This window comes from Melospiza georgiana, chromosome 3, assembly GCF_028018845.1.
Source record: "Melospiza georgiana isolate bMelGeo1 chromosome 3, bMelGeo1.pri, whole genome shotgun sequence".
Classification (NCBI taxonomy): Eukaryota; Metazoa; Chordata; class Aves; order Passeriformes; family Passerellidae; genus Melospiza; species Melospiza georgiana.
The window spans coordinates 49,207,507-49,320,823 of NC_080432.1; the positions used below are offsets into that span (position 1 = coordinate 49,207,507).

Consider the following 113,317-nt stretch of genomic DNA (forward strand, 5'->3'; position numbering starts at 1 on the left):
TGTTCCCTTCTAACCTGACCCCTTCGGTGATTCTCCTCAGGGAACAGCCCAGGCAGATTCGGCAGATTCCATATGGATACGGACGCGTGCCTGCGCCCACCCCGCTCCCTCACAAGCTGTTGCCGGGCGCTCAGCGCCGGCCCCGGGGGCCTCAGCGCCCTCCCTGGCCATGGCGGTGCCCGCGCTCCCCTCACGCCGCCGGCTCGCGGCGGGGCGGGGCCAGCGCGCCCTCCCGGCGTGCCCCGCGCCGCTGTCATGGCGGCTCCCTGTGGCCGCTGCCCGCACATGGGCTGAGGGCTCGCACGGGCAGCGTGTGCGCCTCTGAGGGTGCCGGGGATCGCGGCCCCGAGCGCGGCGGTGCCGGGAAGCGGGGCGGGCCCGGGCGGCGGGACCATGCTGGCCCTGGAGCGCGCCCTGCTGAGGGGCTTCCTCAGCGCCGCGGAGTCCCTGGAGTGGAAGCAGGGCGAAGTCGCGGCCGCAGGTGAGGGGAGGTCCCGGCCCGGCCCGGCGCAGGGAAGGTGCCCGCTCCTTGTGCGTGTCCGGAGCCACCGGACCGGGCCGGGGCTGCGGCTGGCGGGTCCCTCCCGCGGGCGTTTTCACCTGCGGCGCCTGTCAGAGCCTCGCCGAGCTCCCCTGGGCTCCTGCCCGCGCTGTGGCGGGGGGAGGCCGTGGGCTTGTCAGGCTGTAGGAGCTCCGGGCACTGCGGGCAGGGCTGGGGCGGCAGCAGCGGCCGGGCCGCCGCACGGTTCCTCGGCCGCTCTCGGGGCCGCAGCGGGGCCGGTCCGGCAGGCGCCCCGGCAGCCGCCTGATGCCGGCACTCGGGAGGCTTGGAAGCACGGAGGGGCTCCCTCCGGCCGCCTCCCGAGGGAAAGGCTCCTGCCTGCCTGCCTGTTGGAGCTTGGCAGTGAGGTGGAGCACGCTCTTGGAGCAGAACGTGGGAAGGATAGTCTGGCACGAGCTGCCTTTTCTATATCTATTAGCTATTCGGTCACAGTTGCTTGAGGGATCAATGGAAAATAATCTGTTGAGGGGACTTGGTTAGACGCAGCTTTCCTGCAGGGGAGCGCAGCAGCTCTTAAAATGTAACCCTTGTCATGTAAAGGTGCTTCCATGTTTCAGGCAGACTGAAGTACTCAAGTCATGTGCCATGTTGTAGCATATTGAAAATCTCTTTTATCCTTACCTAAGCACTTACGGATTTTTGGAAAAGAGCCATACAGGACTAATTTCCTTATGTGACTTTTCAATTGACCTTAATTATTGTACTGTCCAGGAATGGTAGCTGATGTGACTGACATTTCTCACATCTGTCTTTTCAACAATGCTGTTTGTGGTATGGAGTTTTTCTGATTACTTTTTTTTTGGTCGGATTCTTTGTTAGCTTTGGTTTGTTTTGAGGAGCTTTAAGTAGTGTGCTGCTATAAGATGTGGGGAAAACTTGTTGAAGAAAGGCATCTTGCAGTGGAGGTAGAAAATGGTGGGGTTTGTGATGATTCTTAGTCATCATTTACATGGACCTTTCCTATTGATGATCCTGAAAATGAATTTAAAAGTTGTGACCTTGAATTTGTATAGTGTCCTATAAAAAGCTGCACACAGAATGAAAAGCAGGTTTTACATGCTACAGTTATGTTACTGGAAAGAGAAGAACCTCAGTATTCCTCATTCATCAACATGTCCTCACAGCCCATAGTTATTGTACAAACTACACCATTGCCTGTCTGGGCAACTATAATCCAATATAGAAAAGGTGTCATTTGGTGATAGAGTCTCTCCAAAGCACAGATTGGAGAAAAGCCTCTTGTTATTTCCATTCTCTGTGAGGGCATGATGTCAGCAGCATTGTGGTATCACTGTATATGTCCTTCCAGGTACAGCTTAAAGTGTTTTTAAATAATACACGGCACACATTGTCTCTTACATCATTCAGTAGCTCATTGTGGAGAACTGAAGTAAGCTTCAGTCAGCAGTGTGGTGCAGGGACTTCAGAATGAGTGAGTCTCTGTCACCCATTCCTACAGAGTCATCCATTGCTGTTATTGAAGGTGGTTCTGCCCTCTGTGTTCCTGTATTTGTAAAATTTAAAGTCCTTGTTTAGCTGGATGGGCTTGGGGTTGGTGTTCAATTCAGTTCTTTGCACAGCTGCTGCTTGTGTGGCTCCACAGCTGTGCCAGTGTTAAATTGGTTACCTGGCTGCTGATGTTAGTGCAGCTCAGGGAGCTGCAATCCCCAGCTGGAATCACAGATTGACAGTGAGGCACTTATCCTGTGCAGACCTCTGCATTTGCTCAGCTGAACCATCACCAACACCTACATCATCTGGTCAGAGACCAGTTAGTGCATCTGCATGAGCCGTGGCCACAGCTGCAGGGTAGGCAGATAATGGTTTTGCTCAAGAATAGTAGGTTTTAACATGGCCAGGTTGTTCCAACAATTGCTGTGTTGATTGCACTGTAGCATATCTGAAGATAGCTTCTGTAAATAAAGTTGCAGCCTGGGTCAAGAACTTGATGAATCTGAAGCTGCTTAGAAATATATAGCATTTCTTGGCTTCCCTTTGTCTTGAAATCAGGCCTAAGAGACAGTCATGGGTCTAAATCCACCTTAGTAGTGACCCCTAAGGATCTGCTCCACGTGCAGGCTTTTCATTGAGGTAGTAGTGTTACCATAGGAGATAATTCTTTTGTAAACATAAAATCTCATTGCCCATTGCTTGTCAGTATTCCAAGCTTGTAAATGAAGGACTGAGCAGTGTCTGCAGTTTTGCATAAGGCTTTATTCACTGAACTCTGCAAATATTGAATCATTTTTATTTGTTGCATTTCCCCTAAGTAGATTCTCTGGTCTGTGACATTACTGTCTTATCTATAGCAGTTTCGTGTTCATTTAAAATGTTTTGAAGGAAGAACATCCTGCTGTTATAATTGAAGTATTTTAAAAGGCCATCCATTTGTTTTTCCTGAAATTTTGTTTTATCTTCATCTGGTCGTTTGTGTTTCACTGTAACTTTAATACAAATTATTTTGAATGAAGTGACACCTGCTAGTGCTGCTCTTGAGTTTCAGTGCAACTGCACTTTCCCTGCAATGGAAATGAAAATACATTCTTTAGAAGGGGAGTGGTAGATATTTTCATTTCAATATGTTCAATAGGTCTTGAAAGACAAAAATGTTTGAAAGTTTACACTGATTTCTGTGGTTTTTTTTTTCTCTTCCAGAAAGTGGATCATTACTGCAGTTGATGTTTGATGGGAAATATGAGGCAATATTTTCAAATTCAGCCGTTCAGAATGTTTTCAGTGCATCTTCTGTGACAGAGGAGAACATTGACACTTACTTGGAGAAACAGATTCTGGCATACCTGGATTGTTCTGCAGAGGTTGATAATGTGGAAAGGTGGAAATTATTATTTATTATATGGAAGTCTAATAGAGGCTATGTTTGATTTTTACAAAAGGCATTTTAAAAATGTAGAATTTGTATAGGGCCTTCAAAATCCTTGTACTGACAGGAAAGCAGAAAACAAATTTCTTGAGTTATTCCCCCTGCTCCCTTGGGCATCTATTCATTACTGTCCAGTGAAAGAAACAATGATGTTGTGATACAGGGGTTTGTTGAAGACATTAGCTTTATTTACAGTGATTACCTCAGAAAGTTCTGATGTAAAGAAGTCACACATGTAAATTCATTTTGCCATATATCATCAAACAATTAACAATTTTCTCTCTGAAATGTTGTATTACATTTATGTGGTTCCCTGAAGTACTGTGTAATGTTCCTGTGCAAGCAATGCCTGTATTTCTAAGTCTGACTTATATTGAGGTTGTCCTACTCTTCTTAATGTAAAAACAAGTAAGGTGTTACTCATGGATACTGTTCATCAATTAATTATTTTCTTCCCAAGACTTTCTCTGATACAGTCTCTCTTAATTGTACTCTATGTGTTAATTGTTGCTGTTAAAGAGTTTGCATTTACTGTTCACATTTTGCTATGTAAATAATGAACAGACTGAAATCCAGCATGCTAGGGATAGTAGAAGCAGAGAACTATACATGTGTTGTGTGTGTATATATATATGTACATATATAGTATTTTAAAAGGTGAAAAATTTCACCAAAAGATAAGAGAAGGTAAAGATTAAAGAATAAAAGTAAGAGGAAGGTAATTTTAACCAGTTAGTGTTGGCAGAATCCAAATATGTGTGTTTTGGTATGACACACATAAGCCTAAGAATTTTTGCTAAAATATCAGAGAAAAAAAAAGAGCTGGCATGTTTGAAAAACTGAGCTGAGATTTGTTCTTGATCATGATGAGTTTTTGACACACTTACTGGTGTTGTGCACAATACAATGCACTCCTGCTTTCTGAGTTAGTGTTCAGAGGTTTTTTCTGTGCATGGTTTTTGTTGGGTGTTTCTTGTTTCTTTTTTTCACCTTACTTTGTTGTGCTGTTACTATTAAATATTAGCTGGATAAGTTTTTGATAATTCTAGATTCTGTTGTGGTAATTTGAATAATGTGATAAGGAGAAGAAAAATCAGTCAGGACTTGAAACACACTCAATCCTGACCTTAATTATTGCTTCAAATATGTGTTGCTGCCTTTTCAAGCCATTCAGCTTCTTGAAAGTAATCACAGTCTGTATCAGTGGAACTTTATAGAGCACTCCTGCTGCAGACAGCAAAGGAATTTGTTGCTTGGCTGCTTGCACTCTAGCTCTATGGTCTTTGTGGTTTTTCTTTTTTGCTCTACAGCTCTGGGCTATATTAGAAGCCCCCTTGCCAGAATATATGGAGGCAGATCTGCAATATTTAAGCATTTCAGAAGCAGACAGAGGATTTTCTGCCCAAAATGATAGCCTGAAGTTTTATTCAAAATTAAAGCAAAACCTGTCAGTGTCTGCCAGAAACACTACAAACTTTTGTTTGTAGCACCCAAGTGAATTTTTCTAGCTCCATTAGTAATAATTTAAGAAGTTTTGGGGGCTGAAGGAACTAAGTTGTGGCTTTCTCTTAAACAAAAACTTCTACCGAAGTTGCTTGTCTGAAAGACAGGTAATTTCCTATTTTAGTGTACTATCTTGGTCCCAGGTGACTTTCCCAGGTGTGTTAAATAGTTATTTTTCCTACCTGCAGACTCTGTGTCCTGTGAAGGCCTTATGGAAGGAACCTATGTAACCTTTGCATCCAGACTTTGCATTGCTTATGATGGAAAGGGAGGGGGTTCTGTATTTTTTAATGCCTAAAATATAATTTTCTTTTTCCACTGAGTGATTCAAAGGAAGTGCAGCAAACCTCTTAAGTTCTAGCCCAGAAAATTCAGTAAGACACTGTTTTTCTTGTGACTTATCTTGTGTAGATGGGATAAGTAAAAATAATCTTTTTTCTTGAATTGAAAGTTATAATTCTGGGGATTTAAAAACACGGTAGGAGTTGAATTCAATCAGAAAGAGAAAGTTGGATAATGTGAATCTTACCCTTTTTTGCACAATATAAACAGTGCAAAGTACGGTTTTGTAATAGTGTTAAAAGAACTCTTAAGGAGTTTTTTTCCTGAAGTTAAAACTGAGCAGCTTGAGGGCAAAACATCTCAAAATTTGTATCTAGATGGTAACTTCTTTGGACAAGTTCTCTGTAACTTTTTCCACTTTCAAAGCCATGGTTCTGTAATGAAAATTACTTAGCAGCATTTTAAAAATTGGTGCAACTTTTCTACCCTTTTAACTGATTGCCTTCTTTTCCCTGCCCCAGACACATTGGCACTTTAATCCTTTATGTCCTAAAAAATAAGCATTCCTTGTAATAAATGTGTTGAATAGGATTTTTTTTTTTACTTTTTTCCTGCTATTGCTACTCATTTCAATGCTTAAAAGCTATTTTCTGCAGAAAATGTAGCTTCATGGCTGTGTTTTAATCAGCAAAATTTGGAGGATGAAGCCATAGGATATGTGTTAACCGTGCAGAAGGGGAATGTCTTTTTTGTTTTTTTCCTGAGCTCCATAGGAGGAAGGTGCATTCCTTGCCTGGCATACAGTTTGGTTCAAAAGACTGGAAGGAAATAGTGTGTAGATTCCAAAATCTAAAGGAACAAGGAAATGAGCTCTAACACTGTTTTTTGTTGAGCCTGTATTTACTACTTCTACATCTTCAACATATAAATGAATACTTGGAAAAAGAAGTCCATACAATAAAGCTTGTTATGGTTTCCCAAATTGAAAACTGAATGGTATTTCCCATGGAACATCTGATGGTTGGTTAACTGGTGTGCTGTATGGAATGAAAACTGACAATGAAGACATCCTTGCTGTTTTTGCATCTTGCTTTGATGTTCATGAATTCAAAAATAGCAAAGTTAGACACTGAGTAGTTTTGGCTACTATTTTTCAATTTATGGCATCACTTAAAAGAGCAGAAACCTGTAACTTCTTAAGCAGAACCTGGCTATTGAATATTTTTTCTTTTATTTTGTTTGTAAATTCTAGCATTGTATGCACATCCATTTTTCTTTTGGAAATACAAATGCACTATTGTTCTTTATTTTTGAACAGCATTTGATACAGCAATATGAATATTAAGCATGTGATTCTGTATTGTGAAGAATGATTTGACTCAGTGTAAACAGTGTTAAAAAAAAGGCAGCACAACCCCCATTCACACAGAGAAAGGAAAAATGAGATGAATGGATACATATATCTAAAGATAAATGCAAAATAAATTATGTAGCTCACCCTAGCAAGGGGGACGTTGGCAGCAGTCTCTGTGTTGCTTTTCAGGCAACTTTGAGAGGTGAGCATCTGCATTGTGAGTGTGAAGGGCAGTCGGCGAGACAAAATGCATTCTCTTGGGGAAAAAAAACCAGGGGATAGGCAAGGGAGTTGAGCATTTGCAGGGATTACAGCTTGAAATTGGTTTTCTGATACAGAGTGAGTGATAAGGAGACTGGAAGTTGGTCACGAATCTGAAATGGGAAAAAAAAATAATTTGGTGATGACAAATTAAACAGTGGAAAAACGGTATCCCAGCCAAAGTGATGGATTTGGTTATCAGTTGTTCCAGAGGCATTCTGCGTGGATAAAACTCTGTCTCTACAAGCAAGTTTGCTTTCCAGATAGATATCAGTAATGCTAAAATAAATAAATAAATTGTTACTAGTAGAAACAGTAAATTATAAAATAATGAAAATTATCTTCAAAAGACTGGAGTATCAAATCACAGTGCAGGGATGGTTGATTGTTCTGTGTTACCTTTTAGAAGCTTTGAAGTAGAACTTATCATGGGAGAAAAATGAAGAAATTTATACCAGTGTTGATATTTCATGTGTAATGGTAATAATTTAGCATACAATAATTGTGAGTGCTTTGTATTCTTGAGTTATTTGAAAGTTTAATGGTGATCTTGATTATGTATTCATATATTCATATTTCCTAGCAGATAGTTACTGGCTGAATAATGACAGCCAGGAGATGTTACCTTGTCTTGTTCAACAGGAACTCTTTATGCCAGTCCTTGTTCTCTGAAAGATGGTTTTGGTGTTTTTTTTGGTTTTTTTTTTTTTTTAATTTTCAGTTAAATGTTCCCCACCCCTGCTTTCCTATTGTTCTGCATCTTTTGTTGCATTCTTGCCCACAAGCTGCTTGTTTGTGTGTGGCTTTTCTATTTTACTTTTGTTTTTAAGGGGTTGTATAACACTTTATTTTTTTGCTTTGATTGGAGCACTCTTACATCTCTAAGTTTCTGTTTTTACAAAAAGAAAGGACTAGGTTTTTCTGTTTCAATTATGCTCCTTAACATACCAGTGTTTATATCAAACCTGCACAATTAAAATGTAACTTTTTGTAGTTTGGAGACCCATTTTCTATGTGTTAGTTAATATAAGTCAATATGGCTCTGAGCTATTAAGGTATCATAAAACAAACAAGAAGTTTGTGTATAAATCTCAAAAGTCTACACCTGTTAAATTAACCATTAAATTCCGAGAGATTGTGCCCTGCCTTCTGCAGACCGCATAGATTATTTTCTAAAGAAATCATAGTAATGTAAAATGAGCTTAGTCTTGTAGTTAAAGAAAATTTTGCCATACCTAGTTTCAGAAATGAAGCAAAATCTCTTAATTTCATCTTTCAATAAATTATTATTATTTAAAATAAAGACCATGATGATGTTATTTACTGCCAAAGTATCTGAACCAATTTGGAGGGAGTATTCTAAATTTTTGATTTAATTTTTTTATTAGAGTGAGTGAAAATAAACAGTTATGACAAAACAAAAATAAACGTGCTCTTTTGGCACATATGCTAATGCAGTATTTTCTCTGTGAAAATGCTGGGAGTTAGATGTATAGTAAGAAACTATAACAACCATGCAATATGCAAATACTGGATTATCTGCATCCTTTGCTAGTCTTCTGATCTCTGGTAGTTATGTACAGCCTTAAATTGTGGAATATATAAACTCCACCTCCAAGATGTTGGGCATTAGTTACAACCTTTATCAACAAACATGTTTCAAGGACTTTTAGTTTCCTATGTGCATTCTTGAATTCCATTCATTGAATCCTCCTCATAGGAGAGTGATTTTTTGGGGGGGGGGTTGTTTATTTGTTGTTTGTTTGTTTGTTTGTTTGTTTGTTTTGTTTTTTCGGTAAAGCTGAGGGTTTTGAGCTAGCCCAAGATTTAATCAGCTCTTGTAGCTTTAAGTGAAAATGTAATATGTTGCTAATTGCTGTTCTTATCTGTATTGCAGGCAGAGGCTGATGTTTCTGCTTGGTGTGGGGAGTTTGCAACTCTTCGTTCAAAGCAATTGGACTGGGCCTCCTGTTCAGTTAAAGCTTCAGGATTTTTTGCCACCTGCATTGTTACAGAAATTCTGTGAGGTGGGTTTGGGTTTTTATAAGCTCTCCTTTTATTGTCACTGCTTTTCACAAGTAACCATAGCACTGTGTCAGAGAAGACACATCTGCAAGGTGGGGTGCTAGATGAATTGCCATAATCATCAATCCTACCAGCTGCTGTTGCAGCATCTTCAGTTTTATCAGCAGTGTCCTAAAAGTAGTTACTGTTTCTGTACTTAGTTCCTGCTGGAAATGTTGGGTTTGGATGGAGGAGGTATCTTTAATATAGGCATTTACTCTAAGGGCATTTTCAATCAATAAACTTTTTTATGTGTTTATTTTGGGATACATTCTTAGCTGAATCGAAGAAAGATGTTTATAAATGGCTTAGAAATTTCCCCTCCTTAAGGAAAGGTAGAAGTTGCATATTTTGCAAATAGCAGAGTGTTTGGCAGATGGTAACAGTAGGTTTGTACGCTCAGTATCCTGTTATGCTCCTGAATGCCAAGTGAGTGGAGATAATATTAGTACAAAAATGCTAATTTATATAGAGCTTTTGGAAAGAGAAGGGAATGTGGGAGATGAAACTGCAGCCTGTCAGTTTTATTTATTTTGTTATCGTTTTATGTGGATTACTAATTAACACCCTAACTTCTTTTAGTGAGATGTGTGTGTTATTCCTCATGGCAGTACCACAGTCCAGACTCTCCTCACATGGGATTTTAGCACTGCTTCTTGATTTTTCTCTTGGGGTTAAAGCTGTGGTAAAATACTGATTGCTGCATTGTGTCAGTGAAGAACATATCAGTAATTTCTGTTAATGCTGAATCTATACATGAGTTTGAATTTAGAATTTCACTAAGAGGCATGTAAGTGCTGTAAACTGAAATGAGGGGAAGTTGGAGCATATGAAAAGTTTTATGTGAAAATGTTGGCTCTGCTGGCATGTTTTCCATAATTCATAAAGTCCTGCCTTACATTCATTTGCAAGGTATTATTTCTAAATAACTAATTCAGATACAGTATTGCTCCTGGTTTTTTAAATAGATGTTTATAAATTTAGTTTATCTTTTAGGGCTGGCACAGTATGTAGGGGGATAGAATATAAGAAAATAAAGGTAGTATAGAAAGTAATCTTAGACCTATGGCATTTCAGCTGGGTTAATTATTAAAGATTAGGAGCAGGCCTGATTTTAACAGGCCGCACCTGTAGCCAATAAGAACAGTGTTATAAAGGAGTGGGTTGGTTGGTTGAGGGGGAACTGGAGTTAGTTGGCTACTGCAGGAAAAGGAAGAGTCAGTGATTAGAGGAGCTGCCTTCAAGAAACATCAAGGAGATACAAAACTCTTGCAATAAGGGGGCAACAATATGGAACCTTTGCAATATAATGACAACAACAGTATGTATAGATAGGCTTATTTTTTGCATGATTTTTGATACTTGAAATTCAAATCTTGTCTTCTGATGACTAAATAAGTAACAGTGGAAACCAAGTGTACTAAACCTTTCGGGATGTGAAATGAGCAAAAGTTTTGAAGTGTGCTACCTCTGAAGGAAAAAGTAGTTCATTTTGCCTTTGTATATAGTAAAAATAATAAAACCTAATAATTTGTTCATTATATTAAATATTATGATATTCTTACAAATTTTGGTTTCTGTTTACTGGAGAACTCTGTATTCTATGTTAGTGTGTATGCACAGGTTGCAGTCTAATGCAGTCTGCAGCCCATGATGATACTTATGGGATTGCTGTCACTGACAGAGTTCGGAGACCTGGAAAATACAGTATTCATAATTTCTATTAACCATTTTATAGAATCATTAAATGTTTTGACTTGGATGGGACTTTAAAGATCACCCAGTTCCAAGCCCTTGGCCATGGGCAGGATTACCTTCTACTCGACCAGAGTTCCAGCCAATCTGGCCTTGCACACTTCCAGCTTCACTGGGCACCCTGTTCCAGTGCCACAGCACCCTCACAGCAAAGAATTTCCTTGCCTAAACCTACTCCCTGTCAGTTTTGAGCCACTCCCCCTTGTCCTGTCACTACATGCCCTCGTAAATAGTTGCTCCCTCTTGTAGGTCCCCTTCAGGTACTGGAGGGCCACAATTAGGTCACCCCAAATCCTTCCTTTTTTCCAGGCAATTTCATTTAATGTCTGGAAGAATTATATACTAGTTCCCTGTTGAGTAAGGAAATACATGATCTCCTATTTGGTTTCTGTTATGTTTCTGCAGTGGCTGGGAGTGTGATGCATTGAAATGTGTCTGCTTATGCAGGGGTGGTATTGCAGAAACTAAACTGGCAAGAGATTATAAGGGAAAATGGACTTTATTTCTAATGAGGGCTCCAGCAGACTTCCATATTGCTTCAAGGTTTAGCTATTTATGCATTCAGGCAGAAGTTTACCTTTATTTCTGTTACTGTTATCTGTATTGTCTTCTGACTTGTTTGTATTGATTTTTTTTTTCCCTAAGGGCACTACACACTTACATGCTAAAATATAATATCCAGTTCTCTTCTTTATTAAAAGTCTTAATTCAAAAGGTTTTGAATTATGTTTTGAATTCTCTTTATGTACTTTTCATTCCAAGGATTCTTAGTATATGAGCACTCTGTAAAAATGAACATTCAATAGTGACATTTTTTGTTTCCTTTAATCCAGCTTTCCTTTTGTGCATACACAGATGTTCAGAAAATGTGGGTTAAAAATGGAACTCTTAAGTTTCTCTGTCTGTTGTAACCTTTCATATTCTGTCATCAAGGCTGATACAATCCCTTTTTAAACAGATCATCAATTTTCTAGGTTTTCAAACTAAAATGATTTTTCCCACATCAAGGTTAAAGAATTACATCTTCGTGTTACTTTTAGCGTGCTCTAAGTAATGTCACTAAATTTCACCTTTACAATGTCTCATTTATTTAATGAATATTTTAAAAACTCTTATTTTCAGAACACTTTATTGGATTAGTCTTTGTTTCCTGGGTATATAACTGCTGCCATTTCTGTCCTTGGAAATTTCACCTCTGGATCAGTGACATATCTTCATTTTTGCTCCCAGCTAACTTCTTTTATTACAAGTGCAGTAAGGCTGCATGAGACTGCAGTTATTTTAGTGAAGAATAAATAAAATAACCTCTTTAAGATGAGTTGCTAGTGGGGCCTCTTGGATGTCTTCAATGAACAATATTCACGAGTATGTGTCTATTATTTCCCTTTCCTCCTTCAGTCTAGCCTTCTCTCTAAACTATGGTTACATTCATTTACTCTATTAAGATTTGGGTTCATGTCCTGCAGAACTCACTTGTGATTTTCAGAGTCCACACAAAAGTAGCATTTTATTTATTAGATGTATTTCAGTTTTCTAAAGTAACTGAGAGACTTTATCACACCACTGAATAGTCTGACTGATACCACGCTGCACTTATTAATGAGTGAATGTGGTAAAAAAAGATTAAAAATACTGAATTCTAGTTAAGGTGGATTAGCAGTTCTTGTTTTGATCTTGTTGGGGTTAGACTACAACATTATTAATGAGCTCAGTGCTTAAAATAAGTGGCTTATAGTAATGGGCTCCTTGTGTCTTAAGAAAGTTTTCACTGCCTCTGCGTGTAAGGGAATAAAAGATATGAAACTGTTGAAGTTGGAGCATCTTTATTCTGCCTTAGGTTTCAGAGCTTCTGTGTATTACCTCATACAGCTGAGCTCAGTATTTTTAGTGGATGAACTGGAAAATTATGTGTAGTAGTACTAATGAAGACCATTGATTAAGAATGTTGAGAGGACAAGCTGCTTGATGCCCTATTTGTTGTCTGATTTCATATTCACAAATAGAATGTATCTGGTAACAGTGAGAAGCTTCCTCTGGAAGATCTCAATCTGTTAATTGATAATACCTGTAAACAACTGGTAGGAGTTCTCCAAATACATCTATCAACAGTTCTTGCTCTTCTTTTTGTAGCTTCCAGGCTGATCCAAAGGATAAATTTTGGAATACAGTTTAATGATTTATTTTTTAAAATGTTTTTACTACTCCTTCTTTTATGCATTATTTGATCCTTTTGCTGGAAGAGACTGAAATATTGCCATGCTTCTGTTGGAATCTCTAGTCATGGTCATAATTAATATGAAAAACACTAATGTACTGTGTGGCACTGCTGTCTCAAATCCAGTGTGATTCCTTGGTCTTGTTAATTCAGTCTGTTGTGAATTCCTTTTTCAGGCCCAGTTGCTTGGCTTCTATTAGCATGCACTAGCTAGGAAGAAAAAAATATGTGCTTGACCAGCAAGATATAGGCTTTGAAAGTTATGCAGATTTCTCCCTCTTGTGGGGAACGTAAGGATGCATGATAAAGGCTAAATCTGGAGGCAGGGTCTTGTAAGGAAAGATAGTCTGCTAAAATTGCCTACAGTTTTGCCCTGCATTCTCTTGGTATGAATATAGAACAGAAGGGGGAATCTTAATGCAGAAATTAATTCTTAATGCAGTCGCTTGAAAAATTCCCCCTTAATAGCAGAGCAAAGTCACCTCATGAACAAGAGAGGGTTTATGAACAAGAGCTTTCATAACCAAAGTACTTCTTTGACTTGTAGTGCTCTCAAGCAAGATTTGCTTGCAAGAGCTCATCATGATTATCTTTAATCTGGACTCAGCTTTCCATAGGTTACCTGTTGGTGATTTGGCTTGTAAAACTGGGGACAGCCTCCTGTGTAATCTTGCCTCCTTTTCAGAAAGCTGAAGAGAAAAGTATAAACATAACAGAGAAAAGTTATATACAAAAGCAGTGTTTCCATTGCATTAGAGTGTAAAGAGTGAATTCTGTTTTCAAGGACCAAACCTTTGGCAGGTAACCTCAGTACATCCTCTGTTAATCTGAAATGTAGGTCACCTTAGCTTTGCCAAATGACAAATTGTTGTGGAGTAGTCTTTGTATTTTTAAAAATATGAGAAGCCCAGTATATATGGCTTAGTAGCCACAAGTAGAAGCTTCCTGATCTGATCATTTGTTTGTCTACATCCCACCTTTGCTTCCATTTAATCAAGTCTTCCCAAGCCTTTAGCCTGGCTTTGTCTCCTTCTTTATGTCTGCACTTACATTTTTATATACAGGGAAAGGATCCCCAAGACAGGAAGAGCTGATGAAATGTTACAAAGGCCAGAGTGGTTCTCAATATAGAAGTAAAAGCATGCTGAATGCTCACTTTGCTTCTAGTCTATCATTAGCAAGAAAAGAACACTAATTCCCTAAACTAAAATTCTCATACACTCTATTTTTAGAGCTATTGAATGTGAATGGCAGGAGCTTTCTTCTGATTTTTATCATTACTCAGGTGGCTCCAGTTGAGCAGGGAAATACTTTTTGAAATACTGTGAAAATTGAAATACACAGGAGTACTGTCCAGCTTGCAGTTGATTCAGGGCTTTAGTAGTACTAACTAAAAAGTAGCCATTAAGTTACTGTTTGTAAGTTGAGTATAAAACAAATAATCTCTGTGCTTCAGAGATTAAAAATACTGATCTTGAATTGAGCTTAATTTGTATGTATTTTGTGGTTTGATTTGTGATGGTCAAACAGAACCACTTGCAGGTCCAGCAGAAGGTAGAGGACTACTCCAGTGATTTCTCTGCATATGTTATGAAGTAATTATCTAGTATAATGTGTCTGTGCTTTAAGAATTACTCCTGAATAAAATAATTATACCTTGTGATAAGTTTGATGAAGAATAGAAAGACTCAAGAATCTAACCCAGCTTTACTGGCTAAGGAGCATTATATTAGCAAATCTTGGGTTGTGTCTATTTTGAGATACATGAAATTTTGGAGCTACAAGATAGGTTCAATGCATTTTATGTTTAGGTGTTTAAACACAAGAACCGAAGCTCAGAATTTCCTTTTGCTCTTAGCCAATGTTTGAGATTTTGGTGGACTTCTATTCTTAACTTTGCAGTCCTTGAAGCCATAACACTAAGTATCTTCTTACTTGTAGCTGTTCTCTCACTTTAAAGACTGCATCAGGGCAGTGAATTCTGCATGGATAATACAGGCTGGAAAAATGAATGTTGATTTAAACTTTCTCAGGTAGAGGATGCCGGCATTTCTGGATGGGATTTATTTCATGAAAAAAGCATATAGATTTGTTAAAAAATAGAAGATAGCATTTCTTTGGCTCTGGGACTTGTTGGCTTATTGTCAAGGCTGTAATATGTCATCTCAACTTTCCCTTCTTCCTCCCTCATTCCTTGTTAACGTTACATTAGCAGGAATGAGGTTTGTGGTGAAAGGACCTGAAATGTGAATTTGAGATTAATTTATTACTACAGTGCTTAAACAAGTACTGATAACTCTAGCATTGCAAGGCTGTTTCTGAAAAAGGTTTTATAACAAATCTCCTTTGCTTTCCTGTTGGATATTTTAAGTGTGGTCTACTCTAATTATAGAAAGAATCAAAAACATGCAGATAGGAAAAAGTTTACATTAAACTGAAAACTGTATTGACTGTCCCATTATGTGTGTATTTGAAAAATTAATATTTAGAAGTACTGATTGATGACTTTCCCCTCTCAAAATTACAGATGTTGATAAGGTTATTCCTTTCTGAATGGCCAGAGGTGCAACAGATCCAGTATATTTCCAGTTGACAGTTTTTTTCCTTTATTCTCAAGTGGTTTGTCTGACTGTTGTGATCATAATTTTCCACAGTGGGATTGAAATGACTGCAGTGATGTCATACAGGAATTCCCCTTTGTCCAAAATCATTGTCTGCAAAGTAAAAGTATTTTCAATGCTAATGCTAACTAAAAAACCCCATAGTAAATCAGTGTAAACTTAACAGATAAACTTAAAGATTACTCTGTTATTAAACAGAATAAACTTCAAGATTACTCTGTTATTAAAAGGTGATGTTGGAGATTCATATAGCATAACAATTTTTGTCTTTGATATAACCTGTTGATACAGGAATTGAGAAGAGTTTCAAATAACTCGGGAATTATTTGTTTAGTTTGAAAAGCTGAAATGTGATTCGAGTAACTTATAGCTTGGTTGTGTAGGCTGATTCAGAATCTTTCCCAGGCAAGTGACTTCAATGCAAGCTGTCATTGAACCTTCTGTTCTGCTTTCTCCTTTCCATTCCCCTTTGCTGCCCCTTTTATAACAACTGAAAACTAAAACCTTATTTTTTTGTTCATTAGGGAAATCTGTCGTATGAGAGCCAGGAATAGACTGATAAATGGACATCTCCCTGAGCCTGAAGATAAACTGCTCAAATGCTTTCATTGTGTTAAAAGGCAGGGGAGAATAGGTGACTGTCAGATGAGGTGACAGTCACCACTGAGAGTCCCTGGAGAGCCACCTCAGGGCCATTAAGTGAAAGTGTTACTGTAGAGAACATCATACAGGAATGCATCCAAAGCAGAGAGAGTTTTTTATTTATCAGACAAAGGGAATAAGGGCTCTGATATTGCTGCTCTGATGCCATTCCAACAGGAAGCTCCCTCTGGGGATAGAAAACATAACATATACTGACAACACTGCAGGAATATCTAGTGTGTTTCAGTGCTGTAGGTTAATTTAATTATAAAATTTTGTTTCTGTGATTGCAAATTGAATGGCATGGATTTACCAAGCTTTTCTCCTTAGATCATGGGAATGAATGTATTACTGGAATGTGTTTGGGGTTAGTTGACTGGATGACATGGCATTTCAGGTGGGAGGAAATCGGTGTCCTGCAGATTGCATTGATGTTATGTATCAGGACAGCAAGAAACAGTGTAGAATTTACCATGATTTGGTAAAAGATTGAGACTCCTAGAGACAGAGTTTTAGTTTTTTTTCTTTTGTTTTGTTTTTGGGTTTTTTTATGTTTTGAACAGACATTTTCCCTAAATACTTTAATAGCTTTTTTTCTGTTCTATGTTACATTATTTTTTAAATAAACTTAAGTTTCCTGAAACTTGTCTTTTTTTCCCCCCTTCTTTTAGCCAAAAATGCTGCATGCAGCTATTCTGAAGATGCTGGTTCTAGATGGTGAATCAGTTTATAGTTTGACTTCTCATCCTATTTTGCTGCTTATAGCCAGGATAATCCTTGTGAATTCAAGACACAAACTCACATCTCTCCAGGTAAGAAGTATGTGACTAATGACTATGACTACAAGCTACTGCTTAATTGGTTCTCTCATTCTTTTCTTCGTACCTCATTGACTCATTCTGACTTCTATTTCTTTCCTTGTAGCCCCGAGGTTCTTCCCTCTAAGAAACAGTTAGGACAAAGTGATTTCAATTAATCACAAGTATCTTCTTCTTAAAGATAAGCTAGTTACTCACTGTCTTCCCTAAAAAAGAGGAAAGAGGTCTTCATTAGCTGGAAAATGAGAAAATTTAATACAGCCAACTTTATCCAGACTTTATACTTTGTGATATTATTTGTCAGGAGGTTGCTGGGAATGCCCAGTAATGCAGCTTACATGTCCCTATACCCTTTTTAACAAGTTTTTGGATACTGTTAACCATTGCTGTATGAATTCTAACTCTAAATCTGTGTTGTGTTTGTGTGTTAAAAACAAGCAGACATGATGAAGCACTCTTAGAGGCTCTGTACCTCCCTTGTAGTTCGGCAGCAGCCTGGTTGGTAGCAGGGCTCTCTGGAAGCAAGGGACCTTTAACAGCAGCAACTTCTTTTTATTGAATTCCAGCTGAACAGAATTTGGCTAGAGATCAAAATGCCACATGGCCTCTCTTTATGCTTGGCTGACAACATCCATTCCCAGCTGGGTCTTTGTATGAGTGATGAATTAAACTGTGTGGGAGATGTTGGCTGTACTGCGTTTCTGGAAGCCAAGTTCTTCCATCGTTTTCCCTCTTATTCACAGATGAGTGCTGTTGAATTTCAGCAATTGGGTCAGTCAGATAAACAGCAAATGTACCTGGTATAGAGAATTCCCCTGATGCCTCCCCTAAGAATAACATAATGGGGAGCTTTATTCTACAGGGTTGAGGTTCAGTTATTTTTGTCTACATTAAGTTTGAATAGTAGTTCAAAGGCAACAGCTGATAGGAAGTACTTTCATCAACAGGTTGATGTAGCAATTAAAGCTTGCCCTTCTTGTTCTTTTCAGCTTGATTCAAAGGTGGCCTCTTAATACTTTTGCTGTTTTAATAGTAGTGCACATAAATTTAAAACAAAGTAAAATGCTTCAAAATGTATTATCTAGAGCATTAATAAAGCCCTGTATGATACTTCACATGTAAGAGTAAATGCTTAAAAATAATCCGTAAGTTTTCAACTTGGTTCCCAGAAAACATTGCTGATAGAATACTGTACACAGCTCTGCTGGTTTATCTGAAACTTTAAAAATATATTCTCACTGATTCTGTAATTTCTAAGTGGTGAGCATAAGGCCTCAGGACATTGTATCATTAAACTGGATACTCCATTGTGTGGGAAAATTAATAGTTCATTGCATAAAGCTAAACTCAAGTAATTTGAAACTTGTTACTTAAATTGATTATATTTCTAAATAAATGATGAAATGTTGGGATTTGACCTCTTTCATGAAGCCTGTTTGTGTGCTTTACTCTTTCCAGCTTGATATCAAAAGTCATCTTTCATTGCTCTTGGAAAGAGATGCTATTATTCTTTTTGATAGTTCCGATCTAGGGACATTAGCATCAGCTCCATGTAATTAGTTTAGATGTTTGTGCTTGAATACTGCACAACCCTTAGGTCAGTCTGGAGCATAAGTATACCTGCATAAAAATTCCAGAAGATGGGTGCCTCTAAAACAATCAAACATCTTTCATAGAAAATGTTTGGTGTGCTAGCTGCCCCAGAACAAATAACAATCATAAGAGCCTCTGTAGAGGTGTACTCTGCATTCACAGATTATAATCTTAAGTATAATTTTGAGACTAGAGTATTGAAATTAACTTTCCCATGCATTTTATCCTGTGGCAACTAGAGAAGAGGTTAATAGACTGTGGGGAATTTATGGTTAGTGTACACAGCTTTCTAAAATCAGATATTTCCTGGGCTGTGGTTCAGCTCTGCATGCTGTGGAGTGATTGCTTAGTTCAGTAACATCTTTGCCCTTCTGAAGTTCACATACAGACATTAGAACTATCAATTGGGATTGTAATGTGTTCTCAAGAGCAATTCTGCTCCCATTCTGCCTCTCTCAGGCTAAATTATGCCACCTGAAGAAATAAAAAAAGGTGAAACAGAACAGGAAAAAATGCATAGAAGGGTGACAGTGGATTATCAGAAATACTGAATGGCTTCCATACAAGCAGTAACTAAATAGTTAGGACTCTTCAGGCTGGAAGATTGCTGAAGAATGAGATCATGGCTTTCTATTAAAATAATCTATGTGACAGAAAAGAAGATAAGTAAGAAACAGCTGGATTTGGGGTTTTGGTTTTATTTTGGTCCTTTTCTGTTACAAGAGTCAGGAGCTATGGAATCAAAGTAGCAAGTGACTGCTCCAAATTAAGTGTATGCAAGTATTCCTTTTTTCTGCTGTTCACAGCATTTCTTACCAGATGGTGGTACTAAAGATTTGCAGGGTTCAAAGAGCAGTTAGAGGAATTAATGGAGGGAAAATCCATAAAACCCTTGGAGCACCACAGAACTGCCTGGATCTGTTCATCTTTATGCTAGGCTATGTTTTTTTTTTTTAATAATAAAACAGCTGTTTTAGACAGGTTTGATTTTTGAAAACTAGAATTGAATAGATCACAAAGTCTGTATTTTAAAACCACTTTAGTTTTTTTCTTTTATTTTCTTAAAGGGCTATACTTGTTATGAACTTGAAGTATCCATATTTTCTTTCAGACTTTACCTTGGTGGACTCTAAGGTGTGTAAATATTCACCAGCAGTTATTGGAGGAGAGATCACCTGAGCTATTTACTCTTGCCCAGGACTGTATAAAACAAGGTATATTTCTAATTACTTATTTTATTGGCTTGCAGCATCTCTTTTAGGATATCACAGGGGAGGGGAATTTGTAGTCATAACTGTTAAAATGCTCATCAGACATTTAGGTAACTGCAATGACTAGAGAGGGAGCAGAATTTCACTTAAGTTGATATCAACTTGTAAGGCACATGCTATTTTTCAGTCTCTTAGATGAAAATGTGATTGTAGACAAAGGTTTTTTGACAGTGACTTGTTTTGAGACTCTTGGATATGGTTCTCAGAGATACATGATGTAAAATACACCTGAATATTTAGTGAGTTTCTTCCTGGTAGTTGTTGCTGGCTAGTGGCTCTTACCCGTTTATTTTCTCACTGAAGCCATCTGTTATTTCAATCAAGTACCTTCATAGTCCATAAAATACATACTTTTAAACCTTTTATTGTCTTTGAGGAGTGAGTGTCTTGAATCACCCATTTATTTGCTTGTCTATATCAAGTTCTCAAGAAAACTTTGTGTTACTAGAGAAAAAGACCTTCAAATTCAGGAGACCTTCAATTTCTCAAGTGTTAGGTCAGTATCATCACCTGAATAGAAGACAGCTGCAAGGATTCCCTGCTGTTCAGAAGCAGCCATTATGCAAAACCAGTGGGATTTGGTGCAGTTTCCCATTCCTTTGGCCATGTGCCAAACATGGTATGGGTGCCAGAAGGATGTCATAAATTTGGGACATCAGTGCTTCTGGGCCACTGCATCAGTACTAGTAATGATGTGAAGCTTTCCTCAAAGGTCCTTGAAGTCTCAAAGTGCCTAAGCCTATCAAGCACTGTGAGTAAATGCTATTTAGGCTGTGACTGCTTCTCAGTGTGCCACTTGAGCTCAACCTATGGCTTTAGCACAAGTAATCTTGTATTCATGTCATTGAACCTTGCTAGCTGTGGAAAATCTAGTTGTAATGCACAATTAAACACTATAACATGATTTTTTTCCTTTGAAATTATTTTGTGTCACTCCATTCAAAAGTTGAGTTTTGTGTGGTTTCCACCTGTACTTGCATGTCCAATATTTTATAGGCTTGGAGTAATATTTTTAAATTACTACTTTGTGGTTTTTAAAAAAAAAAAAATCTCATCTTTGGAAAAGCTGTTACTAAGCAGGATTTATCTATGCAAATTTTGATTTAGTGAATTAAAAAAGCTGTGTAAAAACTATATTCAGACTTAGCAGCTTTTTAAGTGAAAGGTTTTAAGGATTAACAAGTACTAACAAAAAAAAAAGCCTAGGAGGTTTGAACAATAAAATCTCTTCATGCTAGATTTGACTGCCAATCTCTAAATGAAAAAAAAATTAAAAAAATTAGAGAAAATGTTTAAAAAATCCTTGATAATACTGTTTTTTATAGTAAGACTTTTTAACATCATTAATAAAGCTTATTTGAAAAATTAAGCATAAGAAGCCACCTCAGTGCTGTAACTGGGTAACCAGTCCTTTTTAAGTACTGTGATGCTATAAGATTTTTTGGAATTCTTATTATCTAAATATTTTTGCAAAATGCAGAAATAAAGCATGAAGCACAAAACTCACTTCCATTTAAGACTAATCAGATTAATAATTTTCAACTTAATGTCTGTATTTGCAGGATTATTCTCTTGTAACTTACTGTATTTTGATAGAACTTAAATATATAGGAAATGCAAATGCTTTTATGCTGAATGAAAAAATTCAAGTCTTCTTTCTCAAACACTTCAGATCTGTTCACAGAGGTATTTTTTCCAGTTCAGATGAAGAACATGGTCTTTATCACTCAGGAAGTCAATAGTTATTTAAAAAACCAACAAACAAAAACTCAACACACAAAAAACAGCCAAACAGAAAATGTCTTACAAATCCTAAGCCACCATTCAATGCTTGGTCTGCTGTTGAAACTTTAATTAGAAGCTTTGTACTTAAGGGGTGGGTATTAGCTCAATATTTTGTTCTTATGTTCTTTAGAAGGTCCAATACAATTGGAGTTGTTTATTTTCTGCAGAGGTGATATTTCCCACTTCAACTTTGCTGTTAAATATAAGCAAAGATTGGACTTTTCTTTTTTCCGGTAATAATCCTTAGATATAAAACTTGAAAAATGCTTTAAATCACATATATTTTCTATACACTGTTAGTGAATTTTTAAAGGTGTGAAGGTGTAAAGAGCAACAGACTTTCTCTCATGGTAGATTGCTAAAATGGTATTTTTAAAATGCCATTCTCCAGAACTGCATTCTCATCTCTTTTCTTTTTCTTAATTTGCAGTGACAGAAGCAGAAGCTTTGTTCACAGGGGGTGAAAGCTGGCACTTAGCAGTTCAGTTCCATCTTGAGTCTGCCTATACCTTTTTGTTTTACTATGAATATAAAAAAGCTAAGCACTGTTTCAATATGGCTAAAGACATAACAAAACTGCAGATTAATCTTACAGGTAAGTTTTGCTTGCAAAGTCTAAGAGGATGATTGGTTGGACCAAACTAACCTATGGCTTGTTGTGGCTTTTTTGACATTTCCAGGGAATAAATAACTGTACTTTGAAAAAGCTTGATGTTTAACAGGTAGGTCTTACTTGTTTTCCAAGAATTAGTATTGCTTACAAGAGAAATAGGACATTTAGTTGAAAAATCATTCCTGAATGGTTATTTGAGGAGTTGGGGTATTATAAGCATTCTTCCTAGTGTTTCATGTCAAATTCTATGTCTCGTTGCATCTGCTGCTGTCATGATGAATATTTTTTGTTTTGTTTATTTGGAGACACAAAGGTGTCTGCATGATATTTGGTGCAGTCTTTCACCTTTTGTGCCACTAGCCTAGATCTGCTCTGTGTAAATAGCTTTTAGAAGTCACTCCCAGGACTGGTATCATCATGGAAAATAAGTAGGGAAGTTAAATTTCTGATGAACAGAAATCACAAGGATTCAGTCACTATGGAGACTTTATAATTGTCCTTTCAGAACCTATTCTTTGGTGTCAGGAGGATCAGAGTGCTGCACTTAAAACCTTCCATGTATAGATATTGATCTGTGGTCTAGCTGGTCCTGCTAGGCAATCAAAATGACATAAAATCACACCTTTTCTTTGTGAGAACTTGTGATTATACCTGAGTAGAAATGCAGAAAATCTTTATCTGGTTTTTCTTGTGGGAAGTGCTAAGGAGCTGAAACGTGCAGCTTCCTTACTTGTTATATCACTGTATGTCACAAGGCTCATGCTCCTTCATATCTAGGTTGGAGATGCAGCTAATCCTATTTATATAATGAATCATTTTAATAATTTAATTTAAAATACCCGAAGCCATCAGCAGCAAAAAAAAAAAAATGCTAAAGCACACAAAACAACAAATAATAACCCAAAGAAACACAAGCTCTCAGAAATTACATGGAACTCCATGCTCATTTATTCAAAAGTCTTAAAAGCTGACTTTGAAAGATGTGTAATGAAAATAAAACATAATAGTTTGTATCTGAAGGTCATCTATATATTTCAATGGATCCTATCCTCTTTTCCCTGTATGCATGTGGTGTGTTCCAAGTATTTATTGCCAGCTTGGTATCATAAAGTACCTTTCTTTAAAACGAGTCAAAAATTTTCTTGGTTATTTTTTTATATTAAAAATGTCACTACCTATGATGGTACTCTAGCTATAAAAATGCAATTAACTGAGAATAAGTAAAATCAACGAGACAGTCTTGGTGTTGGATTTTTTTTTTTTCCTATGAAGGAGATCTTCAGATTTTGGATTAATAATTTCCTTAAACCAAATTTAGAAACAAACCTTCTTGTTTGGAGAAGGAGGAAAAAAGATTGGATGCAGTGGAATTATTTCTATTTTTTATTACTTTACTAAGAAGTTATGATAGTCCCACAGAAAGACTGTGGTGATACAGTATCTTGGAAAAATGTTGTGAAACTCCTAAATGTTCTGTGGTTTATCTCCATAAATCTATTAACATAGTTATGTCTAACCTGAAGGCAAATGAACTGAACTGAACATGTGGGAATTGTTGGCATTCTAGACAAATTCATTTGACATGCATGTTTGGGCTAAATGGGAGGAATGTTGCATCATCGAAAAAGACTTTGTTTAATGTAAAAATCCAAGCTCTAGCAAAGACATTTTTAAGGCTTTTGGGAGGGATTTCCTTTTTAGGAAAGGATTTGGAGAGTTTATATGCATTAATGGTTGTAATCCTTACTAGCTGAGTATTGTATTACAGCATGGAAATATATATTGTTCTAAGAACAGAGTTTTTAGGGCCAATATTTTCCAAAGTTATTTCAGAAATGTGTGAATAAATCATACTTGGTTTGTGTAAGTTTTTTAAGTCTCAATAATCCCAGTATGTATAGTGTTCATCTTTTATTGAAAAGCATCATTATGCTCCTCACAATGAGGCATAACCATCAATAACTCTAGAAAACAATTTCCAATATCCTTCTTGCATATAAATTTAGTGAAATGAAGAGTAGTAATCGAAAATAAATTTAAAATCAACAGATCTAGAGGATTAATAATTCTGAACTCTGAGATCTGTTTATTCTTTTCATACCGAGTAACACATCTCTGGGAAAATGAACACATCACTTTAAATATGAAACAGAAAGTAAAGTTTCTGTGTAGGTTCCTTTTACTTTGGGAGGATATACCATAGAATGTTAAGGGTTGAAAGGGACCTTAAAGATCAAGGACAGGGGCACTTCTCAGTACAGCAGGTTTCTCAAGGTGTTATCCAGCTGGCCTTGAGCACTGCTGTGGTGGTAGTGGTATAAACCAACCAAATGTTTTTTCAGCTTTAACACACGTGATAGATATTTTTCAAGTAAAAACCAGTATTTTGTCCCTGTAATAGCAAGAAATTCTTAGGTTTAAAAAATGGGGTGGGAGGTGTGAGAGCATAAATAAATCCCAGTTTCTGAGTGGTAGTAAGCAATTTTATTGGTATCCAGAATAACTTTGCAAGTGTTTCCTTCAGCTGTTTAGGCAGTAAGACATAACAGGAAGTGAATTACAGCATAGTGATTTTCAAGCAATATTAAAATAGAGGATTGAATGCCACTGTGTAAAATTAGTAGGAATCATTAGACAGTATTTTGCTCTGTGTGTCTCTCTGCAGTGTGCTGTGTGATTTTCAAAGTGATATTTTTAGAACCTTTTTCATTTCTTCATAAACTCTTAATACAGGGCTTTTCCACTAAAAGGGGTAATTGGCAGAAATGAAGAAATCAGTTTAATTTCTGGCTTCCCTGCTCATCTCTTTCCACTTCCAGGAAGACAAGTGTGTGACTGCTATTTCAGTCCCTCTGCTGGATGAGGTTTATGGACTGTGGCCTCATCATCAGGCCTTTGTCACATGAGCAGTCAGTCATCTTTACCTCAAAGATTTTATATACTGAAAATTTTTCAAAATTATCACAAAAATAAGAACTTTATTTCATCTTAATTGGTTCTGCAAAAGCAGCAGATGGATTGCTAGCAGTGGATTAGCTCTCATTCCTCCATTTTACATTGTATTACAGTAATAATGAACAAGCAAACCTTCAAATTTTATAGAGTAATTTTTAGCTCCATTTTTGGCTCTGGTTATGAGCTAAAATTCTGTTATTTTAAGTTATTGTCCTGAAATTACTCTTTTATTTCTCTGCATTTTACAAGCAAGTTGCTATCAGAAGAGGAACAGATGTTTTTCCTTGCAATTTGGTATCAGTGTCAATTACCACTTTAAAAACTAATAAAAATTGTCAGTGGGTCCAATAAGGAACTGAAGAAACAACTCTGGGTGGGGTCTCACGTTGTGCATTCTGAATCTTGGTTAATTCATTATAGAGCCTTCACTGGTTTGCTGTTTCACTCACTCCTGATATTACTTTTATGGTATCTTACATGCTGTATTCTGGTAACATCATGTCTGTGATCCTTTTTCAAAGGATCTAACTCTTCAGATGAAGATTTGAAATATTTAAAATGATGGCCTGTAAGATATTATTAAGATATTATGGGATTTCCATTTGCATAAATATCTCCATGTTGTCACTAACTTCTAGCAGGCAAATTGAACAATTGTTTCTGGTTTATTGCTTGGAAATAAGCAGAGAAGTGGTGAAACTTGATGACTATGAGTTTTCAAAATGCTGGTTTATGGGGAATTTAATTAAAAGCAGCTTTGCTAGACCTATATAGCTGTGTTTGTAACGTGTATTACTTTGTGTGTTTGCTGGCAGTGAGAACACTGCAAAGAGATCAAGCAGAGGCTAACCACTGCTAAATTTTATAGGTTAATTCTCCATGTATTTCTCTATTTTGTCTGGGGTTATTTTGGTAGTAACTCTCTAGTATACTATTAGATAAATGGTTTGTTGTGTTCATTAATATAAACATACTTTCTGTAGGTGCTTTGGGGAAGAGAACACGATTTCAGGAAAAATACGTTGCACAGCTTATTTTGGATGTCCAGAGAACAGATGGATTCTTCCTTCCCCACAGTGAACTAAGTCCAGCTGCAACACCTCCAGAAAGCTTGACAATAGTATGTATCTGAGAAGAATTGTTTTAATTTCTTAAAATGAAAATGTTCTGAGGCTTTTGTTGGGTGTCTACTAGGGAAAAGTGTGTTGTGCCTAGAGAAACTTAGCTGGGGTTTTTGAAAGTTCATGAAAGAACTGTGGCTCAGTAGTTTGCATAGTATTAAAGGACATGGGATAAAGCAACATATGAATGTCTGCAAGGCAGATGTGGCTACTCAGCTAAGAGCATGTTTGCAAATATGATCTTCTACAGTTCATGCATTAATTTTTAGTGACTAAGAATGATGGAGTTAGGAAAACAGGTGAGAGGCAGATTTTCAAAGTAGTCTGCAAGACATCACAGGATTTCAGAGATTCCTGTGGACTGACAGACGTATTCAGTTACAGTGCAAAGATAGGAAATTGCTCTATTTATTCCTGTGGCATGAATTATGTGAGTTGGTCCTACTGATCTTAAGGGTGTACATGATGACTTCAATTATAAATTGCTTGAGAACCACAGTATTGATTTAGGATGACATTTTTCCCCATAAGGAGATTTAAATTTATTTGAACTTCCTAAAGAAGCCAGAGATGAATTGAGCCATTATGGTCCCAAGTTTATACTTCAAGTAGGAAAGCCTTTATTAATAAATACTGTGCCTTGGTAGACTTCCAGGTCAAGCAGGGATCTTAAGCAAAAAAAATTGTCACTATTTCTCTATTTCAAAATTGAATGCATAAATATCTTAGGAGCCTAATCTAGATTTTTCTTGTTTGCCCATTACCATATCCTTGGTGTTGCATTTGATGTGATGAAACAAGGTTGACTACACATGTGACAACTTGGGCTTATGGTAGAGTTACATATGGCAACCCCTTGTGGGATAGTGAGAGCTCAGGAGAGGCTGCCTGGTGAATGTTGCACTTAGTTATAGACTTCAATTACAACTTACCTAGAACAAAATGATAGGATGCATTGTTCTTAGAGTTCCTAACTGGGATATTGTTTGAGTGTTTTTTCCCAGTTACTCACAAATTTCTGAAGTATTTGCTCCCAGATCAGTTGCTGTGAAAGGAAAGCCTCAGGCTTGAGGTGATTAATAAGGACTCTTGATATGAAGTGGTATGTTAAAATAGTCTCATCAGTTTTAAACAATTCAGAGCTGTTTTTATGTTTTAAGGAATGGAAATCATGCTTTAAAGCTCTGGCATACAGTTACAGTTGAGTTCAGTTGATCAATATTTGTAGTGAAGCTAAAGTAATTAGGACCATTTATACAAGTTAGATTTTTTAAATTATTTAGGCCTGAAGGAGGAAATTGTAATTTATGTTACACCTGACAAAGTATCATTATACTAGTTCAAAAATAATTTTCCACTGGAAGTGTTAGATAATCCTTCTATAGTTTAATACAGTAAGAGAAGAAAATGATGGTAATAAATTTGACTTTAAAACTGTGAATATCTTACTTATCCTCTTAAAATGAAAACTTATTTTCTTCATATTCTCTGTCAAATCACAATTTCCTTTCATTTATATAGTGATAAAATACTGTTGATAAATGCATATAACTCACTTCAAAGCATTCCTGTTTGCTCTTTGTTCTTCTGTGGACCTTCATTTTGATCTTGCCAACAGAAGATATGAATGAGAAACAGCTACTACTGGGACACTGAAAGGAAATTAATAGGAAATTTGAAAAACTGTTAATATAAATCCATTATCTGTTTGTAATAGTTTGTAAAAACTACTACTGGTAACTAAAAACCAGTAGTATGATAATTGGTTTCAGGACCAGTTTTGGTTTGGGTTTGTTTTTCAAGGGGAGAAGGAAGAAGTATTATTACAGCTACTTCCTCTTTGCTTGCAGCCAAGGAAATCTTTCATTGTTTTCCAACAAACACCGATTCTATGAAAATGCTAATTTGCACTTTTCAGACATAGATTATATTATTTTCTTCTTCAAGTTAAATAAATGGTACACAGTGAACTACAGGTAGCTTTTGTTTTTTTTTTTTTTTGGTAAAACTAAGGACTCTTTAAATAGAAAGTGTGTTCCGGAGGAAATTTTATGGAAAATCACAGGTAGTTGTCCAGGAGTAAGGGTTTTCAGAATGTGCTGGCTCAGTGAGGTCTTTTCAGTCTCTCCTGTTTTTTGGGTTTTTTTAATTTACCTTTACTGCCAGAAGTCATGGCTTATGTAGTTGGCTTTTACTGATACTTAAACAGGAATCCTTCAATTCCCAGATGGTTAGCCTGAAAACCCACATTAATGACCATAACATCAATTTGTTTCAGTTGTGTGTACATATATAGTAGAGGATGAAATTGTTGATAATTCTGTGAGTAACAGCTTGAAAAGGGAAGCTGCCTTAAGGCTTATTTAAAAAGAAAATTGATATTAGCTAATCTTAGAGTTGCTCTGAATGCTGTTCCTCATGCATAAGAAACAGTATATTTGTAGGAAAGATGATTTGGGTGATAATTCCTTGTACTGGATTCATTACTTAGTTATTCTATCATAATGGTAAATTACTTTCCATTGTGTCATTCTTTAATGGTAGTAGTATCCTTTTTCAAACAAGTCTATATTTTTTCATATTTTGAAGGCAGAATTCTGTCTATTTTAAAATATTGTTTTTTTCTTCCGACAGAATTATGATTTAAATGATGACACGCTGCTTAATGAGATCAAATTAGCAGATGCTGATCAGTACCAGGTACCTGATTTGTGTGCAGAAGAGCTTGCTGTAATCCTTGGAATATGGTAAGTTGGTTTATGGTTACTTTAAAACAAACCCAAAGAAACAACTGCATGAATCATTATTACAATGAAATAATGGAATGGTGAGTTGAGGGGACATGTTTTCCTTATTATATAGTCTGGCTAAAAGATTTGCATTATAGATGGATAACATTTTCAGTTTTCTCACAGTGAGCTGTAGTGTCCAATTGAGAATTTTAGCAATATTTCATTAATAGCTATATTGTTGTTTTATCTTTAAAAAGCTCTATATTCTTTGTGCTTCCGGTTAGTTACATTTCAGATTTCAGCTGGCATTAGCTACCATACAGCGATAGCACTTCAGTACTTCAGCGAATTTTGAAAACATATTTCAGATTCTGCAGTTGGCAGCTTCCTGTGAGGATCAACCATGAAGCAAATGACCTACTACTCACTGAAATGGGAATACTTGTATAAATTCAGTGTCTTTTACTAGTTAAAAACTATAGTATAAAGTCCTTGTGATTCTGCACCTTTGTTTTTTTCATCTTTTAGAAATTATATGCTATGTGGGTTTTGTAAATAGCATAGGAGAGTAAAAGGCAGGCCTGAGGTCTGAGGATCAGAAGTCAGGGCATGTAGAAGCATAATATAGTCAGTCAGTGACTGTGGTGCAGTGTTCACCATCGCTGACTCTCAGAGTGCTTTTCTGATCTATGAGTTGCAAAATGACGGAATCTGTTTGATCCAGTTTGAGGGCCATGTGGTGAACAGTGGGTTGACATAAATTCTTAGCCCACTCACTTTTAGTCTTCCACACTCTGACTCAAGTCAAGGCGAAGCTTTTCCCTTGCTGAGGACCATTATCACGAGCACTGTGTTTTTTAACATAGTATTGTTTTATGCTCAGGTTATATAATCCTTCCTGTTCCCTCCCTTCTGAAGGAAATTTTAATTTACCTATTGCTCTTTTTTGTTTTATTTTCCTTTTTTTAAGGGTACACTTTCAGTTTTACATTGGCGTGGTGCACAGTAAGTTTTTTGATCACAGTGTTTGAGTTTGAAACCATCACTGTCATGTTCTGAGCAGTGGCTAGGAACCATATTGCCTGCCAGTTGTGTTTGGCAAGACAAAACTAAAGACAACCAACCAAATCAGTGTTGCTTCTCTGAAGGATTGGCAAACCCCATTTAGTGGGTAGGGTGATGTTAAGTGACTGAAGCTGTCTCAGTCAGAGATGGAGACTAAGATTTGAGATCCAACCATGTTGCAGAAAGGGTGTTGTAATAGGATGTCAGCTTTGAGATTTCTTCTTGTAACAGGGGAGAGTTTAGGCTTGGATTGCTGGCTGTACCCTTGGTGTCCATATTAGCTATTGTATGTCACTTTGTGAGGAAGCATAGACATGTTAAAGCATTTAACAGCATTGGCTTTTAAGCAAAACATTCTTCTCAAGCCTTCTTCTATAGCAGGCTCTGGGCTTTAATGCATGAGAACTGCAATTCTGGAGGGTAAATGCTTCATTTAATAATTAATAAGTTAGCTTTAGAATTCCTGTAAGCTGTTTCATTTTTAATAGCTTTAGCAATATTCCTTAATGTTTTTCATCTTTCAAAATCAGTTTTTGAAACAAGTAGTCATAATCCAGAAAGTGATGCTTTGATGACTATTAATTCCACTGTTTCAAATATGGGTCATTAAGTCCCAAAGTTTGTAACTCATTAGTTAAGCTGAGTACTTTATCCATTAGGTTGTCAAGGTAGACCTGATTAAGAATTAATCAGATTTAAGAATTGTTTGTAAGCTGCTGACAATTAGCTTTTGTGGTTATACTAGAAAATACCTTTTTCTGCTGCACAGTACATCTTACTCCAAGGTTCTGTTTAATCTATCTAAAGAATGTCTGTTTCTCATTGTTGTCTTTCCCCCTTTTATTTCAATAAACTCCTTAAGACAAGACTCAAGAGTGGTGAGAAAATAGCTTACAAAACTGAATGATGTGATGATTAGTGACTCCTCTTCATATTGCTATGAAAAGATCCCTCATCTTACATCTTACATAGTAGATCCTAAGTTCCACTCAGATTTCAACTCCTGAAATTCTCTGGGATGAACTGGTTTATCTGTCCTTGAACCAGAACAAATACAGGTCATAGAAATTAAATGTTCATAAAGTAGTCTGACAAGAACTAACAGAGTCATTAGAAATGCTTAAAAGTAAGGTACAATTCTATTTCAGATTCACATTTTAGCTTTAAATTTTACTTGATTCGGTACAGAAAAATAATTAAAACAATTTAGTGTTCTTCTGTCTTTCAAGACTTACATTTTTGCACTTACTTGTCTTCAGGCTTTGTCAATGCATGTGGCAGAAATGGAAATCAGAAATCTATTTTAGCACTGTTTTTATCTGGAAGAGCTGCATCTATTAGCTTCAAAAAGGAGTGACAAAAATTGTTCTAGAATAAGAAGAGGATTAATCCTTCCTGCTTGAAACAATTTATTTTTAGGATGATGAAAAATAAGTTCTACTTTTGTCGCAATGTAACTGTCCCTTGGTTTACCTGTGCTTTTCAAAGGCTATGGTCATGTCATTTAACATTCTGGTTGCCTAAGTGCTGTTGAGTTGCTATAATCCTTGAACTTTTCTTGCTGCCTTTTTTTCCTCTTTTTTTTGTGGTTGTCTCCCTCCCCCCATGCATAGAGAAACTTGCTGTTGTTTACCTGAAGTCAGTTGACTTGAGTTGACTACGTCCAGCCAACTAGAAGTCTGTCTGCTAGCAGCTGACATTGAATATGATAAAAAGGTTTAACTGGAGCAGTGAAATTCTTTACGACTCTCCTGTTTGCATGAAATTTTGCACAAGGCAGGGAAAAACTAGTGAGATAGATATCTATATGTAGTTATAGGTATTTATCAGAATTTCTTTCCTGGATGTTACCTAAAAATTTCAAAACAGTGCACCAACAGCATATGCTTCTTTTTTTTTAATGTAGGGAGGTGCGGGAAAATATACTGAAGCAATAGTTAATAAACTTTCCTTTATGTCCTTGTGGCCACAGTCAAATAGCTTGCTGAAGCTGATGGTGTTGTGAAACATCAGCATAAATGGTATGAAGTGTGTGTGGAACCTCCATCATGGGAAGCCAGGGGAACAGACTAGGTAACAACCTGTCTGGAGAGGTTGCAGGAAGAAGAGCTGGAAGAGCTCTCAAGCTCTTCTAGAAATTGTTCTTAGTAGTCTGTGTGCATTTAAGGAGAAGAAATCATGCTTGAATAACCAGGCAAAGTAATCCCAAAGTAAGTTAAGTAATGTAAGTTAAGTTAAGTAATAGGTTACAGACGTAATTTCAGTCTGTAACCTATTATCACAATAAGTATCTTTGCAATTTTAGCCTAGAATGTGAAGCCTGCTGCAAAATTCAGTGTGATAAATTTGGGCTTATGTATATAGCCATTATATGGGTTTGGTGATGATCCATCATCTGTGGTACACTTTGGGATATGTTTTCACTTGGTATCGTTGGTTTTAACAGGGAGCTTGAATTATAGCTTTTGTTGGTTTTTGTGCAATTTGGTAATATCTCTTGTAGTATGTTTGTAAATGTTGGGGAGCTGTTGTATATGGAAAACATTCACCCACACAGAGTTGTAAGCCAGATTTCTTTATCATCTTTGTAAGCATATCCAACTCTGAATAAAATAATCTTAATTCTTGCCTCTGTTTTCTTCTGATTTCCCCCCTGTGAATAGTTCAAGGTAATGGTAATGTAGGTTAGTAAGAGATGGACTCCTGTGCTCATGTATTTTGAGTGACTAGGAGGGTGTTTGGCTGAGATAACCCTTCAGCACTACTTTAACATTAGTACTTTCTTGATTTGTAGAATCTGCATTCAGTTAGTTATAGGATTTTAACTTGAAACAGATCTCTGTAAAAGGAAACAATAGATTTTAAACTTTTTTTAGGATTAGAGAAATTGTTATTTCCATAAGCTTAAACCAAGGAAGACATTTCACTTGACGATGGTGTTGGGAAGGTGCTTATAAAATATCTTAGTCCCCTAAATGGTTCTTTATTTCTGTGATCTAGGTCATTTTCTGAGCATAGCATACTCCCATTTTTCATTTCCAGAATGTCCTTCAGATTTCTGCAAGTTTGAAAAATGTGTTCTGAATAATGTTATTCTAAAGATGCAATCCGCGTTGTTTTATTTTTCTTTTTTCTTTACAGTATAGACTTCCAAAAGAACAATCCAATACACAAATTGACTGAAGAGGAACTTCTGGCTTTTACTTCAGTAAGTAACTTACCTGGTACTTAATAAACATTTTTTTACTTAATATTTAAGTACCAAGCAATAATCTATCAGTCACCCTGATCAGGAAACTGTTTGGAAACCAAATTGGTGTTAGTAGACAGATGTTTCATTAATTTTTTCTTATTTCAAGAACTTAAACTGTGCTGAATTTTAATATTATTCTCAGCCATCATCATGCTGGAAAAATTTGTCATCTAAAAATTTAATTTCACCTCAAAACACATACAAGACATTTTCATGTGCTTAAGTTTTATTCACTATATGAACTATAGCGTAATATGTGACTAAATAATTTTACAGCAAACTCTTCTTGTAACGTTAGTGTTGAAGGTGCTTTTCTTTAAACACTGTTCAAGAAGAGTCCTAAAGCAGATTTGGCTTTATTCTGTCAGATTTATTCAGTCTGTATCCGATGTTCTGCTTTGACATGTTTCTTCCCAATTCAGTGGCTGATTTGCTGCAGAACAAATCTGTAACTTCCAGTGAAGCTTTGAAAATTCTCAGTATTTTTTATATAATCATTTTTTATTATTTTTTTACTTAAGGCACAGTTTGCTTCTGCCTTGATCTTTTCTGCTTTTGTGAGGTTTTCAACATTAGTTTAGATGGGAGGATGTAGAGGGAAAGACTTGTCATTATGTTGTCTTTTTTGCCTACTTTCCACAATGTTAGACTTAGTTTGGGTGCAGGAAAGAGGACTTTATCTCCTACTTAAGCCTTGTAGTAAGAGACTGTATTGCTGTAGTAGTGTCATCTGAAAAAGTAAATTATGGGATCTCAGCAAAAACCCCTTGGATTTCACTTGAGCTAGAATCTTACCACTGACAGTTGTAGTTATGTGAAAGGATCAAGGACAGTAATCTAAGGTTAACTATTGTAATGTTTGGCTGAGGGTTTTATGTAAAAGGAGGTTGTGTCTGTGAGAAAAGATAATCCTAATCTTACTAGATACATGTAAAATAGGTTGGTTTAGAAGTACTGTGTGTTTGGGTCCCTCTGCTAGTGCAGTATGTGTAAGAGGGGATGCATGAGGGAATTCAGTGAATTGCTGTAAAACAGTTTGGGTTTTGTAGGTTTTCTCTTTGTTGGTACAATGAATGTAGTGCTATAATTCCTCCTTATATAATTTCTGAAGTATTTTGTTTTCAATTACACTTTTGTTCTGGGTTTAGTGTGCGTTGTTTTATTTTTGTTGATTTTTTTTTTCCCAAAAGGTAGGAACAGAGAACAGGAAAAAGTTGAAATGTAGAAAAAATGAGACTGTCTGCTCTCCTCTTGTAGTAATTGAAGTATCCAATAAGAATATTTGAGAATGATGACCATTAAAGGGGAACAAAAGATTACAGAAATAACAAACACCTATAAAGTAAGGAAATGTACACACAAAGGAAGCCTGTAGGAGTGACACCAAACTGGTGGACTGAGTACTGTAAGCTTTTTTTCAAAATGGTGAAACTATTACAATACAGTTTTCCCCCCAAAAGTAATGTTAATACAAATGTATGAACTTTTAAGACATGCATGTAATTTCATTAGGACAAACCCTGCCATTTTTGTTGTTAAAATAATGTAAAAACAGTATATAAAACAATAGAAGTAGGGTTTTCTCTGAGGACTCAACCTTGCTTCTCATATTTTATTTCCTAACTCTGTGCACTATTTTTTGTATACCCTTAGCTTCTGTCTCCTCACTACCACTATTGTTCACATCATTATTGGGTGGAAAACCAGCCATTATATACCTGAATCTTGAGATAACCTCTCCATTTATTCTGTCATTTTTATATTAAATGGAGTGATATTGTGATAATAGAATATCTTTAACTAAATTGACTCTACTCCTGTAGTGGTCTACTTCCAGAATATAGCAAGTATATACTTTAAATATTTTTAAAGTTTTACAGCAGAGTAGAAAGAGTCAAAGTAGGCTGTGCACTAGGGATGAGATAATCAGCCTTCCTGTCATCCTTTATCTGACATTTCTTGACAGATAACCTGTTAGAGCAGGTGTAAGAAATCTGTTGGGTGAATTCTTCATCATGATGGGAAAATCAAACTGCATTTTTCTGCCATCTAGTGGCTGATCTCTCAAAAATCACAGGACAGCTGATTAACTTACTCTTTAATTATTTTATTGCAATGATTTTGGGGAGCTTATGTTTTCATTTATTTACTTATAGTTTTTACAGAGTTGCTAAGTCAGCTATGGCTTGCCTCACACTTGTAAGATCAGCAGCCACTATCATGTCAGATCTCCAGAGAAACAGCTGACAGATCTGTGTAGTCTTCCCTATCACTTTGTACTCAGAGTAGCAAAAAAAAAGGATCTGTGGCAGTAGATGAAGAGGAATGGAGATCATACCAGTAAGGCAAAATTCAATCAACAGCAGTGACATAAAGAGGTAGCTGGTAATCTAAATATTAGAGTAAATAGTGATTTACTGAGGAGTAATAATTCTCGGTATCAGAATAGTGTTCCTTTAAACTTTTTTAAACTTTTACCTTAATGTTTCCATTAATTGGATGTAGGGACACAATTGAATCTTAGAATTATTTCCTCTTTTCATCTTGACCTATGATCCCAAGACACAAAAAGAACAAGTATGAATTGTAGTAACACCATCCCAGATCCTTCCTGGAAGCCAAAAGCAGGAATCAGATATTAGCTTATAATAGTTCTTTTCAGTAAATGTACCTTTTGTGGCTCTTGCATCTGAGCCTGTAATTGTGAATAGTCACTACAGAATTTCATGATGAAATCTCTGAGCTCTTCTGTGTCTCAGATCTGTCATTGATGCAAATCAATCCCTGTGTTCCCTGGCAGTAGGGATGTTTTGTGTCCATGTTAACACAGCCTTGGTTCCTACATTGTCTGCGAGCTGAGTAAATTAAATGGCACCATAGCTCTTAGTACTTGTATTGAAGGTATTTCCAAGCTTTGGTACTGCCAAAACAGGCAAATGAGCACTGTATCAATGCTGCTCTAGTAATTTCTTTAGCATCAAACTGCTCTGTGTGTGTGTGTGAGCAGGCATCTTCTCAGCCTACATGTGGATTCCTAAATCTGCAGGCTGGTTAGATGGTTGTCATGCATTCATCTGATATCTACTGAAATTCATGTTTCCTCAGGAAAGCAAGGCATTTCAAGTTATCTTAAGAAACTTGAAAAATTACAAGGCATTTTTAATTGATCAGTATATCATCAAAAGATCCTCTTGCTTTAGGCACTGAAAAACAAGTGCATGTGACCTGAAAATTCACTCAAGCAGAGAGAATTAAGATCTAGGTAGTACAGGAGGGAAAGGATGATCATGTGGATCTCAAGTAGATGATATTATCCTGCCTTGTACTAGGCGCAGTTTGGAAAACTGTCATTCTAGACTCCATTTTATATGTGTAAAAGTTGAAAATTATTGGATCTGGAAGAGCTATCTATATCTGTATCTATATCTATTAAACAACATAACTTGTAATGCTAAAAATACCACTTTTAATTCACTGCTTGGCAACTGCAGTCAACTACAAAAGGATTGCTGCATTTAATTTACTGGAGTCACTTGGAAATAGTTGCTGTTGTCCTAAAAGCACTGTCTTTTGTAAAAAAGAATTGCTTTCAGTGTTGCTCATTTTTGAAGCAACTTGTGAGGGTGTATGTAGTCTCATTAACTGGGATAGCAGCTCTCATAACAAGAATTTGGACTTGAATTTTGAGATGTTCTAATCAAATCTCAACCCATCAGTATAATACTTCAACTTTCAAGATGGTAATCCAGAAGTGAAATTAGATGCACTAGATTTTTTTTTTACTTATAGTTCAATTGTTGATAGAGTATCTTTACATAAAAAGTAATGAAGCTTGCATTCTACATGTTAGCATAAGACTAAACACAAAATTAAACATTTTTTTGAGGGGAATTGAATATTATTTTTTTCACTCTTAATAGCTTAGGGTAACAACTATAAATTTTTAAAATTAAGTCTATTATGTTAAGCACTTGGCCTTCTAAGAAAGCTAAGATATATTTTAGAAATCAAATATCACACAAGCCACTTCAGAGACACAGTTAAGTAGCTGGTGAATTTTCTGATTACCTAACTGACTATTGCATTCAAAAGCCATTTTAAGAGAGGGATGGTGGGACAGTAAAGCAGTAGTGACACTCAGTGCTTCTCTGGTAGAATTACTGGTTTCTTCTTCTTAATAAAATTTTTGCTGGAGCTTTCTGTGTAGGATGTAGGAAGTAGACTATGCAAGAAACCAAACAACGAAATCAATGCTGCTTAAATGCTTTTACATTAGGATTTTGTAGATTAGTTTACTCCCAGGTCCCCAAATCAGTTTTTCAATGCTTAAATGTGCTTAATTGCCTTTAATTTTAGTGGATTATTTTTAATGGGAAAATACAATAGTGAAGTTCTGCTGCATTTTATATTGGTCAGCAGTTTTCCCCAAGAATTACACAAGTACATCACTGAACTGTAAATCAGTGGCCAAAATACATTTTTAAGGAAAAAAATCCTTTAAGGAAATGAGCAAAAGTAAGCCTTAAAATAATTTCTGTTAAATATTTATTGTTTGCATTATTTCAAATAGGTAATGCAGGTCAGACAGTATACCAAAGAGGAGATGAAATGAGCAACAGTGCTATGTAAGTGTGCATAGTATTAAAAAAAAAAAATCAAGATTGTATGTAAGGCTTTATAGAAATGTTTTTGATATGAACATAAGTTTTACAACTGGGGACTGCAAACTATTTCTGAAATGTAAAAAAGTTCCAGGAACATATGAAACATATATTTAAAAACTGATAAATATTCCTTTGTTATAATATTAATATTATGCAATTCTTGCAGAGAAATATAGAAAATATTAAATACTGGATGGTGTTGCATTTTTCTTCTGCAAAAGAGAAAAATGTTTTCTTTTAAAAAAAAGGCTAATAAGATTAGACTCTGCAACACAAGTTCTTGGAGCTTCATAGAAAGCTTACACTATAGCTTATAGTTTACATATCGGGAAAACAATGTTTCGTAGTCTAATATGATGGTCCAACAAATATCCAAGATTAAGGAGCTGCAGCTGGTCCTTAAAATTACCCGTTCCATCTGTTGAAGCCCTTGAACAGTCCAGGAGAAATGGTTTTTGTGGTAAATGTGATGAGCACTTAGCCCAGTGTGGGAGAATATTACTTTTTCCCCTTATTAGTGTATTACGATCAGGGGACATTGAGTGGCAGCAGAATTAACCTGTAGGGGACTGAGAAGAGAAAGTAACCAGTAACTGTGAGGGAGAAGTCTTGCTTTGTGCATCCCACGTCTTAGACCTGTGTTTGTATCCTTTGGAACCCATGAAAGATGAGAAGGAAGAGAAATGGAACCACGAAAACTTAGTTGCTTTGGTTTCTTAAAATTCTGAGCCTTCTTAGGATTTATGGAGAGCTGAGCAGTCTTTTTTTAATCAAGTGGTGAAAGAGGGAAAAGGAAGCTCTGGCAATTCTTCTCTCTGTGGACATTTTGAACAGGTGAGGATAACTTTCTAAAGAGGGAAAAAAACACAGGGTAATAACTTGTATCTTGCTTGGACTACAGAATTGAAATTATTTACCACCTTCTAACAAAAACAATGTATCGTGCTGAAATTGTTCCTGTAATACTGAGAGGGATACCAACGTCTGGTGGAGGATTTGGAGAATGTGGAACGAGTCTGCAAAATCCAAGGAATACTATGAATTCCAAAGATAGACCAGAATGGGAATGTTTTTCCTCAGTGTTGAGCTACTGATTCCATAAGAGGCTGTTTTTACTAAGGAATTTTAGAATGGTTGGATTTTTTTTTTTTCCAGAGGTGGGCATTTATTGAGTGTAATAGAAGCTCATGTTGTATGGTACCTTTGAAAATCACAGTGAAGAATTACAGTGCACTTTTTATTGAGTGTGTGTGTGTATGAATATGCATATATGATTACTTTTTCTGCTTTTCACTGTAGAAGGGGGCATTGGGAGGAGGGAGTGGAAGGTGGAAATGGAAATGCTTTGTTTTTCTCATCTTTTCTATGGCATTTGCAATATTAATGTGGAACTAGGGAGCAATCAAATCACAGCATACGATATTTTTAATGTTAAGCCTTCCTATCAAAACTCTATAAAACTAACATGCCAATTTGGTTTCTAAAGAGAAGTTGTTTATATAGCTTAAATAAAAGCAGTGCATTTTTCTCGGCTGAGAAAATGGCTGCAGTTTTTTTATGTTTTATACGCAGCAAGAGTATTGAAAAGCTCATTAAGAGTGCCATGTGTCTCTGCTGCTGTAACTTTTGTGGCTTTATAAAAAGTTTCTTTCACTTCTTTTCTAAGCTGTGTTGCCCATTTTGAATAGCCTCTGTTGGTTACAAGATTATAACACTGCAAAGGCTTTCTCTCAACAAAGCCCTGCTAGTTAACAAGTGAGACTTTAAGTAAATGAATTCAAAGCTAGTCCATTCTTTTTTTTATTTTTTTTTCTTCTAAAGGCTTTATTCAAAAGTCTGAATCATTTTACAGGAATGTCAGGATCTAAACACTTGCTAATTTAGTGCATGTATGCCATCTGGCCCATCACACAGTACTGGGAAATCAGATTGAGTGTAGCAAAAGAGAAGCTGCCTCTTTCTGCTGCATGTGCAAGGACTCTGCTGGATCTCTTGGAAGCTTGTTCACAAAGCATCTGGTACTTGGGTGTGCAGTGTTTTGTGGGTAGGAGACTGGCCTGCTGTTGTCAGTTATGTTTGCTGCATTTAGATGTTTCAGGGTAAAGTAACTGGGTGCTGTAGTACATGTGTTGCAGGGCAGGGGTGAAGCTTGCATTCCATTCCAAAACTGGGATTAAGTAACAGTCTGTCTGAAGTTGGTTTATTTTACAAAGTATCAGATTTCAGCATAATTGACACTTTTATCCCTTTCAACTTTGTTCTCCTCTGTGGTCTGCATTCTTCCCTCAGTCCATGGGATCCACAGCTCTGCTTGAATTATATCTTGCAAGAGATGATTCCTGATTTATTGTGTGCCTTTCTGAGCAAGAAATTCGGGATAGCCTTTCCTTTCTAGCATGGTGTGCTCTTTTGTATAACCCGTACAGAATTACTCAAGCAATAGATTTTAGTGGGCTCACTGTAACTGCACTGGTAAAAGAACACGGAAATAATGTTTATATGTTGATAGATTTTTTGCCTGTCTAAGGGTTTGAGAAGTTAAGCAGACAAATTTGATGACAATTAATAACATTTTTTCCCACAGCAGCCCTTTCTTTTCCCCCTCCTCCTTTATCTATCAGCAGCTCACTTATTTTTCTATCAGCCTCTCTGACAGCCAGTTGATATGTCCCGGGCTTCCCTTCCCCCTCTCATGCCCTTCACCAGTTATAACTATTATAATTTACTTCAGCAAGAAAATTTTCATTGCAACAAGAAGGTGAAATAAAACCCCCTATTCAACAGAATGCTGTCTGAGATATCATCTGCAGGAAATAAGACATTCTCACTGTTCTATCTGATGCTTAGTAACCCCTTTTTGGTGATATTATGATCATCACTTCGTGTGTTATCAGTACTAGCAGTCACTTTTGTTAGTGACTTATATTCTGTGTATAATTCATTATATTTAGTGACTGTTTTGCTGGAGAGGGCACAGATGAACTAAACAAGGTATAAATCCAATCCTCCCTTTTTTCAAAGTAAATTTTTTATTGTTTTACTACTGTGTGAGGAAGAATTATTCTTAAAATTTATATAGCTATCATAATGTCTTGCTCTCTTCTTCTCTACCTACCTAAATATCATCCTTTCATTTTTTTTTTCTTCCTAACCCAATACTTCAAATATTACTCTAATCTTGCTTGTTCCATAGCATCTGAAAAAATAAAGGTGATTGAATTCTTGTTGCTAGTGTCTAAACAAGTTGAGTTTAATTTTCTCTGATGATATCATGTCTGTGTTTCAATTGGAAGTAGAATATTTTTCATATCAGTTCACCAGACAATCTTTATGGTCTATGTTAAAGATGAAATATAGAACAAGTGACATATTTTTTGTGACTTAATACACTTTAGGATAAGTTTAATTACAATGTCATAGTCTTTGATTGCAGTCATGAAATACTGCAGTAATGAAATATTGCAGTCCCACCCAAGGTGTCTGAGATGTGCAAATCTGATACTCATTGATTCATTTGTCATCAGTAAAATGTCACTGTCCTGTTGTTCTTGGTTCTATTGGATTCAGTCAGAGCTATTCTATTCTAGCTACTTTGGGAACTTGATAAGTAATAAAATTACCTTACCCTATTTCTGCATGACTTTCTTTTTCTGTTCCCCCAAAATTGTGGATGAAAAACTGAAATGGCTCCAAATTCTTCCTTTCCTTAATTCTTTTTTTCCTTTGGTCTTTTTTCATATTGAAGTCAGGTAGCCAAGCTACTGGGAAGGATTTCTAATTGGTATTTTCTTTTGTACATTTATTGACAGACAGCTCAATATTTTTGAGGAAAAAAAAAGTTTATTCAAGTTCTAAGTCTATAAACCAATGGGCTTTTGAAAGAGGATGTCATGGAGAAAGAGTTGGTGTAACTATTTTTGAAAAACTATTTTGAAAAACTATTTTGAAAAACTCAAAGAAACACACCTTTTATTCATGGAAATACTGCTTTACTTGCTTAGCTGTCCTTGTTTGAGTGAATCCTGTTCTGTTCAGCAGTGATCTTGGTTATGGTTTTGGGCATTGTCCTGCCCTTGTATGAGGAGTTTGTTGGCTTCTGTATGTTGTGGAAAACCATGGTGCCCTCTGGGTTACAGAAGGACAACGATTCTCTCAAAGGAGCTCTGATTCTGGTATTTCTACAGTATTTTCTTTGTTTTATCAGAAGCAGCACATTTAAATAGAAGAATGGAATTTTGGCCAGAAAGTAAGGCGTTATGGGTCAATTAACTTGGGAAACATTTAAATACATTTATATAGAGGGTATATGCACATGTATTTTACACATATTTATAAAATGCTTGATCGCATATTATATGACTAAAGAGGAAGCTTTTATTCTTTCCAGTAGAATCCCATTGCTCAGCTGGATTTTTTTTTCTTACAGAAATAGATTTTTACTGGTATAATTTACAGACCAATAAAGCAAAGTATTATTTTTTAGGACTTATTTGTAACATCAAATATGCAGGAAAGCTTCATAATGTAATTCACATGCAGTGTTTGTGAGCCTTATGAAAGGTACTTTCCAGTTATGCAAATTCATGAATAAGAAAGGTTTATGTTCTATTGATGAAGGTTAGCCCATTGCATCAGGAAATAGAACCAATGCCAGCTCATTTAGTGGACTGTTAAAGCAATGTCTATCATAAATTGTATAAATGATGATTACTGTGAGAAATTTCTGAATTTTTTCTGGTATAACTTATATGCCTAGAATATAGTATGTATATATGATAATATGGTGTAACATAAATACTTTTGACATGTTTGCATTGGCTGCATTAATCATAGCAAGTAGAGCAGTTAGTTATGAAGACTATTCAAATAAAGGCCAATAAAATGCTTTTAAGCATCATGTTCTGCATGTTTGAATTTGGAAAAATGTTTTAAAATATTTGCACTAATGCTTTTCTATCTGGGAAGCTGAGATTTGGGGCCTTTTCTGAACAGAAATAAAAATCATGACACTAGGTATTAGTTGATATATTTTGACATATTTGAGATTTTACTGTCTTGTCTAGATTATCCTCATGCATGTCTTGCATTAATTAAATTGGAGCTTGGGCTTTTTTCTTCTTCTTGAAGACTTCATGTCTTGTATCAGCTAGATTTTTCTTAAGTACATTTGTCAGAATTCATTGGGCAACACATTCTCCAATGAATTCTGTCTAGTCTAGGCGAAAGATGAAAGAGAAAATATTTTTACAGATTTCTATAAATAGACTGTGAAAGATTTTTCTGTACTGTAAGATTAGTTGTTTGATTTCATAGTTGCAGCATTAGGAGAGGGAAAGCCTATGTTTTGGGTATTGTACCTAATTTGGTTTTTTGTTTGCTAGAAATGACGTTTTCTTTGGTTTTTAGTTTAATGCCTATCTGTCAAAGCATTACTGTGTGAGAATAAAGGAATGAAATATGTTTAGAAATCTGTTTATGTTTTTATATTGAACAGCTTGCATGATCTGAAGCAGTTAGTAGTTTAGTAGTAAGAGTCAGAAAGCAAGCAGGACATTTAGAGGCTGGAGTAAGGACACAGTTCTCATCTTACAGCTTATTGTGCAAGAGCTGCAGTGTGTGTCTCTATGTGTCTGTGTATTGTGTGTCTTTTCCTGATCTATAATAGGCAAGTGTTCATTTCTGTGTGTTGTAGCTGTAATAAAGCTGGCAAGTTGCAAACCATAGGGGTAGATAACTAAGAAGATTGCCTCTTTCATTTGTCCAAGTAAAATGTCTATGTAGCTTCTTCAGACTAGACAGAAGGTGGACATTTTTTATGAAGATGGTGGCGAGGCACTGGAACAAGTTGCCCAGAGATGTGGTATATGCCCCATCCCTGGAAACATTCAAGGTCAAATTGCACGAGGCTCTGACCAACCTGTTCTAGTTCAAGATGCCCCTGATCATTGCAGGGAGATTGGACTAGATGGCTTTAAGGGTCACTGCCAACCCAACCCAACTCATTCTGTGATTCCTTGTCCGATTTTCATAGTGATTTTGGTAACTGCTGTGGTTTGTGTGCTTAATACACTGGTCAGACACTAGACTGCTGTGTTTGAATCTTAATCCATTACAGCTCATGCTTGTAGCTTCTTTCCAGTCAAAGCACAACCCAGACACTGCCGTTTGTCCCTGATAAATATATTCAGATTATAGCTTCTCTCTTCACAACTCTCTCAGATTTAGGAATGCTATTCACTTTGCTCACCAAGAGAGGATTTTCTTTCCTGCTCTCCAGCAATCTCTCACTCCCCCACTAGTATTAGTCACTTGTGCTTGTGTCAGCTTCCCTTTTTGTTTACTCATCCATGCCATGTTCCTCTCAGCCCTTCTTTGTAAGTGCTTGCCTTTGTTTATCTTTCACTCTTGCTGTCTTCCCTAATTTCTTTCTTGCTAATGTATTGCTGACTACTTTTACTCCATTCCTTCCTCACTTTTGGTTGCTGCCAAAGGAGTTACTCTTCTTTCAGGACTACTGTGTCTTCAGGCTCTGAAAGGAAGGTGGTGGGGTTTTTTTGCTCCTGGGAACGAAACTTTTGTACATTAGGTTAAAAGCCAGAATGCTGGTGGCCTCCAGCAGCTTGATGCTCTTGCGTGTGTGAGCAGTAGCTCTTTAAAGAAACAAAATATTTCTGCTGGTGAAGTTAGGAAGGAACTGAGTGAAATTGAAATCAAGTATCTTCTAATGGACGTTGAGACTTGCTAATGCACTCTTTCTGGGGAAACTGTTGAGGCCAATATAGAAATCTCACTGAAACTGTCATCTCTAGCCATCTCCTACCCCCTTAGCCCACCAAGCAGTAAGTGAGGCATGCTTCTTGCATTAACATGTCACATTACTTGTGCACACCAGGTATTGCAGTGTGTAGACTGCTGAACCATAGAGACCATTGTAGGCAGAATTCCTGCGGTGGATGCTGGCATTCAAAACGGGGAAAAGCCAGGTAAACACACTCCCTGCAGAGCCCTGTCTGGCATTGTGTGGTTTTTCTTTTGCTCTGTCTCACTGTTCTACAGACAGCTGTTCTTACAGACTGAAGGTTGGGAAAGTGTTTTATGGAACTTCTGTAATTTGTTCTGACATAGATGAATAATAAAGTCAGTGGCAGCCTGACTATAAATCACTGGTCAGGCATGTAATTATTTCTGAATTTTTTTGGCTGTGCCTGTTACAGAAAAAAATGTGGTAGCTGATTTTTACTGGTTAACATCATTATTGGATTGGTTCACGAATGGGACATGTGTATTTTATAATGTAAAAGTTGTATGCAACTGTTATTCTTCTTGTGCCATTGACTGATGTTAAATTTAAGAAATTATGAAAACATTGAAATTAGTTGTTTTCAAGAAGATAATTTAATGCCTTCTAGTGAGTCTGTGAAGGGAATTTTTAATGCTTCATTGTTCTGTGTAATTTTTCTGGTTGTGCTCCAAATCGGTCTGAGAACAAGTATTTTTGCTGCCCTATATTCTCTTCTTGCAGAAGATTCTCAGTTAAGGTATTTTAAGGATAGTTATTGTAAATGGATATTTGTGCTGAAGTTATCATTGTAGAATTAAAGATAAAAGTTGCTGTTAGAGTACAAATCTATGCAGCATCAGATAACAACAGTATATAAAGCAGCATTCTTCCAGAGGCTGTTGATAGGCCAAATAAACAGGAAGTATCACTGGCAGTCTGTGGAAAAAAACGTAGTGGTGAGCTCATAAATGTGAGTAGGCAGGCAGAACAGACTAATCCCACCACCCTGCGTCAGTTGCATAAGGATGCAGGATCTGTCAGACCTAAAGAATTTTTCCAGTGATCTGGAGTTTTGAAAGCAGTGAGTTTGCCCTGAAAAGTTCAGACAAGTAAAGCAGAAAAAAGGGAATGGGGACCTTAATGTGTAGGTTTACCCAGATTTTGCTGAGTAAGTACTGCTTTAAAAAAAAAAAAATTACCAACCCAAAGAAAGTATTGAGAATTGATGGGTTTTGTCTGTATCTGCAGGCAGTAGTAACAAATCGAAAGATTAACAGTCATAACTGTCTCCCTGAAGAAAAAATTTCTATCAGCAGAGGATGAGTTAACCTGTAGCACTGTGTGTTTGAAAAATGCTTTTGTCAGAGGAGAGGCAAGGCTGAGGGGGAGTAGAGCGTGAAAGGCAGAGGATTTAGGAGCCTGCTGTGGTAGTTTGCAAGAGGAGTAGGGATTTACTTTTCTCCCACATGACCAATTCTAACATGTTAGAAAATATCCTCCAGTGACACAGTTTTTCTAAATTTCAGCCCTTTTGTCAGTCATTTGCTTTGTTTGTCTTGAGACTAAATAGATTGCAAGTCTGCAGATAGCATGTACCATTGCATGCAGTCCTGAAATTATCTATTTTTAAAGTATGATATCTAGCCATTGTCAAACCAGATTCACTATTTTACTACCTGTGCACAGGAAAAAAAAAATGCTCTTCTGGTTTTCAGGTTATAACCTTGAGATCACATGATGTATTGAGAATCTTGGCACAGATGGTGAAATTACAGAGGCTGAACAGTTAAAACAAGAAATTTGCTCTTGTTAAATAACTAGAGAAATCCTTATCATTGGTACCAAAGAGTTAAATTCTAGTCTTTTGTATCCAAAATTGTGATTTATTTCTGTTGAGATTGGGCCCTAGGAAATAAATGCAGTACTGTGATGTGGTATGGAAGTCTGTACTTATGCTGTTTCAGGAGTAAGTCCAAACCACAGACCTGAAAAAAAACAATGCTACTACAGTCAAATCTGGCTGAAGTTGTTTGCAGCATAACACAGAATAAGTGATGTATTTGGCACAACAGAACAAGTGTCAGTCATATGGCTGGACTCCATTCTAAGTGAAAATAGGAGCCATATCTTATGTGGTTTACCCTTCACTAGTCATTGAAAGCTGATGCCGCTAAATAAAACAGTGCCTTCTTTTTTTCATGACATTTCCTTTTCTCTAGTTTCTTTCTTCTCTTAAAAAAAAAAAAAGTTTAGAATCTCCAAGGAAAGCTTACTTCTGAACTTGTCTCTTGAAATGAAAATAAAAATGCAAACTGAAATACAACACAAAAACCAGATTAGGCAATAGCATAAAAAAATTCTTTTATGTCTTAAATGAGGACACAAAATGTATACCACTTAGTATCATAAGAGAATGTCAAGCTCTTAAAAACCTGCTAAATATCAGCCCACCAATGCCTGTTAATCTGGAAGAAAATGTACCTAATTCTGAACATCCAGGAGACATCTGCAGTTTGGTTGTATAAGTAGAACGGAACAACTAATTTGATTGATAATGTCTTTGTACTGTTATTAGAAAGTAGGAAATCCTAAGGAGGAAAAGCATTGAAACATTTTCTTAACCAATCCTGATCTGAGTTGATTATTTCATTGTGTCTAAAATTACTTTGAATTGTGGTATTTGTTTCTTCCATAGCTGGTTATGTACCTGCATGCATGCAAGTGAAGTCACAGACTGCGTTATATGGAAGCAAAGAATCATGTTTATAACTCACTATAAGTCTCCATACTTTTTATTATATTTTTGTTCCATGCAGGCTAATATGAGCTTGCTTTTTTGTGTATCTGTTACATTTGAATCCATACAAAGCTTTCTTTGAGTCTTTTGTTTCCAATGAAAACTCTCCATTGAGCATAGATCTTTGTATTCCTTTCACACAGCTCTTTCTGTGGAACATAGGAGACTTCCTCTGAAAGGGAAGATTTCTCTAGGGCTCATTTTCTCTGACCTTTTTCCCTGTGCATTGTATCATGTAGGGGACACTGTGCTGTCATTTCACTTCTATCTGCAGAGCTACATTCAGGGCTAGCTGGATAGACAGTCATCATGTGCTTGTGTTTCTTCTATTTCTGACCAGAGATCTGTTTCCACTACCCCCGTGTTCATGTCAAAGAACATGTTTTATTTAATTTTTAAAATACACACAATATTTAGGTGTTTCTGAGTTGCAGGGTTATGGCATGAGACAGATTTTCCAAGAGAAAACATAGGAATATCCAACTTGAAAGCTGAAGAATTTTTTGATGTGTAGTCAGATGTGAAGAGTGTAACGGGGGAAGGAACAGCTATGGCATTTCATATGTTTGGTTATGAACCTTGTTCTAAGAGTGCTTAACCATTTCCCTTTAGACTTCTGAACAATGTGGCTGTGGAGAAGGAGAGTGAGTTGTTTTGACTGGTGTTCTGCATGTGAGGAAGTGTACACGGAATCAGAAAGAGATAAAATTAACAGAACAACATATTTAGATCTGTTAGTAAAAGCAGCACATCTAGACCTTTTCTGTGATTCTCTTTGCTCCGTGTTCTTCAAAAAAATTCACTGAAGAGGCAAAAAGGACTTGAGATTATTCAGGTTTCAGATGAGATGGTGATGGAGAATGGAAAGAGAAGTTGGATGTTCTCCTGACTAATGTGTTTTAGAAGAACCAAGACCAGGGTAAGGCAGCCTCACTTTACTTGAATATTGCCTATGTTTCCTTTGCTAATGAAAACAAATGGAACAAAGAAGCTGTAAAGTCTGAGGGTATTTTCTTTTGGAAAGTCATCCTTTATCCCAGTCAAGACTGTCAGCTTGCTATGCTGACTCTGGGTATTGACTAACAAAGCAAAAGGTTGCTGGTGAATAATGTTGATCTGTTGCTGAGAAGAGGCTGCATTGAGTTTTCTCAACCACAATTTTAAGACGAGGTAGAAGAGATGGCAATGACGTGTCTTGCTAGTTCTAATAACGTTGGTAACAATATATTTGAGCAGATAGTAGAACTAACTTCCAAGATTTCCTGCCTGATTTTTTTTTTTTTTTTACATTCCTGGAAATTCTAGGTGCTACGGAAGTGGTACACAAGCCAGCACAGTTTCCAAGCTGATCTAGCATACGTTGTTGCCTAGAAGCAAGAATTGTCCCTTTGCAAGGTAGATACCAGAAGGAGTAAGAGTTACTGCTTAAAACAAGTGTCATGGAGGGAAATATATTTAGAATGATAAGCAGGATAGAATCTGAGGCCACCGGTGGGTGGATGTTTTCAAGACCTACCCATTTGCTACAGAACACTATTTAAGTAGGGTATAAAAAGCTGTGGAAAATGCAGTTGGAGTGAAATTACATTAGCCTTCATGTATTGGGATATTTTTTATATCTTCTGAGAAGAAAATTTATTCCAGAATTGTCTTAGAACTTTTTAATTGATTGAGTGAACTACGAAATAACTCTTATATTGTATTTAATGTACCTTCAGATGTGATAAATTCCAGATACAATAAATTTCAGAGAGAGAGTCAGTCACATGTGGACTAAAATTGAATGAGGCACTTGAGAACATTAAATTGCCTTTAGGTAAGTGTGATATAATTGCTGCTCTATTGAGTCTAGCATTCATTTCTAGATCAGTTTAGTATAGTGTAAGTAAGTAACTGTTTACCTAATAGGTTTCTAACATTTTGCCTTATAAAGTGTGTATGGACAAAAAGAAAACTGAAAAAAGTAATCAGTATGCATGTGTACACGTATATTTCCTTTTAAAACACTCATAATTAATATTTTATTCCAAATCCATTAAATTATCCAAGCTTCTGAAATTATGTATATGAAAAAATCTCATTCAATTTGCATTGCTGTATACACTGAAGTATATAGCAATGCAAAAAAAAAATAAAAATCAGATAGTGTATTCTTGTTTTAGTGGTAGGAATCAACAAAAGGTACTCTGTATTTACAATGATGTAATGTTATAATTTGAGTGCTGAGGCTACCAGACAAGACTAGACAAAGTGAATTTTAAAAATGCCATTCTAATTAAACTAGTCCCTTGATGCAGATCACTGATGGTGTTTTGGCCTCACTCTTGACTTTTTAACACCAAGAAGTATTTCTAATGGCTGTGGTTAAGAGCTTTAAGCCCAGCTCTACTAATGATCAGCTAACACCTGTTGTGGTGAAAAGCTATTTTAGTTCAACAGTCCCAGGATTAGTTTTATGGACCAAAATAAACCCTTGTCATACAATTGAGTGAATAGCTTTAGATTTTGGGGAAATATGTGCTGAATGTGTGGTCTAAACCTACTGAAATAGATGGAATATTAAAGCAGTACTGGAAAATGGCACTGTGCAAATGCTGATGTTTCAGCCAGTGCAGGAAAGTAAATCTTCTCCTCTGTACTTTAATACTTTCAGGATTTCTGCCTCTCATTTGCCGAACATACAGTCAGAGAATTTTTTTAATCATGGTAATTCAAGAGGCCTTAAAAAAACCACAGATGATCATGATTGACTCTGTAGCATGATGTAACAACTCACTGAAACGCCAAGAGACCTAATAAACAAAAATACAGAACTTCTGCTAATGCACTTCATACAGACTCAAGCATTGCTTTATTTTTTGTTTTGTTATTACAGTGCAAAGGTCTTGGCATAATGCTCTAAAGGTGCCGTGTAGAATTTATATTAGATGCTGCTAGGCAAGAAAGTATTTAAGACCTAACCAAGTAATAACACATTTTTCTCATGCAGCATTGAAAAAGAAACACTAACACAGGACTTGGAATAATGCCTGAAATATTACTAATTAGAAGTGTATAATGCAAGTTGTCATGTTTGCAAAGAAAAAAATGTAAATTAGCCTTGTCTTGCTAGTTTTGCCCTAAGACTGTTAAATCAATTAGTAATCTGTAACTCCAAAGACTTTGCATATTGTTGGTTTTTAAGTTCTAGTTGTTAAAGCCATATGAAAAATGATGCTTTTGGTTGCTACCTAAAATTGCAGTCCGTTTCACTGAAAAAGACAGAAATTGTCAAGACAGTTGCTCACGTGACTTCTAATGTGCAGGATTAGTTGATAATATTTTGATTTTTTTTCTGGTCCAAAACTGTTCGAATGTCTGGTAGTGTAGGACAGATTTCCGTGTTTAGTGAAAGTGTGAAATTAAAGAGATGTATCAAGGCATATACAGCACAGGGTTTGATAACTGTTAAACATACCAACAGGGCCTTTGATCTTTATTTGTTACCTGAGCAGTGCTTTTGGCCTTGAGGAGGAAAGATGTAGTAGACTACAATGCACACTGGTGTGAGTATTCCTTCTGTTTAGATATTTTTTTAATAGGAAAAAAGCAACCAAAAACCAATCTGCAAAATCTCTTGGCTAGTCCATGCTAGGAACAATTTTCTGCATAAATTTGACTGTCTTTTCTTCTCTTCCTTCCTGCCAGCCACTAAACATATCCACTGTCATAGTATTTATGGAAGCCTTGCATTCTCAAGGTATAAAAATATTACTGTCCTTGTTTGTGTCCCGTATCTTCTTTGTGTTGCTCTCCAAGGACATAAGTATGCCAAATAGGTTAGAATTTGTCCATTTGAAACAAGAATCATCTAGAGTGAAATCCTAATGTAATTTTTTTGTTGTTGGACCTTAGAGAATATGAAGGTGTTTGTAGATAATAAAATGTGACTGGAGAATGTACAGCTTGATCGTTCATGTCTAAAGCAATGTCAATGATTATGGATGACAGAAGCTGGAAAGAGTGGATGGTTTGAAATAATTTGCTTCATCATCCTATTTGTTTGTTCCCAAGTTAATCACTGTTGATTGTTTAGAACTGTCACATACTTAAGATGTTTTATATAAATTGGGGATTGTACTGTGGATTCCATGAGTAGTTGTTCTCCTGTAGAAGCAGTAAAGGCAATAGGCTTGAATTTGATGTGTTGTGTTTTGTTGCTACCTCTTCCAATTTACTGTCCAAGAGGAAATCTTTATTGGCTGTCAGGTTTTGTTTGAATTTTGAACCTAAAGTGAAGTTGTCATGTGTTAAGGTGATACCCTCAAAGAAATGAAAAGTATTTTTTTATATATATTTAAGTATAGAAGAATGGAGTTGTTTCTGTCTGAACTTCAGATTATTCAATTTCAATAAAATGATGATTTATGAAGACACTGGAGGAGCTTCCCTGTTAGTAAGAAAAAATAACCTCTCTGAAATTGTAGCATTAAGTCTTTGTCTGAGATGAATCAAATGGGCATTTACAGATACACATTTTAGTTTATGGCTCCATTTCAATTTTTACATAAAAATACATTTAGAGATTAACATGCAGTAACTATGTATCATTACACATAACAACAGAGAGGATTTGTGTATAACAACAATGGAAAATAAAAAGGAAAAGTCTTGGGGTAGCATTGCACTAAGGATAACGGTGTATCAAACACAAAAAACTTTTTATTGTAATTGTTATTGAGTATTCTGCAATTCTGAATGCATTTTTATTTTGATTAGAAATTTAATTTCTGTGTATAAAGAGCATATGTTCTATAATAATTGCAAAAGAGAAACTTTTAATTTAAATATAGATAAAAGGAGAAATACTCCTTAAACTGGTTGCTAAGCAATTTTTTGCATTAAACGATTTATATACACCAGCACAACAGCATTCTGTGCTTAAAAGCAATCCTTAGTCACACACATTATATCAGCTTAAATATCAAATACTATTCCTTGACCATTCAAATATGCCTGTTTGGAAAACAGTAATGAATTTTAGTTGTTTATTGAGTTGAGGGTTTGTGTATATGTGCAGCTATTACAGTTTCCTCTTAATTTACAGTCACTGAAGGATTGGTAAACTGCTGAGTGTTGTGATAAGAATAAAAATGCTAGGAGGAATTGGAGCTCTGTGAAACCTCAGCATGGTACTTTTGTTAGTGATGCCATATAGTCAAATCTCCTGTTGATTCCTCTTTATTTTGAAATCTTTGGGGTGGGCATGTACAGCAGAAAAGGTATGTGTACATGATTTGAACATACTTGATCTGTTTGAGCCAACAGGCAACTTTTACATGTTCCTACACTAAGCAGAAAAGCTAAAAGTGCTCATACTGACTGGCTTGTTCTGCTGCCAAGCCGTGGTTCTGCTGCTTAATTGTAACTAGAAATTTAGTATTTTTCTTGCCCTCTTGATACTTGTGCTTTTCACTAAAACAATAAAAAGTGCGCTGGTACTGGAAACCACTTAGTCACAAATGTGCTTTATTTTAACTTACAGGGTTCTAACAGAATTATTGTTTAAAGTTCCAAATCTCATTTCAACCAGATGCTGCCAGTAGTACTGCAGATCATTTGTGTTTGAGCTTGGTTAGTAAAGGAGTTAATATTTTAAGGACTTTTCTCAAAATTTCTATTATTTTTGCATCCCTCTGGACCTTGGATTGCATTAATCTTTCTTAGGCAATTAAAAATAGTTCCATAAAGTTCATTTAGCTACTTTCCAGGGCAGTACATACTTTTTTTCAGAAATGCAAGGAGTATCTTTTATTAAACACTATTCTGTTGAAAAAACATGGATTTAATGAAAGGAAGTCTTTCCACAATAATGTGGCATCTTTCAGGTTTTTCTCTAAGTTGATTATTTTTAATTGTATTTCATTTGCTTTTTCGGTCACCAGTTTAGTGCTAGGAGAAATTTCCAAAAAATTTGATATTAACTAAGTGTCATTTGAACATGACTTTTCAGAAGAAAAACTTACATTAGTTGTACAGAAACTTAAGTGTCAGATTTTTTGGGTGAGAAGAACATGTGGAAAGCAAATCACATTCCTCCCTAATATCATACTGTTTTCTTCCTCTTGATCTTAGTCATGAATTCCGTAGAAGTTTTTGCTAATTCTTTGCTGTGTACATAAAAACAAATGAAACCTTTTAAGTTAGCTTTCAGTAATAGTCATTCAGCAGAGATTAACAGATATATATACAAGCAAATGCACATTTTCCCTATTCATGCCTCAGTCATATTAGTGGGTTTTTAATGTACTCACCTGATAATTGTGCAGGATATAGAATATGAGAAAGAAGCCTTAGTAGTGTCTCATTTTACAGCAAAGCACAGAATGAGTTAAAAGCTTGCCATTTTGCCTTGGGATGTGTTGAAGAAATAAGGGTTTCATGTTGATTATCTGAATGAATTACTGAAAATCATTAAATAAGGATGTAATAGTTATATGAAACAAGGCTATTGACTATTGACAAGACTATTGGACTGTGGATGAAGTAGTGCACATGAGTAATCTGAAAATATTAATGTGTGGTTTTTTTGAAAAGTAAACACCAAAGCTCCTGAAGTATGTTAACTGAAATGGATAATATAAGGAACTGAAAAGGAATATTTATCTTTTTTTTTCCTCTAAATCGTCCCCAGTGTTTTGTGCTTGTCTGTAACTTAAAATAAGTTAGTAAATAACCTGGGCTGAATCTGAATTAAGGGTCATGTCTTTGGAGGCATGACAGAGGACCGGAGCTATCCTCAGGGTGCCTCATGCCTGTGACTTCAGTGAAATAATTTCACCACATCCTGGCAATTTGGCCAACAAGCAGAATATTTTTGGTTCACTGATGGACTGATGTGCAAATTCTTAGGAATTCCACAAGTGGTTGCAATTTAAATTTCTTTGTTTACAAGTCCATTTTCAGATGATAGCTCCATCATAGCAATCACAGTACTTTGCTAGGCTACTGGTAGTTTATCAGTGAGCAAGCTTCAGGAGTAAAACAATAACCTTACTGCTTAGATTTATCATAAGCAAAAATTAGCAACCATTAAAATTAATTAGCACTGCAGTTAATAACAATCATCTTTACCTGTTCCAGGTTTTTTAGCCTGTCTTATATACCCAAGTAAGCTCTTCCTGACTTGGATGACCGGAAGAATTCCTATAGGAACTCCAGCTTTTTATAATAGTAGATGCAGGAAGGCAAAAGAGTTGCTTTGACCAATCTTTACCTTCTCTAAGTTGTGACTGACTGATGCAGTTCTTTGTCTGTTTCTCTGACAGAAAGTTTTAAGAGTGATCAGGGAGTGCTTCACACCCACGTTAAATTCTGAATACTGAGGCTGAAATGGTTTGTTCATGGTATCTGAATTTTTGGTTTGACAGAAATCTATGGCTGGGTTTGATCTGGGTGTCATTACTAATGTCACCCATCTCACAATTCAGGTATTACTTGGAATCACAATGTGGTTTGGGTTGATAGGGACCTTCAAGGCCATCCTGTTCCAACTCCCCTGCTGTGGGCAGGGACACCTTCCACTAGACCAGTTTGCTCAAAGCCTCTCTCTCCAGCCTGGCCTTGGACACATCCAGGGATAGGGCATCAATAACTTCCTTGAGCAATCTGGAAGAGGTTGCCAGGAGAAGTTTATGTTGCCTTTTGTTCTTACATACTTATAAGCGTTGTTCAATAATGGACTGCTTTGCTATTAAGACTTGCGGCATCTTGTTTCATTTGAATGTCATATAAGAGGTTATATTGAATTAAATATTCTGGTTTATGTAATTCTTTGGTCATCTCCTTTTTTACATTCTGATATGATGGGAGAGGATGATATTGTTTGTAGGAAAAAAATGTGTGAAAGAATTGGAAAACTACTTTTCCCATGTGAAAATATCCTATTCTGTGCAGAAAAGTGTTGCATAACCTTATTTCCTTTCATTTCTTCTCAGCTTGTCTAATCTTTCTGTGTTTCTCTTTATTTATTTTATTGTTCTCTCCCTAAAGTAAGAACAATGATAACTTGTGAATATTCTCAATAGTGCAATAGTGGTTTTGCTTCAGAATTATTATTTTGTTAATTTTCTTAGCTGCCCTTGGTGCAGTATAATGAACTTCCAAGTATGTTGACAAAATCTGCATGTTTTTAGGTTGTTCCCCCTCCAATGTTTTGTTTTAACCTATAATCCTATTAGCAGAGCCTAGATTTAATTTCAGGTGAAAACATAAAGCTTTGGATCTTATGAGAAAGTATTTATTATCTGGAATATTTGGACATTTAAGGTATAAGATTAAAGCTTGCCAATGGTTATAGTTAGATGTTCTGAAACTATTCTTTACAGTCTTTGAGTATAAACATTTGTGCCCTTTATGCATGTATTATTTGGATTTTTTGTGGTGCTTTAAACCTAATTAGGCAATGAAAAGGTGAACATTTGAATTCTGGCGCAGGATTGTGAGCTCTGTATCAGTATAAAAGTACAAGTGCTTTTTAATGCAAACAAGGTCTGCTTCTCATTGTCTTGTGCAGTTGCAGTGGTTTTTTGTATCAATAAAACTGTTGGAAAAATTCAATTTTTCTTCTGTAATTTTACAGCAGATATACCTTTCATTTTATTTCATGAATACCTTTAAAAAGCAGGGTTGTTATTCAAAATACGACATTGCTCCTGCAAAGGAGCGAAATGTAATTATCTCTGCTTGTATTCCACCCTTTTTCTCTTCAGATTTCCTCCCTCCCTGTTTGACTTTATGCACAGCTCATGCAGCATGCTTGCTTAAATCACTGCTTAGGTGGTGGTGTGGGAGGTGCACGCAGAGAGAGGGGAGGCTCTCCTGGGCTGCCGGTTCTCCTGCAGAGCTGGATGCTGTGGACCAGAAACTTTGTGCTCTGCCCTTCGTGGGCCACTTGCTTGAAGCAGTGAGAGAACAAGGACTCTGCTGCTGGACAAGGACAGCAATCAGACCTGAAAATATCTTTAGGAGTGTTATTAGCCAAGACTTTTACTTGTCATTGTTCTTTTGCAAAGTTAATACTGATGTCTACCACTAGGTAGCACAGAAAAAAATCTCTTGTAAGTAAAAAATTAAATTGTATGACACAATACTAATAGTGGAGAAAATAGGGAAAAGGGTGACCTTCCCCACAAAATAAGCTTTTAAGGTAAAAGAAACATTGTTCAAGTATTTGCCCAAGCAATTCCTGAAGGCGTTTGATTTAGCAAGCTACCTGGTATGGCTACTAAAAAATAAACTCAGACACCAATGTCCTGTGCTAGGAATGCCTTGCTTGTGTTTGTCTTAAGATGAAACTAAAATAGGTGTTTGAAGTTGGATGAAACAGAGGAGAGATACCTCTCAGAACTAGGACATCCAGCAATTACCAGATTTGGTGATTATAGTTTGTAAAAGGGCACTTGACAATCTACAGAATAGAGAATGTTGTGATTGTGTTCCCTTAATTCCAGATCTTCAGAACATAGAGGACAGTATAGAAGCCTTTGGGTGCCTCTTAATCTAAGACTGAGGAAAAGTCCTGAAAGAGTCAGTGCAGAGATTCTTGCTCACAAAGGGTAGGATTCGTTGTGTTTGGTTGTTGCACAACAAGCAAGCCTTCACACTGCCTTCATTTTTGCTTTTCTTGTTGCCTCTCTTCCTATTGTAGTTTTGTTTGGAGGATATTTTTTTAGATTGTTTCTTTCTGCCTCCGTTCTTTTGAAATCATTAGGGAAAACAAAACCAGATTACAACATGACAGAAATTTGTCAGACATTAAACACAAACCATGAGCAAATTATGCTTTTTAATGCTTTGGGAGATCTCTGAGAGGAAAGAATAAAACCACTGGAGATTTTTCTCCACTCTTCAAATATCTATAGACAAATATATTTTCTCAGAGAAGATGGATCATATTTGCAGTGTCAATAAAATTAGCAAGGGAGCTTTCCTGCTGTCTCACTTTTCAGAAATGGTATATTCTGTCTAAAACCATACTGGAAAGAGTCCAGGCAGTCTGTAAATTATTAAGAGATACCAGAATTGTATTGGCTGCATGTCTTCTATTGGACTTTCCTGAAAATCAGTGGTTGGAGACTGGCACTAAGTTCCTGGCATCAGTGCAGTGTGTTCTAAGCGATAACTTAAAATTATTTTTGGAAAACTGCTTGCATAGGTTATTCCATAGTCCCTATACATCTACTAAAGGCAAAAATTCTTCCTATCATTCTCAAGCCATGGCAAGTTCTAGATTAAATAACGTTCTTCAGGTTCTTAGCAAATTTAACATTTTTCATGTGGAAATGCTCTTAACCTGGGCATCAGGGCACCTTGCATATGAGAAGAGGCCAAGAGAGAGTTGGATTTGTTCAGCCTTGAGAAATAGGATCCCTGCAGCTGCCTATAGCTACCCAGTGTGCAGGTGTGGAAAAGGCTGAGTCAGTCAGCCCAGGATCAATTCTTCATTTTTCCTTTGATTCTAAGTAGCCATTTTAATTTCTGCAGTTTGGCCTATGCACCATATGGGTACATGTAAAACAAAGCACAGCATAGCTGAGAATGAGGAAGTGGTTTTGAAGGCCACTTTTTACATTGAAAATAGATTAAGGTAATTTGTACAGCCCTCAGTTCATGAAATAAGTCCTCCAGCCACATATTTGACTTTCAGAATAGAAAACAACATTCATGCTTGAGACCACCTTAAAAAATTTTACTGTCTTCAATGTCTTTAAGTAATGACAAAATGTTCTTATTGTCTGCAGTGCTTGCTCTCCCAGCCAAAGTTCTGGGCCATTCAGACATCAGCCTTACTCCTTCGGACCAAACTGGAGAAAGGAAGCACTCGCAGGATGGAACGGGCAATGAAGCAGACTCAGGTAAGACTTCTGAGCTGCCTTATTCTAATGTATGTGTATAAATATAGAGTGTATATATATGTATATAATCAAATTCAAATAGGCAGGAGTTAGGAGATTTTGCGGTTCCTCCCTGCAAACTGTACGAGATAATTTTCTAATTATGTCTCTAAATTAGATGCATAAACCACAAATCCTTCTGTGTCTGCTAGTCTTGCGATAAGCTTATATGTACAGGTAATGAATCATCACTTTCAACAACATGACAAGTTTTGGAAGACTGAAATTAAAGTCTATTTTTGTACCTGTAGTTTCTGACTTAGGATCTGAAGAGTACATGTAGATGTTCTTGAACATCAAGCTGCTATTGCTATCAAATTTTTCAATATTTTTTTTCTCAAGTAAATCAGCTCTGTAAAGCACTGAAACTTTTAAATAGTCATTGGTATTGTGAGAACAAGAAAACACATTCATGAATAATGCGGCAATTTCAGTTTACCATTTTGATGTGATAGTTGGTGATTAGTATTTTTATTGCAAGTTTGAGGCAGTGATTATTTAAATAATCTCAGTCCATACAAAAAGAAGATTGTTTTTCCAATACAAAAAAGAAATGTTAAAATTCTGAAATGTTCCATCTAGTAGATTTATTTAATTTTTTTTTCAAAAGAAGGGTCTATAGGCTTTATCAAGATTTTTTTAGATTCTTTTTTTTCTTCATATTACAGTTTTGTTAGCCCTTTGTCATCTTTATGTAGCTAAGTCTTCTTGTCACACGTGAACAGCAGGCACTTGTCTATGTCCATCACACTCCTGCTTGCTAAAACAGACAGGAATGTAAAAAATTATCATTATGGTGCTATGTATTTAAATCCTGAAAAGCTGATGTTTCCTTTAAAATCATTATGATGTATGAGTCTTTGAAGGAGGGCATTTTGGATGTGCTGCTGCATTTTTCTTTTGCTGATGAAGACATGGAGTTGCTGTGGAGGAATTTCCTGTGGTCATTCATTTGGAGACTGTCAGAGAAGCCAGGATTCCAAATCTGGGAGATGTAGAATTTGACAGCACTTGGGAAGTGATCTCAGGATCCTTGATGCCCTAAGCCATAAAACAGTTGGAGTGCCTCCAACATTTTTGTCTAGCTCGATTAAACCTGAGTACTGGAAATTGTTATGTTAGACAGTTTGACAGTCTCATGACAGAAGCCCTCATGAAGGGGTTCTCTTAGCAAGTACATTTGTCTGACTTCTTGTGCTGCAACTGCAGTAATGCAAAGGATTTGATTAGCATTGGCTGTGACATTTTGGGAGATGACCCCACAGTAGACAGAGAATCTGTGGTTTTAAGTATTTCCTTTAATCTTAATGCGTTTATGTTTTCTTCCATTAAGCATTCTTGTCATGTGGATATAATTGCGTATTTGTACGCATTTGTGCTTGATGGTAACAAGCTCAGTTTCCAAAAATAGTTAAAAGTTGTTTAATGATTTATATGTGCTAAATTAATCAAATAACTTGAATAACTTTCCAGCTAAGGTTTTCATTCCTGAGTTCCATCAGCATCATAATTTTTTTAATATCAGTGTTTCTAACAGTGCTAAGAAGGAATCGGAGAAGATACCATGAATGGTGTTGTTTTCATACGTAGCATAAGTAATTTTTGATCTATCATCTTCATGAAGACACTATGCTGGTGTATAGTTTTCATTAAGATGCCAAAGAACAAGTGACTTCTACAGCTATGTATCAGTAGAAAATGGATTTCGAACCCACAGAATTTTCATACAAATGGATTTCATGGGTTCTTGTTTTGCAAGTTCATTATTTACTAGTTCAGAGTGCTGTAGAAAGATTAATTATGCTAGATTAAGGGAGGAGGTGTAAATGCGATTCTTTGCAATATCAGTCTTTTAAAGGGATTATAAAATTTCTTATAGAACAGCTTGAATAAGACGTGGTAAACCTTCTACATTCCTTTAGGGTTGTCTGAAAAGTGCATGAGCCTTTATAGGCTGTAGCTTAGTGATGCTGGGACTCTTCTGTCTTATTCTACTCTAATTTTTCCTCCTTTCCCCATTTCCACCCTCACCTGCTCCTGTGCTGGGTCTGCAGCTGATAAACATATCTTTAAATGAATATTGCTTAGTAGGCATATGCTGCTTTTCAGCCCTTAAACAAACCTGGCTACATTGTTGGTTTGTAAGAGAAAGCATTTTTCAACTACCTTTTAGGCCCTACCATTGTAGGACTGGCTATGTCTGTTTACATTATTTTAATTACTTGAAAATATTTGGTTGCAGCTCTTTTTGAAATGAGGGCATATTGGTTAAAAATTACTGCTAACCTCCAAATATTAAATATATCCCTTCTTTATAACAAACAGTTTTCATAAATTTAAGGGTTTTTTTCCTAATAGGAAAACTTCAAGAGGAATTGGAATGATCATTTTCAAAACCTTTTTCTGATTATTTTAGAAATCTGAACAACTAATAATGCAGTCCTTGGAATCATTTTTGAAATGATCATTCTGGGTACTCTGGAATGTGCTTCAGCTAGTAGCTAGTGAGGAGGAGATACTTTTTCTGGATACTGCGGATTTTCTCTGTCCAGTTTTTGCTTAAATGGGGTTTGGATCTGCAAAACTAAGGTTAAAGATTTCTAAAGCCAGTAATTCTTTCAACCATTTTTCTCAGAAAAGGAAGCAGCATTTGAAAGCAAAACCAGTTATTTTACATTCCACTGGAATATTTAGTCATGACTGTATAACATACAGAGAAATGCAGGTGAAGGTACTGCCAACTAAAATGTGTCTCTGGATGCAGTATGATATTTTTTAAGGTTGTGTGATTGTTTTTCTTCCATTTGGGTGAAGGTTCAGGAGGGTGAGAAGTACTAGGTTGGAAAGAAAAATGGGAGGGAGAAAACAGGAACAAATGGGGGTAGGTTTTTGATAAAACCAGAAACCTGCTATTGCTCTATCAGTTTGGGGATCTTTACCTACCTTTTATTGTAAGAAAGTAAATCAGAAACTATTAATAGTGGAAGATGGGTTGAACTAAGCTGGTAAGCCACAAATTACTGCTGAAAGTGCAGTCAGAGCTCAAGTAACAGGATGGGAAAGAAAAAAATGGATTTTGAGTGGTCTAGAAGCTAGGCAAAAATGGGAAAAGTGAGGGATGATCTAAAAAAAACACCAAGGAAAAAAAAAAAACACCCACAACCAAACCAGTTCAAAACACATAGAGTATCATCCCGCTGTAGCTTCTTGATATATGAAATAGGTTTACTCTTCCATTTCAGTGAATTTGAAAGTATGAAGCAAAATGAATTAAAATGGTGGGCTAGAAACATCATTTATTTAGTGCTGTGTTATGCCAGCAGTGAAAGAGGTGAAGCTGCCATGTGCCTGGTACTCCAGCAGCCTGCTCAGGTTTATCCTACCTGGGATATCCCAGGTGTATCCTACCCTAACCTGACTGCCTACACTGGCTACCTCTACATTTGCAGCTTTTGTCAGCTTGTTATGGGCCCCTTTTCTGCCTGGGTTTTCTGCTGCTGGTTACACCTGGTGACAGCATGCCTGCAAGCTGGTGGCTTGGCTTTCCTAGCACGTCGTACAGCATACGCAGGATTTCATACGCTTCCCTCCTGCTTGCTTTTCTTGGCAGTAAAGGAATATGCCTGTTGGGGCAGAGAAATGTGTCTTGAAAAGGGTGTTTTAATAAGACTTCAGGAGAGCTGGGAGCAGACTAGCAATATTATAGGCTAATCATTATGCCTAAGATTGAAAGGTCACATGAGATCTTGTTTTATATCCTTAGTCATACACAGATGTATGTGGTTGGGAATTCTGTCAACTGCCCTTTAATTTGCACTTAAATAATACTTCAGAGTGTCATTTTCACCAGCAACTAATGTTTTCTGTGTGTATAAAAAAAGCGATTTTGTTTAAATTTTTCTTACTAAAGAAGCATGCTAGTTAGTGTTCAGTTCTTTCAAATCTGAAAAATTGTGTGCCTCTGTAAAATGGAAAAGCTGATAGAGATTGAACAGAAGGCTGATAGAGATTAACAGAATCGGTGTCTTGAGCTTTATGAGATTGAACACAACTTTGCTGTTTTGTTAATTTCACATTGATAGGCTTTAAATGGTTATGCAAGAAAGTTATGTCATTTATCATAGAAATATATTCTTTTTATTTTCAAAAGTAAACGGCCACTTCCTTGCCAAATTGCTTGCTCTGCCTTTTTTTATTTGATGGTGGTTCTACATTGGACAAATTCAGCATTTAAGGGAAGAGTTCAAAAAGGAGAGGGAGCAGTCTTCCTCCCAAAAGGCTCATCTAGACAGGTTTGAAGCAAACATTTTTCCTTATTCTTTTGCTTCTCAAGTCATATATCTTCCTGATCAGACCTCTCAAGCCTCAGTTGGAGTAATAGAGAGAGACATGTAGCATAACCAGGGGAATGACAGCACCTGTATGTTCAGCAAAACTATTAGATCTCTGTACTAGGAGTTCCTGTTTCTGTCTTTAACCCCTTCTTGAATTCTAGGGGTATATTAAATAAGATTTTGATAGTTGCTTTTAGTTGTGGGTGGAATGGAGGAGGGTATTAAGGAGGAGGAAAATTCATTTTAATAAATTTGTTTCACATCATGTTGAAAGTTTTAGTGGAAAGGTGTTGTTGGGATCTGGGATGTACTGGAGAGCTGAGGGAGATATAAATCACTTCCTTCAGGAGGGTAATAAATGGATCACAGCCCTCTTCTATCCTGTGGAGATCCTGCACTGATATCCCAATAGTTCTTAACTATTATGAATTGTATTTATTATTAGAACACATGTTCCAAAAAGTGTTTTAGAAGATGAGAAAAGCCAGGTGTCTTATAAAACCAATATTTAATGAATTCTATACAAGATCACAAGGTCTCCAGAACACTAGAAATAAACCTTATTACCTCAGAAAGCAATCTCACAAGAGAGTGACCTCTTGGTGATGGTTATGATTTCAGTCTCAAGGCACACATTTTCAGAACATATTTAATTTTGCTTAAACAGATGACATATTTGACAGAAGATGTTACATGACACAAATGCGTCTGAGGATACACCAAACTCATTAGCATGCTTCAAAATAATGTGGTGGTGCTTGACTCCTGTTTTTCTTCTCCTGTGTTATTATGGGGGTTGGAAGGGACAAGGGAGGAGGGGGAATCAGAGATTCAGTCTGCCAAGAATTACTCAGGAATAACTAAAGTGGTTTTGTACCATTATCAAAAAGACAATATTGAGTAATTTCATTTTCTAGCTAATGATTTCTGCCTAGAAGTTTTCTACTGCACTCTTGGTTTTGCCAGTTTGGGTCAGTGCTATTACTGATATGGGGGAAAGAATGAAACCATTCCTTCTGTGCTAAAGTTTATTCATATTTTCTCAACTGTTCTTGACAATTATGTTCAACACCTGAGCTGTTCCACTTCCAGTGTCAATGCACTTTCTAAAATAAGCCAAAAATATGAAGCCTCCAGTTTTTTTCCCAAATGTTTCCCATTGAGCTTTAGTTCTGAAGACTTTTCTCCCCTTAGATTCTCTTCACTCGGTGTTGTGACATTTTGAAAGGTAGTGATAGGACAATCCTTAAGCCATATTGAGCAGTAACCCTGCATTTCTTTTATAAAGTGATGACAGGAAGTTGCAAAGAGAAATATGAGCACCAGCACACAACATTTGCATCGTTCTGCCTAGGCTTTGCTCTGGAAGGCATAAACGTTATAAGCTCCACTTCAGCAAATTAAACAATTAAAGTAATTAGTTCCAGAGACCAGATGGCATGGAGGAGACACTAATCCTGTCTATTGCTAAATTGAATAGATGAAGACATACAGCTGTTGCTACATTTGAATAGATGAATCTTTACAGTTTTATGTCATAAGTCTCATTACAGATCTGGAGATAGGTACCTCAGGGTGAGCTAACAAATCATATTTTGAAACAGCCCTGTGCTGCTAGACAGTCACACTGTCCAGCACACATGCCAGGTACTACAAACCAGACTCTGCCTTATCTCGAGGTAGTTGTCTGCTTCTCCTACATTGTAATTTAACTTGAATTTGACAGAGATAGTTGTTCTTTTCTTTCTTCATTCTCGTCCTTCCCCTTCAGTGAAAAGCAGAAGACAGAGGTGATGCAAGAGATCTTTGGATCTCTTTTTCAGCACTGATTACTCTTGTGTCTTCTCCCAGATCAAATTATTTGGGAGCTTTTATAGTAGTCTAACCACAGCAGCTTGGAACTTACCACAGGCGTACTATTTTGAATCATATGCAGTTCCTCTGTGGGTTTTGCACTCTTTGTGAAGTGTTTTATACCTGCTGTTCACCAGTGCCAGTACAACAAGTGGTCTGGTTTTAAATCCACCCTTCATCAAGTAAACTTTTAAATTTAGTTTCTTCTACAGACTTCAGAGGAAATTCTGCTTACATCTTTTGATAAATCATAAAAGTAACATAGTCAACACGTGGAACAGCTTTTACTTTGGAAACAAAAACATTCAAGAAGGTACACTTGCTTGATAAGCATAATGCAATAACTATAAAATGATATTTCATGTGAGTAACATAAAAAAATAAGTGTAAATGACATAAAGAAGATAAAATACACCTTATACTTTTCTGAAGATTTTGTGCTGGAAGTGGAGGCTTAAGCCATTAATAGTTTTTAACATTGAAACCCATATCCTAAACACTGGCACTCAGTAACTTTGTGTTCAGTATTTGTACAGAAATAACAGTAAGCTCACCATTTTGAAAGTCAGTAATGCTGTTGTGCTGTTGGGGACCTCATGTTTTGCCAGGCTTCTTTAGGTGGTAGTGTTTGACTACAGCAAAACATTGCCAAGGGCAGTTGCATTGGGATGCTCTAAATTGCCTGGTACGCTGCTTGGCTCTGGGTTTCAAACAGAAAGGAAATCTTACGTCAGATGGTCATGAATCCAGTTATCTCCTACTCATGACCTTGACCTCTTTTGTGCTAATTTTGATATCAAAATGCTTTGAATTTCATTTGGGATTGTTCGACTCATTTCCTCTTATGTGCTTTTCTTCCCCACCCACTGCAAGAGCCCTATTATAAAGATATTGAAGCTTTTTTTAGTAAAATGTCTGTGAACAACTGAAGTGAATATTGTTTCTCAGTTGGCTAGTATTGTTTTCAAAGTGAAATGCATATTTGCAGGACCTGATATAATGAACCAAAACATGCACATTAAGAATCTGCTATGTGACTTGCTTTAGAGAAAATACTGATATACACAGTTCCAGCATGCTAATTAACTCCTGCCCCAGCATGCTTCCTTAAAACTATCAACATCATTTTGCATCTTAGAAGTTCACCTTGAGTTAGGCAAAAACTAAGTACTATTGGTTGTCCAGTGCCTGAAGTTCTTCTGTGTAGATGCCTTACAAATTTTTGGCCTTCTCTTTTTCCTGACATTAAAGTGATTGTATAGGTGAAATGGATACATTTTGTTCAAGAGGTAGTCTCTTCCTCAATAATTTTTAAATTCTAAGTAATTGTGATATGAATAACTTCAGATGTTGAGGTTGCTTAAACATGTAGGGGATATTTAAAGAACAAGCTAAAGTGAAGAATTAATTTGTTTACCTGGAGACAAAGTAATCATGGGTGGGAAATAATGAGTTACCAGAATATAATAAAAAAACATTTGGGAAATGTTGTACAGGCAGTAGCTTTCCAGTCTTCCACCATATAAAATAGAAAAATTAAGCAGTTTTAACTGGTATTTCAAAGAATTAGACTGAAAGACCTCTTAGATAAAAGGTCCACTAGAGATAGGCAGTTAAGCAAGCATTATTTTTCTAAGTGCTCTAAGTGTTTTTTGAAAGAAGATTAACAAGAAGTGATAAATGATTTTTTTCTTATAGACTAAGAAGTGTAGAATAATTGTAAAAATTTGGTAATTTAGTGGAATTGTTAAATGTTGAATGCCTAAATATGTTAATATCTTTATACATTCAATATCTCTATTGATTATACAGGCACCACCTGTAGAACAACAAAGTTTAAAGTCCAAGTGATAATATGGTTATAACTAGGTTAAGAAACAGTGGTCTTTCAATTAATGTTTATATATTTCATTACTAAATGTTTTAAATTACACTTATAATCAGTAATCTCTACTAATATCCACCAGGACATGTTGTGATGCTGAGGTTAAAGGACGATAGTATGTATGATCTGGTAAAAATTACTAACCAAGTATCTGGAATTGAGAGTGTGTTGAAAGGGCAAACCAGAAGCTGCCAGGCAGGTGCAAAGGTGTGTTTTCTTTCATAGCTTAACACCTAATTTATTCAGAATCGAGAAACTCCTTGGAAACTGATAGGACAAAAAGGTATGTTTTTCATGTTTGTCCTATACAATTAGGACTGAAACCCTACTATATATTAATTTTAATGCACAATCAGAACCCATGCATTTCTAAGATATTTATAAGAAAAGAGAAAATTTGAAATGCAGAACTCATTTTGATAGTTGTCTTTTCGTTACAAGGCATGTAATTTTGTTTAATTTGGATCATTATGTACACTTGTTTTATTTGCTAATCGCATTTCTATTTCCATTTAAGAGTTAAAAAATTCTTAAAACAGGGGCAAGTTAACTTATTATTTTAGGACATGAAAAATGCTATTAATTATACTCCAACATTTAAATTTAAAAAACCAAACAGGAATTTTCTACTAAAGATAGAGTTGTCTTAAAACATGTTTACATCATTGAAGGACAGTCTGATTCTCACTGCTGATGAAAATTCACCTTTTAAAGGAACAGAAGAAAAGATGCAAATTAAAAAAAAAAAAAACCAAATTGGCAAAACCCAGATAAATGAAACAAACAAAACCCCAGCATAATTATATGCTGACCACAATAGTAGTGATGCTTATTAATTCAAAATACGTAAATTTGTGATAGTTCTCTCTGACTCAGTCATTCTTGACCTTCAATGACACAAATCTGTAGGCTTATTTTGTTTGATTAGGGTAGTACTCTTATTAAAAATATGGAAGCTATTGCATGAAACAGCTTTTAAAAATCAAATTAAGACAGAATTAATTTCGCATTCTTTTCAGTTTTTAATCATTTTCCAGAATAATAAAAATATAAGCAATCAACATATAAAATGCCCTCATTATGATAGTTTTGGAGTTCCAATTCAGTAATGCTAATCAGCTTATTACAAAGAAGAAGTTAAATCAGGTAAATAAATTAAAGCTGTTCTCATTGTCCTCTCTGTTTTCTGTGTGGAATCTTGCTGTGCAAAGGCTGCCAAATGCATGAGTTTTTCAATGTAATGAAAAGTGCTAAATGCACGGTAATTGTAGTTCCAGAAGTTCCAGGACCATGGTGAACAGTACTGAAAGACAGAGAATGAATTCAGTCTTTAATTCAGTCATGCATATAGTAGATAGTGCCTTCCTCTTTAATGAAATGAAGATGTACAAAAACAATTGCTGGGAAATAACATGATAACATTGAGGTAAATGTTATTGATAGAAGTGCTTGTGTCTGTGTCTTTTAATATTTTGAAAGTGATCCAGCATTGTTCTGAAAAATTCTTTCATTAGAAGGTATTTTAGTGCTGCTTTACCCTTTGCAAGAAGTGAGACTGAAGACTGCTTTTAGTTGTAGAAGTATCAATAGTGAATGAATATGGAAATACTGGTTCTCTAATATTTGCAAAAGTTGGAATAGGTAATCAGTCAAAGACAACTTAGTAAGTCCCAATAACTAGTGGTCCTTGGTCTTGGCATATATATTCACTCAGAAAAAAAGCCTGAGTGGTCTGTCAGTAGGGCTTTTCTTTTCTCCTGATACAAAATAAATATTTTACTTCCTCGGGTCAGCATACAAACGGTGATTTTAAGGGAAGCCAATGCATTTATTGCCAAAGGAGATTTTCAGTGGGAAGTCTGATAAAAACTGAAAAGAATTACTCTCAGGTGTTTAGGGGCAAGAAAGTGTTTGTGGAGTCAAATAGGGATAGAGTTTCAGCACAGTACATTGGAAATATTTTACCTTTATTATGGAGGTCAACACCAAGGATAATCAAGGAGAATTCTTTGGAAAATTTGTTTCTTGTACACTATTAAGAGTAAGATTTCAGCAGATCAGTTTTCTACAGCAAAACTTTGAAGTATAAGCTGTAGAGATTTGTAATCTTTGACCTAGAGAATATGAATTCACAGAAAGGGGGAAGAAGGGATTTGTAAAAAAGGCCATTACATTTGTGACAAATCCCTGTGAGATAAGTATAGAAATAGGGATGGAAAATAATGCTTGAGGAAAAGACGAAATAGAAAAGAATGAACTATTGTGTAATCAACAAGGGGAAATGTTATTTTTCTTAGATTTTTAGATTAAATTATTGTACCATTTACAGAAATAAGAACTAGTTTTATGTGAAATGAAAATGCTGATGCATTTAAATGAGTTTGTAACTGTGATGGAGTAGTGGAGATTGAGCACTGCTTTTTCTAAAAGATGTTTCCATTGAAAGAATTTCCATCATGCTGAGGGCTTCACTTTCCAGTAAGTTTCAAGGAGGGGTTGGGTTATTAAAACATCCCACTTAATGTGGTGACTGCTGTGGTTTCTAAATGTTTGGAGATAGACAGTTTGGAGAATCTGGTATGTAAAGAATCAATTGATAGGAGAAACAGACTTTGCAATAGTATGTGTTTGGTGTAGCTTCTATCCAGAGAACTGATTTTTCTGGCCTAATTCAACTCATTTAGTTCCTCTTACGGCTTTAGTTATGAATTGAGGAATATATTTGGATTCTGAACTTTCCAAACTGATTTCATGACGATCGATTCAAGTAATCACTGGGACTGGTGTATGGAGAGTTTTATAATCACAGAATCATGAAATATGCTGAGTTGGAAGGGACCCACAAGAATCATCAGGTCCCACTCCTGGCCATGCACAGAACAATCCCCAAGAGTCACACCATGTGCCCAACAGCATTGTGCAAATGCTTCTTGAACTCTGCCAGGCTTGGTGCCGAGACCACTTCCCTGGAGGGCCCAGTCTGGTGTCCAGAGTATATGATATGATAATGATTCTTTTCAATATTTCCATTTACTTTTGCAGTTAGCCAGTTTTTTTATAGTATTGGTTTCTGACTGAATATTGTAAATGATGGCACTGTGGTTTTGTGGTAAGACTGAGGCATTTTGACAAATGTGGAGATGTTTTTGTAAGCAATATGACCTTCCATGCCAGAACTCGATTTTTAAATGACATAAATATTTTTATTTGTAGCTGTTATGCACGTTGCTGTGCTATACCTGCCCATTTTTCCAGATACAGATCAGGGAAAACATTGAAGTTGCCTAGAAATAGAAACGTGTAGTAAATGATTGTACCACAGAACACTTCTGCTTTCTTTCTGTTTTCCCCTGTGTGAAATGCACACGAGCCAAGGTCATTAATAATGTTGCAGGTTCAGATACTTAAAAGGTCAAAAATGCCAAATTATAGTGCCATCTTTAACTATTTCAGGAGCTCCCAAGCTCCACTTTGCCTTTTCTCTGGTGTGAAATCCGCCTTATTTCCTCTGTCTCTCAATTAAGGCTGAGGGTTGAATGAATGACCAGAAGCCCAGCAGGCTCCTGGGCTCCTGTTCTTCTCTCCCCTAGAAGAAAATGGTATCAGGAAGTAGGTGGTGGTGGCAGCTGCTGGTGAAAGAGTTCATTTGTCCTTCAGTACTCTCCCTCTGGCTCAGGGACAGTATCTTAGTATACTTAGAGTATCTCAAGTAAAACAGGGTTAGCTGAAAGCAAAGTGCTGAAGTGTTCCTTTGGCAGCAGCATGATACCCCTTCCTGCAGATCTGCAGGAAAATTGCCTCCAGTGCAGGAGTGGTACCATTAGGACTTGCAGCTGATGGTCCTCAAGCAATTGAAGGCTGTTAACAGAGTTAAAGGATGTACATGTTATCCTGGCTGTCCCTTAGTGTCTATAGTACATGGTTTTGGTGGACAAGGTTTTTGGGATGGTGAGTCCAGGGAAGTAGCAGAAGATTGTCTGTTGTCTTGTCTCTGTCGATCAACCAGTTTGGTGTGAGTGACCAGCACAGAGCATAAAACTTTGTCCAGCTGACTGAAAATTTTTCATTTGGGCTGGTTTTTTTGATTGGTTGTATGCCAAACTGGCTATATGATTGTGGAAAGAACTGTGGTTTTGTGGTTTCCTCCTTCTTTAATAAAGAGCTGAGTCTTCAGGGGAGCTTGATACACTTTTATTTGAATATGTCATACAATCAGACATGGAACATTTAATGCATTTAGAATGTTTTTATTTTCACTGGAAATTGAACTGATTTCAAACCTGTTGTTACTGAAGATGTTTATTTTTTTCTTTGGTGAGTAGATCAATGACTAACAGAGATTGATAGGGAGTTTGTTTGTTTTTCCCTGATGTATGGAGAGCTCTCCAGGAACATGTGAAGAACTGGATTGGATGTCTTTCAAGAAAATACATATATTGAAAACAGATTTCTTTACGTGTGACTGCTTTCTTTTGGTATAGCTAAAGTTTAAATGCTTTGCCCGTGTGTCATATTTCTAATGTACTTACCATCATACACTGTATGGTTTCTGGGTCAGGCTCAGCTACTGGAAGAATGTTTATTTCCTGCCAAGTAATTTTTCAACAGAAACTACTGGGTATTAGTCAAGGGTTCATTGTATAGGGCAGTTATTCTTAGGAAAAATTTCTTCTTGTAAGAGTGAAAACAATGGGTGTCCCAAAATGTTATCTGAGATATTGTGGCTGGATTCGGGAAAAAAGAGACTGAACTTGTTTGTCTTTTCCCTTTATACTCCTGTCCCCTTCACCAAATGAGTAAAGATGTTCTTAAGTTTTCAAATGCATGAAAATAGTTGAAAAACAGGTAACAGCAAAAGAGCACTTTGTGGTTGAAAAACCCCCATGAAAAATTGACTCTATTGCTGAAAAAAGAGCTTCTGGCAATTAAAGGAGTAGAATTTTTGTGATTTCAGGTTATGGATATCTAGATAAGACTAGACATGATTTTCTTTCCTTTTCCCAGGTATCTTAGTAGCATGAGAGAATTATGCTTGATGTGACTGCACCAAAACCAAATGTGCTTGCACCAAAACAGTTATGTGAATACATGGCATTTTGTTTTGTGCTGTGTTTTTATCTTTGATATTTCTTTTGTATAATGGAATACCATCCAGTCTCCGCCCTGGGTAGTAAGCTGTAAATGTTTGCATGCTTGCAATTAGTGACAAGTCTTAAGTACTTTTTCTCTGGAATTCTTTTTTTTATTTAAAGTATTTGTTGTTTCAGAAATGACTATCTAATTCTGAAATTTTTTTTGCCATGCATAAAGGTTTCTTTTGAATATTTATTCCTATTATATTTACTTATGCTTTTTATTAAAGCTTGAGTGAGGCTTTTTTTGCTATTTACAGATACTTTGACTTTTTTTAAAATTGCTTGTGTATATATACATTATGGCATAAGTTCCTATCTGCAAAATGCAAATGTGTGCCCTGTGCTAGGTAAACCCAAGTCTACCAGCAACAGAAAAGGTACAGGTTATTTCTGATAGATTAGTCTTTGTGAGCAGGGTGTTCCAGTTGGAATTGGAATACAGGATAGATCAAATGGGTCATAGTTATGAAAGTTGATGACTATACCCAAACTAACAATTATATAATGCATAGAAAAATTATTAAAGGGTTTAGATTGACTATCCCCTTCCCTTCTTGGCTTTTCTGAGGAAGAACTGGATCTCTCAAAGAATATGTCTGTTATATATTACAAAACACAAATGTTTGATGTAACTTACTCTCTATAACAATTTATTGTAGTGCCTGATGGGGCTGGGGAGGAAAGATTGCACCAACACAGAGGTGTCTGATGCAAGAACAGTCAGACCTTTAATAAAGGCTATAAGCAAGATCCTTGCCGCAAAATTGACACAACCTTTGTTTTAAAAATATAATTTATTTGCTTATGCTTTTAAAGGGAATACCAACTTTAAATGCACCAAACTTGAACCATGTTAGGAAATTATCTATTTGTAATCTGTCTTGGAGAGAATACTGCATTATTCTCAGGTTCAACTTGAGTGCTGACAGTGAAACCAAATCTGTGTGCAAATGCCACAGAGAAAGCTGTCCTGAAAAAGCCTCTGTTAGCAGTCCTCTCAGCCTAAAAACTTTAGGTTTTTCAGTATTTGGTGAGGAATTGTTGGTGCCAAGAAGTTTCTTTGACTGTTTAGTGGGGTGAAGAAAAAGGGAGGTAGAGAAGAATCCATGTTCCTTGTGTGTCCTCGGTACTATTGCTACTTCTAGCCTTGAGAACTAAAGCATCTTAACTAAAGAATTCATCAAAGTTAGCTACTAGAGCATTGCTTTGGGGTGGACAGTGCTGAATCCAGCACCAGCAGACCTCCTGTTTTAAGAGATCAGAGAGATTTCTCCATTGACTCTGTGGTGGGAGGGAAAAATAAGCAAAGTATTAGTTGGGGATTGGTCTGCTGTTTAACAAGGGATTACTCTAATTTGAGAGAATATGCATAGAAAATTTTTGTTTTCATTTCAGTTTAAGGAAATCAGCATTTTTTCCTTCTGTGTGTAAAGCTACTAGAAACTGGGTCCATTTTCCATTTGTGGTCCCAGGAGTAACCTGGGTCAGTGCACATTGTGTTTTCTGTCAGAGTAATGACTACATACGATCAAGAAGTTTTTACCCAAGCATTGAACAAAGTAGGTAAAACACTGCTTTCAATGCAAACAGACTTAGGTTTGAAAATGTGCATCCTAAAGTCTTCTACTTGAACGTTTCACTTATTTTTGTTTCAAGTTGCATTATCTTGTTAGTAGTTTTTCTCTGTGAAGCATCCTGAAATCTTGGCAGTTTCTGTGTTCCAGACACCCTGTACACTTTTATTTGCCATACAAAGTAGGCAGTCAGTGCTATACAAAATGGTAAAGTTAGTTTTCATAAATTTTAGAGCAGTTTTTAGTTCCTGGGGAGCAATGTGATACACAGTCCTAGTTGGTTTAAATAAACACACCAATTGAGGTCAATCCTAACAAGCAGTAATTTGATTGGAAAAATGACTGAGAGGATGAATTTGCAAAATAAGCAAAAATATGAGTCTTCAAGGCTACAAGATTTTAATGAAACTTAGACTTGTATTTTAATGAGGTGTAAAAAAGAGGCAATATTTTTCTGCTTTTAAGCATTTAACTTTTGCAGAGTTCTCACAGAACGTTTTTATCCTCCTGAGAATGTGAATAATGTGAAATCTCCAGTAAGTAGTGGTCTTCAGCTTGGCATCTTTGCACAGAGTAAGAAATGGTCTGTTTAAGCTTCAAAGAATTACAAATTACAATTTACAATAGTGATCGTTGTCATAAATTTTCCTCAAGTATCTAGTGTCATAATTCCACTTCGAAAATTAGATAAATGAGTGGAAGGATTCTTCTTGATGTTGAAATGCATCCTTGCTTAATGGTTTTTTCTGTGTGTTTTGATGCCTTAGTTCTTAACTATTCAGAGATGGTTTCATTGTTTAACAGAAATATATAATTGTGAGCTCTATGAGCTTTTACAAGGATAGCTTGTTATTTCCTTAAAGTCATTTTAGTTTCCAAGCAACAAAGTTCTGTCTGAACTGTCAAAATGCTGTTTTGAATAATGGTTGAATGTGAAACTCAATGAACTGGTTTTGAATCTATTCTTCTAGTGATAAAATTGGCAATCAATCAAGTAATCACTATTTTGTCATAATCTCTGTAATGAAGTTTGGACCAGGCCAGAAATTACTATCTCCCATTTAGCAAAACTTTACTGCATTGTTATATGAAAACATTTAATAGTTTTATAATTTCTGACGTTGCTTCACTGGTAGTTTACCTGTGACCATTGGATTTTAGAAGTCTGCATATGTCTCAGTTTGTCCTGGTGGTCTTGGTTTCAGGTGCTCTTGGGTTGACAAAGAGCTGTTGAATTAAGTGTGTTGTTTGAAATGTAAATATGGGATTTAATGTTTTTTTTTTAAAGTAAGATTATCAAAGGAGTGTAACTCAGGATTTAATTACATATCCTCAAGGTACTAAAATAGTTATAGTACTAGCAAAGATTGGAATACCCAATACATATTTCAGAGGAAAGAAATGTAAAAAATTCTGCATATTTAATTATCTCTATTTATCACCTGTTTTCTAATAGGCATACAGTTTTTGACTTTTAGACACTGGTTATGTATACGTTCTTCAGGAAGAATGAAGGTTTTGTTAGTACTTTTCTGTGTTTATGAATTATTTTGTACACTGTTGTGGAACAAGGTTGCAACAGTTACTGTTGTAATACATCCCAAATTAACTTGGACTTTAGTTCTTTCTTCTGCAGCGTTTTTCAGACTTCATTGTTAGAAAATGTAACTTGGCAGAAGACAACTTGCAAAATAATAAAGCCAATAAATGTTTTGAAACATCAAGAATTATGTAGATTTTTCTATTAAACAAGTATTTTAATATCACTGCCTCAAAAAAAATATAGCATTTAGAATCAAGTCTTAAAAAGTGTGAAAGTTTGAATTAATTTATCAATGAATCTTTTAAAGTTTTATAGATGTCTGTACGTATTACAGGATCCACAAGAACTTAATGTTCCATAAGCTTAAAAAAATTCCCACTTAAAAGAAACTGTCTGTGCGACAAACTTCTGTGGAAGAAGCTTTTTGATGATAAATTTTCCTGTTCATTCATAATTTTTGAAGTAAGCTTATGAATAAAATAAAAACTATGTACTTCCACAACCAGTGTTACACATGTAGTTGCTGTTATTTTTGCAAAGCTTTCCTCTACTTTGTTTTTGAGTAAATAACGTAGGTGAGCTCAGTTCAGTTTGAGCTGTACACCTGCTAAGTTCTCAGGAACCATAGTATGGGTGAGATAGCAGGTTTGTTTTCCCTACAGATGTATTTTTACCTTTTTCCTCCCTTTGTCTCCAAACACCTTTCTTGCAAGCAGCTGAACAATTCCAGCTATGTGTTGGTGCCCTGAGGCACCTCTGTGCCTGATACAAGGCCATGACCCACCAAGCAGTCCTGCAGCTGGTGTCCATACTGTGATACTTGAATAGGTGTGTAAATAGCTATGGGAACAGCTAGAATACAAGAGCTGGACAGTTGTGACACCAGCTTGCTGCTTATACGTCATCCAGAGGTAATGTACAGAAATGGAAGAAGCACAAGGAAAATGGATGTGATTTTATAGGCAGAGCGTGGAGAGGTCAGGGTGATTTGTGGGATTTTCAGGAGTCTTCAGGCTTGGGAGAAATTGAAGAAAAAGAACCCTAGAATTACAAGAATTTAATGAAAAGTCTGTCTGGGGTTTCTGTGTTAGAAAAGACTGAAAGGCATTTTCCATTCATTGAATCAAGCTAAATCTGTCAAATATGGTAAAAACATGTGAGAAGCAGGCAGCTTTGACGTGCTAGAGAAGGGTAAAAGCAGGACAAGATAATGCCACAGACACCATGTCAGCTGGGATTAGGTGATGGATTAACAGTGGTTTATGGCTGGTGTGAGCATTCATGTAGCGAGGACTTCATGGGTGGACCATCACCACTGGAGTCCCAGAGGTATTAACTAGGGATTGATTCTGGCAGCCTGACAAGATTTCTAGACTGAGAAGCAGAAAAAAGTCTAGCAAAAAAACTAATCTAATCTTTCTGTTTATAAAATCATAAAGAGAAATATCAAGGGTACCAGGATAAATCAAAGTGTATGAAGAAATAAAGGAAGGATGGAGATAGCAGCACTGGTAAATGCACAGCACATGGTCAGGTAATAACGTGGTAAAGACTAGCGTTTTAAAATAGGTGTGGTTGGTGGAAAACAGCTGGATGCCTGGTTAGCAGTAGGACAAGGCAGGAAAACAATAAACAAGCTGTGATGATTAACACTGTCTGTGAAGCAAGCTGTTTGCATGGGGGAAGGAAATCGGGTGGAACAGTTGTGACTGGAACACTAAAACTGGAAAATGCTTGTTGGAAAAGATAGGTAAAGGAAAAAGTGATGCAGTCACACTGTTACTGATAGGAAAACTTGGGAAGAAGTGAGATCAAATTGCATGGATAAAATGGAGGTTTTATTTGGGCCAGCAATGTTAAATTTGGATAGAAGTAGTTGTATCTTCAGTGTTTTTGAGATGGGAGATCCAGATGGAATTAGGTAGTTGCTGCACAAGCAAGGTGTTATGCTGTTTCCAGTAAGTTTTTGACAAGTATTAAATATTCTGCTCTCTTCAAAAGATAGGAATTTGGGGCTTTTTTGTTTGGCTGTGGGGGGATTTTTCCCTTAAGTAAGCTTGCATCAGGACATCCTTCAGGTGAAATAGATGGGAAAAAATGTTTACATATAGTTAGTATTACATGTGAGGGACATTTTTAAAGCAGGTAAACTATTCAATCTGGAAAGAGATTAAGAATAGAAAGAAAGATGTGAAATCGCCATTTATTTACCTTAGACGCGAAAATCTAAGGATTATATTTTAATTAAAGGAACAATCTCTGGGGGAGGGATTTCAGACCAGTTGGATGAATAACAAATTTAAAAACTGTACTGTAATAGGTTGAGAAATCAAACAGCATAATGTTGTGGGAAAATGACAACTCAGAAACTGCAAGGGTGTAATAGTATTTCCAGAGATTAAGCACAGAGATAAGGTCTGGCTAAAAAGAAAAAAAAAAAGTTCTAACTCAGTCAGCTGCTGACGATAAGGATGGTAAAACATGTGGAGGGGATGAAGAGATTGAAATTGGGTCAGGCTTGAAGATCAAAGCTGATATTTTATCTTGAAAACCTTAGTGGTGTTACACATATGTTGAACATAGAAGCAAAGCAAGAATATACAATTGAATGAACATACAAAAATTATGTCCAAGGTGGGGAAGTCCTTTACAAGCTCCATATACTTCAGTTGTGGATAATTACCAGCTGAGATTGATTGGAAAAGTGATTAGACTGAGATTGATAAGTAATTAAAGCCCTACTGTGATCATTTCAAATTAGCATGGTAAGCTTATCCCAAACAGGCAGTCTACTGAACTGCTTCATGTCAGAGCAGACACTGGAGCGTGAGATGGGGAAACATTGTAGTTTCTAGAGCTGTCTTTTCCTGTGTTCATGTGGCAATGGTGTAGTCTTTGCTCATGATATAGAATTCCATCAAAACTATCTGGTTTTGTTGTGTCCAGACTGGATTATTGTGTCTCTGTATTGTGGTTTTTGACTTTAGAACTCACTGTTGTGACAGTTTAAGCCTTGGGAAGAGGGTGTGTTACATGGTGGGGGAGCAACCTGTTAATGTTTTTAAATGTTGCCTGTGGTAGAACTTATATAATTTAGAATTGTGAATTTTAATTGGTTTCTACTCTGTTTTTAAGTAAAAACTTGCAAGGCAGGAATCTGAGTCTCAAGTCAAACTAAGTCACAAAATCTTATATCTGACTGTGTTGCAAGTATTCTGTGTTTACATACTTCTTTTATTACAGTGTATTTATGTTGAAGGTTATTAATGAAAATGTCTGCTCAATTGATAGTGCTCAATTGTTGAATTTATTGATTTATTGTTCTATGATCTCATATCTGTTAGATATTAGCTGTGCAATAATGGTAGAATTCTTATTTTCTTGCCATTATACAGCCCAAATGTTATTTCTTCAAGCATTATTGAGAAACACGGAATTCAAAATTTGAGTAACTTTTTTTCTATACTTCAATAGTAGGCAGAATTGTCAAAGCTAATTTTTTCTATGTATTAAAGAGTGCATTAACCACAGATTTTTAGGACTTCTAAATTCATTGCTCTTTACTCTTCCTAAGGAATGTATAATATTCAGAAGTTCTACCTTCATTTTCAGTTTTCTTAGAATTCCAAACAGAGTACAGTATTGGTTTTGAGAAGGGAGAGAATTCTGCTTGTTAACATCATACTCTCTTCTAACACATGACTTACATTTGGTTTTTCTGCTTGAGAAGTATAGAAAGATATGGCCACACATTTTAAAATAAAATACGTTCTTCTGAAAAAATGTTTTTCTTTGTATTTCTTTTGTATTTGTACTTCTGTTGGAATGGTAGAAAATAGAAAAGGGGAAGACAAAAAGTTAAAAAAAAACCCCAAAACTATTTCGATTCAATTAGAATATTTCTTGCCTTTCATTTCCTGTACTCCTCAAAAAATTATTTTGCAGGACATATTTAGGAGTTTCCTGCTTTTCTAAGGCCTAGAGCAATTGTTGGTTTTAAATTTTTCAACTGTATTTTACTACATTGTTTAGTCTCATAAAATGGATACCCAAGGAATTGGACAATTTTTTGGTTTAATTTTTGTTGCAACAGAGTATAGAAAAATGTGCTTCTGCATTGCATTAGAACACTTCAGCAGAACTAAAACAGAGAAATGTAATGTATTATATAGCTTGTATTCAAATAACTTCTAAAATTAAATTATATTACTTTAAAAGTTTTATTTTAATCTAACTCTTTTGGTTTGCCTGGAACTGTGCAAAGAATGCAATTTTATTAGTGTGTCATTTTCCTTACTGCAAATACAGCTCAGCCATTTGCTTGGCATAGGCTTCTGGATAATCTGTAGGAATAGGCCTCTGGAGATAATTTTATGAAAAAGAATGTGAATTAGATGAAATATGTGAAATATTAGTATTTAAAATTAGGAGGTTAAGCATCAATTTAGAGCCTAAATTATTGCTCCATGTTGTGATTTCTTTTCTTATTAAAAGAATGAAGCCACTTAGTAAATCCCATTAACATCAATAACAGTTACAAGATGATTAGCAGTTTGAATCACAGAACTGATTTTATGCAGCTGTCAGTTGCATTATTGATATCAACAGTTTGGTTTAGAAAGAGAGGGAAAGAAGTGATCCTATCAATTTTTTCCTTTAGCTTGGGAATCTTTGCGTTCATTTTCAGAAAGCTGAGAAAATTCTGACCTGTGTAGCACCACGTGTAAGTCTTTGAGTTACTAAAGAGAGTTTGATAGGTGAATCATGTGAACACAAGTAACTTAATATTCCTTTATTTATACACTGTCCTTGAATTTGCTACTTGATGGTGACTGACATTTGAAGAGAGTTTCTCCCTTACCTTAAAATTTCTAATCACCTTTCTGGCTATAGCCTCCTTTATTATTGTGGGGTTTTTGCTATTGAATTTTGATTTAAGTAACTTGGTAGTGGATTTTCAGAGAAAAAAATAGTGGTGCAGTTTTTCTCTGTGAAAGTTGCCATTCTCTTTCAAAGGGCTTCAGAAGAAAATATTTCAACAATCCGAAGCTCCACCAAAAGAAAGAAAATAGCCTGAATTTAATTGTATGCCAAGTCACAGTAATTTATTCTGTATTAGAACTGTTTCCAAAACCATGGTCCACTTTAATATGTTTGTCTTTCTTTTTTAAACAAGAAATGTCATGCCTAAAGCACATCAATTCTGTCTTAGGGGAAAACTAGCTTAAGAACTGAAATGCATTAGGCAGAGTCACTACAATAGTTGATGCAGTTTGACTCTGCAAGTGTTTACTTGGGATTTTAAATTTGATTCTTATTCCTGGTATTGATTATAGTTGATTATAATTTCTCCAGTATGTCAAAAATGCCTAGAATTCTGAATACTTTGAATTTATGGGGGATTTAGGTTGATTAAATCTGAGTAAATACTAAATCAGGATATACTTTGCATTTACAGGCTCTTGCAGACCAGTTTGAAAATACAAATACATCGGTGTCTGAACGCATGAAGATTTTCTACTGTTGTCAGGTGCCTCCACATTGGGCCATACAGGTGTGAAACAATCCCATTTCAGTCTTTACTTAAGAGTCAGTGGTGGTTATCTTTGTTGCTGCATCACCCCAAAGTCAAATGAGTGTGATGCGACTTTGAGTTGAAACTCTGTAGAAATAAAGACATAACCAAACATAGACAACCAAACATACACCAGGTATTCCTGGAGAGAAGTGAAGCTCTACAGTGCTCTGCTTTCAGATGTCTTCTTCTGACAAGCACAGGGGTCATTGCTTTTTAGTGCAATTCTTCTTTACTTTCCTTTCTCCTGCAGTACAAAGTAGACTAAAACTTGCAAACTTCAACTTCTCAACACTTGAGACAAGAAGTGGTATAAGATTAAAAGACTTTACTTGTTAAGTCTGTGTTGATGTTTTCCTGAGCTTCTCCATCACTTCTTTAGCGCTGTTATTACTGTGTGTGATTAGCTCCAAAGACAATTAAAAGACATCACCTAACTCTGCATATCAGTGATGTAACTCTTTAAAATTGCTGGTGACAGGCTATATTTTATTTCCTATTAAAATAAACTTGCCATTGTCTTACCTTTTATTACTGATTTATTTATGCTGCTGTTACTGCATCTTTCTTGTCTTTTAAAGTTCACTTTGGGAAGTTATCATGGTGAAATCAGACAGGTTGGAAGTCAATAGAACACTGAAGAACTTGACCTGAGAAAGCTGTTCTTTTGAGATAGTCCCCTCTTTTACCAGTACTGACAGGATTTTTTATACCCTTAACTACACTGTTAATCTTCATTTTCTAGAACAGAAATCTACACACTAAAGTCTTATCTGATGATGCTATATTTAACAAACTCAAGAAAATTGTTAACATTGCATACCTCCAAAGGTATTAATGTTGGTTTACTTTTAATGGTGTTTTATTCCTTTTTGATTTCTAATCTCACTGCATGTTGTTTTAAGCAATCATATCTTCTCCGAGCATTCTCAGGATTTTTACATAACCTTTTCACAGGCACAGGCACTTGCAATATAACTATCAAATATGGTTTTCATTTCCAGTTGTCAGTGGCATTTTCAATCCAAGCCAGTTTTCTAAGCCAAAGATAGAAATGCTAAAATAAGGATTTATAATGAAAGATGACTCAATCTTCTAGTCATACTAATGAAGACGCATTGCATATATAAATTTTACCAAATATAACTGAGCAAATTTAATTAAACATTAATGAGATTTAGTTTTAGACAATGACAAAACTTTTTTCCTAAGTGATTAGTATCAAGCTAACAAAGAGGTTTTCAGAGTTTGTTACATATTTATATCAAAGAATTGTAGCCAGATGTAATTTTTTTTTTACTACTGGTCTGTTCCCCTCTAGTAACTCCTTGGATTTGCAACAGATACTGAACCCAAACCAATAAAGATAGGTTCATAATATATGTAGAGAATTTCAGGGAGTCCATTCAGAATCACGAAGTCCCCTGCAGAGGTTAACTGTGTGGTGCATAAGTAGCTGACCATACACAGAATGCTCCCATTTGTTTTTCAAACCTATTTATCTGTCACACATAGTGCATGTTACCCTTATTTCAAAGGTTAAAACCCATTTGCAGTTTTAATCTTCTCTTAAAAAATAAAGACCAAAGATGACTTTTCAAAGTCATGGAAACATACCATGTTTGTTTTTGAATTGAAGGCATTACTCATTTATTTTCATTAGTACACTGAAATAATAGCTGAATTTGAAATAACAAAGAGGCTGACTGAACTGTGAGGAAGACTCAGCTAGGGAGTTGAACCTAAACTCAAATTCAGTATTGGTTTGTGTAAAAACCAACACCCTTTGGCAGTGGCTGTTTGGGACAGTGATTTCTCACAGCTACTGGACAGAGTTGTATCAGAGCCTTTCTCTCCATCTTTGCTTCTCCACAGGTGCAGATTACTGTGACAAAGCATTGCTAGAAGGCGCTTTAATTCCCGTCTTTGGCCTCTGTTTCCCACTCGGCATTCCCAACTTCCTGCTGCAGCTGCTCTCCAGCCACATGGGCCTCATTTAAGAGCTGGAAATTCATCTCTGTCAATTCATTCTTGCCATGTCCATTTCTATTTTTGTATTATATTGTTAAATTGTTCAAAGCACAACAATTTTTATTCAGTTGGTGGGGGGGTTTTGAGGTATATACACTGTTTGAGGCTCCAACCTGAAGTTTCAGGAGAATAATTCTGTATTATCTGTCTGCTTCTTGTTGATGTCAGAAATGATCTAACATCTTTTTAAATTGTGTCAGCATTATTTGCTACTTTCAGTACCTGGAATTTCTTATCTTTGCAGCGCCAGCTTGCAAGCTTACTCTTTGAGCTGGGATGCACCAGCTCTGCCTTACAAATATTCGAGGAGCTGGAAATGTGGGAAGATGCAGTAATCTGCTATGAAAGAGCAGGACAACATGGAAAGGTAAGAAAAATGTTTCATGTAGCTGAGATCCCATCTTGAAATAGCATCTGAAAGGTGAAGGACTGTCTGGCTTTAGCTGGCAGAACACTAATGACACTCATTTCTACAGTGGGGGGTCATCAAAGGAAAATCTGCTAGGAAAAATAGACACATAAGAGCTTGCCATAACTTGTGAATACTAAAAGAATTGAGTTGGAGTAATAGCCACATGAAATAGAAGTTGGTAAATAAGAAGCAACTTGAGATGCAAAAAAGATTGTGATAGCAATACTTGAAAATATTCAAGGATAATTGAATTAACTACTTTGGATAAACAGCAGTGTGGGCACTTCAGGAAAGCTGTAGCAGTCGTTCATGATGGAGTCTTGAAACTTTGTCTTGAGGAGATATTCATTTTCTTTCCTACTTGATTTCAAACTATTAGCTGTAGTTTTTAAAACACTTTAAATAGAGTAACATCAGTGTTTGATATATGTAATTGCTTTATGTTAACATATTCAAATTACAGAATCAAACACTTGAGACAAGAAGTGGTATAAGATTAAAAGATTTGTAAAGTCTGCGTTGATGTTTTCCTGAACTTCTCCATCACTTCTTTAGCACTGTTACTACTGTGTGTGATTAGCTCCAAAGACAATTAAAAGCCATCACCTAACTCTGCATATCAGTGACATAACTCTTTAAAATTGCTGATAACAGGCTATATTAGCCTTCCTATTGTTGATTATTTTGCTTTTACTGTTAGAGCAATGGTAGGAAGATTTTGGAAAATCATGCCTGGAAGCAATGCCTACTTGTATTTAACTGCATTCTCTTTTAGGTGCAAACTCTCACACAGGCTCTATCAGGAACTTATGCTATCAAGCAGTGTTTTCAGAGTTTATATAGAATTTATATAGGTATTCAGAAATGTATATAGATATTCAGAAATATCCTATTTCAGACAAAAATAAGGTTTTTTTCTTTCTTTCCCTCTGTTTGGTGTATGGTAGCATTAAATGTATGGATGTACATGTGTCTTTACGATACCACAAGCACAAAGACTGTGCTGTGATATAATTTAAGCTTAATGGAGATACATAATTTCAATTGATAGAAAAAAACCAGAATGCCTTATACTTACATGGTTTTTTTCCTAATAGTCATGCACCAAAGCCTAGATTTTGTTCATTATAAACTGACAGATATGTCTTGCTGGCAAATTCTGTGCCACATTATGCATGCCTTGGGGATAGCACGCTAATATCACAGTCTTCTCAGTAAAGTGGAGAAATAGAGGTCAGTATTTTCCATTTCCTGGAAATGCATTCTGTCCTAGTTACATTCACAAACTGCCCTTAGGGAGTTATGAAAATGGCACTCAGAGAATAGGACAGGATATCTGACACAGGAAACTGCTTAGAAATGCTTTCAGAATGAGGGATTGTGCTGTGCTTTGAAAAAGAGAAAATGCTGTGTAAGTATGAAATAACAGAATTGCTGGAAGAAAGCTAGTTTCGGACCAAAAAAGACAGAAAATTAGAAACATGTAGCTGTGCACCGAGGGGAATGAATATCTGTGCTCTTTATTGCAAAGTGTTCAGAGTGTGAACTGCTCATATTTACCAAAAGTGTTTTGATGTTCTTAAACCTGGTAGTTATTTTTGTAGAAATGCACAAAAATCTTCTGGAGTAGTATGTTGGCCACTAGATGTTCAGATCATTAATGGGCTTAGCATATATCTGTGCAAAAGAACAAAATCTTTTTAATAAACTTCTGAATGTTTTTCATTCCGAAATGCTTTTATATAGAAAACCAGAATTTAAATCCTGAAAAATTTAATTAAACTGCTAAATATCATCAATACCAATGTGATGAGTACTTACACATTAAAGTAAGTTTCCTCCTGTTTTGGAATTACCTGCTGATAAGGAAACAGAGCATGTAGATAAGGCCATGTGAAGCTCCACATTGTGCTGTTAGAAAATGTATAATTCATTTGGTTATAACAGGGCCATCATGCAGCAGTACAAGTTTTGCAGAGTAAGATGTCACTAACATTTAGCAAACTTTGTTGAGGATTTGTTACTGTTACTAGATATGGCTCTAGATTAATTTGTTTTATAATCTGAACAAAAGTAGTAGAAACTAATATTATTACATGAGTCAACAGAAAAGTAAGAGTGGAAGCAATGTTCAAAATGGCACATAAGACGGAGAAAAAACTAATATAAAACCTGAATGCACAGTATATTGATGGTTGCTGTGGCTTTCTCACTGAAGTATTTTACTCATTGTATCCCTTTAACAGACTTGTTGCAAAAGGCAACATCTCTGTGTGTGGTGAGAACTGGTGTTGAAAAGTGCCCCTCTCCCTTCTTTTAACTGTGAGAAGTGCCCAGAGGTCTCAAGAGTATTATTAACATTGGACAACTCTGTCTGAGGTGTAACAGGTCTCTTCCACCTAACAATGGTACTGTTTCCTGCTAAAAGAAAAAGAAAGGGTGAACCGGAGATGTGACTTTTCAGTTCTTCCACCTGAAGTAAGGCCCTTCTCCCTTGCAAGATGCCATTTGGCATCAGATGGATATTCCATCTTACAACAGCCTGTTTTCAACCCCATCTCCAATCCATCACCTCATGAGAGTATACAGCATGATACAGAGTCTGGTTTTAGACCAACATATCCCAGCAAACCACGTGTTACAGGGTCATTTTTCTTGTTTTGCATGACACAGATAGCTCAGAACATTTGAGTGAGGAAACACAATTATGGCAAGATCTCAAATGCCCACATCAGGTATGGCTTCCCAGATGTGAAGCAGTACTACACTGATTAGTGCATGAGTTCATTGAAGAACTTGATTAATTTCACTATATATAGTAACAGTCACAGAAGGCAGGTAAGCATTCCTATATGTGGTTACACAGCTAGGAAAGAGGAGTCAATGTGTCGGCCAGCGTCTTGCATGAAATTACAGGGAAGATGAAATGAAAACCAGAGAGCTTTCCTTTTCTCTCACTGCCTTTTTCCTTGCTCCTCTGTTGTGCTTCTTCATGCTACTTCTCTGTTAGCCAAGCACATTATGTGCAAGCAGAAAAATGACTTTTTAGGAAATACTTTGAACTAGCAAAGGAATTAATTGTAAAATAGTACTTGGTGTGCAGGAGTCTGCATAGTGAGTAATGAAAAGGCACCCTCTCTCGTTAAAACTAGGCCCCTCTTTACTGATTGGACATTTTTGTAAAGTGTAGCCTGTTTAATTCCCATACCACTGATAGTAGTTAGAAGGCAAGATAAGAACCTAAGTCTTTCTTGTGTTTAAATCAACTGACTTTGGAGATTAGTATTGAATTCCATCCACTCTGGTACAGACTGTCCTGTGAAAAACCAGTGTTGTTATAAATGCACCTGATTCAGTCAGTGAGGATTATGCAGCTTCTTTTTTTAAAAAAAGTTATATTTAAATTGATAATTTCTGTATTATATCTTTCTAAATTTAGTTATAACTTTTAGTTATAAACACGCTTATTCATAATTAGTATCCCTTTAATGAGTAAGAATAAATGTCTAGTGGCTGCATTTCTTTTACTTATGTTACATGCACTGTTGAAAGATATTTTTTGATAATATTTGTTATTAAGGAAAGATTTTTTTTTTTGCAGAAGCAGGGTTCTTAGCAAAGATTAAATGGGACTTTTTGAAAACATTTTACCACAAGGTTAGGAGAAAGAATTTTTCTTTCTTTTTTTCCACCCCCACAAAATCCTAGGCAAAATGAGAAATCCAGTTTTAGAGTTTTATCTGGTTTTGTAGAAGGCAAATATTTTGATAACACAGGGGTTTTCTTTTAGTTTGATCTTTGTACTACCCTTTAAATATTTAAGTAATAAAAATATTTGCAACATGCCAGAGAGGTGATCAGATAGCTAATCAGATGAAGAAAAAGTCAGACTTCTGCTTATTTAATTCTCTGTTTTATCTATGTGCTGAAGTATTTATGTTGGCAATGAATTCTTGTAAGCTTAGACCAGAACATGATGTTTTTATGCTCTTAAATGTGAAGCACCATTAGTGAGTGGTTGTCTTTCCAGTCTAGGCACTGCCACATGATAGCAATCTGAGCTTGGCAGTGCCCTGCAGAGGAAGTGGTGAAGATGCATCTTACAGTGCACTTTTCACCTCGTGTCTCCTCATAGAGCAACATTTCCATCTTGTTTCTCAATGTGAATGGGAAAAAAACCCACCTTATCTTTTGGTGTCTAATGTGGGTACTGCAAAAAATCAGCTCTCTCTGCTCTAGAAGAGAAAAATCCCCTGTAATGTCTGTTATTAATATGCTATAGCAATTAATGGAGGCAGTTAAGAGGAAGTAAACTGCACTTTATCAAATCCCTGGAAGCCAGGCTGAATGGGGCTTTGATTAACCTGGTCTCATGGAAAGTGTCCCTGTTCATGGCAAGGGGGCTGCAATTAGATGATACTCAAATTCCCTTCCAAACTAAACCACTCTAGGATTCTGTAAGTACAGTCTTCTGGTTAGGCAAGACTTTTCTACTACTTTGGCTGGGCTAATTCTAAATGTTAAATAATAGTTTCTTTGGCTTTTTTTAGAGAGCTGCTTCACAGCACTTAAACACTTGCCATCAAGTTATTTTCCTAATAATTTGCCACCAATTTTCTTTCTAATGGAATTCTATTTTTGCTAATTTTACTATTCTTCTAGGAATCTAAACTTTTCTTCACACTTGTGCTCTTCAAATATTTGTAGACTTTACTGTTACTTTACAAAAATAATAGAAAGAATGAGACGCTGAAATTGCTATGCATTAAATATTTCAAAACAAGGTAAACCAAGCATTTTTCTAAAGGCGATTTTCATATAGGTTTGATGAATTCTACTGATTGGAGTAAAAAATTTCGCTTCTCTAAAGGTCATCTGAAGGTCAAAGATAGCAATTCTTACGCAAGAAAAGCAATCGTAATTTAGATGCAGAGATGATGGCAGGTTTCCTTTTAGGTAAAGGAGCTATGGTAGAAGAATGACTGGAGTTGCAATGTTGAACTTTTTGAATTCTGTGGCAGGCAGTGTTGGATCTTTCTTGGTATAGATGGTTCAAGTAGATCTTTTCTAAGAGAAAAATTACACTGATCTGCATTGTGTATGTTGCATTTTTGCAGTGGGGGACTGAGGTAAGAGTTCCATCTGAACAACAGATCATCTGTCCAGTGTATTTATCTTTTCAAAGAGCCACAGAAAGCAGACTATTTCTTGTTTAAAAGTGAAACAATAATTTTGTTGTTAGAGCAAAGATAGTGGCCCTGAGAAAAATAGCTGTTGAAAGTTTCTTACAGCCCATAATAGATGTCTGGAAGACACAGTCTGTGTCTTCTTTTTCATAAAGCTGTATATATTTCAAATATATTTTATTTCAAAGATGTAGATAAATTTAGAATTTATGCATCTTACATAAAAGCATGGCATTTCTACAGCCAACAGTATGAGAGTCAATGTGAGACATAATAGAATGGAAATCATTATTTTCAGAAAAGAGCAATTTGAGAAAAGGGAAGGAGAGTCGTTGCAGGAGTACTTATTCGGACCTGTAAAAAAATTATAAACTTCTAGAATTGCAGATACTTTGTTGCTGTGAATTAGGTGTAGGTTTGATGTCGAGGACTGGTATTTGTTCTTGGGACAGAATGCATAGCTAAGATGTAAAGAAAGGTGTAAGCTCTTTCTTGTTTTTATGGTTTAATTTTCCTTGGCGTGTTAAACCAAAAGCCACCATATAATGTTGAATGTTTCTTAAACATCAATTTGGAGCCAGATTCTTTCTAGACTTTATCTTTGGTGCTGTGTTGGCTAAAGATACTGTTTCCTCATTTGTCATACTTCTTAATCTTCAACTGATGAAGATTAAGATGATTGCAAGGTGCTAAAGCAGTGTTTGTTCAGGCAGGTAATTAACTGAAAACAAATTGCCTCATTATGTGTTGATTTCTCTTTGCTCTTTAACAGGCAGAGGAAATACTCAGGCGGGAGTTGGAGAAGAAGGAAACCCCAGGACTGTATTGTTTGCTTGGTGATGTTCTCAAGGACCACCAGTATTACGACAAGGCCTGGGAGCTTTCCAGGCACCGCAGCGCCCGCGCCCAGCGCTCCAAAGGCCTCCTGCATCTCCACAACCGGGAATTCAGGGAGTGTGTGCAGTGCTTTGAACGTTCAGTGCAGATCAACCCTATGCAGGTTGGGAAATTATGCACATACAGCTTTGGTTTTAATTTGTATGTTCGGTTTTGAATGATGACAGTTCTTTAAAAGACAGTTCTGGGCAGTTACTAAAATAAGAGTTTATTACTATTCTTAGTAATTTTCACCATGTACTTGGAAGACTGGCTAAAAATGGTAGTATGAAATGAAGACATCCTTTTGCATCCAGGTCTTTGCCTGCAGATAAATCTGTGCCTGTAGAGCTCTTTCAAAGAAATTTCAAAGAGATGAAGCCACTGCAAATTAATAATTACCATGAAATAAATTATGAGCAAATCATAAAGCAAAACAGTTATAAGAGGAATGCAGATTTTAATGGAAGTTTCCCTTCACCCTCTCTGAGTTTGCCCTGGCTTTGAGACAAATTCTCATCTCTGTATTTCACAGAAATGTTTTTCGAGTATTCCAGTCTGTCTTATTCTGGAGTCACTGAGAAGCACTGTGTTATGCTTGTGATGACAGTAGCTTTTAGTACAACAATGCAACAAAATTGAAACCACAGTGGAAAGAGTTCTCTTGATGAGGCTGGTTTCTCTTGATGATCTTTGCAAGCTATTCTGCAGACAACTTTTGTAATCTTGTTTCAGTTTCTCAGCCACTAGATCCCATCCCAGTAAGGTTCACCCTGTGGAAGGTCTTCAGAAGTTAAAAAAGCTTTGTGGTTGTTTATGTGTATAAATTGTGCTCCTCATAGCCATTTCTAGGTCCATGCAAAAGCAGGGTATTTCTCCTTCTGTTCTTTGCCCCTCAAAGAGCACTGCTGAAGCTGCTGTTTTAAGTTCCATGTCACTAACTGGACATTTGCTTTAGAAAAAATTTTAAATGCCTCCAGCCTTTCAAGTAATTTTCATGAAGCCTTTTTTGTATTTCGCTGACGTATTTTATTCCAATAAATCAGAGTCTTATTCAGATGAACTCCAGATAACTTATAAACATCTTTAGAATAGAAAGTAAAATGAACAAAAATGTCAGCAAAATATATATTACTCAGATAGGAATTTTATTTAGATCAAGAGGACTTCCAGATAATAAAGGGCTTCAGGAGATGGCCTAGAGGGCTCAAAACTGAGAAATATTCTGCTGAAATGCTTTTTTATTTTGTATCCTTTCCAAAGGAAGTTTAGAATGAAAGGAAATCCAAGAAAAATAGGCCAGTCCATATAGGAAAGTGAACATTTCCTCCTCTTGTTGCTTAGGGAAGCTCTTTTTAAGATTCACTTGAATTGTTTCAAAGAGATTGAGCAGCTAGATAGTGCAGATTGACATAACCGTCTCCTGAATTCTGTCTGTATTCTGTGACTGCAGAAATGAATTGTTTCCTATTCTAGAGCATCTTGTGGATCAGAAGCGGAGTGGAAATTGATTCTAAATTCAAGAACTTTACCACAAGGAAAATAAGAATTAATTAACTTATTAACTTGTTCCCAGAATTGTGTATAATTTATCAGGTAAACAAAGACTCCCTGTTACAAAAAATTGTAAATTTTTTGTGGTTATTAGAAACTTTCTGAAGGAAGGGATTTTTAGACTGCACCAAGTGATTCCCCAAAATATGTAATGGATAAAATCATTCTCTCTCAACCCTCCTTGAATCTTGTGTACTTTTTAGCCAGCCGGTCAAGTGTGCTTGAGATCTTTGAGCTATATAAGCTATATAAGCCAATCTCTCTATCAGTCTTTGGGCAATCCACAAAGAAATGAAAACCTTGCAGTTCACATACACCTGAAACTTGTGTTCATTAGCACTGCTGCTCACAGAATTGCTTGTTCTAGTACACAGACACATTTCTGTTAATGACAGACACATTTCTCTTCTACTTTTACTGTGAGCATCTTGCAAGGCTTGACAAACAATTCCAGAGGTCAAAGAGCTCACACAGTCGGTTCTCAGTGGTGAAAGCCTGTGCAGTTCAGAAATGAGACTGTGCTACTGTTGCTCATTAGATTCATAAGACATGCTGCAGTGACTGTTTTTCCTCTCAGCCTTTACAGAAGCACTGTTTAACTTGTATCCTGAGCTGTAAAGTTGGAACTAACCTTCAATTTCATACTTGATTGCTGCAGTTCCTGCCCCCACTTTTCCTGTCCAGAAGTTACTAACCTAAAAAGAATATAAAGGGGAGTTAATGAGATAGCAGCTATGTGGGAGTGCTGGTGGGCAAAAGAGCCTTAAAAAATGGTTATTTACTATTAGGATTGCCCTCTGAAATTTGAGTAACATAATTTTCGCTTCATGTGGAGTTTCTTCCTTGACTGATTTTATGAATCATGGAAGTGACAGGTGTACAATGCTGAAAAGTAGGTTTTCATGTTTGCCCAGGCCAAATGTAGTTGCTCATTCCATCTTCACCTATTTATCCACATGCTCCAGGGATGGGCCATCCACTTAGACCCTCATAAGCAAAAGTTTGTTCATTTCTTTTCTCAGTATTGTGCTTGCCCACCATGCTGCCAGGTCTGACAAAGATCAATGTCATGTGTTTGTGTTCTGGGATCTAAGGTTTGAAGCAGATTAACTATTAATTTTATTGCAGTTAAGTTAGAAGAAGATATAAGTTGAGTTTTAGAGACAGGAAAATGAGTTTAAAGTGGAGAGAACTGTAAGAATGTTTGCTACAGCTTGCAATTAGACTGTAGAGGTAAAAGCTGCTTGTGTATGAGCCAACAGTGTTATCTTCAACTGTGTAAAATCCCTGATTTGAAAAAAATGTTAAGGTAATGTTTCTGTGTTTAAATGTTTGCTATGATTTCCTCAAGAGAACCTGAATTATCAGTTAGTTGCTTTAGAACTTGTACCCAAAACACAAGAGAATATAAATATTAAACAGACACCTCAAGAAGTAATATGGTGTTGTGCAATACGGAGTTAATGTAAGCTGTTTTTCCATCTTCCTCTTCCCCACTTTTCCCTTTCAAAAAAACTTTCCAAGAAAAACTGGGATTTTTTTTGACCTTGTCATATAGAATGGAGAAATGGCTGAATTTGTTGCAGTGGAGTAGTAGAACCTGGACTGATTTTGCAACACCTTATAAAATGTCCTGTTTTGTTTTGACTGCATTCATTTAAAAAGCATAATGCTCTCAGAAAATGTTCTGTTAATGTATTTAGGGTTTAATCATTTTCTGAATAACAAAACTTTTATAAAAGGTAATACTGGTTAGCTTGCAGCTCTTTGAGAATTAACCATGTGGCAAATCAGGAACTTGCTGTTAAAGAGCTATGAAAATTTATTTTGCTGTAATTTATGCCATTTTCTGATACTATTTAGAGTAGAACAGACAGACTATTTCAACTGGAAGGGACCTACAATGATCACCTGGTCCAACTGCTGACCAGTTCAGGGCTGACCAAGTTAAAGCACATTTTTAAAGGCATTGACCACATGCCTGTTGAACACTTGACAGCCTTGGGGCATCAGCCACCTCTAGGAAGATTTGTTCCAGTGCCTAACCACCCTCTAGGTAAAGAAATGCTTCCTAATGTCCAGACTAAACCTCCCCTAGTGTAGCTTTGTACCATTCCCATGCGTCTTACCACTGGACAGCAGTTCTGTTTGAGCCAGCAGTGAGCCCTGGCAGCCGAGAGGGCAGCAAATCCTGGGATGCATCAAACACAGCACAACCAGCAGGTCAAAAGGAGAGATTATCCTGCTGTCTGCAGTTCTCAATTGAGCGCTGTGTGGACTTCTGAGCCCCACAGTTTCAGAAAGATGTGAAGGTCCTTGAAAGCATCCAAAGGAAGTCTACAAAGCTGGAAGAAGGGCTGATTGGAAGGAACATCCTGAGAGGAGCAGGCTTGTCTAATTTGGAGAAAAGGAAGTTGAGACATGACCTCATTGTTCTCTACAGGTCCCTGAGAAGGGGAATGGAGAAGGGAGATGCTGAGTTCTCCTCCATGATTATCATTATTGATGAGAGACATTTGGTTGTAACAAGTAAAGACTTTAAATGCGAGATTACTGAACTGGTCAAGTTCTGTTCTCTGTGCAAAGCGTTAAGTACATTATTATCTCTAAACATTGTGATAGAAACTTGAGAAGGTCAATGTTCTGACAAGAGAAGGAACTTTTGAACTGTTCCTGTTTGGTCATTTGAGATGTTTCTTGTAAAATGTGATTATCTTGAAAAACATTTCCTAGTGTATCATTTGACCTAATTGTAATAGTATAAAGTGAATGTGGATTTTTCACAAATAAAAGCAAAATATGCAGACCTCTAAGTAACTATCACTTTGTTCTGTAAATGAAAATGGACTGTTAAAGAGCACTTCACAAATGGTCAAGTGATCTTCATGCAATCAACACCTTTGCTTATCCATACGTATTAAAACTTTGAACCTAAAGTTTTTCTCTAATCAGCGTACAGGATACTGTTTTTTCCAGCACAATACTGTCATAGGTGAAGATGGGTAAAAATCAACAAGAGTTGTGTGTTCTCCCAGGGCAAATGATTTCTCTTGTGCTGAAATATCCATGTATGTAGGTAACCATTAATTTTTTCTCTCCAGCTAGGTGTATGGTTTTCCTTGGGCTGTGCATACATTGCTTTGGAAGGCTACGAAGGTGCTGCCAAAGCATTTCAGCGCTGTGTCACATTGGAACCAGATGTATGTACTTTTGAACAAACTCTTCAGATGGTTTATCTAAAAGCAACAAGGATGTTTTCATTATAAACAAGCAAAGCAATAATGAAAAACTTGTTTAAACCTTAGCCCTTTGAATAAATGAAGCTTCTTCATGAAGGATATATTTTTGTTGTAAGGCATCATAAAATACTTACCCAGTACTAACTTTGTCCAAGTGGGTGTGTGAATGTTAAAATATATTTGAAAAAATCCTTTATGCTTGCACACATCGCTAAAACAGACAAATGGGATGACTAAATTGTGAGGAGAGATAAAAAGAGATAAACCAAAAATTATATTAAAATATTTAGTCCTCTAAGTAATCAAATTCTCCTGAAAAAAAGTCAGGTTTATGTGTGGCAAGTGAATTTGTAACTGTGTATTTCAGGAGCACAGGGAGAATGGAGCTCAGCCATTTTTTCAGGATGCATGGTATGCATGTGTACAGTGCTGTCGTTTGAATGTGCACTGAGACAGTGAAGGTGCCAGCTGAATTACCTGAGAAATACACTGACAGTACTTTTGCCAGAAGGCCTGACTGTCAGCTTGTTGCTTGCTTAGAGTTAATGCCATCTACTCAATAGAAACTGTTGTTATTCATTCTTTTCTCTTGGAGAAAAGAATGAGAAAGCAATGAGAGGTGACAGAGTATTCTTTTTACTTTATTATAAAATGCAGTAACTTCCTTAGGGGAAAAATGTACAGACAGACATCAATGGAATTCTTACTTTATGTATTGTTTTTTTGTTGTTGTTCAGTGCAGTAAATTTACTTCCAAGTAGATATTAAAACTGGGTTCACTTATCTCTCACGGGCCTGTATTTAATTGTATTCATATGACAAAGCCAGCTGACTTCTCAATGGGTTAAATGGTGGGGTTTTTATAAGTAAAAGGTGCTGGGCTGGCTCTCAGTTGGAGGCAAAACCTGTCTTTATACGTCTGCAGCTGGAGCAATGTAGTGATCATTTTCATGAGTTAAGTCTAAGAAAGGTTTCCCAGCATGAGTAAAATGCTCTTTAAGCCTCAGGATAGATTTCAGTACAAAGTACATTTCATTGCAGTGCTCAGACTCTATTCTTCAAATAATTTCTAGTTGTCACTTTGTTAAATTCAATGATGGGGCTTCACATTTCCTGTCAGGCAAAGGGCAGGAATCATCTCTGCTCATCTCTGCTGGTTTTACCTGAGGTGTGTTAGAGGACATCAGATCACTTCTGTCCAATAGCAGAGAGTGGTGCAGTTGAAGTAGCTTCCAGCTAGTGAGAAGTGAGGAGCTGCTGGGAGCACTGACCTTTCCAGCCATCCCAGCTGGATTCCAGAAGAGCATGCCTGTTTACAGCTGAGACTGAAGGCAAGAGCTGACTTAGTGTATTGCAACCCCAAGGCAGTTAATTCATATTTATTGTTGCTGATGTAGTCAAGTATTTATGTATTTCAATTTTAATATAATAATTTATACTTCAATGCAGTATTTTAAGTGCCATTAGGAGGTTTGTGTCAATGTGTGATTAGCAAAATCAATTATATGTTTGTTAGTAGTTTCACTTAACGTATTTTTATGAAGTAAGCACAATGTAAGTGAATAAACTTTTTGGTCCTTCTCCTTTTATCATTCCAGAATGCTGAGGCCTGGAACAATTTATCAACTGCTTATATCAGATTAAAACAGAAGTAAGTACTTCAAAAGAATTAGAAGACATTGTTTCCAAAACAAGTAACTGTAGTTTCCTTTTTTTGACATGGAGTTTTTTTATTATTATAAGGTGCTTAACTCATATTTTGCAATTCTTAGCCCTTCAGTTCTCTCTCTCAAGTTGGATCACTGGTAACTATTTTATTTTAGAGGAAATAATTTTGTAACTTTTATACAAGTAACAGCCTCTCTCTACACTTTTTTCTTGTTTGAGGTATGATATAGGAGGTACAACCAGTGCAAAATATTCATAATAAAGATGAATAATAAAAATGACTTGGAGCATGAAGTTAAGGAGATAGACCCATTTCAAGCAAACAATATATTCAGACCTATGTAATTTCATAGGATGTTTTCATCAGTAGATTTAAGAGAAACCCAGACAGTTTGGTTTTTATGTACAAAAGGAGATGGTATTCTGCACACATGCTAGCTGGCTTATTCTTCTCCCTCAATACTAATGATTCCTACAAGAAGCTTTGACCTAAGTGGACTGCCACTGTTATTTTGTATTTTTTATTTCAATGCAATCTAATAAAAGTTTACATGGAAGAATTTGATATTTAAGAATTTTCACATTATAACTTGTTACCAAAGAATGAAACAAAAGAATACGATAAATTATTTTTAAAAACCTTACTTGAAATCTGACATCAATTTATATGGTTATGTAGTCAGGAGGCAAAGTAACAAAAGAGAGAAAGAATAGTAAGCTTGCATTAAAGTGTAAATTTATAAATGTACATAGGAAAAGTGAGAAGTTATATGGACTTAGGAGATAGATATGTCAATGGGAACAGGAGGGAGGAGAAAATGAAGTGTTAGAATAACTACACAAGGCTAAAAAGTAACAGAAAGCAAGAGCTTGTTTTAACTTTTCAGTAGTTGCTTTTGTCTTCAGCAGTGCCTTGAGTATGTGCAATTCATGTGGTGGTTGCTCCTTTTTCACACAATTCAAAATGTCAGATGTTCAGTGTACTGGCTTATGCTTGTTTCATAAAAATACTTTAAATCAAAATGATTTTCTGTCTGTTATTCTGCTATAAGGCTGAGAAACTACTGAGTGATGAATTTCAGTTCACTGGTTTTATTATTCTTAATCTATTCTTGTGATCTAATATGCTAAGCACATACAAAGCTTGTAACCTATTTGATAGAGTAGCGAAATTAATAAAGGGGGGCATGTTACTGAGCTTTTCTTCCCACAGAATCATGTGAGATAAGACTCAATGTACAGTAAATTTTAAGTGAGTATTACGTGTTGATAGCTGAGCGTGGCCTGTACTTGCTGTGGAATAGAAAATTCTTTGATTATTTGTGTAGTCACTTACAGGTCAAGACTGTGTGTGAGCTAGTTTAACTTTCTCTCAAAACAAAGAATATCTATAGTAGCACACTTAAATAATTTATGTGGATACATAAATTCTTATTTTTCAAGCCTGCCAAAAGAAAAAAAAAAAAAAAAAAACTGGAGTGAGGATTTAAAAAGAAGGGAAACAAAAGTAAGATATTTAAGTTAATAGCTTTCTTTCACTCCCTGAAAACAAATCCGGCTTTACTCCAAACAGGCTTTTAATTCAGGCCCACTCATAGGGCCTGAATTAATTGTGAATTTGGCCAAGGCTTGGCAGAGTCTCACTCACAGGCAAATATAACATAAGTACATTTTTTTGAAAAGTGTCTGCAAGCAAGTTGCTGACACCCAAAGGACAGGGGTCTTGTTGATTTTTGAGGTTGTTTGCTTTTTAAGACTCCACAAGTTTTGTGTATTCTGAATTTCCTCCAGAAAAACTAATTGTGATGAAAACAGACTCCATGCTTTGGTTTACCAGAAAAACTACTCTGTGTGCCAAGGGGTCTTTGAAATCTAGGTCTCACATTTCTCAGAATAAACTGGGACTGGCCCTCTGTCCTTTGTATGAAAGATTGCTGGTTTCCAAGACCAGATAATGCATTTGTACTGCCTACTGTTTCCTGTCTGGGTATGAATTTACTTAACTGGTTAAGGATACGCCATCATATGTGATTGGTTAAATACACAGGGGGTTTGTTTTGAGAATCTAGAGGATTTTATTACATAGCAAGCATGATGATTTGTGGAATACTATTTCCATCCCATCTCTTCGGTATCTTGACTACATTTCCATCTTACTGGCATCTGCCCTCCTGATAGCTTATTAATTTTCAGGAAGGTAGGGGAGATGATACAGACTAGCCCTACAGATGGTGGAGAGCAGTTGCAGAAAAAATACTGTCAGAGAGCTGTGGCAGATCCCAACTTCCATTGTAGCAAAATCCACAGAAGGAACAGGACTGTGGTTTTTTTCTAATTTAATCTAGTAAAATCAGGGTCTGAAATTCCTTAGTGAGATTGTTAACAGGAGAAAACTCAACTCTTTGCACATTTATTCATCAGCATCACATCTATCAATATATCAGAAGAGAGAGAAAACATGGGAGGATCCTGCCTGTGGGCTGTTCTGCCTAAAGTATGCCAAATGACCTGTTCTCCTTGAATAATTTTGCTCTATCAGTCCACTCTCTTTGTGTGTATTTGATAACTCTTAATATCATAGCATTAGATTGGCAGTTATTTACATTTTTCCCTGACCAAGCTATTTCAAACTTCTAATGGCCTGATCAACTACTTAGATATTACATTGTCTTGGCTTGTGTTTACACTCTCTTGGACCCTCTTTTTGAAACTCAACCAACAGTTTCTTTGGGATGTCTTTCTTTAGAGAAAACACTTTTAACAACTTAGTCAAGCAATATAGAGCAAGTGAACTGCATATTTTGATAACAGGCCATCTTTATATGGTATTTATTAAAAAGAGATATATTGTTATGCCTTACCAAAGAAGCTTAGGAAAGCTCCATTTCAAGTTTAATTTAAAGGAATGCATTCTTTTGTGGTTTTTTACATATCATGACTGTCAAACTGAGAGTGTGACTGTCCAACTTCAGTCTCTTAGAAAGAAATGTATCATTCCAGTTCTCTAGCAGGGTTATTTTAAAGTTTCAAATTTATTGCAACTTTTTGTAGTATGTTTAAGGCTTTAAGCAGTAAACTCGCAAACCTCACCAACACAGGCGTCAGATGGCATGTTGTTATCTGAGGATGGCATTACTGCTCTCCTGAGAAAATGGTCAAGAGCTGACTGCAGTGGATGCATATGAAAAACTAAAGATGCTTTGTAACTTGATGATGATTTTATAGGTATTGTACTGTCCAGCTTTATTCCATAACACTTTCTCCTGTCAATATGAGATGGGTTAGATTGGATAAGGACCTTAGTAGTGTTTGGGGCCATTCTGACACATTTGTACTGAGCAGCACAGCAGTAGGTATCAGAAGGTGTAAGTAAACCTTCCAGCTGACCTAACGATAAAAATGTTTGAAAATGATGGGCTTCTGTGCAATGGATATGCGTGTTTACCATGTGCAAATGTTTAAAATAAATGTGATTAAAAAGTGTGTGATTAAATAAGTCAATACCGTTCTGCATCTATCATGAACTCAGTGATTTTTAATTTTTTAATGTGTGTTACAACTGCAGCATGAGTAAGATTGTTTTCTTATGGTTCCAGTTAAAAATTTGGAAAGGAAAATATTGACATAGATGGCAAAATTATGATACATTTTTGTAAAAAAAAATTAAAATTACAAGAGCTGAGAGACGTTACCTAGTTTGAATTACAGAGTGTACTGTTGTGTATGAACTAATATAAAATATTTTGCAAGAGAGATTAAGGAATTATCAGTATTGTAAATTACAAGCAATAGCTTTTGCATGGCACTGTGTTGTAAATGGGATTTTTTAGATGAGCAGTTTTTTAGTTAGACACAGCTGTGCCAACTGATTTTAGTGTAGAAATCTTCTGTAATAATGTATATTATTCTTTTATTGTTGATCAGGATCAAAGCATTTCGAACCCTCCAAGAAGCTCTCAAGTGCAACTATGAGCACTGGCAAATATGGGAGAACTATCTTCTCACCAGTACAGACATTGGAGAGTTTTCAGAAGCAATTAAAGCTTATCACCGGCTCATGGACTTGAAAGAAAAGTACAAGGATACACAGGTGGGGAAATTTTCATATTTAGTCATCCTATATGTTCACTAATTTTTGTTCAGAGACAGAGAGATTGATGATAGCTGCTGATAACTGTGCTGTCAGTAATGACAGTGCACGTGCCAATGAAGTTATGTAGGCAAGTGATTTAAGTTTTGGAGAGTTGGACTCTAAGAATAAATATTTAAAATTAAACTGGACAAAACTGAAAACCTTTGCATCCAGATTGCATCAACTTTGTGAAAGCACATGTGTGAGCCTAGCAGTTTCAAGACCTATTTTTATATAAAACACAGTGCATAATCCCATCTTTCCATATTGTTCCTGCATATCTCTGTGTCAGAAATAATGTCAATTATTTAGTTGCAAGAAAGGGAAGCTTTTCCCATATATTGGAAAATTCCACAAATCAGCCTTTGAAAATGAACTGAATGCATTACAGTCATAATATTGATTCTTAATAAACAGAACAAAGAAAACTAAGAGGTATTTTGCTCATCTTTCACTGTAGTTCAGTTAAATTTTGTGTTTGTAAATGTATGCTCTGGACAAAATCCAGAAAACAGCTGGATTAAGCTGTTAAGCTACTTTAACAGCTTCAGCTGGGATGCTGCCTTGCCTGAAACCAAGTCCTGAACCTAGCCGGGTTTTGCACACTCAGTGAAAATAGCAAGGTGAAGCTGAAAGGCAAGCCAAAGAATCTCTCAAGGAGAATAATAAAACACCTTCAAGAGCCTTTGCAAAATTACCAGATCTGGTTGAAGAGCTTATAAACTCTTAGTGAGATTGTGTAGTACCAGGGTAAGAGGAACCAGCTGCTGCTGCTCATGGATCCGAAGAATGTTTTGTTTCTTGTCCCATAAAAAGAGAAAAAGTAGCTTTCCTGGGAATTTGAGTCCAGTGATGAGGAGAGAGAGCAGATAGAACTGGTTAAAATTGTGGAAACATCTCATTTGGTCACAGGGGACAGGGATGTTAAATACTTTTTTCACATTACTTTTTAATAACAAATTGTACATGAGTGCAATGCTTATTACTAGTAAAGCCAGTCATGCACAGGATAACATTCTGTATTAATAAAATCTTTCAGGTTTGGTATAGCTAAACATCAAACATTAGCACTAAAGAGTGTCAGTGGAAAACTGTGTTATATGTGGTAAAGATTAGTGTGTTTGGCAGCTAGAGTAGTACCATGGTACTGGTGGGGCCTGTCATGGAGCATCTTGTAGATGGTTGACTTTTTTCAACTAATTTTTTTCTCATTTGCTGCTTAAAATAGCATTTTTAGGGGTGGTCTACTGTATTATTTAAAACAGACTGACAGCTGACTAGGAGTAGAGGTTTCTACATCTCTTTGCCCATTTGAGATATTTTGAGATGATACAGATGCCTATCTATTACTGTTATTTGTCAAATTTTATGCAATATATTTTATTAAAGAATTTGAGGATATTGCTTGCATTAAATTTCTATTTTTGTTGCATAACTTTTAAATCTTGTTCTCATACAACTTTTATAACTTTTAAAGAAGTATATATGGTATCTTTCCTAAATTATTTTTGCATCTTAATTTTAACTTTGGCTTCTCATATGTGAAGTGTTATATGGGTTTCATTGTAACTTCTATTACAGTTGCCTAAATTAGGAGGATTTTACTAGTTGCCAAGAAAAACCTCAGGGCCTGATTAGAGAATTTCAGGCTTGAAACAATTATCTTACAAGAGGAGAGTATTTCTGTAGCAAAACAAAAAAGCAGATAAAAATAAAAGCTTCTGCTGAAATTGTTTACAAAGTTCACCATTCATTGGTGAGCCTCTCCTTTTTTCCAACTGGACTGTTTGGAATAGGGATGATCTATAACCATCTTGTGCAATTGTATTTTGACAATCTGAAATAGTGAACATGAGTAAATGAAAACATACACCATTGTTTCCATTCAACATAGTATGATCTTCTCTCAAGTTATATTTATTATTTGTAGTCATCATAGATTTTAATTGATAGACTACTAAGCTACATGACATAATCGTGAGAAACAAGGTAGGAATTTTTTAAAAAATAAATATGCACAGGACTGGCAGAAACAAGTTGAGTCATGGATTCCAGTTCTTTGTGAAAACCAACTGCTTTTTAGCATAATCAATGCTGAAGAATACCCTTTGTGAGACTGAATGTATAGATTACAAGTGTGCAATTGAATATGCAATTTGAAATGACCTTGATTTCTGTAGCTACATCAGACTTTTTAATTTTATTTCAAAATAGCATGAAGTCATATTTTTATATCACTGATTTCTTCTAATAATAGTAAAGCATTCAGATTCCTGTTGGTGATTTCTGTTAGGCCATTGTTATCCTTTGTGCCAGTCTTCTGAGTACAGCACACAGATTTGGGAAATTTTTTCTGTGCTGTTCTAGTTATTTAACAATGCCATCCTTGTGGCAAAGGTTCTGAGATCATGATATCGTGAAGCTTGAAGATAGGTATGCACAGATTCTACAGATAGGATTGGACAAGGAAGAGGTAAAGGGCTCTTTATAAATGAGCAACAATGCACTAAGATTACAGCAAATGGCAGTTTCAAAAGTCTCAGTTTGCTAGCATTGTGTATAAATGTTAAAAGCACACTTTCTTACCTTCCCTCCTTACTGGTTCTTAAAATTCTTCACATTTCCATGTATCTTTTCATGTTCACAAAGCTGAGAAATACACCCGGAAAACCTTCAATATGTGTGTTATGTGATAAAATAGAAAAGCTAACTGAATTATCCATAGTTTCCACTAGTAAATCAGTCACTAAAAAGTACCCAAGGAGAAAGCCTTACCTATTATAATCATCAGTTTGGTCTCTGAATTATTAATATCAGCTAGTAAATGTACCTGGAAGGTTTCTGCACTTCCTGATTATACTAATTTCCATCACATGTGTGCTTATGGAGACAATCAACCTTTTTTACTTGGAATGTTGCAGTTTTGTGAATCACAAAGTTATTTTGTGGTTGGAAAAACTGTTTTAATACAGTGTTTCAGAAACCATATCTTCATTACATGCTGTCAAAGATTATGAATAGAGAAGTATGGACAAAGGATTCCACTTTACTATTCTGTGCTATTGAGATTCTAGCAAAGTTTTTCTGGTACCCTTTCCATCAAGTCCCATCCTCATTTCAGCAGTTCATGTTGCCAAACCATTTCTGGCTAAAGGCCACAAGAGCAAGTTCCAAGGGGATATTGAAAAGCGAGGGTAGGAATTAATAACTTCTGGAGCTCTACTTCATTTAAGTAGCTCACTAATGACAATTGTCTTTATTATAAAATCCTTCGTTTGGAAGGGAAATAGGGAGAGCTCGCAGACTGCAAATTTGTCGTTTTGGATCTGTTATCTGAGGGTTCTCATCTTTCTTGTGCACTGTCAAGTTTGATTAGTATTAGTGAAGCATCTGAAAATGGTTTGAACAAGAGAATTTTTATATGAAAGGAGTTGTTTGGAGAACAATTGTGAAATGAGAGTAACTGATGAAAATCACTGCATTTGTAAATTACTTGGTTTATTTCTAAGGTTTTGTCTCACAGTATCTTTTGTTCAATTTGTAGTAAACACATTATTCACAAAAGCAAAGGAGAAGGAGGCATGCAGATGGTGTGATGTCATACTAAACATGAACTCTCTGGTCATATGGAGCCCAGTTCATTAAAATAGGCATGAAGGAAACCAACCAACCAAAAAAATCCTCTACTGCGTGTTTGGGATCTTGGACCAACAGAGCATTGCTGTAGTAGTTTAGTGTGTATGGCAGTTTAAAATCTCTCAAAGATACAAATTTTAACTTTTTTGGCAACCTAAATTGCAAAACTCTGCTACACTGCTAATACTTCTGGATGATTAGTACGATTCACTTGCAGTTTGAAATAACTTTATTTAACAAGTGTGGACAACCAAGCATTAATGATTCATTACTGTTTAATGGACCCTTTAATCTGGGTCTTGACACTAGTTTCATTTTAACTGCTGTAGTGCCAAAGCTTACATGATGGATTACAAAAAAAGGAAATGGATTATTGTGATAGAAGTGTAAGTAAAATCAAGACTCTGTGGGAATAGGGCTAATTTTACAGTTGCTACATCCTACTGATTAAGGAAACTCTTTTTTAATGTACAAACAAAATAAAGCTTTTTTTAAAAAAGCTTTAAAACTTTTGATGATTATATATTATATTCAAATGAACTAACATTTGGACTTTGATTAACAGTTTTGTTAAACTGAGAAATTGATTAAGAAGTCATAAATCTGTGTGTGAATCCTCAGGACGAGTTCTGGTTTCTTGTCAAAACAGAACATAGTTTAGTGTTTTCTTGCACCTATGTTTTTTTATTACAGTGCTTTAGTAATGGAAATATCAGCAGTTGCTGGTGCCTTTCTAGCAACTCATTATAGAAGACCTGGTTAATGGTGGGATTTGGTGCCCTATATTCCAAATTATGAATATAAATTGGACTATTAATAGTTGATCATATTTTCTGTTTTCTTAAGTGAATTTTAAGAGGTCGTGAAGAAACTGCCAGTTTGTCATATCATTTTATAAGGAATATGAGTGACTGCTGTGGTTTTGGGGGGGCAAGAGGGGAGCTGTTTAACTCATGTTCATTTGTTACTGTGATGCCATTAGTTCTGAAAAGATACCAGGTAGATGTTTATTTAATATAATTATCAGCCATTTTGATTTATTTGGGTTGTTCTACCAAGAATTTTCTGTATCTGATAAAACTCATTATTTTTTGGGATGTGTTGTAATTGAGTCATTCTACAGAAGAAAAGTTATTTTAGGAAAATGACATATCACAAGTGCTACACTGGGTGTGTTTTTATTCTGAGTGTCATATACTTTGATATTGTCATAATTTTTGCATTGCTTTCTACCAGTGAACTGCATCTTGATTTGTGAGGTGTTTTGGTAAGGTTTGCAGCTATTCACAGGTCATCTTTGAAGTTAGTTTTATTACTGTCTTGATATTAATACTGCTGTGTATGAGATTTCATTTTGTTAGTGTCACATGGACAAAAATGATGAAGCATTAAAGTTGCCAAATTACAGGCTTACAAGTCAGGAAGTACCAGCATGAAGGTGTTTGTGCACCTCTTACTTGCCTAGCTTGAATGCAAGCCTGATGAAACTTCCATTTGTTTTCATCCTTATTTCTTCCCCAGTCCTTGTGTCTCCTGCACTGCACAGGACAGGTATTACTCACTTGATAATCCACAGCTTTTCTGGGGTTTATTTTCTTCTAATTCATCATAGGATCTACTGCCTTAATTTACATTTGCTGTTTCCTATTTTGCTGAGGAGAAACTAAGACAAAGAGACTCTATTTTCTAGTTTTTTGAGTCCAGTTTGGGACAAAAAGACTGGTATGATGTTGCTTTTTTTACATGCAAAACCAGTCTCCCACCAGCAGCTGCATGTTCTCAGCATTTCTGCAGGTCAGATCCCACATTCTCAAGCCAGTGATTCAAAAAGTATGGCCACTAAGGAGTATTTGTGGAAGAGTTTGATGGAACTGATTTGTCTAGTAAATCACCAGGAGTGCATTAACAACAGATTCCCAAGGTGGTATTCCATTGCCTTCCTGTTTCCATCTTATCCACTGTACATCTTTCACTTTCTGCAGGTTGTTAAATACAGGTCCTGTAAAAAGGTGTCTTCCATTACCTGAATGAATTTGGCTCAGCCTATTTACTAATCTTTTTATAACTGTATTAGAAGGTGAAAATACCTATAAGATATTTTCTACCTCTGTTTCCTTTACCCAAATTTCTGTCTTGTATTTTTGACCTCTTCACCTGCACCAATGTAGAATCTTGCAGATGAGGTTTAAATCAGTTGAATTAGTCCATGTATTTCTTAGTAAATTCTGTACTTGCCATATGGCGCAATCATTAATAGAGACCAAACATTACAGATAACAGCATATATACTGATGTTGATTTGAGTTGAAATAACAACTCTCTCCTGCTGCTTTTTTAAGGTGCTGGCTATTCTGGTCAGAGCGGTGGTGAATGGTCTGGCAGATCGTGCTGGAGAGGTATCAAGTGGACTGAAGGGGAAACTGCAAGAGCTCTTGGGCAGAGTCACTTCACGAGTGACAAATGATGGGGAAATCTGGAGACTTTATGCCCAACTTTATGGAAATGGAGAGAATGACATTAGTGAAGATATTGAAAAGGTAAGAACTATAGTGCTATAGTAGAACATGCTCTTGTTCCAGACCTGTTTTGCTTTAGTGTTTTATAGGCTAATTATCTTTTCTTTGTGTTCATACAGCACACATTTTTGTTACAACAGAAGCAAGATGTTTTACATCCTTTTTCTTGGACTTGAAAAAAAAAAATCTATTTTTTACCAGTGTTTCATTTCAAAACATCCTATCACATCCTACACGGCATATGTGTATGGTCCTGAATTTGTATTCTGAAACTTTTCTTGGCAACACTCTAACATCTATAATCAAATAATGGTGTGAGCTTTGGCTTTTTTAAAATTGAAATATTTGATTCAGAAGATAGAATATTACAGCTTCTGAAAAAAAAGGATCTTAAAGGCATGATCCAGTACTAGCATAAGCCATCTCTGCTCTTTGTAATCACTAAGGGAAAATGCACGTAAAATAATCTATACCACAGTTAAAGTCCCCAGTGTAGAAATTTTTTGTCCTTATTTAGCTTAAAATGGAATTAAATAATAATATTTAATCCTTAGTCTGTTGAACCATTGGTTTCTCTTTACCCATCACTGATTTTGCTATGTTAACTTCCATTTCTTGTCCTTATCACTTCCCAAGGAATTAAGTTGATAGCATTTCCAGAATAACCACTCTGCACTGCTAGAAGTGTTTACTTTGTTGTATACTGGAGTGTGCTTTGCATTTGATATTAAATTTCAAAAAGTTCAAATAGCCTTGCACAGTTCAAAAATAATTAAGGGTCATCAGATCTTCACTGAAGTTGAAAATACACAAGGTCAACATTCAGTGTATGTTCACCAATGGGGATGTGCCTTTGGCCTGGGCAAAAAATGCCTCTCTGGAGGATTGCTTAATATCAAGCAGGGAAGATGGTTAGGCGTACAAATTGTATTCCTGTGGGCTTAAATTTATAATCATTTGTGCCTTGCTCATTGTCTCTTTGTGCTCTGCCCTGTGAAGAGCCTTGTTTAGTCATTGTTGGTGTCTGTTATACCTCCGATTCCTCCCTTTGTCTTCTCTATTTTTCTTTACAGCCGAAGAGTAAAAGGGATTTGGCCTATTTAGAATGCAGAAATACAGACACTGCAATATCCTGTAATATATCCTCAAATTCTTACTCAGACATGCAAAGCAGCAGAGGCCCTGTCTATACTATGAATGTAATCATTTCAGAATCTGGTTACATCATGGTATTTTTAACTAACCCAGTTAAAAACGTGGTTTCAATTTGTAGAGTATAGACAGCACTTTAACTGTGTTTCCTAATCAGGCTGGTTGTGGAACACACAGTCTGTCTTGCCTGCGAGATGGAATGACGTTTATAAAGACTTAAGGTATGCTTACATGTGTATCCAAATATCCTGGTATGACAGTACCACAGATCCAGATCACAAAAGAACGAAACTGCCTAAAGCCACAGCATATGTTAATTTACATGTAAAAATTAATTTGCAATGCACCAAATAATCACTGATTTCTGATGTCATGTAACGAAGTAAAAATTATAAAACCCGTATTTATTGGCTTCACAAGCACCATCACGGGTCAGTCAGATATTCAGTGAATATAACCGTATTTGTGGAAAAATTCTAGATATATAGTCAGTTTGCCACCCACATTTATTAGGCAAAAGGTCAATGAATTCTAAAAGGGCATTATTTACTATACTGTGGCATCAAAGGACAAAGAGATGGGAACAAACCTTTAAATGTGTCATGCACATCCTTACAAATGTAGAGTTTGACCTTTACTCTATACCGTCCCATTCTGCACCTTGTCTAGTGCAGGTTTGATTATATTTGACCAATTTTGTTCCTAACATTGAATTTGAAAGAGCAATCTTGTATGTGTGGCTATTTTAAAAGAGTGTCTTGGTTGCTGGGGGTTTTTACTTTTCTGTTCTACTGATACATCTGATGCCACATTAGTCACTGGGGTCTACAGTCAAAATTCACAGCAGTGCTTTGTAAATTGAATCAAAGTTGGTCAAGGTTTGCAAGTTAGGCTTGTGGTTCTGTTTTGGAATTTTTTTCTTTAGCTTAGCATATATTTACTCTCACACTTCAGTGTATCTGAACTGCCACCTCATTCAGTACTTCTTTCTTCCCTACACTGGGATGCAGTCCAGTCCACACCTTTCCCACTGAGGAATCTTTCCAGCCTTCAAGTTTCCTGCTGATCCATCCCAGGCTATGAATCCCTTCTGTTCCTTGAACTTTCCCCAGCTCATAACTGTTTCCTTTCAGGATAAATCTAGGTTCCAGAAGTGCAAATAAACAGTCCGCAAGACTTTGAATTCTTTCCCCTCCTTGACATCTGTCAGCAACCCCCCCCTAATTTGCTGCTCTGGCTCAGACACATGTAGACTGAAATCAGACTGCTGTAAAAACTGTTGTTCCTTCTCTTGGAAATTCTTGCCTCTGCTTGCCAGAACTACTACCAGTTATAACCTAGGTTATTATGAAAAAAAAGTAATTCACTCTGATTTGACTTACTATCCCTTTATTGCCATTTACAGCAGCATGAGCAGTTCAGTCACCTGTGCCATTGTGAGAGAAGGTGGAAGCTTCTGGAGTGACAACCCTCACAATCAGAAGTCTTTACTGTACTCACGTATATGTCCCACACTGAAACTTTTTTATTCTTTTATATTAAATTATTTAAAAAGGTAACTGGAGAGTTGTCACTGGACTAAGTCATGTAACTTCTGGCATGTATTTGTTTCATGTTTTTGATGCTGTAGAAAGAAAACAAAATTCAAAAGCAAAAATCAATTTCTTCTGTTAAAATTATTTTATTCACCTTAATGGGATCCTCCTTCCACATTGTTTACATTTTTTTCCTGTTCACACTGAGAACCAGAGCAGTATGGCAACTAACAGCTACATCTATAAAATGCATATTTCCCGAGATTACATATACAGGAAGAAAGCTTTGATGTATTCACTTAAAATTTTTTAGATATGAATTTGCTGTTTGAAGTGTGAATGCAAGTATTTTTCTGTTTTTCATGTGCATTTAATTATGATGACTTGGCAAACATGGGTCACATCCATCAGTCTAGACAGATTTTTAAAAGATAAAAATTAGACAGATGTTACTTTATATGCTTCTCATACTTGAGCTGCAGTAGTGGTGAAGCACATCTGTGTTACAGCTGGCGCTTACTGCTGCAGAGGAGGACACTACTACAACTCACAGGAAATCAAGTATAGTAAAGATAGATTCATTTTCAGCATTCACCACTAATTTGGTAGAAACTTAAAACTAATTTAGTTTCCTAGTTAATTTTCTGACATACTAATAATTTTTTTCCTCCTCGCAGTCACTGCAGTATCTCACTAAGGCACATAAATGTGAAATTCAATCAAGTGATTGGGAGAAAGATGTTTCTTCTTTTAAGGAAGTGGTGAAAGGAGCCATTGAGATTGCACATGGTATGTTCTCCCTTTTATTTTTCATGAAGAGTGTAACAAATATTTATTAAGCTTAGTAGCAAAATAATACTGTACCTATTGTATTTATTCCTACTACTAGGAGTCCTGTAGCAGAGAGTATCATCCTGATACTGCATACAAAATATACTTGGAATGAGGCAGAAATTGTGTAGGGTGAGTCAGTAAACATGAGACTGGTAAATATGGAATCAATTAATTTAATGATCTAGCAACTTCATAAAGCAAGTGAAAATGCATCTGCAGTTCATCTCAGTCCTCAGATCATCACATAAATTGTTTAATTGAGTATGCTAGTCAGGAAATGAATGAAACTTACTAAGATTATTCCCTGTTCTGTGGTACTTAGGTTTAAGAAGGATACAGATACCTGTGGTGTTTAGAGTTATCTTCTCATAATTACTTGGCTTTTTTTTTTACTTTTTTTGTGGGGGGGGGAGGAATATGACATTTAAAATTATCTGTGGAGGGCATCAAGATCTTTAATTAAATGTTTTTTGTTTAAAGATTATTGCTAGAGTGGTAATGCTTTTGTTGTTTTGGGGTCTTTCTGTGTTTGGATTCTAGTGGCTATAAAATGCAGCAAGAACAAATCTAATAATCAGGAAGCTTTGCAGATACTTTCTTCAGCTCGACTCAACTTACGTGGCTTGTCATCCAAGGCAAAGGTAGGAATGTTTGAAAGGTAGGAATTTTGTTTGAAAGCTAGAAGTCTTTGTTCTGTTGCCAGAATTTCTCTGTTTTGAATCAATTATAGATCAAATAATACCTGCCTGTTGCAGTGCATCATCAGGTGATGTTCATCTCCATGCTGTTGAGGATTACAGTTTTAAGTAAACTTTTATTTCCCTTCTTCCCGCTCGGCTTTGACTGCAATACTAGTCTAAGAGACAGCACTGACATTTTAGAGTAAGGTAGAACTTGACTTAAAATGTTGGGCAAACAGATTTGTATGTTTGAAAGTAATCAGTCATTTCAAAGACCTGTTTTTAATGTAAGTAGTCATGGGATCAACGGGCCGTCTCAGAAAAAATGGATCTAAACCTGCAGAAAGGACCCAGATGTATCTGGGTATCTTTACCCAGATGTAAAGATTCCTTTGCATCACTTGGGGTGTTTTAAAAAGAGTTATTTATTAAAAGACAGAACTAATTTTTAATCTGGTTTTTGTGGATACCCTACCAATTCAGATGTCAATTAATTGAAAAAGTCATCATATTTGAATCGTACATTTTCTGTTAAAATACACATCTTGTCCTAAAGAGGAAATCCTCCTGCTTGTGGAGTTAGCAACTGTGAATCACAGAGCTGAAGTTTTATAATCTGTGCTTGTGCTACAAAGTGTTGATTTGTCATCAGCATACTAAACTTGGCTCATCTTCTCTTAAGTTCTTTAATTTTAAGGATAAAAGCCTAGGAAAGTTGCATAAGCGAACACAAGCTGGATCTGTAACTCAGCTTTTAGATACAGGTATAGGTAAGACTTTCAAATGTGTTGAAAAAAGAGACAACATATTTTTGCTCTCACAAAATACGATTGTGTTTTCTTCATAAAAGGTGCATAGACTGAATATTACTGTAGAGAAAGCACTAAATGACATACATTATATGAATGCAAGTCCAGGTGGTTTCTATTATGAAAGATGATGTATTATCTAAAAGATTAATAATATGAGTCTAGTAAACTCTATTTCAAGTTCCAAAGGCACTAATTAAATTAACCTCTATATTATTGGCAGCTAATGATTTTCTGTTACTTCTGAAAAAACTGTCATATTAGAAATGGAGCATTTTATGTGAACTCACTGGTTTTGCATCCCATCCAAGATGCCATCCTACTTTGAATTTGAAGTAATATTGAATGTTCAAAGTATGTTGTAATTTAAAACCTCAGTCATCTTCTGTCAGATCCTATGCACAAACAGTTTAGCAGTCTTTGTCTGTCCGAGCTTGACTGCATCTCATTTTGCTGCCCTGGGAGTCAATATTAGTGTGAAGATTTTTTTTAATTTTTAAATTCAGCTGAATAAAGCACTTTAAAAATGGACTAAGAACAGACTCACTAGTTAATATTTCAGGAGGAATAAAAGAACAGTGAAAATAACTGATAAAATTCCAAAATTTTGTAGCCAGGACATGCAATTGGAACAAATAAGTAGAACAGGTGAAACAATGTCACTGCTTCCAGGATCTCCATCTTTTGATGTTTGAGCTCCTGTGTGTGTTGGACTCATGAAGCACCCACAATCTGTCAAAGGCTGCAGATGTGCTGTTTCTGGGCTCTTTTCTGCACAGAGCCTGCTAGACAGTCACATGCTGTGGCAAATAGCACAGTGGGCACTCTTCTGGTCCTGTCCCAATGCACCCTTTGGATCTGACATCGTTTGTAAATGCATGAAAGGTGGGCACTGTGTTGGGGAGACATGGGGCACAAAGCCCAAAGAATGATGGTGGTTGAAATGTCCCCAGGCTGTCTCTAGCTGAATAAATCTCTCTAACTGTGTAGAAAAAAAAATAAAAAGAGAAAATAATTATATCATTCTGATTTATTTACCTGTCTTACCAGCAATAGCCACATTTTTCTGTCACACTCCCAGTGTGAAGTTTTTTGGGCTGAAAATCAGTTTCTGTACTTGTAGCATGAATACGTTCCTATTATTGTGTAAGACGTTCCTTATTTCAGTGACAACATTATTTTGAGGCACAGTGAATACCTTAGTTCAAGCCTTTTAAGTACAGTTTTGTTTATATACATATCTGTATTATCCCATTATGTTTTGATGATATACTGATGTACAGATGTATTCCAGAGCAACTTTTCTTTTCTTGGTTTGTTTTTGTCTCTAAATGTAGGCTTTGTGATTGTGTCAAATGAAGTGTGAATCACTCTCCCTTTACATAATGAAGGGAATAAATATGTTTGGGTGTCCCCCCTTCCCCATATTTCTGTGTAGCAGTACCTCACATAGCCTCAGTATTAAATATATGAAGATTATGATTGCTCATGAGTTAGCTGCTTTTTTTGTTGTTGTTGTTTCTATTAATGTCTTAAGGTATTTAAGAACATTTTTTATTACTCTGTAGTGTTTTGTTTTCTCTGCTATAACTAGTTACACACAGGTGAATGCCTCCACCCAGGCATGTCTTGACATCAAATGTGAAAAAATATTTACTTGAAGTTTTGCAGAAAATGAAGCAACAGAATATGATACTGGGGAAAATGGTCATTAAAATTCACAACCAATTTGTCAATAGGTGGGCTTATAAACTGCAGTGGCAAAATATGAGATGCTCTTCTAATTTGACTTTCATGAAAAAGTCCTTTACTTTCAAGGGAATCAGGAGTCAGTGTAGGCAGTCAGGTCAGAGCAGAAACCCCTCGTTCAGAGGAGAATTTGACCCTTTTGGCACAATATCAGGTGTGTGGCACAGATTTCAGGTCTGTATGCAAGATCTGTCAATATGTGTGTGTGTATAACTTCTGTTTATTAGCCACAAAATGGCCTTTTATTTGAGTAAGATACCATCATAGTTGCCAAAATTATGAAAAGCAGTATAGAGTTTATGAGTTTCCTGTATTTTGTCTCTCCCCTGAAGGAGACAAACTGTATCTATCTTTTAAAGGTATTTCTTTATAAAGTACTTACAAGTATTTCTTTTTGTTGTGCAGCAACTTTTCATAGATGTAACAAGTAATGAAGTTCACAGTGAGATAGCTGATGAGGTGACAGCTATGGACAACATGATTGCTGAACTTCAGGAGCTGAGCAACCAGCTGAGAAACCAGTGCTGACATATGGACCAAATTCTGGGACAGGATAATTACAATGACATGTTTCTTTTGCCACCACTTTTGCTGATGAAATGGCAACAACACTTTCAATAAATACATTTCTGTATGGTGCTGTTCTTGTGGTCAGCTTTTTTCAAAGTTCCTGCTGCCTTTTAAGATTCTTTCTTACCTGGTCCCACTGTCTTACAAAGTTGCATATTTTGGTTCTTCAGCCCCAGATTTCCTGGAAGAGAGCTGCTGATGTTTGTAAGGTGATTATGGAGGATTAGTTCTGCCAGCTTCATCCACCTTGGTGCTGGGATGCTGGAGGATGCCCCACCCAAGGGAGGGGAGCAGGGGAGATGCTGGTCTGGAGGAG

The 113,317-nt window shown here is 36.2% G+C and overlaps 1 protein-coding gene across 1 annotated transcript; it reads left to right on the forward strand.

Annotated features, from left to right (window-relative positions):
- The first annotated feature begins 265 nt into the window (after positions 1-265).
- On the forward strand, positions 266-113,060 carry TTC27 (tetratricopeptide repeat domain 27). The gene is made up of 20 exons (XM_058020709.1): positions 266-481; positions 3,218-3,395; positions 8,741-8,870; positions 16,812-16,952; positions 19,663-19,765; positions 22,038-22,202; positions 26,159-26,295; positions 28,931-29,043; positions 33,235-33,301; positions 58,370-58,483; positions 80,306-80,401; positions 82,698-82,820; positions 88,824-89,051; positions 93,583-93,681; positions 95,319-95,371; positions 99,313-99,478; positions 105,496-105,693; positions 109,037-109,148; positions 109,734-109,834; positions 112,837-113,060. The coding sequence occupies exons 1-20, from the start codon at positions 394-396 to the stop codon at positions 112,957-112,959; spliced, it is 2,535 nt and encodes an 844-aa protein (XP_057876692.1). The 5' UTR covers positions 266-393; the 3' UTR covers positions 112,960-113,060.
- Positions 113,061-113,317: the final 257 nt, after the last annotated feature.

Bases quoted from the DNA above. Each gene is read 5' to 3' on its own strand.
- TTC27 (XM_058020709.1), top strand. From the start codon at position 394: ATGCTGGCCCTGGAGCGCGCCCTGCTGAGGGGCTTCCTCAGCGCCGCG. The intron at 93,682-95,318 runs GTATGTACTTTT...TTATCATTCCAG, and splicing joins GTGTCACATTGGAACCAGAT to AATGCTGAGGCCTGGAACAA. The intron at 105,694-109,036 runs GTAAGAACTATA...TCCTCCTCGCAG, and splicing joins TTAGTGAAGATATTGAAAAG to TCACTGCAGTATCTCACTAA.